Source organism: Rhineura floridana, chromosome 2 (assembly GCF_030035675.1).
Source record: "Rhineura floridana isolate rRhiFlo1 chromosome 2, rRhiFlo1.hap2, whole genome shotgun sequence".
In the NCBI taxonomy this organism is placed as follows: Eukaryota; Metazoa; Chordata; class Lepidosauria; order Squamata; family Rhineuridae; genus Rhineura; species Rhineura floridana.
The window spans coordinates 86,857,550-87,001,728 of NC_084481.1; the positions used below are offsets into that span (position 1 = coordinate 86,857,550).

The following is a 144,179-nucleotide window of genomic DNA, read 5'->3' on the forward strand; positions in this document are numbered from 1 at the left end:
TCTGCCATAGCTCTGTCACCAAGTAGTCTCATGTTAATATTTTTATATTGTATTGTGGTCGGTTGACTGAAATAAAATTATTCTTCTTCTAACCTGTAATGAGTTTTTATTTCCATAATGAAACCAGTTTCATTACTGGAAGTGCTTATCAGGGACAAAAAATATGCAATAGATCTAAATTGTGTGGATTAGGTAAAAAAATACAAGAAATCCATCACTATAGATTCTAGAATAAAATGTTGTGTGTACGCAGCCACTCTGCGGGGAAAAAGACATTTTGACTCCAGCCCTCACAATATGTATTGCAGTGACTTTTTTTTTTTTACAGAAAGTAGAGCTTCCTCTAGTAATAGCCGTTTAAGGGAATTGAAGTATTGTTTGGTCTTGATCCCATGGCTAAAGGATATTTAGAGTTTAGCCAGCATAACATAAGAAAATGCCTAACTATAAGGTATATTTAGGGCGATTTTCCACAAGGATTGCACCTTAGACTGCTAGCTCTTTTTCTGAACATGATGATGTGAAAGCAAGTATCTCTCTTTTCTATTACTGTGTATTAGAGCGCTGCTGGTTGAATAGTACAAAAATAGCTAGCCTAGCAAGAAAAACATCTCAGCAAAAGGCTGAATTTCTGCAACTATGTTGGCTTAATTTACATGCATACTTGGTGGTTATTGAGGCACATGAAGCAGAGTCTTCAGATAGACCCAGTAGAAGAGGAATCAGTCTACACAGGCACTTCAGGGGGGTAGCAAGCAAATGATGATTGTTCATCCACATTCATCAGCCCTCCTCTTTGTTTAACTGTGATTATCTGTACTCACAGCATGGGGCCTGTTAGAATCAATTGTAATTCATTGGCATTTCTGGAACATGAGCTGTGTTCCTCTTAAATCGAAATATCATGCCCACTTTCATCTAAGTGGAAACAGTAAGGTTGTCATGACAGAAAGGAAAGCTGTCTAGTGCAAATATGGAAAATAAAATGAACATCTGTATGACTTGGCCACCTAGCTGTAGAAGAACAAAATCTATAACCAATTTGTGATATAGACAATTCCTTACTCCTGGAAATGTAATAATAATAATAGTAATAGTAATGATTAGTATCATTATTAGAGTATTTTCATTGCTGTTATGCAAAACTCTGCCAGTTGCAAATTCTTCACCCCAATACAAAGTGAGCCTAAGGCAGCTTTCCCCATCTTGGTATCCTCCAAATTTTGTTGGACTACATCTCCCATCATCTCTGACCATTGGTCATGCAGACTGAGGCTGATGGGAGTTATTATTATTATTATTATTATTTATTAAATTTTATTATTATTTATTATTTTACTATTATTATTATTATTATTTTATTATTTATTAAATTAAATGTTCCAACAACATCTGGAGGGCACCAAGTTAGAAAGGCTGCTTTAGGAGCTTCCAAGTTTGGGCTTGGGCTTATATTGTTTTGTATTATGCAATTCATTCATTTATTTATTATTTATTTAGTATATCTGTATGCCACTTTTAATCACCAGGTGACCTCAAAGTGGCTTCCATAGCAAGAACAAAACAATATAATAAAAACAATTCAGAACATAATAATAATGACAAACGTCAACAGTATCAATAAATAACACCACAAAATATCACAAAACAGGCTCAAATCTCAAATCAATCTAGTCTGCAAAAGCTGGAGAAAACAAATATATATATATCGAGAAAACATATATACAATAGAGCCCCATCGTTGTATGACCATCCATGCTTCCAAGAGGAGAAAGTTACACCACTGGGGTACCACTATAGAGAAGACCCTTCTCTAAGTCCTTCTCCAGAGAGTGATGTAGCCACCGATGTAGCCACCCATCTGGTGGTGGAGGAGTTCTTTCAGGCATGCTAATGAGCTCACACAGCAGCCATCTTGCTTCATAGTGGCCACCCCGAGAAACAAGCTTAAGTCCTTACTGTAACCAAATGGGCAGTGCCCAAGGCCACTGCCTTGGGCTTCTACAGCTAAAGGTCTTGCTGGGCCACACCCCAGAAAGCTGCAGGTGGAGACAATTCTGCTGGCAAGTAGGCTGGCAGGCAGGCAAGCAAGCAATCAATCAGCAAGAGGTAGGTGCTCACAGGGTGCAGTGGTTGTAGTAGCATGGTCTCTCTCTCTCTCTCTCTCATTATTTCTGTCCTGATGCTTCGAAAGCTAGGAACATAAAGAAGGGACAAAAAGAGATCCTACTGGTGCTGCTGCCCCATCATCAGCTAAATGGGGGATAAAACACTGCCAGTGGAAGCTGGTCCCCACCAACCTCAATCTGCTGTTAGCAGCCCCCACTTACTTTCTTACTTACATCCAGTCCAGGGAGTGGCAGCACTAGCTGTCAGCTTCTTCCTCCTTAGTCTCAATGTTGCCATTGTAGAACTCAGCAGGAGGAGGACTGGGACAAAACTAGAATGAGATGTCTCTACCTGACATTGGCTCTGGCTCCAACTAGTGCTAGCCTCTCTGCCTTTTGCCTCCCAGCCCCAATGGGCACCAACCACCAGTGGATGCTGCAGAAGGACTGAGGGATTCTCAGGGAGCTGAGAGACTGCAAGGGGGGACTGAGGGACGGGGATCACCTAAACCACTCCCCTTTGACAGTCCCTGCAGAGTACTTCAAGTTTGTTTTTAAAAAAACATCTCCTGAGGTCTGGGAAGGAAAGGATTGCAAAAAGCAAGTGAATATCGATGTGAGCAACCCTGAAGAGCTATCACTGTTTGAAGCAACTATTTGACCATTTGAGAGACTTTGGTATCGTGAAGCAAAGTCACTAGGTCCCGAGGGACAGGATTAAGTTGTAGCTAGGGTCCAATAATAAGTTGAGTAAATGGGATCAAACTGAAGACTAAGGGACAATAGTGTGGGTGAGGGGGGCAGTTTGATGAACATAAATCTTTTAATGTTGGACAGAGGCATTCCTGTGGGAGGCACAGTATGTGGAAATATATATGGTTGGAGGACGTTGAGTGTTGAAATTGCTTTAATTACCAGTAATGTGGAATTTGTCCCAAGGAGAAGCCCAGGGGTAGCCAGTATGGTACCCTCCAGATGTTATTGGGTGACAGCTCCCATCATTCTTGATCATTGGCCATGCTGGCTGGAGCTGGTTGGAGTCCAACAACATCTGGAAGGCACTACATTGGCTTCTCCTGGAAAAGTCATGGAAAGGTCTATATGTTCGGGGCCAGCAGAGCTTGGAAAAGTTACTTTTTTGAACTACAACTCCCATCAACCCCAGCCAGCATGGCCACTGGATTGGGCTGATGGGAGTTGTAGTTCAAAAAAGTAACTTTTCCAAGCTCTGGGGGCCAGAAAGGAATTAACATGAAAGAGAAGGAATTTTTTAAAAGTCAGTGACCTTGCATCTATGGGACCAGGCTGATGCCCATCTCTGTCAGCAAAACAAATAAATGGGATAGCTGCAAAATGGAAAATAGGTCTTGAGAAGTGCAGGCACATGTCTGCATGGTTCCACTGAGCTATTTCAAGAGAATCCATGAATGAGACACTTAGTAGCCATTTACCTTAAGGCAGTTTTTGAGGATTTGATAGTTCTAAACAGAGCATATGCTTCAGACATTCCAATCCACTTTGGAACAGTTACATTTGTTTGAATAGGGAATAAATGAGCTGTCTCTCTCTCATTCTTCAGCCATGGCAAGATCCCTGAATGTTGAATTTCACTGTGGTTTTTATCTTATTGGAGCCTGCAGGGGGAGAGGAAATCCTTGACCCTACCAGTATTTGTGTAATTCAAAGTGATTTTCTGCCATTTTTCAATGCTAAGGTGTCTGACAATTTCTTAAAGCAGCACCAACAGCTTCCTGTTCTTCACAAGGTTTTATCTTTTCTTTTTCTAACTCTTCAAAAGTTTGTATGGTACAGCAAACCTGCAGCTGAAATGTAAGAAGCCAGGAAAGGCTGGTTTTTTAACAATGCACTTTAAGCAGTAGTTAGGCTTGTTTATTTTAAACTGTCTGTTACTTATTTATTTATTTATTTTTACAAATGGTACCCAGGATATCAAGGCAGGATTGGGGAGGAGAGTACTCTCTTCCTTCCTGATAGTCATAGTGGAGGTGGAGAAGAGGATCCCTCCCTAACTGTGAGTGGTCATCAGAATAGACTCTAAAAGGACTATGAAGGGGGAGGTGTCTGAGACCTTGAACTAAGAGAGATGTCAGGTAAAATGAATGAGTTCTGCAAGGTTTGCTCAAGCATATGTTGGGGAACTGCCACAGTGACTGCAAGGAGCAAGAAGGAAGATGAGTAATATGGGTTCAGTGTTACAAAAATGTTCTAGCCAGAACCAACCATTATTCACAAGATGTTCTTAATTCTGAGGTTCTTCCTGTTGTATTCTTGCACAATCCAGGTCCAGCCACCCTTTTAGCCAGAGTGAAGTGGCTGCTTCAACTGGCAGGTGCTTAGGGGTGGGAATTGGCAGAGAGATGTTGGAGGACAGAGCTGTGTGTGCTATGAAATCTGCCTTGTGCCCCTGAGCTAGCTTGCGGCCCTCAGCTGTGGTGGAGGATGCTGTCCTCTCCTATTTGAAGATAGGTTCAACTTATACTCTGGTGAGTTTCTCTAAATGGAATGAGGCAGCAAGATGTCTTGGGCCAACTCTGCAGAATCAGTATCTCTTCAGGATAAAAACAGTATAAAATGATAGAAAACAGTTTACAAACAGGCTAATAAAGTGTGGTACATTTTGAAGTGCAGGAGGCTCATCATCAAAGTAAGTCCACAGTCACTCTACCAAAGAGAATCCAAAAACACAGGTAGCTGTATCGATTGAACTCTCTATGTAACATATTATCTACAGGGACAGCTGGCATGATGGGGCAGCACTGCAGCATCTGCCTCCAGGCAGTGTAATTGCTACTGCTTAATGGTGCAGGGGATGAGAAAGGTGGGGATGTGATCAGGGTTGTGTGGGTGCACCAGAAGGAGTGCTGGATTGGCTCTGCTGGTGTGCCCTTGCCATCCTAATTTTGCCTCTGCAGCACCCCTCCACTTTGCCAATAAGTGGCAGTGATGCCAGCTCCATTTCACCACCCTGCCATGCCAGCCACCAAAGAGCAGCAGTAACATATTCATTTTATTGTGAGAATAAGCAAGCTTGCATGTTCCCTTTAAGGGATATTTGGGAAATATCCCATGTACCTGTTTACCATGATGTAACTTCCTAATGGGTGGGGTTAGTTACCTGGTTTCCTCCTCCTTTGTCCTGGGATATTAGCAGACTTCTGCATATCCGCCATTCCCACTACCTCTGGGAGAGGCAGCATGGAAGATGCTCTCCTGAGAGCATCATTACTAAAGACTAATGGACTCAAGGTCGTGAGTAAACATTCTTTATCTTTTTACCTAAGGAGATTGTGTCTGCTGTTCTTTGTGCCTAGGGAAAGGTGGGCTGGTTTTACTCTCACTTCCACTGCTTGCATTTATATCTCTGCTAAGAAATAGGACCACAAAACTGTTCCTATTTCACATACTTTTTAAAATTACCAAATATTTATTAGGATCAAACCTGTGTTCACATCCCTGATGAGCCATAAAGTTTACTGTGTGATTCTGGGCCAGTCACTGTCTGAGACAACCTGACAAAGGGGTCATGTGGCAGGCAGAACCTACCCCCAAACTTACAACACAGGCAAATACTGCTCCAGGATGTAATATTGCTCCATCATTGTCCCTGCTGTGAAAAAAAAAAATGTAGTTGCACTGCCCAGCATTCCTGCCCCACTACACCATTGCTTGAAACTAGTGAGGCCCCATGTCTCCTAGCCGCCACCCTTTCTCCCATTATGAGGTTGATAAAACTCCTCTGAAATAGTTCCTTTTGTTACTGCTCACTGTGAGATGCTGCTATAGGAAAACGTTTGGGGTGCCTAGTGAACCTGCTAATCACCCTTATACTGAACTAAGCAATTTGTTCATCTGGCCAAATAATGCCTACTCAGACAGCAGCCTCAGCCACTGTTATGAAGACCATCTGTGTCAGAAGAAGCTAATTTATATATGTCCCCTATATAACAGGGAATTCACAGTGCATTGATGTTCTGCATCTGTGGAACATCTCTTTAATTTACCTGTACCTATTGGCTGAGAATTCTTAAGGGTCTGCCTGTGTTACGGTGTTCAATTATTGAAGAGCCAGGGAGTTTAATGCTAGATTCATATTTCCTTCAGTGGACTATGTCTGAAACAGCAACAAAAGACTCTCTGGAGAATCATATGCAAAAGACTTGACAAATATTCTGTATATAGCACTACTAAAAGTATAGATTTCCTAATTATTTCTAACAATGCATCATTAAAAGGTAACAGCAAAAATATGTTCTTGCTTGTTGCTACCCTAAGTTCAAAGTGATTCAGAGTTAGCCATGCCAGATTTATATTCATACTTTAAATGGTTGGGATGTGCATCGTCTCTTTATGTGGGCCAAATAATGAGGAAAATAGGGGTGATTTGTCTTTGCCCCCTCCAGAGTCAAAGTGTGATGGTGATAACCCTCCCTCCCCAGTTGGATCAGGACCCCCACACACAAAGTGTTGTGTTGCTGTATGTTTCTGGTTTTTCTATACATAATAGCTCTGTGTTCTCCTGTATTCTCTATGTCTATGAGCTTTGCAAAAAGCAAGGCTCTCCAAAATGTTTTCTGTGGAGATTAGATAGACAGACAGACAGACAGACAGACAGCCGGCTCGCCAGCCCACCCAGAGGGTGTTTTAAAAAGTTAAAAACTTCATTTAGGATTTTTTTTAAAAAAATCACACATTGCTCTGCTTTAACAAAACGAACATCAGAGCTGGCAGAGTTCAGCAGGCAGAGTTGTAGACAGTTTCACGATGCTAGGTCTATTGGAGACCAATAATGTCTATTGGAGGATAAACAAACTCATGAAAAGAAAGTCTGCCATGAAGCTGCAATTTTTTAAAAAAATATATATAAGCAAGAATATACACTACTCACCCACTTAATTTTTTTAAGGTAAGAAAAAACAAGAGACAAATCACCCCCTCCCCCCACAACCTTCCACAACCTATTTGTCTGCAGTTTGGAAGCTTAATGCACCCTGGACAAGTTCCTGTACCCTGTAAATTTCATCACTTTGGCCAAAAGGGAAAAAAAGTTATAAAGAATGGGGACAACAGACCTTTGTTTTCTACAGAATGGGTTGTAACCCTAGTTACAGATCAAAGCAAAGAGAAAGCGCAGAGCAGAAACATCATTTTTTTAAAAAAAAATGCAAAAATACAAGGCGAATCTTGTCTGTGCATGTCCCTAATACATTGTGCAATCAAGAAGAATTTGTTTTCCAAAGCCTGTCCAATACATTCTCAGTATTAGTTAAACATTGCCATGATATATCTGCTTATTATGCGGCCAAGCCATACATTTCATCATTCTTAAGAAAATACGTTTTCTGTAGTTGTTAGTATACCAACATCCTAAGAACTTCAGTGATGGCGCAGAGTCTAAGAGCTAGGCTGGAAAGCTGACCCTTGGATAATTATCCACCATTTACAACAGACAAGATGAACCAGACCACCTTAGTCAATGTCATTTTAAAATTGAAAATTTTTAATTATGTTTTATTGTGTTTTTGTATTTTAACCTGTTTTATTATGCTGTACACCACCCTGGGAGCTTATTGCTATAGGGCGGTCTAAAAATGTAATAAAATAAAAAATAAAAAATAAATAAATAAATAAAATAATTTTTTGTTACAGCCATTGCTTTTCTAGAAATGTAAATCTTGGTCTTTGATGCTGTAATCCCTGTAGCACTTTTGGAAACAATATTCATTGAATTCATTGGGTTTTACCTCTGAGTAGATATGTACAAGATTGCAACATTTTGTCTAATAAATGGGGACAAAATGAGACATTGCAAGCTGTCTTCTGATTTTTTTGCTTCTTCTATATTGTCGGTAGGGTATAAATATCTTAAATGAAAAATAAATACTTATCAGAAATGTGTCAGAGCTGCTAACAATAGTAGCAAAAATAACATCTTTTCCCTCATTCCATCTATTAAGTAAAAACATGACAATATCATTGCAATCCAAAATTTCCAGCTGCCTATATGTCTTCATTGGCTACCATTTATAGAGATAGGGAAATTGAGAACTGAGTGTAAATCATATCATTTACTAAATGTTATAGAGAAGAAAAAAGAGACAAAGGGCTGCTCTGTGTGTGTGTGTGTGTGTGTGTGTGTGTGTCAGCTGTAAGTCATTTGTCACATACAGGAACTAAATAAAAGGGGCAAGGGTTGACATGTTTCTTCTATCAAATTATATTGGGGAAGGAGGGCCAATGACTATATATCTTGTGCAGAACTGCACTGTGAAAATGAACTCTGTGTAAATTATTCTGCTTCTGTTTTTTATTACTTATTGTTTTACCAGCTCTCTCTTTTCTGAGCTCAGTTCTATCTTTGCTGCGCCTGCAAAAAAACAAAAACCTAATGTGCCTGTTATGAGTGAATTCCCTGTCTTACAGAACAGGAAGATCAATTCTTAATGTGCTTATTTGTGCAGTTGGTTTCCATCTGCTGTTTTGGACTAAATAAATGTGTTACAGAAAATAACATGAAGATTGAATCAAGGAGCTGCAATGCTTTGATATGAGTGGGGGGGGTTATTCATGGGCACGTAAAGTTAAATTCCTGCTCTGCAAGGCCATGGTTGGCTTGCTGAACTTAATATGCTTTTCAGAAAGAATAATACATCTCAGAACTTTTAGTGGAGAGAGGGATATATTCTTTGGAATATATATCTGTGCTATAAAATGGAGAATGAAGGGGTAAGATTATAGCCATGAGAGTGGTTGTATACTATAGCCAGCATGGATTTTTCACGTTCCACCATGTTAAATTGAAAATACTCCCCATGCCATTCTGCTGCTTCCTAAAAGCTTATTTCAAAACAAACTCTTACAAAACTTGAACTGAACTCAGAAACACTTTCTTAACAACCTTCTAAGTTTTCACAGCAATACATAAAACACTCAGAGAGAATCCAGAGTTCAAAGTATAAAACAAGAGGAAAATAATTCAGACCCCTGTTGGACTTATTTCTCAGTGGTCTCATAATCTGTTGAAATTCATTAAAAATCAGCTATGTTCACAGAGTAGGTATAATCCTATTACTGACCTTGCCCCATACTCTGACCATCTTCTGTAGTTGGTGAAGGGTGCTGAGAGTTGTTAGGAGACTCCTATTCCTCTGACGGAGCTCCAGTGGCCAGAGCAGTTTAACATTCAGCCCCCTTTCCCAGAGAATTCTGCTGACTGTAGCTCTGTGAGGGGAGTAGGGTATATCCTAACAACTTGCAGCACCCTTCACTAACTACACTTCCCAGGATTCTTTGGGGGAAGCCATGGCTGTCTAAAGTGAAATCAAGGTCTGGTGTGGATGTGGCCAGGGATAGCTTTGTTTTAAATTTGGGTGGGAGACTGTGTATGCTATAGAATAAAAAGGTAGTGGAAACCCTGAAAAAGAATGATACTGTTCACAATGTTTTCCCTCCTTGACAGTGTTACATCTGCACCACCCATGGTCTTCCCCAATTTTAACATCTACCGAGGGCTTCCAGCTAGCTGAACGCAGACTTAGATGGTCCCTGCCTCTACAAACTGCAATAGCAAACTTACTTGAGAGTATTGCTATATCTCCCCTCATTAGGGGAGAATTGAGTGAGCTGGATGCTTTCCATTCTTACCAGATTATAATCTCCCATCTTAAAACAGTGGTGAGTTTCTCAGGCCCCCCAAAACCTCCTCCCCCCCCAAAATAGGAAATGGTTTGATTTTGAATGCAAAGCGGCTAAGCGTCATTTAGTCAATTATGCTAGAAAAAGAAGTGATCCTTCCGCATTTAATTATGACCATCTTGTTTCTCTGCGTTCTTCATATAGGCTTCTGCTGAGACAAAAAAAGCTTTCACATGCATGTGCACACTGGCAGCTATTAAATCAAGCTCTCCTGGAGGGGAATGAACGACAGTTTTGGTATATAGTATCTAACGGTTCATATCCATCTAGATCTTATGATTCTGGTCAACTATCCCCCTCCAGATGGATTGATCATTTTACAAAACTTTATACTACCACAGCCGTCTCAAATACCTGCTGCCCATGGCCAATCCAGGATAGCCTTCCTAATTGGCCACCAGTTTCAAAAGGCCAAATTAGGTCTCTTATCTCCTTATTAAAAAGTGGCAAAGCACCAGGGGAGGACATGATACCTCTGGAACTTTTTTCTAACTTTCCAGATTGGTGGGCTCCGCTCCTGGCAAATTTATTTACTTATATCAATGCCACAGGCAATATGCCCGAAGGTTGGAAACAGAGTATTGTCATCCCTATTTTTAAAAAAGGCAAGGAACAAGATCCTAACAACTATCGTCCTATTAGTCTTCTAGATGTAGGAGCTAAACTGTATAGTAGATTTCTCTTACTTAAGCTGGAAGAATGGGAAACTGCCAATATGGTTATACATCCTGAACAGTCGGGATTCCGAAAAGGTCAGTTCACCATTGACCACTGCGCTACCCTTCTCTTCTTGGCTCAACAGTCAATGGGCCCACTAAACACCTCTACGCCACCTTTGTCGACTTAGCGGCTGCTTTCGACTCTATTGACAGAGATCGTTTGTGGGCCAAATTGGCCTGTACCAATATTGACAAACATCTCCTATATCTGATGAGAGAGCTATATTCCAATAACAGCTTGAGAATTAGGGTGGATAATAATTTAACCGAACCTATATCGGCTAATAAAGGTGTAAAACAGGGCTGTCTTTTAGCGCCTGCCTTGTTTAATCTTTATTTAAATGATATAGTTACTGACCTGGCGGGATTGAAATTTCCCCCCCCTTCGATAGGATCTAGGAAACTATCCATTTTACTATACGCAGATGACATGACTCTGCTCTCTTTGACCCCAATCGGTTTAAGGAGGTTATTGGTAAACCTAGACGCGTATTGTAAAAAAGAGTCTCTTCAGGTAAACCACCAGAAAACCAAAATCATGGTCTTTGGGAAAAAATACTCTAAACATAAATGGTATATAGGGAACCAACCCATAGCCCAATGTTGTGCCTTTAAATATCTTGGCATCCTCTTTCAAGATACCCTGTCATGGAAACAACAAATTGACGCTGTAAAACTTTTAGCAGTAAGATCAGTTGGTCACATCCTCCGTTTTTAGAGGTCTATGGGTGGCCACTTAGTGGCCCCCACATTGAAAGTTTTTCTGAACAAGGTTCTCCCCCAGATTACCTATGGGGCTGCTATTTGGGGATGGTCAGTACCTTCCTTTCCTTCTTTAGAAGTTATACAAAATAAATTTGTTAGAGCGCTCCTGAATCTCCCCCCTTCCTCGCCGGCTGCTTTCTTAAGAGCTGAAGCGGGGCTTCTCCCGCTCAGCGCCCGGATTCACCACTCACTGTTAACATATTGGTACCTCTCAATAAATTCCTCCTCAAAGGTCTTGGCGAAGGCTTGTTTTGATAGGGTCGTCAGGGATGACAAAAGGAATTCAAAATTACAGACTATCCATCTACATTATCACATCCCACTTCACTCGCCCTTATTACTATGCAAAGCAAAAACCCAAATCCAGATAAAAGATTATTGCGAGTGGATGGATAGACTGACAATCATTAATTCTAAGTTTTCCACCTGGTTTAGGCTATATAAATTAGATCATATAAGAGCGAACTATTTGTCAATCCCTTTACCACCACATTTACGATTCGCCTTTACTGCCTTAAGATTTCAAACAATGCCATCCGCTCTCCTAGCTGGTCGTTATCTTCAGACTCCTTTGGAACAGCGGAAATGCATATGCCAGTCGGGAAAGCTGGAAGACCTTTCTCCTTTCTCATTATCTTTTAGAGTGCCCCCTTTATGACCATCCAAGAACTAAGTTTCTTAACATTTTAATTAATTATCGAGAATCCCTTAGCGTTGACCAGATCGTGCATTTACTCTTAGCTGATACTAACTACTGGATTACATACCGGGTAGCCCTTTTTGCTTTGGCGGCCCAAAGGTTGAGAGCAAAATATTTGCTTGAATTGGAAGCTAAGGGGAATTAAACATATTTTCCAGGCTTTTAGAAGTAACTTGTTTAGTCTATAAGCTTGTTTTATACTGCCGTTTTAACTGTTTAGTTTTAAGTTTGTTTTATACTACTGTTTTATTATAGGTTGTGATTTTGTGATATTGTGTTGTTGTGACGACCTATGGTCTGACAATAAAGTGATGGTTCACAATGTTTTCCTTTTGGAAAGGAAAGGGGCTTTCCCTCTGCCCAGTACCCATCCACCCAATCTCGTCCCCTCCCTCCTCATCCCCCTCCCCCTCCCTCCCTGCCGCTCTCCCAGGTCACCTATCCTAAGCATGATTGCAAAGGAATAAATGCCACTGAACTCAATAAGCATGCAAATGATCAAACCTGCCCTCCCCCTCTCCCCACTCCTCCTCTCTCGAACAAACATACAAAAAAATGAAATTCTCCATCTTTGCAGATGCAGCCCTGACTGTAGGTGTTGCCACCACTCACCATATGCTCAGAGGCACATGTCACCAAATTCTTCCAAGCTACACAGAAAGTGGATTGGACTGTGACAGACCAACCCAAATTGTGTTTGCATTCTGACAAATTTGTAGAGCAGTTCAATACCTCAGAGAGGAGGTCAGGTCTCCTGCTCCCCATGTGCATTCACTATAGCTTTTTAAAGTTTGATAGAAATATCTGTTAGCTGTAGGTAAGTTCTTAAACCACAAGGGGTTTTTGCTTATTAGTGAAGATTATTTATGGTCAGGGTTGGGGAGCTGCAGGCCAAAGGGGCAAATGTGATCCCCTAGTCCTTTCCAGGCAGCCCTCGAAACTCTTCACTGACAAGGCCTTGCTCTATGCCTTCCTTGATTACTTTTGCCTGAGTGGAAAGTGTCCTTGAACTATGATAATAACTTTTCCTTGCCTGGGTGGACAGATGTGTGTGGCTATATAAAAACCTGGAAAGGCCTGAAGATCAAGTCCTATGAAGAAAAGTTGATGAAATTAGATACATTTGGCATGGAGAAGAGACAGTTAAGAGACGATATGAGATTTATCTTCAAATATCTGAAGGGGAGTCACATAGATGATACACTAAATTTATATTCTTTGCTCAAGAGGAGATTTTTTAAAGAGGCAGAGTAGTGGAGGATTTTTTGTTAAGTTAAATGGAGTTTTTAATTTTAAAAATATCCTGCATAGCTCTTTAGTGCTATGCAGGCAGCCTTCAGGACAATCTCTTATCTTCTGATGCCTGCTGGAGAACTTCCTGATTTGTCATCCTCACACGAAAGAGAATCAGAGAGTTAAGGAGCTGCCTGTGTGAACCTGCTGTGTAATTAAAATAAAATGGTATGAGCAAAACTAGATACCACACGACCATATCTTAGTCATTCCATGGAAAAGCAAAATGTAAGACCAGCTCCCTTGAATATTGCTTCAAAGTTCTTCCCCTTCTTGTGAAAGCAGTAGAAAAATACACCCTGATTTCACAGGAGATATTTAATGCAGTAGGGAGTGGAGTGGGGATTTGTCATAGCACTAGTCTAAGCTCTCACTTTCACAAATGGCAGATGAAGTGTCAAGAATGTCTGCACTGTACCACTTCAGGTGACAACTCACACAATGGAATGCTCCCTGCTGAAAAACATTTAACTTGAATGTTATACCCATGCCCGCCTCCCCCTCCCAATTACATTCTTTAGCCTTTTGGCCTCACCATTCATAAATCTTTTTTTTCCTTCCTCTTCCAACATAGGACTATATTTTATGTCTCAGATGGATAGACACACAAGTATATGCCACAATAGTCAGGACATTAACTCCTTCAGCTTAGGCATAGTTCCTCAAGGTCTGGCAAAAAAAGAAGCTATATGGATGTGCAGAGAATGTGGAAGACCTCCTTTTCTCTCAGCTTTCATCTGCAGGAAAGTTGATAGTAGGTATCCAGATGAGCAGAGCGGAGAGAGATGCATGTGCCTAAGGGAAGAGTGTAGATGTAGTCACGGACTCCAGTTCCCATCATCCCTGACCATTAAACATGCTGGTTGAGGTTGATAGGAACTGGAATCTAAAAATGTTTAGAGAGCACCATATTTAGCTACCCCTGCAATAGTGTGTAAATGAGCATGCTTTGAGAATAAGTCAACTAGAAAAATTGTCTGTTCCCCTCTTGACTACAGGTAATTTCCCTGATATCTCAAATAAAATTTCTATGAAGTCAAATGCCACTATTATAACAATACATGAATCGTGGATCCTTCAAAAACTGCAGGAATCTCCAAGATTTTCACTTTAACTGTTGTGAGAATTACTTTGCAACTTGTTATCTCCACGTCTCCAGACCAAACTCCAAGCATTTAAAAACAAATAAATGCATATATACTGGGCAATCATCTTGTGCTGGATACATTGGGTCATGCTTACTAAGGTCTGTGGAAAAGATAGCTGGTCTGTGTGCTGTATCATTTGCCACTGAGAGCTAGTTTATGAAAACATACATTTTTGTTGAGGGGTTTCTTTTGCTCTACTTAAGGTGTCCATGGTAAACATATATGAGGGCACTCTGTAGAGCAATAGAAAACATTACAATATAATTATATCACTACTGAACAGCATATTAAGCAAATACATTCAAGTAATAGCATAATTAAATCCTTCTAAAGCGTGTGTTAAAGTTCTTCGTTGAACCTATATGAGGGTCTATATGACCCTCATTCCTCTTCTTATTGCAGTTCAAGTGAGATATTATTTCATTTCTTAGTGGCAGAATCAGATGCTACAAGAGATACTTAAAAAGATACATTAGACCATAGAAGTCTATTTCCTATCCCTTGTCAGATTGTTCCCTCCAGTGTTTTAGAAAATTCTCTATTTAGCTTGGTTTTAAATAACTCAAGCTTTGGCAAGTCTACTACTTTTGGAGACTTTCATATATCTTTTGGTTTAATACAATAAAATAGTTATGGTCAACTATAGAGAAGATGTTATAAAACTGTTCATTCTTAATAACTGCTGATGGTTGTTTATCATATGATTATGCTCTAGTATAATGATCCTATCCAAGAGGCAATAATATGCAGCTTGACTTTGATTAATGTTCACTATTATTTCCTAATAGCCACACAAAGTTGTATTTTAAAGCTAAATATTGTCTTCCTCTGCATTAGCACATTTTTAATTAGACAGATAACTTCTGTCGGGTCTATTTAAGTTGTCAGTTAAATTAGATTGCTGGTCCTAAACACACTTGGATGCTCCTGCAAATTCTATAAAAGTCACCGCAAATAGTTCATTAGGGAGGATCTGGTGCACATATATTTTTTTCTTAACCCTTTGGAAAAAAGAGCGAGGTAGAGAGAGAAGAAAAGAGTCCGCTTATAGAATATTCATAGATTCCAAAACCCAGGAAGTACAAGGTAGCTATATGCCACAACCACAAGATATGGCTTGAACCACAATTCAGCACTTTATAAAACAGCTAGATTTGGCTCATACTGATTCAGAGGATGCCCAATTCAACTCAGGGACCCTCTTCATTCCCTCCACCCCAATCACTATTTGGAAATTTAAAAATGACTATAACTTTTTTTTTCATTTTGACAGAAGCAGATGGAATTTGTAGGCGTAGTAACCTCTCCAGAGTAGTCAGATTACAGGCAAATCAGAGCTTTTGTGCAGGGCGCCTTTATTTTTTAAACAAACAAACAATCAAACAGAAAGGATACATTTTGGGGGGGCAGAATTGGATGAAATCTGCCCCATTTGAGGGCATGAATCCTGCCAAATTTCAAAAGAATATCTGCAATCATTTTCCCACAAGGACAGCCATTACAATTTTAGGGTGGGAATTACTTCATCTCCCCTTTTGTAGGCAATTGGTCTGAAAATTGTAGACACCCAAAATATGCCCTTAAGAAACCTATGAAACTACAGACAAATTTGTCCAAGGACATTGCACAAGGCACTTTTAAAGTTGATTTTATGATGAGAAAAAGTAAGGGATATGTTTTACAAGTAAAATCATTCCTCCTGATGGAAAACCTGACAGTGGAGCTCACCCTCTGCACACCATCTCCTTCCCTGTTCTGACATCTTCCTTAAGCTTAGAGGCAAGCTCTGCTCTTGCAAAGCCATTCCTTTCTCCCAAAGCCCTGGGATTGGAGAGCACTGGTAAAATAATTATCTCTGATTTCAAAATGGGCCTATCAGTCACAAAGAAGCTCTCCCTCCATGCCTTCTCCCCACTCTGGTGTCTGCTTTTCCTTTTCCCATTATCCACCCTGGCTTTACAACAAGCTTAAATATTACTTTTGCTTTCAACAAATGCTTCTCTGCAGCATTTTTTTTTTTTAAATCTGGATTGTCAAGATGCCATGAAACACTTCTGGGCTCCTTCACAGAGATCCCACTTTGCCTCTGACAAGTTCCAAATACCTCTGAGGCTTCCCACTTTGCCTGAGGATTCTTCTGATTCTGATGTGCACCCTTACTAGTTGAATGATTGGCTTCCAGAGTGGAAGATAATGGGAATTAATGAAGGTATCATAGCTTGCATAACATCATCTCATTTTTCTTTGTCATCTTATTCAATAATCATTTTTAAAGATAATATGCATTAATATTCCAACTTGTATATGCAAGTTAGAAAAATGCAAAATTGAAGGATATATGCTAGGGGAATACATATTGTCATGCTTTCTGTTTTTATAATGAGTACCACTGGGCATTGGACAAAGCCCATGTCTCCTAATTTATGATGAACTGAGAATGGTTCTTTTCTTCTTTGTTTCAATGTGGGGTTTTTTTTACAACTCTTTGCAGTATTGAAATCAGAAAGCTATAGGGTCTGTGGGAAAGCAATGGGGCAATGCAAACTTGAGTTTGCACAGTTCGCTGAAGCTTCTCTTAATTAGTCTACTGCAACTGGTAATTAACCTCCTTTCATGATTCATGTTTTTTTAAAAAACAATGCTGTGTGTATATGTCATGTAATTAGCTGTTACTAACATTTTTAATAGAAAAGAGCCTAGCTTGCACAAAATCCAAATTATTTTAGTTTGTCAGTTCTTTGAATTTTCATGTTTCAGCAGCTATCTACATTTATAACTGTTGTAAGAATCCTTTTTGAGGGGAAAACCTCCCTTATCCTGTGAGGAATCTGTAACTAGCCACTGCAAATAACATCCATTTAACAAGGAGTGAAATAACAGCAGTTTATTTTCTCTGATCAAAAAGCCCTAGTCCTCAAAGTTGGGACTGAAGTCCCAAACAAAAGATAATGATAATGATAATAATAATAATAAACAACTTTATTTCTACCCCGCCCTTTTTCCAATAGGACTCAGAGCGGCTTACAACTAAAAACAACACCAATTAAAACATACAGAAGTATACTATTAAAAAAGAATTAAACTATGAGAAAAAATAAAACCATAAAATATAGGTTAAAAACAGCGGACAATTTAAAATAATAAAATCATATAATGTAGTCACCAGACCTATGACGCTTAATCCTGGTTGTTCTCTATCCCAAATGCCCGTTGGAATAAAACAGTCTTTACTTGTCGCCGGAAAGACGGCAAGGAGGGAGCTGATCGCACCTCACTCGGAAGGGAGTTCCACAGCCTAGGGGTGGCCACCGAAAAGGCCCTATCTCGTGTCCGCATCATATGTGCTTGCAAAGGTGTGGGGAACACAAGAAGGGCCTCACCTGAAGATCTCAAATCCCGGACAGGTTCATGTAGGGAGATACGATCTGTCAAATAGCCTGGACCTGAGCCGTATAGGGCTTTGTAGGTCAAAACCAGCACTTTGAATTGTGACCGGAAACAAATTGGCAGCCAGTGGAGCTGTTGTAACAGGGGAGTTGTATGGTCCCTGTTACCAGCCCCGGTTAGCACTCTGGCTGCAGCTCTTTGTACCAATTTAAGTTTCCGAACAGTCTTCAAAGGCAGCCCCACGTAGAGTGCGTTACAGTAGTCTAAGCGGGATGTAACCAAGGCATGTATCACCCTAGTCAGATCAGGCAGCTCCAGGAACGGGCGCAGCTGGCGCACCAGTTTTAGTTGGGCAAATGCGCTCCTGGATACAGCAGCAATCTGGGCCTCCAAATTCAAAGCTGAGTCCAGGAGTACACCCAAACTGCGAACCTGAGACTTCAGGGGGAGTGCGACCCCATCCAGCACTGGTTGAATCCCTATTCCCTGATCTGCCCTCCGACTGACCAGGAGTACCTCTGTTTTGTCAGGATTTAATCTCAACTTGTTTGCCCTCATCCAGTCCATCACTGATGCCAAACACTGGTTTAGGACATGTATGGCTTCCTTGGCTTCAGGTGGAAAAGAGAAATAGAGTTGAGTGTCATCAACATACAAGTAACTTTTATACTTTTTCACAAAATAAGTGTTACATAGTGGTTTTGCATAGTAAGCAAGTTACATGGTTTCTGTGTTACCCTGGCCGCGGGCTATCTGAATTTAAGGATCGATCCAAGAATCCATGAGACAGATTCAAAGGTCTACTTTCAAGGAGACTTTATTAAAAGGGTATATAACAGGCATGCCTTACCCAGTGGAACAGACCCAAGGTCCCTCACAGAGAGGGACGTTGAAGGTCTGAACCCCAAACTGGGCTACGCAGGCATCTTTTATAGAGAAAATATTGGCAAGGCACATGTGATGAGGGCATACAGCATAAATCAAATCATGACATCTTGACAGAAGTACATCATTAATCAAGCTATATCAGTCTAGGCATCAAAGCTTATCTATGATTAATAGAGTTTATGCCATTATCTCACCATCTTTGTAGTATCACAGCCCCTTGATCTGGGGTGTCAAGGCGCTTGATGGATCATCCGATCCACGTGTGAAGGCACTGTACTAGGTGTCAAGGCTGTTAATTAATTGCCCTGTCTACGTGCGAGAGCACTGTTCTAGCATAGACAGGCCATCTTGACCACTCTATGCTACTCTTTCCATAGCACGTGCCCTACTGTAATCAGCACGTGCAGCCCATCCTTGGCACATGCGGCTCATTAGAGCTATCTGGACCAGTGCCAAGGCTACTGTACATCAAACGGTCCTTTCCCTCCCCACCAGCCTCCTAGATAAGGCCCAGCTGAGCACAGATTGTTTAGGCACTGACTGTGCTTTGACCCAATCTCTAACGAGCTAAACTTCTTGCAGGTGTTCAAAGCTACAACAAACAGCATTATAAGCTTAACTATTAAATCTAAACCTCCTAAAGGCACTTATACATATTAAAGCAATAAGGCTACTTTGCCTATGCATCTTCTAGAGAGTACACTGGCTATGTGATGTGTTCGCTTCAGCCTAATGGCTACAGCAAGATGGGGTAAGTTTGGTTCACTTTACCTCATAACTGATAAAGGGTTAAGGAGTAGAGACATTTTAGGAAATCCTTTATCCAGTGGCTTTGAGTTTCCTTCCTTCCCAGTCTCTCTCCCCTCTGAAAGCCTTAAGCCTTATTGTTGGCTAATTTACACTGTGATTGACTGATCCGAAAATGCCACCAGGCTCTTATTCCTTATTATTTTCTTGTGGCTTAATGTGACAAGTGCAGCCGATCTCCATGCTATGGCCCTGGCAGAAGGAGGGACTGCTGAGCTAGCTCAAGGTCACAATTTGCTTGCTTGTTTCCTCAGGAATGGTGACAACATCAACTCTCTCTCTTTCTCAGCTCTGCTACTATTACGTTGCAGGAAGGCGAGGTAGAGCAAAATCTAGCATCACTGCTTCTAATTGCTGTTCCTTGTTTCCTCCCTCTCCTTTTATTTCAATAGGCTGTGCTAAGAACAGAGATAGTACAAATGGGATTGGGGTGTGGTTCCTCCTTGCCAGGCCTGAATCTCGCTTGGGAGCCTTGACCTCTGATCTATCATTCCCTCATGTTCCTGCTGGATAAATGTGGGTCAGTCTATTTACTTATCACTGAGGAAAAGATAATGCATATGCCCAGTGGTTTTCTCCTTTCCATCCAGTCTATAGTTGCAAAGAAAACCTGTTTCAGCTCATGCATGACATAAAGAGAATTGCAGTCTAGAATCTGACATATAAATGCTTGCGCATGCCCTGAAACTATATGTAACTGAGCTTTGCTCTAAGCAATGCATGTAAGTCATTGTGATCAACCAGAGAAAGCAATTATAGTGTAAGCTAATACTGATCCAAGTAAGATTATGGTAAGCAACTGGCATGACAGTCACAAACAGGAGCAACATGCATAAGTAGTGCACAGGTAATGGATTCCCACCTGCAAGCATATATTGCCCTAATTAAAGTAGGCATCCTCTTATGCATTTCCTAAGAAATACCAGTTCAACCCTGCAGTATGCACAGGGTTCCCTCTTAAAACATGATCTGATCAGTTAAGATGCTGGTGTAACTCTAGTACAATTCTGAGGCAAGAAACTTAATTGTTATTACTCATGATAGATCTCTGTCTGTGTTTTTTATTATGCAATGTTACTTATGTCCCTTCCAGAAGTTAACTAGATCACCTTGCAAACTTAGGTTAACACCTGATAATAAGCCCCTTCCTTATAATTAGATCCCTTTTTGGTCTCCAAATTGTTCAGTTTTTAAAGATACACTTAGTGAGGTGTCCACACCTATAATGAGGTGCCTGTATCCACAATCTGTGTACACAAATAGCTGAGCTGTACACTCATACAGTTATTCTCATGTACATATGTGCAGTTTGTATACTTGTGTGCCGAATAGTACAAATCAACAAGTGTATGCTCTTTCACATACACACTTGTCCATATCTAGAGAGAGCTTGTACTTGTTTTAGTGCAACATGTGAACAAGCTGTAGAAGGCTGCTTCACCCTTCTCTTTTTCAAGGCGCTCTAATCTCAGGAATCACTGTGGGAGCAGGCTTCTCTTCTTCCCCAGCCTTAGCTAGTATGCCCTCCCTTGCCTCTCATCCCTGTTCCCTTGCCTTTGATCTCTGCTTTTCATTTTCCTCAGGATCAGTCAGGATACCTTGCAGAATGCACAATTCAGTGCCTTTATTAAGGAAGCTTTTACCTATTTTTAATCAATATTGGAGAATTCCACAAAACTCAGGATGGTCAGGCATGGACAGTTGAGGCACCAGCCTTAAAAGGTTCTGCAGCCCTGAGCTCCGGGATATAAATTTAAAAATAAATAAATGGTTGTGGTGGAGATAACAAAGGACTGATTGCCCTTCAGAATATAGGAACAGCTAGCTGACTCTCTATTCTAAAGGGGCATCCTTCCATATCTGAATCAGTAGCTGACATTCCATTGAAACATGTCTGTATCCACCTGTTAACAGCGTACTGGGAGGTCATGGAGAAATTCTTAGAAACTGCTTCTCTGGGTTCATCCTTCCATAGGACAAGAAACTATTGCATGCCAGCCTTCTCATTTATTGCTACCTTTTGCATTTCATGAGTCTCACTCACCTAAAACTCCCACAAGACCCAAACCCAAACTATTTGTATATCAACTTTTCCCCTGGGTTATTTAGTCTCCTTTCAGTTCTGCAGGGTTTAAATGCCTGCCCCAGAACTTCATGTAAAGTCTCTCTCTGCATCTCTCTATATCTCTTCTAGGAGCTGTGCATGGTCCAGGCAACGTATAACAACTAATCATTTTATTTTTTTATATTTCTGCATTGACAATTCAATCCACAAAAGCCTTTTTTTAACCTCCTGTTAACATAGTAAGAGTGTGGACCTTGCTAATTCCAATAACCAAGCAGGATTATATTGGTATTTATTGGCCATTGCTAAATTCCCCCCAAATGCGAAGTAATATTAGTCATCCTGTCTGTTGCAATAATGTCTGTGGTTTGCAAAAATTTCCAATAAAGATCTCCAAATTAGTAACTTTGTGAACATGCATTTAAGATAAGGGTTTGTATGGATGTGAGCAGACAAACAAGTAGATCCAGTAATAGTTATGCCTCTCACTCAATGAGGGGGAAAACCATTACCTCTGCCCTCTCTGTTACATCACTGTCCCTGCCACCCTCCACATGTTGGAGGGCAAATATCTGAAACTGGGAGCCTGTTGTACTCACATAGGCTCTATGCACAATTTAGAACCCTGAATGATCAGAACTGAAACTGAACCTTAGTAAAGTACTAGGGTCCGGTGAAGTCCTACAGTTACTTTCTATCTTTCCTTCTACCCACCTCCATCTGTTGTCATTGTAGTCCAGGAAGCCTGATGGAATTTTCCACTTATAACTGCAAGAAAGAAAGAAAGAAAGAAAGAAAGAAAGAAAGAAAGAAAGAAAGAAAGAAAGAAAGAAAGAAAGAAAGAAAGAAAGAAAGAAAGAAAGAATAGTTAATTGCCACTGCATGGTTTTCTAAAAATGCAGCACCTGATTTGAAATGCTAGCCTTGCAAATATTCACTAATGGTCAAAAACCCTTGCGGTTTAAGAAAGTACCTATAGCCCACAGATATTTCTATCAGACTTTAAAAAGCAGGGAAATTGGGCAGCTATAGTGAATGCACAAGGGAACCAGGAGATCTGACCTCATCTCTGATATATTATACCGCTCTACAAATCTGTAAAAATGCAAAGACAATTTGGGTTGGTCTTTCACAGTCCAATCCACTTGCTCCGTAGCTTGGAAGAATTTGGTCACATGTGCCTCTGAGCATATGGTGAGTGGTAGCAACACCTGCCATCTCCAAAACTGGAGAATTACATTTTTGTATGTTTGTTGGTGTTCTTCTTACTTTGCTTCTTTTCTGTGTTAACTACTGTTTCTATAGAGAATCTAACCTAGAAAATTATTTCTCTTATTATTCATCCCAGAAATCTGTCAAATTTATTTTTATTAATTTGAAAGCCTTTTTATTGGTCAATGTCATATGATGGTGAAGACAGCCTTTTGTGTTTCAAACTGGAGGTTATGCTCTGTTTCTATTTTGGGCACATTAACAGCTGAATCTGAAACTGCAGTTTGATGTAAAATCAGACTGATTACAATATGTTGCTACTTCAGCAATGACTCTAGCTGTTGGGAAAAAAAAAACTTAGCCTGCCCAAGATGCATGTTTTCAGTCTGCTATGTTTAAACCACTTCACTTAAGGCAAGGTGGGGACAGTCACTTAAAAACATAGAGCACACCTAGAATTTTGCTAGAATATATTTCACCTCCCATTGTTTTATCTTGTGCAAACTGAGACGCTCCTGATGTCCACTGGAGACTATTCTGCAGAATAGTCAGTGCCATTATTCCAGAATTAATTTTGGATTTTTTTAGTGTAAATTTTGCGAAGTGTTGCTGTACTTCACGTATTCACAGAAACAGAAGCAAAAGAGAACAATTTACTCTAGGAAATTTCACTAAAATTGCAAAGTAAATCAAACATATTGAAAGTGACTATCTGAACTGTATCAACTGTTTTAATATTGTTGCTTCCTCCCTGCTAAAACAGGATCAGCACTGCACATGTCTTGTTTCTGTTATTTGGGCTGATTGCAGGTGTTGCCACCAGGGCTGTGGAGTCGGAGTCATGAGCAATTTTGGGTGGAGTCAGAGTCGGTAGAAATGTACCAACTCTGACTCTGATTCCAACTCCGACTCCGACTCCTTCATAAATGGCAAATGTATGTTAACTAGTGATACCAAATTTACTGTAGTAAAATGGTAGCACAAGGCATTTCATCACCACCACATGAATCCAGAGCTTGGAAAAGTTACTTTTTTGAACTACAACTCCCATGAGCCCAATCCCTGGGGCTGATGGGAGTTGTAGTTTAAAAAGGTAACTTTTCCAAGTTCTGGATTCACGTGGTGGTGATGAAATGCCTACCATTTTACTACAGTAAATTTGTTATTACTAGTCAATATACATTTGCCATTTATGAAGGAGTCGGAGTCAGAGTCGGACAGTAGAAAAATAGAGGAGTCGGAGTCGAAGGTCTGGTGTACCGACTCCACAGCACTGGTTGCCATCACTCACCATATGCTCAGAGCACATTACCAAATTCTTCCAAGCTACACAGCAAGTGAATTGGACTGTGAAAGACCAACCCAAATTGTGTTTGCATTTTGACAAATTTGTAGGGCAGTACAATATCTCAGAGAGGAGGTCCGGTCTCCTACTCCCCTGGTCCATCCACTATAGTTGCCCAATTTCCCTGCTTTTTAAAGTTTGATAGATATATCTGTGGGCTACAGGTACATTCTTAAACCGCAAGGTTTTTTGCTTATTAGTGAATTTCCCTGCTTTTTAATCCAGAAGGTAAGATATGGGATCCTGTGCAAGTTTGCTGAGAATGGATTGATCACTTCCATGCTTATTGAGTTCAGTGGGATTTACTCCTCTGCAAACATGCTTGGGATAGGTTAAACTGACCACAGGGGATGGGAAGCGGAGGAGGGGGAGGGAAGCAGGCAGGAGGGGGAGGGCAAATTTGATCACGTGCATCTTCATTGAGTTCAGTGGGATTTACTCCCATGCAATCATGCATACTATAGGTAAAACTGACCATGAGGAGGGGGCCTACAGTAGGCAGGGGAGGAGAAAAAAGGAAGAGGGGAGGAGAGGAAGAAGGGAGGAGGAAGGGAGAGGAGAGGGAAAGGAGGGGAAAGGCAGGTCTGATCATTTGCATGCTTATTGTGTTCAGTGAGATTTACTCCCGTGCAATTATGACTAGGATAAATAAAACTGACCATGGGGAGGGAGGACGGGGAGGGGAGAGTAGAGGGAAGGAGAAAGAGGGAGATGGGAGCAGAAGGAGGGGGAGGGAGGGGATTGGAAGGGGGAGGGGTGAAGGAAGGGGAGGGAAGGGAAAATGGAGGTGTTGGGAGGGAAGAGGCGGGGAGGGCAGGTTTGATCCTTTGCATGCTTATTGAATTCAATGGGATTTACTCCTGTGCATTCCCGCTTAGGAAAGGTAAAACTGACCAGGTCAGAGAGTGCAGGGGAAAGGGAGGAGGAGGAGGGGGGAGGAGGGGGAAGGAGGGGATTGGAAGGGGATGAGGGAGGGGAAGGGAAGAGAGGGGAGAAGGAAGGGGGAGGGACAAGAGGGTGGGTATAGTAGGGAGGAGGAGAAGAGGGCAGGTTGGATCATTTGCATGCTTTTTGAGATCAGTGGGATTTACAATCATGCTTAGGGTAGGTGAAACTGAACTGGGGAAGGGGCAGGGAGGGAAGGAGGAGGGTAGGAATGGGGGAGGGAGGAAGGGGGAGGGGAAGATATTGGATGAGTGGGCGCTGGGCAGAGGGGAAGCCCCTTTCCTAAAGGAAAACATTGTGAACAGTATCTTTCTTTGTCAGCTTTCCCCCCACCTTTTTATTCTACAGCAGGAACATGTAGCCTCCCACCCAAATTTAAACCAAAGCTATCCCTGGCCACATCCACACCAGACCTTTATTTCACTTTGGACAGTGATGGCTTCTCCCAAAGAATCCTGGGAAGTGTAGTTAGTGAAAGGTGTTGAGAGTTGCTAGGAGATGCCCTGTTCCCCTCACAGAGCTTCAATCAGAGTGGCTGACTGTTAAACCGCTCTGGCCACTGGAGCTCTGTCAGAGGAATAGGAGTCTCCTCTCAGCACCCTTCACAAACTACACTTCCCAGGATTCTTTGGGGGAAGCCATGACAGTCTAAAGTGACATAAAGGTCTGGTGTGGGTGTGTGGCCCCCTGATTAGCTAAGCCCAGCAGCTGGGAGTTTGGCTTTTAGAACACTGACAGTTGGTTCTTTCTGAGCATGCCTGGCCTTATCCTTGAGTTCATTGCTAAATTAATTAAATTAATTAAGAATCAGCCAGGCATTTTTTTAACTTTTAAACTGCAGAAGATGAAGGTGAGAGTATGGGGCATGGTCAGTAATAGGATTACAGGTACTCTGTGAACATGGCTGATTTTTAATTAATTTCAGCAGATTATGAGAACTCTGACAGAAAAATGTCCAAAAGGGGTCTGATTTCTCTCTCTCTCTTTTTACACTTTGAACTGTCGATTCTCTCTGACTGCTTTGTGTATCGCCATGAAAATTTAGAGGGTTGTTAAGCAAGCGCTTCTGAATTCAGGGCTATAAGTTTTGTAAGGTTTTGTTTTGAAATGAGCTTAAGGGAAGCATCAGAATGGCATGGGGGTATTTTCAATTTAACATTGTGGAATGTGAAAAATCCATGCTGACGATAGTATACAGCCACTCTCGTGACTGTATAATTTACATAACCTCTAGCTAATGTTAGCCAACATGGTACCCTAAACCCTGGCCACTGACCATGCAGGCTGATGGGAGCTGAAGTCCAACATCAGTTGGAGAGCACCATATTGGCTACACCTGTTGTAGGCACTTCTGCAAATTTCTCTGGAGCTGAAATGAGTTCACTCACCCTGGAGATAAACCAAATATCTTTGCCATTTTAAAGAACAGTTTAGTGATATATTCGGTTTAATATATTTTAAAATACAGGATACTGACATAACTTTAAAATTGCCCTCTTGCATAAGTTCAGGAGGCAAAAAATAGATATGGTGGAATATGCAAATTTGAAATGGTGAATTCAAAATGCTAACCTCCATATTTCTATAGTTTATTACTCATTTATTTATTTTATTTATAGCTGCCTTTTCCCCAGGACTGGGATTCAAGGTGGCTCACTAAAGATAAAACAAATACAGTTAAAAACATATAAGTAAAACATATAGAAATTTATAAATAAATTGTAATTAAACTATCTACAGAATTAAAACTATTTAAAACATAGGTATTAAGAACACAAGATAAAAATCAGTAAAACAGCGCCCTATTAATAGCCCTTGTAGTCAGTACCCAAAAGTCTGTTGGAATAGAAAAGCTTTCACCTGACGACAGGAGAGCAGAGGGAGTCAGGCTAACCTTCCTAGGAATGGAGTTTCAGAGCCTGGGGGCAGCCACCAAGAAGGCCCTCCCCCATGTTCGCACTAGATGTGCCTGTGACTGTGGCAGGACAGAGAGCCAGAACCAAGAGCCGGGCCTCCCCTGATGATCCCAAAGCTCCAGCAGGCTCATATAGGAATATACGGTCCTTCAGACAGCCTGGACCCAAGTCATATAGGGCTTTATAAGTCATAACCAGCACTTTGAATTATGCTCAGAAACAGATTGGTAACCAGTGGTGCTATATTAACAAGGCAGTCGTGTGTTCGCTGTAACCACCCCCAGTTAACAATCTGACTGCTCCTCTTTGGACCAGCTTAAGTTTTCAAATATTCTTCAAAGGCAGCCCCACATGGACCACATTAGGGTAATCCAAATGGGATATGACTAAAGCATGTATCACCATGACCAGATCAGACATCTCCAGGAGTGGGCGCAACTGGTGCACTTGTTTTAACTGTGCTGAATGCAGTACACTTTATTTGACATCAGATACAGGAATGAAATTCCATCCCAGCTGCAATAAGAACAAGGACTTCTTACATTTTCTTCTTGATTTGCATACTCACTACAGATTTCTTATGGCAGTTCTTCTCTTTTTTGTTTTCCCAGATGGAATGCCATTTGTTTGGTGGGTTGGTCACGCCAATGAAAAGCATACTTACTGGGGAGGATCTCCTCCAGGAGCCCAGCGCTGTGCATGTGGACTGGAAGAAAGCTGTCTGGATCTGAGATACTTCTGTAACTGTGATGCAGATAAGGAAGAATGGTAACTATGTAGATTTATCCTACTTTAAAACAGAAGTGAAAGACAATAGATTAAATTGAAAGTCTGTATCCAACCCTATATTTATTAAGTTCTATAAGGCTGACCAAGAGCACTGTCTTAGGTTTACCAACCATGCACAAAGTTAGAACTACAAAAACCTATGGGATATTCTTGATGGGCGCTCCTCAGCTGTGTAGAATTTCCATCTCCAGAGCTAAGCTAAGATCTCAACATCAGCATCTTCTGGGGAAAAGAATATACCTTTTGGTTTTGGCCAGTTCTCCAGCCTAGAATGCAGATTAGCTTCCTTCACTGAAATGAAGATCTCTATGCTCACAAATGACCCTTGTGGGCATCTGAATGCATTTGTATTTCTGCTTTGACGCATCTTTCTTCAATAAACATACAATACAATTCTCTTGAGCAGAGCAGTTACACAAACTATTTGCTTCAGCTGAATCGTTTACACAGGACTTGGTTTGGAATTTGGGGAAGGGAAGAAAGCTGAACAGTACATGGCACATATGATGGAAACCCTGCAATTCAGGCTCAAATAGGTACATTTGAAGAATAAGAATTCCTCTTTAATTTTGACACCTGATCTATATTACCAAAAAATTACAGTGATGCAATATGAAAGTGATAAACTAAAAAAAGGGGGGATATTGTAGAACTGGAAAATGAATAAGAGATCACAGCTAAAATTATCTGTAATACAGAATGGCTTCCATCCATCCCTTCGTATTACTATACAAGCAGCAATGGTAAGGAGGGAGGTACAGGCAGGGTGGTGTTGTGGCTGGCTTCCCACTTACTGAAAAGGCCAGGTACGGGGAGACAGCAGAGCCAATCCAGTGCTTCTGCTGCTGCCTCCGCACCACACTGAGCTCCTTGCCGCTCTCCCTCTCAGTAAGCAGCAACGACACTTGGCATTGGGAAGCCAGGCACACACCATCTTGCCTGAGCTGCCCCACCAACTGCTGCTGTATAGAAGCCATTCTGTGTAACAGAGAATTTTAGCTGTGGTCTCTTGTCCGTTTTCCATTTTTGCAATATCCATTTTTTAGTTCACCATTGCATAGGTATAATTTTCCATCTATATCAGTCTGTTTCTGGTCCATGTCACTTTTGCTCCAATTACTTTTGCATGTATTCTTTCAAATTTCTCTCATGTCTTGTTTTTACATTGATCTGAAACGTGTTATTGAAAATCTGCAAATATATATATATACTGTCTTCTCCATTGTCTCAATAATAACCAGTCTGCTGGGGAGAATGGTTACTGAGCAGGATGCATTTCATGGTACATCCATTGTCTTATGATGATTTTTAAACAGAAGGAAGATTTAAAACAAGTTACAGGAACATGTATAGCTGATAATTGACTAGCGGAACTCATTGACAACCACATTGTCAGGATAGAAAACAGCCTGGATGAATGCTGAGAAGATAAGAATATCAGCTGATTCTATTCTTTGTGCTCAGGGTCATCTGTATCATCAAGCTTCTTAAAAAACACCAACCCTTAAATTAAACTTTGTTATGGTTCCATGATGTCATTACAGTGATCTCCACTGTACATAATTAAATGCTAATATTGTGTGTTTAAAAATACCATGCATATTAATTTAAAGTGCAAGAAATAACACATTTTTAGAAGAGCCTAGATTATGTGATCCTCTGTAGCTGAACTGACAACTGGAGACTAATACTGGTTCATAAAATTGTAGAATCATAGAGTTGGAAGGGGCCTATAAGGCCATCGAGTCCAACTCCCCTGCTCAATGCAGGAATCCAAATTAAAGCATACCTGACAGGTGGCTGTCCAGCTGCCTCTTGAATGCCTCCAGTGTTGGAGAGCCCACAACCTCCCTAGGTAATTGGTTCCATTATCGTACCGCTCTAACAGCAAATTTTTCCTGATGTCCAGTCGAAATCTGGCTTCCTGCAACTTGAGCCCATTATTCCATGTCCTGCACTCTGGGACAATTGAAAAGAGATCCTGGCCCTCCTCTATGTGGCAACTAGGGATGGAAAGATCTGTCTGTTTCAGTTCTTATTTTCAGTTCTCTCAGTTTCTTATTTTTTCAATATTACTTTAATTCAGTTCTCTACATTTCTACAGTGATCTGCGATTTTTTTTTACAGAAAAATCCTTATTTATTCATTTATTGCATTTATATACCATGCCATAGCCAAAGTTCTCTGGGCAGTTTTTAATTGTTGTCAACTGCCCAGAGAACTTTGGCTATGGCATGGTATATAAATGCAATAAATGAATAAATAAGGATTTTTCTGTAAAAAAAAAAAAAAATCGGAACAAATCGGAAGTCAAGTTTTTCTTTTTATTTTATTTTTTCTGTTGTATTGTTTTTGTTGTATTTGTATTTGTTTTTATAAAAATTTGAATAATAAAAAAATTATTATATAAAAAAAACAAATATATAAATTTTAAAAAACAATTTTTTAAAAAGCGATTTAAAAACACATGCTAAAACGCCTGGAAGAAAAGGAAAGTCTTGACCTGGTGCCAAAAAGATAACAGTGTTGGTGCCAGACGCACCTCGTCAAGTAGATCATTCCATAATTTGGGGGCCACCACTGAGAAGGCTCTCTCCCTTTTTGCCAGCCTCCCAGCTGGCAAAGTAGGCTCCCGGAGGAGGGCCTTGGATGTTGAGCGTAGTATATGGGTGGGTTCATGTCGGGAGAGGCGTTCCATCACAGGTATTGTAGTCCCAAGCTGTGTAAGGCCTTATAGGTTAAACCCAGCACCTTGAATCGAGCTCAGAAACATACAGGCAGCCAATGCAAGCAGGCCAGAATCGGTTTTAGATGTTCGAACTGTCTGGTCCCTGTTACCAATCTGGCCGCTGCATTTTGCACAAGCTGCAGTTTCTGAACCGTCTTCAAAGGCAGCCCCACGTACAGTGCATTGCAGTAATCTAATTTAGAGGTTACCAGAGCATGGACAACTGAAGCCAGGTTATCCATGTGCAGATAGGGGTGTAGCTGGGCCACCAAGTGGAGTTGGTAGAAGGCATTCCATGCCACTGAGGCAACCTGAGCCTCAAGTGACAGAGATGGATCTAGGAGAACCCCCAAGCTATGAACCTGCTCCTTCAGGGGGAGTGCAACCCCATCCAGGACAGGTTGGACATCCACCATCCAGTCAGAAGAACCACCCACTAGCAGCATCTGTCTTGTCTGGATTGAGCCTCAGTTTAGTAGCCCTCATCCAGTCCATTGCCGCAGCCAGGCACCAGTTCAGCACGTTGACAGCCTCACCTGAAGAAGATGAAAAGGAGAAATAGAGCTGTGTGTCATCAGCATACTGATGGCAATACACTCCAAAGCTCCAGATGACCACACCCAATAGTTTCATGTAGATGTTGAACAACATGGGGGACAGAACTGACCTCTGCAGAACCCCATACTGGAGAATCCAGGGTGCAAGCAATGTTCCCCAAGCACCACCTTCTGGAGCTGACCCGCCTAGTAGGGAACCACTGCCATGCAGTCCCTTCCACTCTCAACTCAGCCAGTCTTCCCAGAATGATACCATGGTCGATGGTATGGAAAGCCGCTGAGAGATCAAGGAGAATCAACAGTCTCACTCCCCCTGTCTTTCTCCCAACAGAGGTCATCATACACAGCAACCAAGGCTGTTTCCATGCCAAAACCAGGCCTGAACCCCGACTGAAATGGATCCAGATAATCAGCCTCATCTAAGAGTGTCTGGAGCTGGCCTGCCACCACTCGTTCAAGGACCTTGCCCAGGAATGGAATATTTGCCACCGGCCTATAGTTATTAAAATTTTCTGGGTCCAGGGAGGGTCTCTTCAGGAGTGGTCTCACTACCACCTCTTTCAGGTGGCCAGGGACCACTCCCTCTCGCAGAGAGGCATTAATCATGTCCCTGGCCCAGCCAGCTGTTCCATCCCTGCTAGCTTTTATTAGCCAAGAAGGGCAAGGATCCAGCACAGAAGTGGTTGCACGAACCTGTCCAAGCACCTTGTCAATGTCCTCAAGCTGTACCAGCTGAAACTCATCCAAGAAATCAGGACAAGGCTGTGCTCTGGATACTCCGCTTGATTCACCTGCTATAACACTGGAGTCTAAGTCCTGGCGGATGCTAAAGATTTTATCCTGGAAGTGCCTAGCAAATGCATTACAGTGAGCCTCAGATGGATCTACCATGTCCTTGGGGCCAGTGTGTAATAGCCCCCGGACAATTCTGAAGAGCTCCGCTGGGCGGCAAATTGATGGTTTGATAGTGGCAGCAAAGTATTGGTTTTTTGCTGTCCTCACTGCCCCTAAATACACCTTACCATAGGCACTTACCAGTGTGTAATTGCATCCACAAGGAGTTTGTCTCCATCTACACTCACACCGTCTCTTATATTGTTTCATCACTCTCAGCTCTGGGGTATACCATGGAGCCATATGAGCTAAACACAGGAGAGGGCGCTCAGGAGCAATCGTGTCAACCGTCCAGGTCATTTCTGTATTCCACAGTTCAATCAGGGTTTTGACAGAAGTGCCAGCCCTATAAGCTGGAAAACTCTGCAGAGCCCTCTGGAAACCATCCGGATCCATTAGTCTCTGGGGGGAGACCAACTTAATAGGTCCCCCACCCTTGCAGAGGGGAAAAGCCACTGTAAGTCTAAACTTCAGCAACCAGTGATCTGTCCATGACAAAGGGACTGATGTAAGGCCCCCCACATTCAGATCACCATCTCCATGTCCAGTTGCAAAACCCAGGTCTAGAGTATGCCCTTCTACATGTGTTGGGCCAATGACATATTGGGACAGTCCCATGGTTGTCATGGAGACCATGAAATCCTGAGCCGACCCAGATAAGGTGGCCTTGGCATGGATGTTGACATCCCCGAGAAGCAACTGTCTGGGGGATCTCAACAGTACACCTGAGACCACTTCCGTCAGCTCAGCTAGGGAGTTTGTTGGGCAGCGGGGTGGGCGGTACACCAACAGAATCCCCAGTCTGTGCCGCTGACCCAACACAAGGTGCAAACACTCCAGACCAGTAGTTGCCCTCCTCTGAACCCTTTCCAGTTTGTCTGCATCCTTCTTAAAGTGTGGTGTTCAGAACTGGACACAGTATTCAAGATGAGGCCTAACAAGTGCCGAATAGAGGTGAACAAATACTTCATGCAATTTGGAAACTATACTTCTGGTAATGCAGCCTAATATAGTATTTGCCTTTTTTGCAGCCGCATCACACTGTTGGTTCATATTCAGATTGTGATCAACAACAATCTCAAGATCCTTCTTGCATGTAGTATTGCTGAGTCAAGTATCCCCCATCTTATAACTGTGCATTTGGTTTCTTTTTCCTCGGTATAGAACTTGACCCTTATCCCTGTTAAATTTCATTCTGTTGTTTTCAGCCCAATGCTCCAGCCTATCAAGAGCCCTTTGAATTTTGTTTCTGTCTTCCAAGGTATTAGCTATCTCTCCAATTTTGTATCATCTGCAAATTTCATAAGCATTCCCTGCACCTACTCATCCAAGTCATTAATAAAAATGTTGAAAAACACTGGACCCAGGACCTGTGGTACCCCGCTCGTTACCTTCCCCCAGTTTAAGAATGAACCATTGATAAGCACTCTTTGAGTATGATTCATGAGCCAACTGTGGATCCACCTGATAGTTGTTCCATCCAGCCCACATTTAGCTAGCTTGCTAATCAGAATATCATGGGACACATTGTCAAAAGCTTTGTTGAAGTCAATATATATTATGTTCCCAGCATTCCCACAGTCTACTAGGGAGGTTACCCAATCAAAAAATGAGATAAGATTAGTCTGGCAGGATTTGTTCTTGATAAATCCATGTTGGTTTCTAGTAATCACTGCATTGTTTTCAAGGTGCTTACAGATTGACCACTTTATAATTTGCTCCAGAATTTTCCCAGGGTTCGATGTCAGGCTGACTAGTCTAGTTCTCAGGTTCCTTGTTTTTGAAGATTGGGACAACATCAGCCCTCTTCCAGTCATCCAGCACTTCACCCATCTTCCACGATTTCACAAAGATAATAGACAGTGGTTCTGAGAGTTCTTCAGCCAATTCCTTCAATACTCTGGGATGCAGTTCATCAGGCCCTGGAGATTTGAACGTGTTCGTTAGGTATTCCTTGACCATTTGTCTATCAATCTCAAGCTGTAATCCTGCCCCTTCAACATCACATTTCCCAGGACTGTCATGAACCCTCTTTTGGGAGAAGACTGAGCCAAAGTAGGAAGTGAGCACTTCTGCCTTTTCTTTGTCATCTATTATCTTTTTGCCATCCTCAGTGAGTAGCTGTACCATCATTTCTTTTCTCTGTCTTTTACTACGGATGTTGCTTTTGGCAGCTCTTGCTAACCTCAGCTCATTCTCAGTTTTATCCTTCCTGATGCCATCCCTGCTATTCCATGCTACCTTTCTATGCTCTTCCTGTGTGGTTTGGCCTTCCTTGAACTTCCTCTATGTATCTTTTTTTGTTTTCAAGTCATCTCTAAGCTTTCTGTGAAGCCACATTGGCTTCTTCGGCTGTCTTCCCCCTTTTTTCCTTGTTGGAATTGTTTGCAACTGTGCCTTTAGAATTTCCTTTTTTAGAAACTCCTACCTGTCTTGGACTCCTTTTCTCATTAGGATTGCTTGCCACAGAACTTTACTTACCTTTGTTCTGAGTTTATTAAAATTGGCTTTCCTGAGGTTCAATGTATGGCTACTCTCAGCTTTTGCTTTCTTTACAATCAAGAACTCTAGTATAGCATAGTCACTTTCCCCCAGAGTTCCCCTAACTACCACTTCATCGACCACGTCATCTCTTTGGTTAGAAGTCAAGGATAGCTGATCCTCTAGATGCTTCATCCACTTTCTTTAGAAGAACGTTATCTGCAACACAAGTCAGGAATTTCTTGGAGGGGCCGTGTTTGGCAGAATTTGTCTTCCAGCAGATATCAGGGTAACTGAAGTCCCCCTTTACTACTACATCATGCCTCCTCAAAACATTGGCAATTTGCTTTGCAAAAGTTCCATCCTCGTCTTCTCCTTGATTGGGTGGGCAGTAGTAGACTCCAATCACCATGTTTCTTTTATTCCTTGTCCCATTTATTTTAATCCATATACTCTCTGGAGCTACCAAGCTCATCCTCCTGTATTGCTGTGCAGGGATATATACTTTTAACATACAGTGTGACTCCACCTCCCTTTCTATCCCTTCTGTTCTTTTTCAACAAGTTACATCCTTCAATCCCACCAAGTTTCCGTTATACCTATCAAGTCATATTTACTCTCCTGTATTAAGAGTTCAAGTATGTCCTGCTTGTTTCCCATACTCTGGGCATTAGTATACAGACATCAAAGACCATGTGATTTACAGCCTGGATTCTTTCTTGCATTTTTATGAAAACTGTTACTAGGCCTCATTTGAGCCGTTCCCTCAGTTCATCTTGCTGTGCACAACCCTTTGTTAGTTGTTACTGCCAAGTTTACATCTCCCTCCCCCTTAGGATTCAGTTTAAAGCTCTCCTGATGAAGTTCTCCATGCTGTGGCCAAACACATTCTTCCCAGTACTTGTGAGGTGCAACCCATCACTTGCCAGCAGTCCAACTTCTATGAAGCATAGCCTGTGATCCCAGAATCCAAATCTTTCATGTCGGCACCACCTTCGTAGCCAGTCATTCACCCAGACTATTTTTCTTTCCCCTTCCACTCCTCTTCCAAGAACCAGAGGGATGGATGAGAAAATTATCTGGGCCCCAAAGTCCTCGAGTTTCCTTCCCAGAGCTTCAAAGTCTGATGTGATTTCTTCATAGCCCTGTTTGGCAGTATCATTCGTTCCCACATGGATGAGAAGAAAGGGATATCTGTCAGCCAGCATTATGAGTGATGGCAATCCTTCCGTCACATCTCTAATCCATCCTCCAGGGAGACAGCATACCTGGCAAGTCCACATTATTCTTAAAGACTGGACATGGACAGATACACCCACCACAGACATTTAAAAACAATTTCAATTTAAAATGACTCCTTCCTGCATTATATGCCACATTAATCATATTCCAAAAGAAAGGCAAGAAGGCATTCTTAATGCCACTTATAAAAATGCCCATAGTGTGTTCTTGGACTACTTAGTAAAAAGGTACTGTTAGTTTTTAGATCAAGCTCAGTGTAGAATTCAGTTTTCATAGGTTTAAAAGGTTAGGATTTTTAGGTGAAAAATGATTTAGATGAAAGTTTCAGTTTTCAATTCAGGTTAAAACCAGTTAAAACTAGTTCAGTTGATCAAAGCTAGAGTGTAACAACTAAAAGCTACAGGGTAAGTTGACCTTTAAAAAGCCTTAGTATTTTTGTCAAGTTTATTTGTTTCAAATAGGTTAGGGATTTGTGCTAGGAGAGGGATTCAACTGAGAGACAGAGAGATCCAGATCAGGATTGCAGAGGAGGCAAACTGTTAAAAGCCCCTGTCCTACACCATGGTTCTGATCTTAGGGACATAAGAAGCTGCTTTATACCAATTCAGACATTGACCCATCTAGCTCAATATTATCTACATCAACCGGCAGTTTCTTCCTAGTTTTTCAGCCTGGATTTCTCCCGGCCCTACCTAGCAGTGCAGGAGATGGTGTGTGGTGGTGGTAATAATGATTTTAATTTATTGCTTGCCTTTCATCCTGAGGTCTCAAAGTGGGTGACAACAGTTTAAAATACAGTATTAAAAACAACATAAAATCACAAGACTCCCCCTATCTCTCTCCCAACAAATGTCACCAACCAAGGCAAACAAGGCAGTTTCAGTGCCATGGCCTGGCCTGATGCCAGACTGAAATGAATCCAACTAATTCATTTCTTTCAAACATGGCCGAAGCTACACTGCCAACATCTTCTTCAGCACCTTCCCCCAAAGGGGAACATTTGCCACAAGGGACCTTCTGCTTGCAAGGCAGATGCTCCACCTACCACTTAGCTATAGCTCTTCAGGGACTCTATCTGCTATTTACTTTTTTTTAAAAATCATAGTTACTAATTTTTGAAAAAACATATCTAGTTGGCCCTTCATTCTCTAAAGGATCTTTGGACACTCTGGAAGTAGAGCCCAGACTCATATTCTGCTTCTGGCATAATCATATGCACTTGAATATTGCTTTCCTAATATGGTAGAATAGGTGTTCAGTATTATTAGTATTTTTAAAATAATAATTTAGAATGTATTTTGTTACTAGTCAGTGTTTTTGATCAGGACCCTAGGGTGAGTAACAAATTGAATAAACAACAATTTATTTAAACATCCTGTTCCTAGATTCTGATAGACATTTATGATTTTTATGTATTCCCGCTGTCAGGGACAAGAGGACAGTGGGCTAGTACAGGAGTGGGTAACCTGATGTTACTGGAGTCCAGTTCTCGTCATCTATGCTGGCTGGGGCTGATGGGACTTGATGTCCAACAACATATGGAGGGTAAAATATTAGCCAGCCTTTGAAATTATTGATTTGATTTGATACATTACCAAATTCTTCCAAGCTTCACAAGGTGGATTGGACTGTGAAAGACCAACCCAAATTGTGTTTGCATTTTGACAATATCTCATAGCAGAGGTCAGGTCACCTGCTGCCCTGGAGCATTCACTATAGCTGCCCAATTTCCCATCTTTTTAAAGTTTGATAGAAATATCTGTTGACTGCAGATACGTCCTTAAATTGCAAGGGTTTTTTGCCTGTTAGTGAATTACCTATAGTATCCCACACTATGATGTTGGTTGAACTTCTGTAAACTTGCTTTGTTGCAGGGTGGATGAAAGAAAGTAATCTTCCAGTGCATTTTCAGCCATCTAAACTGTGCTTCTCTCAAACTTTCAGGATTTGGAGTTTGTTTCATTGGCTTGTTTCCCATTTACATAGCTGCAGACAACTGCTGATGGTACATTTTTTCCAAATGTACTGTATCTATCACAAATTTCATTAAATATCTGTGCCACTCAGCTTACCTACCCACTAGAGGTTTCATTAATGCAAAAGGAGAAGATATACCAATAAGGGTACCATAAGGGATGAAATTATATTAAATGACACCACTGCCCTACCATCTGTTGGGGAGGAGAGGGGAGAGACTGTATTTTATCTAGAGACATGGTCAGTTTATAATAGGGCAGGAACATGGAATACAGAGAAAGAGCTTTATCTGAGTATCCATTTAGTACAAAACAGAAGGATGAAAAAGGAGTTCTATAAGAATGCAGTTCAGCTTCTTATTTGTCACTTGCAAACTCTGCTGTAGCAGTTGCTTAATGCAAATCTGAAACAATGGGTACATTTGAAACATGTCATGAGTTATATCCTGATAGACTGGGTAATTTCCATATCATCTGCATGTTTCCCATAGTTCTAGTGTGCACAGGGAGGGTGTTGAATGACAGCATGTGATATATTAACCTTCCTGAAACTAAGCAGGCCTATGCATGGTTAGTGTCTCAACAGGAGACTGCCTAGAAACACCATCTATGCCACCTTGAGTTATATAATGGAAGAAATGCATGTAATCATCTCAGATCTTAATTTGAAAGGATGAAACCCAAATCTTCTTTCTTTCTAATCTTATCTGGTTGCCTTATTCGTTCTTTTTCTTTCTTTCTTGCCATAATTTTGGCTCTTTTCCCTGTACCACTGCTTAGTCTGTACCAAACCTAGCATGAAGGGCTCCCATCTAATTAATTCATGTGCAAAGTTTGTCCGCACTATAACATTTTTTTTCTCAATTCCCAGGTGCTTCAAAATCTTGAGTGGGTATTGACCCGTCAATAGAGTTCCATGTGCAGTCTTAAACTTTGCAAATCCAGATCTGAATGCCAGATAAGAGACATGCTGAGATAACAGCAGATTATTTGGGATAGCGTTAAGGAGTATAATGTCCTCTAAGGACCTTTTCACATAAATACTTCATTGTATAATAAATTCATGTTTGTTTCTCTCTCCCTCACTGTGCTCTTCACATACTAACTTAAGGTTGCACCTCTGTTGCAGGAATATATGTGTTTCTTATACTTGGAAGAATATGATACATTCACCAGATTGAGTGTTCATTGCTATGGACTATCTTTTTATGATGACATCACAAATGAGTGATACTGCCATTCATACCACAGTCCGCTATGTTGAAGTCCTTTTGCATTTTTTAAAAAACATCATCATTCTTTGAAAGTTTTGTGCTCTACCATTTTTCATCTGTAGCAACCCCAGCAGGAAACTCCACCCTTACTCCTCCGGAGTAGTAGCCCAATATCTGGTCATTTCTTTGTTGAAATTTTATTCTGTGTTGCCATTGTTCTTTTAATGAGTGAAGAATGTAAACTCTCCCTCTCCTCCTGTGGAGTGCACAGTGCAGCTTCATGGATTCCTTCCAGCATGCAGATGTTTTAAAAAGCAGCAACTAAACAATTCTGAGCACCAGTTCCACCATACAAAAAGAGCAGGGAAACACAATTCAAAGGGAACAAGATATGCTAAAACCTGGATTTGAGCCTGGCCATCTACCCTACTGCAGCAAGGATTGCCATCTTATTATATGTGGATGAGGTATCACACCTAGAAGTCATTGAAAGGGACTCTCTTTGGCTGCCCTTGAAAACAATTGGAAAGTTTCAGCTGGTGCAAAATGTTTAAATATTACATTAAATTAGTATCAACATTGATATCTCAGGACAGTTCAAGGTGTAGAGTTACAGACCAATTGTATACAACCACTTTAGTAACAATTAATTGTGCCATCGCTGCTGAAACAGCACACTGTTCTAGGCAAATGGAACACAGCTGGCTGGTTCTTCTCTATAATGCCTTATGTATTGAGCTCTTACTATCTGGCATGCTACGCAAATAGGCTGAAACAGATCCACTAACCTGTTTTGAATTCCAACCCTACCAGTGATAGTTTCAGATGGTGGCGACGGCGGCGGCATGTGTATTGCTTAATACATCATGGCACAATACCACAAGAGCTAGCACTGCATTTGCTTCATGATTTCTATTCCTGTGTTCTGTTGTATTGACACTGTGGCTAACAGGAGGAAGCTACTAGAGATTATTCCTACCCTTACACTTACAGGTGCTAGAGTCAGCTGTGACAGCATTGCTTGAGAACCTGAAACTTCATCTCCAGGGAACCAAAAACAGGGCATTTTCTAGAAAAGTCTCTGGTTGATCAGAGTGTTTGCAGGCTTGCAAAAAAAGAAGTGTGTGTGTGTGTTTATGGAGGAGAAGCAGTGAGTTGATGTCAGATCCCAGACATTTTAGCTTCTTATCCATGTGTTAATTAGCTATTGTATACTTTCTATCTACATACACTTCGAATGACTGGACACACTTTTAGAAATCAAAGTAATAATAAAGCAACGATTTCATTTTTTATTCATATGCTTTTTTATATATATGTATATATATCCAGGACCAATGATACTGGCTTCCTTTCCTTCAAAGAACACTTGCCTGTGAACCAGATTGTCATCACTGACATAAACAGACCTAATTCTGAAGCTGTATGGAGAATTGGCCCTTTGCGTTGCTATGGAGATAGTGAGTATCAGCTCTTTTCAGTGTCCCTTTGCACAGGCTGCCCAAGATGTCTTTCTGTGTGTGTGTTTCTGTTGAATATAAGTTCTGCTAAAAAGCAGGCTCCAAACAATAATCTCAGTGACCAATTTGTTTCAAAAAATATGTTAGGCATTTTTAAAAGAAACATGTTTCAGTACAAGTTGGGTTTTGTGGTGGCATGGAAAACCTCAGGCCTGGGGGCCAAATGTGGCCCTCCAGGCCCTTCAGTTTGGCCCTTGGAACTCTCCACAGGCCATACCCCCTATTTCCAGGCCACACCCCTCACAGGCCCAACATCAGAGCCCAAGTGCAAGACCCATTGGATTCAGCTGTTGTCCTCTAGTAGCAGAATTGCTGTTGTGTAAGTGGACTGCCAAAACTGGATATCACCATTGTCTCTGTATGTGTGTGTGTGTGTGTGTACATGTGTGCATGCGTGTGTGTGTTTCTTTGTTTATTCGTTAGGTGCTGCTGGTTTCATTTCTTTAGAATATGTATTTTTGTGACATTCTAAAAGGATGTGCCTTTGCTTTTGCAACTTTGACCACTACCTGCTCACAATTAACTATAGAGAAGGTTGTTGCTATTTGTAGGACAGTTCTGGAATGCAGCTTCTTTCAGCACCGAGGCATCCTGTCTTCTCTTCCCCACCTTCCACGCAGAATTCAGTGCAGACATTTCCTTCTTCTTCAAAACAACAGCAAGATCCGGAGTCTTCTTGGAAAATCTGGGAATGAAAGACTTTATCCAAATTGAAATAAACTGTGAGTGTATACATTGATATCTTGGTGCGGTAGTTCATACTGCACATCTGATCAGGGAATGGGATTGTTCACCTGTCTATTTGTTTAATATTTCTGATGAGTTTTTTTTTTGCTTGCTGCATTAACTATGATTGTTGTTTAAGGTAATGATATGATATTGTCGGTTTATATTCTTTTATATACTGTATTATGTCTTAATTTGCAAGCTGCATTCAGTTCTTTCTTTTAGGTAGAAAATGAAAAATGGAAATGGACTGCCTTCAAGTCGATCCCGACTTATGCTGGGTTTGCATGGTAAGTGGTATTCAGGTTACAACTGCCTTCCTCTGAGGCTGAGAGGCAGTGACTGGCCCAAGGTCACCCAATGAGCTTCATGGCTGTGTGGGGATTCGAACCCTGGTCTCCCAGGTCATAGTCCAACACTCTAACCACTACACCACACTGGCTCTCATAAGTTTTTTAAAAATAAATAATAAAGGTATTTGAGAGATTGGAGTTACGTTTTCTAAACTGCAGAGGCTGAGACGCTGAAAAATATGTTCTAAGGATTAGATGTGATAAGAAGAAATTGAGAATTATTTCAATTTTACAGCTAGCGGCACCAAGACATGTACCTTGAGAATTGATAGTTCTCCTTGCTATTTATCTCTTTGTTGCATATGTATCCCACCTTACCACTAAATAGGATATAAAATAATAAATAAATAAATAAAATGAGACAGAAATAGAGAATGAGCACACTACTAGTGTACAGTGTTTACAATGCTCTAACTTTGTATGGGTTCATTCATGTGTACACAACCAAGCCTAGAGAACAAATGAACTGGTCACATGTGCGCATATTCCATGTGTTCTTTAGGATGCTCATGATGGACAGTGGGGCAATCACTTGAAGATGGCCTCTTTTCAGACAGAGTTGCCACTTAGTGCTTCTTCCACACAATCACTGGTGGCCTCTGGTTGGTCACTGTGAGCACAGCATGCTGGACTACATGAGCCATTGACCTGATCTAGCAGGCTCTCCTTATGTTCTTGTGGCAGTAGTAGTAAAAGATTGGGAGGAAGGCATGCCAGACATTTTGTCTTGAGGTAGTGTTTGCTAGGTAGGTGAGCACATAGGTGATCAAGGTGTCAGTTATAGCAGTGGCGGGAGAGGATTTATTAAGAATTGCTTTCTGCAGCCCTTTAAAAGAACTTCACATAAAATATCGTTGTGTGTGTATTTTACTAAGCTCAGTGCCACCTCTGCTGTGCAGTGCCACCTCTGCTGCTCTGAACTGAAGCAGTACACAAACCACCTGCTTTCTATGGACGGCGTATGATATCAGTTATTAGTTGCTTGCCTCTCCTGCTTTTAGATGTTCTTGGCTGATGGTAAATAGCACTTATGCAATATGCCTTTGGAAAGTAATTGGCATGCAAAGGAACATGAGAGAGAGAAAAAGAGATTCAAAACACACAAAGGGTCATAATGGTTCTTTTTGTGGCTTGTCAATCACATTGCCTCACTCTAGAACCAAATTGAAACTACTGCCCAGCATATTAAAGAAAAAAAGAAAAGAAGCTAATTGGTAGTTTTACCTTATCTTTTATGCTGCTGGTTTAGCCTATCAATGGAAATGGAGGTGGGGGGAATAGTGTTGTGGCATTTGAGTGAAATTAGGTCTTTCTGTTCCAAATTCCATCAGGCTGAACAAATGTGGAATGAAGTGCCATCATTCCATAATATGGTTATAACAACTTCAACATGAAATGTAATAAAATAAGGCCCCCAAGGCCTTTTGATTCATTAAACCCATGGTAAATGCTGAGGTGCATTATCACTAGGTAATGAGGTATGGTTTAGTGTTAATTGCACATCAAAGTCCTATTTGGTTGATACTTAGGTGAGCTATGTTTCATTCTCAAGGGATGTACAGTCCCTTGCAAAAGTAATCAGACCCCTGACCAATGCTCTCATATTACTGAATTTGCAGATGGTACACCGTAATTTCATTCTGTATGATCTTTTATTTTGAAACACTGAAACACAAAATCAATTATTGTAAGATGACATTGTTTTACGTTGGGAAACGTTTGTAAGAAACATAAAAAACTGAAACCTGTTGCTTGCATAAGTATTCAACCCCTGTGCTGTGGAAGCTCCCAGTTTACACAGATGAAAAAACCCCTATTGAGGACACAGTTACCTTACCATTGGCCTCTACATGTGAACCATTAAAATTACTGTCACATTGTCAGGATAAAACCCCCACTGTTGAAGGATCGTTGGTCAGGCTGTGGATCTGAAGGAAAATGAACACCAAAGAGCATTTTACAGCAGTGAGAGATAATGTAATACAAATGCACAGAGTAGGAAAAGGGTACAAAATAATATCCAAGTGTTTGGATATCCCAGTGAGCACAGTTGGATCAATAATCGGAAGTGGAAGCTGCATCACACAACCCAGCCACGGCCAAGAAAAGGCCATCCCTCAAAACTCAGTGCTCAAACAAGAAGGAGACTTGTGAGGGAAGCCACAGAGAGGCCAACAATCACTTTGAAGGAACTAAGAGTTCAGTAGCTGGGAGTGGACTAATGGTGCACCAGTCAACCATATCAAGAGCTCTTCATAACACTGGCCTGTATGGGAGGGTGGCAAGAAAGAAGCCGTTACTCAAAAAGTAATACCTGAAAGCACATGTGGAGTTTGCCAGAAAGCATAAGAGTGCCTCAGCTGCGATGTGGGAAAAGGTTTTGTGGTCAGATGAGACCAAGATAGAGCTTTTTGGGCAAAACTCAAAGAGCTATGTGTGGCGCAAACCTAACACTGCCCATGCCTCAAGGTATACCATCGCTACAGGAAAGTATGGTGGTGGCAGCACTATGCTGTGGGGATGTTTCTCATCAGCTGTGACTGGGCAAAATACAGGGGAATACTGCAAGAGAACCTGCTTCAGTCCACTAAAAAACTGAAGGTTGGGAGGAAATTCACTTTTCAGCAGGACAATGATCCCAAGCACAAGGCCAAAGCAACATTGGAGTGGCTCAAGGACAAAAAGGTAAATGTCCAACAGTGGCCCAGTCAAAGTCCTGATCTCAGTCCCATTGAGAATCTTTGGTGCTCTTTGAAAATTGTGGTCCGCAAGTGACGTCCAACCAACCTGAACGACCTGAAGCGAATCTGCCAAGAGGAATGGGCCAAAATCCCTCCAACACTGTGTGCAAAGCTGGTACATACCTACCCCAAAAGAATTAAAGCTGTTATTGCAGCAAAAGGTGGCTCTACCAAATATTAATGTGTGGGGGCTGAATACTTAGGCAAGCAACATATTTTTTATGTTTCTTACAAACATTTCCCAACATAAAATCAATGTCACCTGACAATAATTGATTTTGAGTTTCAGTGTTGCAAAATAAAATATCATACAGAAAGAAATTACAATGTACCATTTGTAATTCAGTAATATGAGAGCATTGGTCAGGGGTCTGATTACTTTTGCAAAGCACTGTATATATGGCTTTGACATGAAATGATGTCAAAATAATGCAGTCCATCAAGATGATAGTTTAGCATGCACTTTATATCAGCTGATGTAAAATGTGGGCAAATATGAAACCAGTCATTTCATTAGACATTAGGGGTTTTTTTAATTAGCAGCTTCTTTGACCTAATAAATCAATATTAATTAGGTCAAAGAAGCTGCTAATAATAAAAAAACCTAATGTCTGACTCTGAATTGGATCCGCAGCATTAGCACCCTCAACAGTTAATCTGTGGACTACTCAAAATATGGCCATTTTGGTTGAATAAAATGGCCATATTTTTAGTCCATAGATTAGCTGTTGTGGGTGCAAATGCCATGGATCCAATTCAGAGTTAGACATGCCTCAGCTCTTTAAAATCAATGGCTTGGATTCTAATGATCTATGGTCACGGGTTGGAGTTTTCCTGCCTCCTCCTTCCCTATGCAGTCTCATCTGTGTGTTCCCCCCATCTTCTCCTGGGTGGACCCTTGGAAATTGTATGGGTTGTGATGTGTGCAGCTGTGAGTTGGGGGAAATTAACACCTCTTCTCTGTTTATATAGCCAATTACTGCAGTGATGGTTCTATGGCAGAGGTATAGTGTTAGGACTCTTGCTTCAGTCTTATCCTGATAACTTGTAATTAGGCCCTGCTGAGACTATTTTGGCTTTCCTGACCTAACTCACTTCAGGCTCTCACATAAAAGGAAGCAGGAAGGAAGTCAGAGGGTTTTTATGTTTAGCTTTGCTTCTGAACATGCTTTGCCTATCCATTTTTGGACAGGCCTATAGCCGACTTCTATTGCCTTGTCTTTCTGGAGTTCAGCCCCTTTTAACTGTGCCCTGGAACTGATTATACTCCAGATCTGATGCTGACAAGACCTACATCTGAGACCCTGACCCTGCAAACATGGTTCATGCACCAACTGACTCATAGCAAACAACCCAGAAAATATGTGATTGCTAATACGTGTTCACAAGAAGGAGCAGAGCTAGTTTATAAGATTTCAAAAGAAATCCTGAGGCATTGTAAGTGAGTTTATGTTTTATCAAGGGATATAGCCATGAAGCTCATTGGGTGACCTTGGGCCAGTCACTGCCTCTCAGCCTCAGAGGAAGGCAATGATGAGCCCCCTCTGAGCACCACTTACCATGAAAACCCTATTCATGGGGTCTCCACAAGTCGGAATCAACTTGAAGGCAGTCCATTTCCACTTTCATATGGGAAGTGGGTTGTTGTTGTTCAGTTTAATCTCTTTATAAGAGTCTTTAAAAGTTCCTTTCTATGAGCCTTAAAAACCTGTTCCAAATTTATTTTGTGGAATACATCCTTTGTAGAACATACCTTCTCTAAACTAACTTGTAAGATCCTCTTCCATTTGGCTTAGAGTACTTTTTCTGGTTTTTGAAGTTTCCTTTTCTTCAGTTTTTGAAAAGTTGGGTTGTGCAGGTCCAAACAAGTGTCAGTGATTTAAGCAGCAGAATAATCCACTGTGGATCATACTTAAGCAAAAAGGAAAAATTCCTAGGTTTGTTCCACCTTCCTTTAAATTCTGCTGCCTTTAGTCAGAATAGAAAGGGGGCTTGTAAAGAAGAAAATTTAAAAGTGACTTTTAAAGGCACAAATGTAGTGATGTTTATAGCAGATTTGAATTAATATTAGAACTTTACACCCTTTGAAAGACTTCAAACATTAATTATTTTCTCCCAAATTATTGGTTTTTGTATATCAACAGGTTATTCATAATTCTGAAAATAAAAAATTCAGTTTGAGATTGTCATTTAATATTAATCTGTTATGAGAATCTAGGGCAGCGTTTCCCAACTAGTGGGCCACCAGATGTTGTTGGACCACAATTCCCATCTTTCCTGACCATTGGCAATGCTGGCTGAGGCTGATGGGAGTTGTGGTCCAACAACATCTGGTGGCCCACTAGTTGGGAAACGCTGATCTAGGGCATCTAAAAAACGGTGCATTTTTGGGAAACACTTATATCTCTTGCAAAAATTCCCTCCCTTTCAGCATTTTTGAGGGGAAGATAGGAAGCACTTCATCACTCTCAACTGACGTCATGATGTCATTGCATAGTGAATTCAAAATGGCTATGTTGGTATACTTACAAAGCGAATTCAGAAAGAGGCTTTACTTTGAATTAGTTCTGAGATCTCATGATGTAACAAAGGCTGATCAGCAGCATACCACAGTGACATCATCAGACACTGAGTATATTAAGTCAAAGGGTTGTTCTGTCACTGCAAGCATTGCACTAGTAGGAATCCTCGCACTGGCTTCTGCTAGAGTAACAAGTTAGTGGAATGAGTTAGTCATGATGCCATCTAGCCAGGTATTGTCTACTCCGAATGGGGGTCACTTTCTAAGATCTACAGGCTGTGGTATTTCCTGCTCCCATTTCCAGAGATCCTTTAGTCAGAGATGTCCCTGACTGATCTTGGGGCTTTCTACATGCAAGCCACGTGCTCTGCCACTGAGCTATCAACCCACTGTGTTTATTACTCAGGAAAAAGGTGCCATTTGGGAAAGGAAGGCAGATGGTAACAAAATACCCCAAAGCAACACTAGAGAAGGGAAGTAAGTATGTCAAACAGCAAAGAAAGTGCAAGAAAAGGCTCTGTTCAATGAGTTTCAGGAAATAATTTGGAAAAGCCATTGGCCTTGAAAATTTTCATTTGTGAATATTTGAGACAGCCCTACCAGAGTCCAATATAATACACCTCATAAATAACCAAGGTTACCCGGTAGGCACCGACCTGTGTGAGAGCCTCTCAGTGGTGGTTCTCCATTTGGAGGATGCCCTCCCTGGTGAGGTGCATCTCTCTGCTCTGTTATTGACTTTGAGGAGGAAGTCTAAAACATTCCTGTTTACCCAGACATTTGATGACTGTAAGACACTGTTTCAGGGAACCCTGAAATCATTGGCTGAGAGAATGTGATAGTTTTTAACTGTTTTTAGAATGTTTTTAATGATAAGCTACTACTTGTTAAGTGGGGGTGGGGAATACAATCCTGTTTAATTTCCTTTTCATTCCCTACATTAATTACCACACCAAAACCAGATTTTTAGTAGTAGTAGTAGTAGTAGCAGCAGCAGCAGCAATAGTAACAACAACAACAACAATCATGTGCCCCACAGGCTCATAACTACCAATGAAATTTGTCCACTACAGACTAATGTTCAGTGCAGGAGGTTATTAATCTGTCCATTAATTTGTTTGAAAGTAGAAATGATGAATCTTTGGCCCTTCAGTTTTTGCTGGACTGCAGCTTTTATCATCTCTGACAGTTGGCCGTATTGGCTGGGGCTGATGGGAATTGGAATCCAACAACATCTGGAGGGCCACTGTTCCCCACACCTGTTTTAAAGCTTGCAGGCCTAATTGTGATACAACAGTTTATTATTTTATGGCATTCCCTTTTGTCAAATTCATACAATTTCCAAGAGCTGCTCAGGCAGTTGTGCCATATCTTTTTACCTCAGATGTTGTTATGATCTCTCTGGTCATCCTACTACTTGCTCAGCTCTTCAACACTACTCTTCTCAGGGCCCATCTTGAATTTCCTTCCTGATAGCACTCTCCGCGTTCTGTCTACCTCATGAGAGGAAGCCAAAAAACAAAGCAAAATAAAAAACCTGACCCATTTGCAAAACCTTATATGTCGATTTATTTCTTGTTTCACAAACTGGTCTTAGCATCCTCCTTTCCCAAAATATGCTCACTAGAGATCCCTTCTCTATCTCCCTTTTACTTATGAATACAATCTAGGCCTCTCCCTAGACCAGCCAATTTCATATTCGTTCAGCTCCATCTCTCTGTTCATATTTACAAAGCCACCTGATCTTCATTCTGCTTTTTTAAAACCTTGAACATTCTAGAAGCAGTAGCATCCATCCTAGATTTCATTCTGAGCCTCTACATCTATGTGAGGCTTTCCCCCCTCTCAAGCTGCCCCTGCTGTTATTCTTCCATCCAAAATGGGTCCCAAGGGAAGTCCACAGGCACAGAGAAGAAGAGTGACAGACAGCACAGCATGCTGAAATTCACAAAATGCAAATATTTAACCAGTGAGTTGATTTACAATCAAGGTTTCTTCATTTGAGAATGGAAGTGAACCTTACGTTGATCTTTATTTGCCAGTAAATAAATACAGTTCTTATAGAAAATAATGATCCTGTTGTTTTTATGATTTCTCTTGGTATACACTTGAGAAAGTCACATAGTTCATCTTATTATTTCCAGCTCCTAAGGAGATCAGCTTCGTGGTAGATGTTGGGAATGGTCCAGTCAAAGTCACTGTCCAGTCCCCAACCCCCTTGAATGACAACCAGTGGCATTACTTGCATGCTGAACGGAATCTCAAAGAAACTTCTCTTCAGGTGGACAACCTTCCAAAGAAGATTCTGGAGGCACCAACTGAAGGACATTTCCGATTGCAGCTCAATAGTCAGTTATTTGTAGGTAGGGATAGCCAAGTGGTGTTTATTGATCCCCTCCCCAGTTTTGATTGCTATAAGGTTTATAATCATTCCTTTAAGTATCAGATATATAATTTCATTGGTTACTTGGTCTGTGGATTTTTGAGGATGGAATATCAGTTACTCTGCAGGGTGTTTAACAGGCAGGTGAGTAGCCTGGTGACTTTTGGAATTTTTTAGTCTTGGGTCTTTGTATTGAAAAGTGATGGATTTGTAGGTAAGAGGTGGAAAACTGAGGTTTGTGTGATGCAAGCAGTTCATGAAACGTTAAAGAGTTATCTTGCCCATTTCACCTTTTTTTATTGAATTTACGATCCCAACATAATGGTTTGAACAAAGGAACAAAGAAAGCTACTTTTTACCAAGTCAGATCATTGGTCCACGTAGCTGAGTATTGTCTATACTGACTGGCAGCAACTCCCTATGATTTCAGACAAAGGACATTTCCAGCCCTACCGGGAGATACCAGCAATTGAACATGGTACCTTCTACATGCAAAGCAGAAGTTCTACCACTGATTTGCAATTTGGATTGCAAAATATAGGCAACAGTACTATACCTTGAATAAAGATCCATTACATCTAGAATCTCAGATACATTTGCATCCTGTAGGCTAGAAGACACAAGTGTCATTTCTCTTTCCGGTTTTGAGTTGCTGTATTTCAGTGTTTGCCTCTACATGTCAGAGGAGGTCCATAATTCTGATGCATCTTAATAAATGTTTATTATTCTGAGGTTGAAGCCCAGAACTTCCCATTCTCTGTTTCAGGTTCAGTATTGTAGTACCCATAGCCTAAAGTTCAGGGGCTGGTAGTTTTTTCCTTACATAAAACATTCTCAAAATCAATGGAACAGGTAGACTGTTATTGCTTTCTGAGGAATTAATAGGAAACAGAAATAGATAGGCAGTGGGGTCACTGAGAGGTACTGGATCATCATCCACAAATCATTAGACTCGCCCTGGCTTCCTTGGACTGACACAGCACTGTGCTAGCAATTTGTATTAGTTAGGGGAAACTATGGGGGGTTAGGTGGTGTAGTAAATGGTAAAGAGGAGAAATATGAGAAGTTCTGTCTTATTTTTCTAGGATAGGATACTCCTTTAGATACAGTAGCACATTTCCCTGTTTACACTTTTCAGGTGTAGAAGTGATCATAGGATGTCTGTTCACCATTCTCAAATAGTTCTATTAGCATTGCACCTTAGATTAGCTGGATGACCTTGGCTACCATGACTTGTTTCTGACAAATATTCTTTGTAATTGTCTAAGCTACTTATCAATACAGGAAATTTTGAATATGGTGACCTACAGAGCTTTGTAACGCAAGTTCTGTCTCATGCATGGGGGAGAAGAATCCTACATTGTCACATATGTAATTCTTAACTTTAGTTATTCCTCCAATCTGGAGGTAGCTTATTTTGCACTCCAATACATTCTATATACACCATCCCAGAACATCTTGCAATTCTAATTGTTAAAGGATTCAGTTACCCAAGTACAGATGAAACCAGAACAAATTATCGCCATGTCCACAGTGTCCTTTCATGAGTACAAGGGTCAGGGCAATGTTTTGTAATTTTCTTCACTGGTCTCTAGGAATGCTAATATGGATATACTGTAGTTATGTACAAAGATGCCCTGACTTAAAAAAAAAAGATAGACGTGCTGTAAAATTGTTAAGCTAGTTTTACAAGACATTAAAACCTGCAATTTAGTAGTCCTTATTACTAGAGCCCTAATTACTAGAAATGTCTAAGGGGGGGATTGTGATGTGAAATGTACTCCAGAATGATGGCCAACACTCTAGTAATATTTAGTAAGCCATGCATGCAATGGAACGTAGGTGAATTAAGAGCTCCTTCTTTGTACATTTGCTCAGGTGGGAGAAAAGGAGGGTATTCCAGTGAAAGTCTGGAGCATAGAACTACAAATGGGGCAAGCCACAGGCATGACTTGATCAATTGGTAGTCTTCATACCCTTTTAACAATCCTTGGTATAGAAGTATTTCCAGTGCTGGACAGAAATGTATATATGCTTGTCAAATGCAAATTGCCTTGACTAGTAGGGTTATAAGGAGCTGTGCAACTGAAGTCTTTCCTTGCCTGCTACCTTAGGTCTCAAAGGAGATATGAGATAACTGGATATGACAAAGAATAAACAGGAAACTTTATAACAGCAAAGTATGCACCATGAGCTGGCCTACCACCACCACCATGTTATTACTGAATGAAGCAGAGATCCCAAGAAAGTCACTTCAATGTCTGAAAATCTAGCATGGAAAGGAGAATGTAATTAGCTCTGGGTATAATATGAGTACTGTAAAATCCTTATTACTGGTATTTTCGGCTTCCCAGACCACATGTTTCAGATACTGTGACTTGCAAGAATATGGTAGAAGAATGCTGCTCTGCCTTTTAATTTGGAATGCAGCAAGCTGCCCTAAGATTTCAAGAGCCTCAGAACAAATGTATTCAGCTTTAACCTGTTAACTTTAATCCAGAAGTTGTCTCAAGTTATGCTGTCACTGCATGTTGGACTCGCACCAGGCTGTTGAAAGGGAAGCCCACTAGATATGCAAGGCCAAGATTACATGTGCCCTTCATGAGCCTGACTGTTCATGCACAATTAATATGGAGATCATATTTTACAGTCTTTGAAGTGGCTTCTCAGTGCACATTCTTTGAAAACGTTTAATAAGGACTTTGCTTTGGTAAAGGGTTAGTGATTCAAATAAAAGTATGCTCTACCTTTTTTGTCTCCTTTGTACTAGGAGCAACTGCTTCTAGACAGAAAGGTTTTATGGGGTGTATTCGCTCTCTTCATCTAAATGGGCAAAAACTTGATCTTGAAGAGAGGGCCAAAGTCACCCCTGGTGTCAAACCTGGATGCCCTGGACATTGCAGCAGTTATGGTAACCTTTGCCACAATGGAGGTAAATGTGTGGAGAAGTTAAATGGCTACCTGTGTGACTGCACCAGCTCTCCATATGAAGGACCTTTCTGCAGGGAAGGTATGTATAGCTATGTAGCAGGTTTTTATTTTTTCTTCCACGAAGCAAAAGTTGATCAAACTTCATTGTACAAAGAAACTGGATGGAAGCTATTACCATACTGTAGGTATATCTTGAATTTTAATGTCCCTTTCCATTGATTAAAACCTGTTGGCAAATTTTGTATAATTTTTTTTCAGTTTAATTTTTTTGGTCTTGGAATAGAATTTATTTGACATCAAGAAGCTCAAAATGCAGAGGCATCCATTTTAAGAATGAATGTTTGGAATTTAGACTGACATAGGGAAAATAGAAGAACTGCTGGTCCGAGAACTAGAGTGGGTTAATTGTCTCCTGCCCCAGAATATGAAATTGATTTGTATTCCTATGACATGTCCACAGATAAACTGGAAAAGATCAAGACTGGAGCTGATATGAAAATCTGACCCAGCCAAATTTCTAGGCATTATGGGATTATAGGGAGGGCCAAAAACCTTCCTAAAAATACAGAGAGGAAGGTGGACACTTGACTAGTGGAGACAAATTATGAGGATGCTTACAGTCTGATGAGGTGGCCTTGTGATCTTTTATCTCTCTCCCTTTTTAACTTAAAAAAACAAACAAGCTGCTGAACTCAGAAGCCAGATATCTTTTAAGAATGGCATTTGGAATAGCAGTACATGATAGCATAGCATGGTTTACAGCAGCATTGCATAGGAAAAAGATGACTGCCCCGTGGATATTTGTTGGACCATTTTCTCAGCTGTACCTGTGTGCTGAGATAGTCATCTGAGGCAGTTGCCATCTGAGTTAAGGCAGGGCATGTCTGGGGAGAGGGACTTCATAGTGATGGCATCCTGGGTGTGGAATGCCTTGCCAAAGTGTGCCTGCCCTTCTGTCACTTCATTACCAGGTTGAGATAGAAGGCTCCATCCATTTCTGTTTTCTCCGTTTCTCATTTTTCCAGTCTTAAATTCCCTTCTCCACATTTCTGCAGCCATTTGCGATTGTTTTTTAAATCCTCATGAAAATGTTCTAGCATTTTAGTTCTCCTAGTAAATTGTTCTCCTAGTAAACAATTTTTGCAAGCAGTTTCTCCTTGTGCAATACATTTTTGTATGTTATTTTCACTCATATATTCATTTTTATGTACACTTTCCCGTAACATATGCATTTTTGTAAACATTGTTTGCTTGGCGAACTGCATTGCAAAATTTGAATAAGTGCAAATATTGAAGGATGGCTGTGTTTCAGTTCTCATTTTGTTTCGGAAAGGGCAAATTTGATAGATTCAGCTTGAAAGGCGGACTGAATTGAATTTCCCATCCATCCCTAGTACCAGGAAAAGGTTTTCCCAGGCTTTGTAATCTTCTTTAAGTTGCTTTAGAAATGTATTTGATCATTCTGTATTGTTTTCATTTTAAAACTTTACTAATAAGTTTTAAAATTAATTAGAAAAAAAAACCCAAATAAACAAACTACAATGAGATATAGGAACACTTGTCTGATAAACACATTACACAAAAACAATTCCATGGGAAGATTCTGTTCACAATCAGGTGAGACAATAACTACAGGGAGTACATGCATGAATATATTTCACTGATTCTTCCAAATAAATCTATATTTTGGTGGGAGGTAACAAGACATCATATTTCTCTCCATAGGGCCACCAAATTGCAGCTAAGTCCTCAGGTACTCCTGTCCCCCTGATTATTTTAAGATCATGAGTTAACTTTTCCATTGTAAATGTATGCAGAGACTTTTTATACCACACATCCATTGTGTAATATGAAACATCCTTCCATTCCTGGGCTATTGTTAACCGGGCTGCTACTAGTAAAAAAATAATGGAAGGTTTGAATATAATATCAGCATTTCATCACAAAACTTAGATAGTAAACATAATTTTGGATCTCGTACCAATTTTTTTCCAATAATAGAGCTAATTTCCCCTTGCACTTTGTCCTAAAATATCAATACCTGTCCACATTCCCAAAACATATGCCAATAAGTTTCCATATCATTTTGTCTTTTTATCTTGCATTGTGCTGCTGCAATATTGTTACTGCTGCTTTTCATTTTTTTTGTCTTGGTTTTTCCAATTGTATTTTATCTTGAGACTGCAAGTCATCCTGGGAGTGCCAGTGTGGTACTGAATGTGTGAGGTAGACGTATTTATATAAATTAATGCATGCACTTACCCTATGATATTTAATGGAGAAGTTGTGTCCTTGCCTTCTTGCTTGAATACATAGTAACTTGCAGGACAACAATAAATAATTGAATTTTGGAGTCTCAAAGTGTATAAGGAGAAGGTTCACAGGCTGTTCCAATCAGCCTAAAATTTCAGACCTGGCCTGGGTCATACATGAATTGTTTGGGATGTGCAAAATCCCATATTTCATTGAACTCAAGGCTTCGGCAGAACATTCCATCAAGCTCTAATTATTTGCCAGACTCAAATAGGACAACTCTGTGAGTCAGAGATTCATCTTATCGTTCACCTTGGGAGCAGCCTTAGGAAATCAATATTCAGCAGTCAGGCAATTGTGAGTAAAATGAGATAGGAAAAAAATGGGGGATGGTTTTCAGGGGAATGAAGACAAAGGCCTCTTAAGCATATCTCAACAGATACAAAGAGAGAGAGAAAAGAACACATGCTTTAGATGAAAAGTTCTTTGGGGAATGTCCTAATAATCCCCCATAATCTTCCTCTGTTTTAAAATCATAGCCAGGATCTGTTTGAGCATTTCTAATTTAGTTGCTGCCCTTTCATTACAAATGCCCTGTGTGTAGGCAGGGGAACAGAACCTGCCTGCTATAAACTGGCAGTATCCCATTGAAGTCAGTGGAGCTTGGGCTGATTTAAATAACTGCAAGTGCTTTGAATAAAATGCCCAGAACCCGCCTGAAGAAGAGGCATGGAAAGCAGTGTGTTAGCAAAAGAACTGGGTTCATAGATTTCTATGCTAAACCTTACTGAAACCTGTAAGCAGAGGTCAACCAAAAACCATTTATTGAAATTAGTCACATTAAGGTATAGTTTCTGTACCTTTCATAGAGATTGCTAATGTGAAATCTGGAATGCATGACTCAGTGTAGGTAGCAAAGGGCACACAAAGATCACTTATGTTGCTGCTTTCACTATTGGCATTGAATACGTCATACTGCCCTTTAAATATATGAAACTATTGCTGCTAATTTTAGTCATTCAAATTTGAGAAGTAATATTTTCATACGCTTTTACTGAAAAGCATTACCACCTGGGATTTTGTCCTAGTTCAAGAACCAACTTGTCCACTTGATTCTGACTCATTTTTTGCAGTGGATCTGATCCATGCATGCCTTCCACCTTCCCCACATTTTTTTACAGTCCAGGCTGGCCCCCTGCCCATCTCCATGGCCCATAACATGACAGCAGATCAGTGCAGCTGCATTGTATGTTTAGTGAAATCCTTCTTGTTGGCACATGTTGTCTGGTACCGTAAAGTACCTTCTTTAGAAACAGACATGTTTTGAACATCTTGCTTCACATTAAAATACCAAATTGCAAATGAGGGAAGTTCTCATAAAGACATATCTATAGAGTGACTTTGGAGTTGACCTGCAACTTGCCTCTATAGCTTTGCCTAAATTCTGTTCCTGTCCCACGGTAGTGTACATGTTAGCAAAAAAATGTACAGTCCACACACACACAGGGTAAATTGAGGCAGACCTTTACATCCTGAAAGTTAAAGGCTCTGCATTGCCAATGACAGCCAATCTTGTGTTCTGACTCTGTTCTGGTCCTTCCATTTTAAATGTTTCTTGCTTTTTCTTTCTGTCTTTAGAGGTCTCTGCACTTTTTGAAGCTGGCACTTCCATTACCTACATTTTCCAGGAGCCTTATCCTGTGACCAAAAATGCAAGTACTACATCCTCAGCCATTTATGCAGACACCTCAACATCCAAGGAGAATATTGCCTTTACCTTCCTGACAGCACATGCTCCAAGCCTCCTGTTCTACATCAACGCTTCCTCTCATGATTATTTGGCTGTTATTCTCTCCAAGAATGGTAAGTGTGGGTGCCAAGCTAAAGGTCCTTTGACAGTTCAGCTGTATAAGAAGGCCCCTAAGACTGCAGTACTGAAATCAAGGAGGAAATGGCACTCAGTTCATATGGGTTCTGCCATCAGCTGCCAAAAAATGTTCATTCTTTGACTGATCAATTTTACTTTTCATCTCTTCAACACCATACTTACATGACATCTCTGAATAATTGTAGTGCTGAAGCTGAGCTATGTTGCAATTTTCATTTAACTAAGATGCATGGCATCATTTGAAAGTTTCAGTTTCTTTCCAGCTAAAATCCATTTTCTTCATAGGAATAGCAGTTTTGTGAGCACCCAAACATGCCCATCCTATGAAATTATGCTCTAATCCAGTTTGGTGAGGTCTCCAGATGTCTGTCTGAGTGCACAAGAAAGCTCACAAAAAATTATTCATTTATGTTTCATTATTTTGATGGGGCATCATTTCCCTATCTAGCTATCTTTCAGAGTTCTTTTGAATTAATTTTGCCTCACTTTCTTAATTCATGTGGACCTTGTCTCTTTATTTCTATGGAGTTTTCCACTGGTTCGCTCCATGGTGTTAGATATCCATGGGCATTCCATGAAGTCCATTGAATATCTACAGAATTTCTGAACAGCTTCAGAATATCTGTATGTGTCACCCCACAATCACCCCAAAAACTATTTTCTCCTCCCCAGTTGCACAGTGGATTACATATCCAGGTGCTGATCCTTGAAAAGTCAGTGTAGGTTGCATCCTAGCTTTAAAAAGCAGTGCTGAAACTGACAAGCTTTCTCTTCACCTTAACAGGGAGTCAGCCCCTTCATTTCAAATATGAGATAGAGTTTCAATCCCCTAGTCAAATTTCCTTTCTGGGGACCTACTGTAGAGCAAGCATGTCAGTTTCATCACTTTATAGCTTTTGTACAAAATACACAAACTAATTTGAAGTTGGACTGGTTTGTTTGAACAGAAGACAGTACACAAGCTGCCTTTTGGGTTCTTTTTGGTAATTTTGTCATATAAATGTTCATGAGAATTTTGTTTGAAGCTTGCAAAAAGTCAGGCAAGGCTTTTTATCAGTAATTGGGTTATCTGAATGTATTCAGCCTATGCTGCAAATATTCAGTTCAGCTTGTCTTTTTTAAAAAAAACTATTTCAAAGTCACTTTTAGTGGAAGTATCATAGTGTAAGTTGCATTGTCAACATTTCTTCCCCAAAATGTCTGTCATTTCCTCATGGCTTTATCTGTTCCATCTTTACACCATTTCCCCCCTTAGTCTCATTGAAACTGAGGTTATTTAAAGACAGCCTTCTGATGTGCTGCTTTCTCTTATGCTGCCAGTTTATGCTTTCTGTTTAGACCCAAAGTGGGCTATGCAGAATAGTTATACACACACACACACACACACACACACACACAGAGAGAGAGAGAGAGAGAGAGAGAGAGAGAGAGAGAGAGAGAGAGAGAGAGAGTGAGTAGTGGTAAAGGTGATAATGCAAGGTATTACTAGTTCCTCTGGGATATTTGCAGAAGATTGCAATGTGCCATGGAAACTACATGTTTTGTCTTCGTTGACTTGTTTTTTTGCTGGAGTGGGAAAGCAGAAGTACAATAAAAAGTATGGGAGCTTTTGTTTGTTGTCAGTTCAAGGCATTTCTGAGCTTTATAAGGGCCTTTTCCCATGAACCCTATCTGTTAGGGCTTTACTGTGTCATCTATATCCATTCAGCAGTAGCCCATCTTCACAGTACAAAATTGTTGGAGGGATAATAAGGAATAGCCTTGGTGTAGATGTGGTAGTTTTGTTTTAAGTGATGTGGAGTGTGTGAATAAGCAGTGGAGAGAATGATCAAACAAGGTCCAGAGAAAAGAAATAAATGGGAGAAAGTGGCTGAGGTTGGCCTGTTTTTGTAAAAGAGATAACCCAACAGAGTCCTGCAAATTACAGCCCCTCTGTCAGACTAAATTTCATGCATTATCTCCTACAGCTGTCATCTGGAGAGCCCCAATGTTTCCAATCCAAACTTGAACCTCCAACTTTGATGTGTAGTCCAGGCAAACTCAACCAAAATGTGAATTCCTGCTCCTTGCCACTCCCACCCCCAGCATTGAACTTAAACTTAAGCAAGCATTAGAGACATTTAAATATTCTAAAACTAAAAGTAGTTAAACTGCCTAAGAGGAAGATCAATTTTATTTATTTGAAAGGTGTGTGTGTGTTAAAATAAAACATTGGCCAGAAGACACATAAGTGTCTATATGTATACTCCATGGACACATTGGAGATGTTTATGTAAAAAGGTGTGCACTGCATAACCTTCAAGCTTGTCATGCTAATTAGATCTGCAATCATTTATTTATTTGTTCAAATGTGTTTCACCTCTTTCTGGAAGCTCCGGGTGCATAGCTACCTATTTTTTAAAACAATTAAAATATAGAAAATTTAAAGGTGCATTCCCACATTCCCATCCATCTTTGAATAGAAATGCATGCCCTTATTTGTTCTCCAAGGACACTGTAGAGTGCACGCACATGCACACACACACACACACACACACACTACTTACCAGCTACACCAATACACCTGATGGTATCCAAAACTAGAAGGTATACAGTGATCACGGTGAGTATTACTGAACATTAGCCATGACCCACTTCTAGTCATGTGATACTAGCTGTGCCATCCCCTTGCTGGATTGTCACCTTGTAGTGGTGAGTGGGTTTGCGTGTTCCAGTGAACCCTGTGAGCGATGCCGTTGGGAGTCATGTATTCCCAGCAGGGTCACCCATGGCGGTAAGGTCAAGGGAGAGGAACCAGACAAAGAACGATCTAAGAAAGTCCTCAACAGCAGAACAGGCGGAGGATAACAATGTGTACATTACAACGGCTGTGAAGGCGGATGAAGGCTGCAGCAGATAAAAGACTTCCAGTCATCATGGTATCCATGCCATTGGATCAAAGCCTTTTTCTGTCAAGATTGTGTGTTGATCATTGTGCACCGATCTCCCCACATAACACAAATTCATGTACATGCGTCTTCCAAGCAAACCAATAAACCAAAAGTCCCATGGTGATCGGTGAATGGCAACGGGGGCAGGATTGTGAAATCCGGAAGCCCCAAGTCACGGACTGGCGCATGGATGGTGGATACAGACTCAGCCATCCTGGCTCAAGGACTGAGGCAGTTGAGTAGTTCAGCAGCTATATGCACGACTGAGCAGTCCTATTCAGGATCCACTCTGTTCACCCAGTATGGGGAGGGGGCTAGAAAAGGTGCCCTAAACATAGTCTGCCTCATCTCTCTCCCTGACTGGATTACTGCATCCAGTGGGGTCAGCACTTAGCAGTCGCAAAAGGCAATTGAATTTTGGAACATGGAATATACGGACATTGCTGGACAATACAGATAATGAACATCCTGAACGCAGGACTGCCATCATCGCGATGGAGTTGAGACGTTTTAATATTGACATAGCAGCACTCCAAGAAACTTGAAGAGCAGGAGAGGGAAAGTTGAAGGAAGAAAAAGGAGGTTACACCTTCTGGAAAGGACTGCCTGAACAAGAACGAAGAATACATAGAGTAGGCTTTGCTATTAAAAATAATCTTTTGAAGCTCTTGTCAGAAGTTCCTATTGGCCTTAACGAACGGCTCTCAACTCTCCGGTTAAAACTTGCCAAAAACCAGCAGGCAACTATTGTAAGTGCTTATGCACCAACATTAGATGTTGATGAAGACATCAAGGAAAAAATTTATACCCAGCTGGACACCATCTTATCAGAGATACCTAAGGAGGATAAAATTATCCTCTTGGGTGATTTCAATGCAAGAGTTGGGCGTGATTTCGATTTATGGCCAGAAACCATTGGGAAAGAAGGAGTTAGCAATAGCAACCTGAATGGCATTCTACTTCTGACTAAATGTGTAGAGCATAATCTTGTTATTATGAACACACTCTTTCGTCAGAAAAATAAATTTAAAACATCATGGAAGCACCTTCGGTCAAAACACTGGCATCTCCTGGATTACGTAATTGTCCATGCCAGAGATCGTCATGATGTACTCCTCACTAGGGCCATGATGAGTGCTGACGACTGCTGGACAGATCACTGATTAATTCGATCCACTATGGCCATTAACATTGTTCCTCAAAGTAGGCTCCAAGGAAGAAAATCAAGGCGCAAAATGAACATCCATGCCCTTCAAGATCCTGTTAAGTGAGCCTGCTTTCAAACAACTCTCAAAAACATCTACCGATGGAACTCCCTGAAAATGTCGAGGAATACTGGATTAAACTGGTCATCCATTATTGCAGCATGTGAACAAACTATTGGATACCAAACTAAGAAACATCAGGATTGGTTTGATGAGAATGATAGAATGAACATATCATCAACAAGAAAAGGAAAGCCTTCCAGATATGACAGAAAGACATTAACTGTGCTGCTAAGAAAAAAATCTATGCCAGTGCAAAGGCTGAGGTCCAAAGAAGAACTATAGAACTTAAGAACGCCTGGGGGATAAAGAAAGCTCAAGAAATCCAGCACTTTGCATATGCCCATGATGCATGGGGCTTTTTTAATGCCATAAAGGCCATCTATGGACAAATCCCTTACGTTCAATGGATGGTAGCAAACTTCTTAAGGATAAAGAGTCTATTGCACTGCACTGGAAAAAGCATTACCATGACCTCCTTAATTGTAACTCTATCATGGCTGATGTGGTCTTCTCACAAATTCCACAACAACAAAGTAGAGACGAGCTTGCGTTATCCCCTAATTTGGATGAAGTCAGTAAAGCCATCAATCAAATGAACAAAGCTAGTGGACCTGATGGGATTCCTGCTGAAGTCTTTAAAGAAGGTAGGCCTGAACTTACACAACAACTTCATAAGCTCATCGAAAAAATCTGGATGAGGGAGGAGAACCCGGAAGATTTTAGGGATGCCATAATGATCACCCTTTTTAAGAAGGTTGATAGAACAGATTGAGGGAACTATCGAGGTATCTCTGTTCTTGCTACCGCAGGTAAAATCCTTGCAAAGATCCTTGCAAATCGCCTCCTGCCAATCTCAGAGGATATCCTCCCCGAATCTCAAAATGGTTTCTGCCCTTCCAGGGGGACAGTGGACATGATCTTCACTGCATGACAGCTTCAAGAAAAATGCTGGGAGCAGAATCAACCTTTATATATGGCGTTTATTCATCTGACTAAGGCCTTTGACACTGTGAATCCAATTGCCCTCTGGACCATCCTTCTGGAAACTGGATGCCCTGATAAATTTGTGAATATTTTGCAACTCCTTCATGACAACATGACTGCAACAATTTTGGACAATGGCTTTCAGAGTGATCCATTCAGAGTCAGATCAGGTGTAAAATAGGGATGCGTCATTGCTCCGTCCTTATTTGCTATTTTCATTGCTATGATTCTACACCTTATTGAGGGGAAACTTCCAACTGTGTGGAAATCATATATTGAACAGATGGAAAGCTTTTTAATCTCAGTAGGCTGAAAGCAAAAAGTAAGGTATTGTCAACCTCTGTCGTAGAACTTCAATATGCCGATGATAAAATAGTCTCTGCACATTCAGAGAAAGATCTTCAAACTATCCTAAATGTCTTTGCAGAAGCATATGAAAAGCTTGGGCTCTCAGTTAATATTAAAAAAACCAAAGTGCTTCATCAACAAGTGCGAACTAGTCCCTCTGTAGCACCATCAATCCAGCTTAATGGTGTGATGTTGGAGAATGTTGATCACTTCCCCTATCTTGGCAGCCATCTCTCTGTAAAAGCTGACATTGATGCTGATATTCAACATCGTCTGAGCTCTGCGAGTGCCGCATTCTCCCGAATGAAGCGTAGAGTGTTCAAGGATCGGGATATTCGCAGGGAGACCAAAATGCTTATTTACAAAGCCATTGTACTACTGACCTTACTGTATGCCTGTGAAACATGGACCATGTATAAACGCTGCTCCCAACTTCTTGAAAGATTCCACCAATGCTGCCTCCGGAAAATTCTGCAAATTATTTGGGAAGACAGACAGACTAATATTAGCGTTTTGGAAGAAGCAAAGACTACCAGTGTTGAAACAATGATCCTTCAACATCAACTTTGCTGGACCAGTCATGTTGTTTGAATGCCTAGTCACCGTCTTCCAAAGCAGCTACAGTACTCCCAACTTAAGGATGGAAAACAGAACATTGGTGGACAGCAAAAGAGGTTTAAAGATGTTCTTAAAGTGAATCTAAAAAAATGTAACATGAACATCGACAACTGGGAAGTCTTGGCCCATGAACATCCCAAATGGAGGTCGTCTATTATCAAAGGTGGTGTGGACTTTGAAGAAGCATGAGTACAGGGCGAACGGGACAAACGAGCTAAGCGGAAGGCACGTCTAACAAATCCTCATCGTGACCATCTTCCATCTGGAAACCTATGTCCTCACTGTGGGAGGCTGGAGAGCAGCATAGGGACATAAGCAGGTATCTTATTCCAGGGGTTCCCAAACCTTTCTTCTACATAGACCACTTGAAAATTGCTGAGGGTCTGAAAGTATCTGAAAATTTACTATGGGCATATGCAAGATAATTAACTCCCATTAGTAATAAGAGCAAGAATTTGAGCTGTGCGCATGATATTGTAATTTAAAGGTGTAATTTTAATTTTGCTAGTTGTTTATGTCACTACTATTGCTATTACATTCAGTGATATATGGGAATTACGATTTATGAGTAACATTAGTACAAAAAACATTACTAAGGATTCTGTATGGTCTGATACGGGAGGAGGTCCATGGGGGTGACACCATAAGTTACCGCACCAGGTGACACCAACCCTAGTGATGCCACTGGCTGTGTGGATCCAGAATTGGCCTCCACAGTCACTTACGGACTCACTGTTAAAGACTTTCTCTTGGAAGATAATCTTACTCGGCCACGAGTGATCGCCAATGAAATGACTAACTGTGCACAACAACTAGTGGTCTGAATGGATCCCTTTGAGCATTGCAGTGACTGGGGCATGAGAATGAGCTGCCTCACCCTCCTTAACAGTGATTAAAATTCATTTACATCTGCTGTTATGTTTATTTCTACTAACCCTAACCAGGTGAACCACTTAATCAGTGTTTGACATTAGCTTCAGCTTCTGATTTCAACTCTTGGTTAAGGATAACCCTTCATCACCATTATGCTGCTGTGGATATAATGAATGCAGTGCAATCCTACTCAGAATTGTCCCCACTGAGTTAATTATTACTAGGTAAGAGATTACAGAACTGTGGCCATAATCATTATTAGGGTGAACAAGGGGAAACTGTGCTCTAGAAGGGAAATGGTGGGAATAGACCGGCCAGATGAAAAAGAGCACAGGGCTCCCACACCTTTAATAGTTGCACAACAATCTACACTGGTTGAAATTCTATCTACTGCACACATCCATTAGAATGTGCAGGAGAACTGTGCCCTCTTTTGCACCTAGACACCTTGGGTGGGGAAAAGGAACTGTATGGGTCCTACAGAGTGCTCCTGATGGCATTATGCCTGCAGCAGCCCTTCGTGTGCAGGAAACTGGCAACAAATTAACTATGTTTATTTTCGTATTGTGAGTGGGAACATGGTATTTATTATAATGTTCAGCTGCTGCTGCTAATGTTAAAAACAGCTAAGAATTAAAGTGTGAATTTGTGAAAAATATGTAAAATCCAGAGCTAAGAGTAATGTGCCTCAAACCTTTCAGAGGATCTCTAATTTTAGTAGCTAGCAGTCTGAATATGCAAGTTGGATGCGAAGCAAGCCAACCCTTAGTCAAGGATGCTGCTTGGCAGATATTTCTATTGGCTGCTGTACAGGTGATATGGATGGAGCTGAAATGTGCCTTCTTCATTATCTGAATTCCTGGAGACTTTTTTCTCATTTAGGGTAGGTTGATGAAGGGCCAACAGATGCTCAAGAGAACCAAGCTCAGCAGCTGAGGCTCTGGTTGGATTAGAGGAAGAGTAAGGAAAAAGGCAATTCTAGTGGTTTGTCACTAATCTGTGCACTAAATCCTGGCAGCCCAGCACTATCCACATTATGCCATCTGTTAAGCGTGAGCTCCAGCAAAGAGGCCTCTCTACAGGCAGCAGAGGACAGGCCGAACAGGGCTTCCTCCCTGCCCCCTTCTCCCTATGCATTCCAAACGGTAGATCAGATACGGCAGGTCATTTGTTACCAGTTTTTCCGAAGGTCTGCTTTTGGCCAGTGCTGCAAAGAGATCTGTTGAAAGGAGGAATGAAAAGATTTGTCAGTTTTGGTTCTCTCCGTTTCTCATTTTTCCAGTCTTAAATTCAATTCTGTACATTTCTGCAGCAATTTGTGGGATTTTTTTAAAACAAGAATCCTCATGAAAATTCTGTAGCATTTTAGTGCTAATTTTTCATAATAAACACATTTTTGTAGGCAGTTTTGACTAAGGTAAACATTTTTGCAAGCTATTTCTCATCATATATTATTTTCACTCATATATTCATTTTTATGCACATTTCCCCTAATATATGCATTTTTGTAACCATTGCTTCACTGGCAAACTGCATCACAAAATTCAAATAAGTGAATTTTGAACGATGGCTGTGTTTCGGTTCTCATAGTTTCGGAAAGTGCGAATCTGATAGATTTCAGCTTGAAATGCAAACTGAATTGAAATTCTTGCCCATCCCTAGTTGAAAGCACAATATATCTGGGGGTACACTGGTGTTTGTGAGGCACAAAGTATGTATTACATTTAAAGTGTGAGTGAAGGAGGAGAGCCCACATTGATAGTTTTGTAGTGATCCTGAGTGTGTGCTTAATGCAGGTAATTAAGGCATATTAGGGTAACTAATCCATGTTAATTGATCCTGGTTATGTATCTTCAGAGGCTATTAAAACTTTAACGTTTCTGCAGCATGTTTGGGGCCAGATTTGTCATGCAAATCCAATATTACAAGGAAGCCTCCCACTAAAACTGAAGTTTTAATCAACGGGTTACTTCTATAGCACCATACACAACAAAAATCATATCCTTGTGCTCCAAATTATGCTAGGATAATAATCACTCTTCCTCTTCTTTCATATAGTCATACCTACTAAGCATGGGTTAGCATACATGCTTTCATTATTTCAAATGAGCTTTCCCTGAATACTTTTTGCAATTCTTTAAGCACTTTGGCTATGAATCTGAACTAAAGAAGTTATCCAGTCTACATCTTGAATGTGAGCCCTTAGAAAGCAAGAGAGAGAGAAAAGGGGAAGAACACAATTAGAGTATGGTAGAAGAAAGCCAAAGGGTTAAAATTCGAGCTAAGACATTTGGGGAGTGGTTTGTAAGTAAAGTCTGAGAACATTAGCTGACAGATAGTGACTTCTCTGAGGCCATCTTTTTAGGTGAACTTCTGTGTCTAAACCCATCGCAGCATTCAAGGCTGATTAGCATAATACAGTCCAGAGGGCATGACAAATTTGACCCCTGCCTGCTCAAAGCTCATTATGAATGTGGGTGAAATACATGTGCCCAAGTCAGTATTTGGAAGTACAGTTCTCCCATCCATATATTGTAATGTGATTTCTGACTCTGTTCCTGAATCTATCTTTAAAAAGACACCCAATACACACACAAAACTGCAAACTCTCACCCTAATTTGCTTTGAGTAGATTTTGTCTCCCATTTCACAAAAACAAAAAGCCCTAGAAGATTGGCCCCATTATTCCATAACAGTAGTCGCTACATTCTCTGCAGAGTAAATTTACAGGTCATGAGACTCCAGGGAATGGGTGGCTAATTAAGGAACAGGTTTTTCAGCCAGCTGTTTGTAGAGAAAGAGGCAAGTCTCTTTTAAATAGCCAAGCTATAAAGGAACTACACTACAGTACTAGGATTTGGTGGTCACCCAGGTACGTAATACATGCTGAACTGCACTGATTAGAATTGTACGTGTAAATCAGGACATGATCTCGAGTTAACATAGCAGTGTTTGTGCTCTTCAAACTCCTATCCATAATAAATCAATGCAAAAGACTTTCTGTGCAGATTTTTAATAGCACATATGGAGCATACAATGTTATTAATTACCTCATTAATGTTATCTTTCCTCCTTCGAGCAACACCTTCACTAATTATGTTTTAGTGGTCACTCACACATGTGTGATGATGTGATGAGAAAGTGTGGTCACTCTTTTATAATGCTACTGCAGTATCTGACTGTTTATTTTTATTTATTATTTAAGTTATATCCTGCCCTCCCTCCCAGTAGGAGCCCAGGGCAGCAAACAAAAGCACTAAAAACACGTTAACACATAATAGAAACAGACTTTATAATATATTAACATAAAACATTTAAAAACATTTTTTTGAAAGCTTTAAAAACATCTTTTTTAAAAAGAAAGAAAAGGTTTAAAAACATATTAAAAAACAATTCCAACACAGACGCAGACTGGGATAAGGTCTCAACTTAAAAGGCTTGTTGAAAGAGGAAGGTCTTCAGTAGGTGCTGAAAAGATAATAGAGATGGCACCTGTCTAATATTTAAGGGGAGGGAATTCCACAGGGTAGGTGCCACTACACTAAAGGTCTGTTTCCTTTGTTGTGAGGAACTGACCTCCTGATAAGATAGTATCTGCAGGACGCCCTCACCTGTAGAGCGCAGTGATCAACTGGGTATATAAGGGATAAGACGGTCTTTCAGGTGTCCTGGTCCTAAGCTTTATAGGGCTTTGTAAACTAAAACTAGAACCTTGAACTTGGCCCAGTAGCTAATGGGTAGCCAGTGCAATTTTTCCAGAGGTGACATATTGGTGATACCCTGCTCCAGTGAGCAGTCTCGCCACCGTATTTTACACTAGCTGCAGCTTCCAGACCAACCTCAAGGGTAGCTCCACATAGAGTGCATTACAGTAATCCAGCCTGGAAGTTACGAGTGCATGGACAACAGTGGTCAAGCTATCCCGGTCCAGAAACAGCCGCAGCTGTCTTACTAGCCAAAGCTGGTAAAAGGCACTCCTAGCCACTGAAGTCACCTGGGCCTCTAGCAACAAAGATGAATTGAGGAACACCCCGGACCTGCTCTTTCAGAGGGAGTACGACCCCATCCAAAGCAGGCAACTGACCAATTATCCAAACTCAGGTACCACCAACCCACAGCGTTTCCATCTTGCTAGAATTCAGAGTCAGTTTATTGGCCCTCATCCAGCCCACCACCGAATCTAGGCAGTGGTCCAGGGCTTGCATGGCCTCTCCTGATTCAGATATTACAGAGAATATTGCCAGCATACTGCTGGAATCTCATCCCAAATCTCCTGATGTCTGCTCCCAAGGGCTTCACATAGATGTTAAACAGCATGGGGGACAAGATGGTACCCTGTGGCACCCTGCAACACAATTGCCAGGGGGCAAAACAAAATCACCCAATGCTATTATCTGAAAATGACCCTGGAATTAGGATCAGAACCACTGTAAAACAGTGTCTCCAATACCCGTATTACCAAGTCAGCCCAGAAGGATACCATGGTCAATGGTATTAAAAGCGGCCTAGAGATCATATAAGAATAACAGGGTTGCACTTCCCCTGTCCGTCGCCTGATAAAGGTCATCCATCAGGGCAACCAAGGCCGATTCAGTCCCATAACCAGGCTTGAACCCAGATTGGATTGGGTCAAGATAACCTGTTTCATCAAAGAGTACTTGCAATTGCTGCACCACAACCATCTCAATCACCTTCCCTAAGAAGGGAGTATTTGCGAACAGTCAGTAGTTGTCACAAACCAATGGGTCCAGGGTGGGCTTTTTCAGAAGTGGTCAGATCACCGCCTCTTTCAGGGCAGCTGGACCCACTCCCTCCCACAATGAGGTGTTGACCACACCCTGGATTCACTTGGTCAAACCCCCTCGGCAAGCTTTAATAAGCCAAGAATGGCAAGGGTTGAGAGGGCACGTTGCTGGCTGTATCATCACAAGCACCTTGTCCACGTCATCATCAGGCCACAGTGACTATTGTGCACTGTAGTGCTGAGATGCTATATCAAGCATTGTTCCCCCACTTCACACCCCTGCTGCTAGCTATTTTGTCACTCTTAAAAATGAGGTATGTGCCACCTTTCAACATCCCGTGCTCTTCCAGTCCCAGTGCCCACATAACCAAAACAGAGAGACCAACAGATTTCCTGCACATGTTTTTCCGAGTCAGGGTAGAGACACACTCGCTGTTCTGCCATTTCCAGTGTGTCTCCATCTCTCTTTTCTGAAAACAGGAGCACACAACACTTGGCAAATCCTGCCCCTTTTTACTGTAAAACCTGGTGGGACCCATCTGAGTGCAGGTTTTTTTATTCACTTCAAAGCGATTTCGTAACTGAAGGCAGTTCCCCCTCCAGGTATGGCCAATGGAAATGCTTTGCTGTAGGTGACTAGTGTGCTCACAGCATTAGTTTGTTAGGGAGACCTGATCTATTGGTGTTTTCTCAGCTCCCCATAACGATTTATCTTTTTGTATTTGCTATTAATTGGATTTCATTGTTACTTTAATGCATTTGTTATCATCCACCTTGAGCATTTTAAATGGAAAAGCAAGGTAAAAATATTACAATAAATGAATAAGCCATCACTGAAATGTGGTGTGCTTTTCTGGCCTCTTCCCACAGATCTAGGGATTCATTGCTTCCCAATTTGGCTATACATCATCCCACTTGCTGGCTACAATTCCAAAGGAAAGAATTTGGTTATAATGTTTTAGAGCTTAATATGTCTGGATCCACTGCAATTTAATGTAGTTTTTTTTTAAAAAAAAGGCGTACAAGCTGGAGGTTCCCCACTCCTAGTTTAAATACAAAACCCAAGGAGAGAGAGAACACTAAACAGTGGAGATTATCAATGTCTTTAAAAGCATTTTTCCTCTTCTGAATGAAAATGTAGGCAAACTATTTGCCTCATCTTTGGTAAAACTTTGTAGAAGAGACATGCAGTCAGATAAAAACAGCTTTGTAGGCCAGAATCAGCCAATAGGCTGCCAGTTGCTGAACCCTGCTTTGATGATCTTGAAAAACACTTCTTGATTTCATGTTTAATTAGAAGAGCTACAAAATAAGCTGGTACTGATTCTGTAAAATTGGCTGGCTAATAACTTGGCAGCAAGACATAGCTTAAGCAATACTCTGTATCTTGCATCATATGCTCATATACAAAGCCAAAGACAGGATGACAAAGCAACCCATGACTGTAATAAAGCTCCCAGAACCATAATTTGGTGATTGCTTTAATTACAATTATGAGACAGAAATTATACAGAAATTAAAATAAAATAGATTGTGCCCATACTCTTATTGGAGGCATAATGTTGCATAGAACTCCAATCAACTAGAAAATCTAAAACCAAGAATACACAAAAGAGTCCTTGTGTATGCATTTCTCTTTTTGTCACGTATTTAAATGAAACAATTAAATTCTGCAAGTTTTTTTAAGCACATACTATATTGTTCTAAGATAGCTAAAAGGATCATATTGATCATGATGGTTTAAATGGGATCATAATTCCATGCAACATAATGAACCCAGGTATAAATTTTGCGAAGGCAAGTTGGTTTATTGCCATTTTGAAGGCCCCAGTATTTCAGGAGCTGTAGGATTTATTTGGTTTAATTTGTAGTTTAATAACACAAATCTATACATGTTTACTCAGAAGTAAATCTCACTACTTCTTTAGGGCAGGGGCGGGCTAGATCCTGGCCTCTCTGACCCTTACAGGCCACAGATAGGTTGAGTTGGGTTGGTAGTCTTAAATATAAGTTAATGCCTAAAGCTGTGTTAGTGTCTTTTCTCAAACATTTGCATCAACAAGAACAAATTAAATTGGGTGATATCCAAGTGTAGTGTCCTACTTGCACAGTAGACCTCTGCTTGCACATATGAGGCTTACCTTTTTCTCCTCCTTGGAGGACTTTCCAGAGCAGATTTGGGGTGCTGCATCGGGAAGGAGAGAAAGAGTAAGTCCTGTCTGCTGGTGCGATGTTGGATCTTGCCCACTGACCAAATTGCCATGGCAAGGGTCTGGGATGAATTTATTTGCATGAACAAAGAGCCATTGTGGTGTAGTGGTTAGAGTGTTGGACTAGGACCTGAGAGACCAGGGTTCGAATCCTCACTCAGCCATGAACTCCCTGGGTGACCTTAGCCACTGCCACTGACAGCCACTGCCTCTCAGCCTAATCTATCTCACAGGGTTGTGGGGTTTTATGAGGAGAGGAAGAACCATGTTTGTGCACCACCTTGAGTTCCTTGGAGAAAAGGTGCCATATAAATCCAATAAATAAATTAACAATGGGATGCCTTCACTCAAGCCAAACTCACAGATCAAGGCATAATTTACCATGATATCACTACTTAATCTTAGCAGTTCTGCAAATAACCATTTCCCTATTCTATGTGGCCTGTTTTAGGGCTAGTCTATGTGTTAGCAAAGCAACATGGTAGTGGTTCATTCTGCAAGTGGAAGGCTGCATGCCTAAGTGTTCCTTCATGTTAAAAAAAATGCTATATGTAGAAAGGTAGTCCATCAGCTGGAACCTTTTACAGTCCTTTTGAACTTACAATTCTGTTATCCCCATCAACTTTCTTTGGGTTATAGCCAATGCTGTGTGAGTGGACTTTTCCTCAGACAACAGGACTTCCCCTTACTCTCTTCCAACCTGCACCGCCCCCAAATGTGCTCTGGTGGGTCCCCCAGTCCTCTAAGGCAAATCTTGAGAATATGTGCAGGACTTGGGCAGGGGGAGGAAGGAGAAGTCCCATTGCACAAGGAGGAAACATGTAATGGCAGCAATGGATACCTGTGCTTTGATGTGGATTTTTTTTTAAGAAAGGGGGGAGAATCAAAGTAATTGCTTCAGTTGGTGATTGCAGACAGTTAATATAAAAGTGTTCAGTGACCCTTTTCCTTCACTCTGTCCTGAACAAACGATGGTTCCGTTGTTATCTGTAGCAAATAATTTGTAAAGATATGTCACATGGTACATTTCTTAATAGCATTCACTTCACCAATGTCACTGCATTGGCGCCCACAAACATCCCTCTTCCTAATATCATAATGAACAATGTTAAGCCTCCTTTGTGACATTTACTAAACTTACTCATTGTCCTACAGTTTTTTTTATCACTTGGCAACCTTGCATATTCTTGTTCTTAGTTTGTAGCACATAGAGCTGGTGGCAGTGGGCTGTCTGAGGACTCGGGCTCAGAGGGGGCCCTTACCAACCTGACCCTGACCCTCACTCACCTGGCTGGCTGCCCTCCTTTCTGCCAGGCTCCCGGAATGGAGACATTGAGTAGGCAGCATATTAATTGTGCTTTTGGTGGCCACCCACCACCAAATTACCCAACATGCAACGTGCAAAGCCTGATAGCAGACATGAAGAGCCACAGTGCAAAGCAGAGCTTGCCTCCCAAACCCATTAAAATTTTCTAGCTCTATGTCTTCCCTCTTTCACTCTTTTCCCTACTGGTGGTCGTACCATTCCTGCTTCCTGGAAATCCTCTCAGGCAGTGCTTGCTCTTAGCAGCCAGAGCAGAAAGTTGTGGATGGTTCCCGCCTTACTTCCCAGTAGGACAAGAGAGACAAAGAGGAGGAGGAGGCCAGCATGAGTGTAGAGCCTTCATCTCTACCAACTCAGAAGTGGGTGTATTTTTCTCTAATTATTTATGCCAGTCAAAGATATATCCTACCCATGGTGATGTAAAGTGCCTCCTGATGAGTTCCCCGTTCATTTTGTGCCAATTTTTTTAAGTCTGCTTGCTTTGCCCCTAGGTAAACAACAACAACAACAATAAACCACTTGCAGGCAGTGACCAGCTGCCTCTTCTGGGGATGCTGGGGGTGGTCATCCTATGTGTGTAAAAGAGCATAATGAGCTTCTCCTGCTGTTCTCTTTATCCTTCACCTCTGGCTCAGCTATCCATCCTCTGGTTACTGTCTGCTTCTTTTTTCTCTCCCACACCTTCCTGTCTTTCCTTCCCCTCTTCCCTCAGCTCATTTTCTTCCATCCATTTGCCTTTTCTCCTTTCTTTCAGTGGAAACTGTTGGCTCTGATGTCAGTGGGGCAGTGAATCTGCTCTGGGTTTTAGTGTGAACTTTAAAGGAGCTGTCCAAGGTACTGGAAGCATCTTGGACAGCTCCTTGAAAGTTTGGACTAAAACCCAGAGCAAGTTCACTGCCCCACTGACATCGGACCACCAGTCTCCACTGCTTTCTTCCATAATCATTGCCTCTGTCTCATCCTTTTTTTATATATGTACACTGCTCCTTTTTTGCCTCTCCATCCTCCCTTCCCTCTCTGTGTTCAAGCTCTCTTTCATACAACCCAACCAGCAGCAATACTCTAACAATGCTTTACTCTCCTCTTCTCCATATGCATGCCTGTTTACAGAATTTTAAATTGCTGCCTCAAAATGAAGTATGTGTGTGTATTTTCCCTTTGTCTGCCTACCTATTATCTTGTCTGTATGTTAAGGTTTGTGTTTGGCTTCTGTACAAAGTGACAAAGATGAGATCTGTGAGGCAAAGAGATGCTTGATTTTAAACTTTTTATGGTTTTTATTATTGATTTTGTCTTATCACTGACCTTTATAAGTCACCTTGAAAGCCTTTTTTGGGGGGGTGAAGGGTGGGGTAAAATGCTTTAGTTTTCTCTCAGATATATAGTATGCAAAGTAAAACTTGCTGCTTTAGGAAAGTGGGGTTTGTTTGGGTTCTTGAAGTGGTGAAGTGTCTTCATAGGTCAGTAAAAAAAAATGGACTCCACAAACCAGAAATAATCTTTTCCTTAATGAGAGGGGAAGGGAGTCTGTTTGAATATAACAGAAACTGGACTTGATGAAACCAAGGTCCATCTAATCCAGCATCCTGCACAATGTCAACCAGATGCAATAGGGACCCATAAACAGACTTTGAGGGCTATAACCATTTTCTGTTGTTTGCCTCTACTTCAGCATATTCAGAGGTAATTTGCCTCCAAATCTGGAGAAGATGAGGTGTCTGCCAATGGATATTTAGCTACGATTGCTATATGTAACCTCTGGGTTCAGAGACAGTCTACCTCTGAATAAGCCGCCATTGGGGAGGCTAACAACAGAAAAGGGTTTTGGTCTCAAACCCTGCTTTGTCTAATCAACTTTTAAAACGTGTTTAAGCCAGTGGCCAACATTACATCATGTGATTTGTGAAAGAAGTTCTTTCACTTCTGGATCTATTGTTTCCTTTTGATTTCACTGGGGAATCCTGAGTTCTAGTGTTACAGAAATTATGAAAAACTATAAGTACCACGCAAACATTTGCATAAAGCAGTGCTTGGAAACATATCTAAAATACAACTTGTAAGCTCTTATATCCTCATCTCTGGGCCATAAAATCCTTTGTATGTTTACTAAGAATAAAGTCCTACAATGTTCAGTGTGGGGTGCTTGTTCCATAGTAAGTGTGTTCAGGGTTTCAGTGGTTGAATTTTGATAGCATGAAGGATATAAACACAATTAGCAGAAATACAGCATAATCAATGGAGCAATGCAAATTAACACCTTGGTCTAAACTTTGATGCAGGGTCTAGACCAACAAAGAACAAGGGAAGGTACCAAAGGGGGGCACTAATAACTTGGAGCCGACTCTGGTAGCACACTATCATGCAGGTGCTTGGATTGCACAGATGGATCTATGAGGGTCCTTGGTTGGATGGTTTTGTTTGGGACCTTCCAACTCTATGGTTTTATTGTGTTAAGGAAATATTTGGTAGTTCAGTCAGAGGCCTTCAAAACCTACAGCTCTTTGACTGATGTGCAAAGTACTTTAATTCTTCTTGCCTGATGTCCTTTTTATCCATATGGATTTTCTATTGTCTGTGTTTGTTCTCAGCTTCTTCATAGCAATTTGTTAAATGGTTTGGGTTATGGGTGCTTTTTAAGATCAAAACACTTCTCTTTCTTTTTTTCATTTTTAAGGAAGCTTGCAAGTCCGATACAGACTGAGTAAGGACAGATCCCTTATATTCACTATTGATTCTGGAAACTTTGCTAACCGAGAGCTGCACCATGTGAAGATAAACAGAGATGGAAGAGAGCTGACTATTCAGGTATCCAGATATGCCCACCACCTTCTACTGCCCACACCTTCCTGCAATTTCACTGTCCTCAGTGGACAAAGGAGGATGAATATTTGATGTCAGTCTGTCTATCTTTTTAAAAAGTAAATTCCCAACTTTAACTCTCATCATTCTGTCACACTATTTTGCATGACCATTTTATTTCTTGGTTTATTTCATCCATTTATATCCCAGCTTTCTTTTGTGAAATCCAAGACAATGCACATAGGATTCTAGGTGGATTCCCATCCAGACGCTGAGTAAACTCAGACATTAGCTTCAGCAAAGTTGTGGCAGCATATGCAGCATGGTGACTTTTGCATTGCCAAGAATGGAGAAATGCATCACCAAAGAAGAAGACATATATTTGCATTTAATTTGCATATGCTAATTTCTATGCATGGATGCAGAAATAATTAAAATTCAGAAATAATTAAATATAATTTTAATAGAAATGCATCTCACCATAGTTGGGAAGAATGTGACCAGGTGAGCTATGTGTCTGGCTCAGTCTGCTGACCAGGTGCTCACAGTTGATGGGCTACATCAAGACGCTTCCTGTTCTCCCTTCTTCGGATTCTTTATTTTTGAACCAGAGTTTGACTGAATAACCCTTCAAATGGAGGGCTGTCCTCTCTAAAGTAGGATATATGACCATGCTAACCACAGGTCTGTGAACCATGCCCTGAGAGAGTCTATGAATATAATGTGGTTCCGGTTTCAATAGCTTGCACTAAATGTAAAGCAAATAGGGTATAAACAGTGACAGAGGCTATAAGATTATTCAGGAATCCAGGAAAATACAGAGAAGCATTGTAAGCAGGATGTGTTTATTGTAAAAAACTTTATTATCAATTAAACTGTGGCCTACCAGGATCTTTCATGGCTTCCTGATGAAGTCTAGCTTGTGTATACAGAGAGTCTGGATTCTAAATTAAACTTGGGTTGGAACTACTCCATATTATGGTATGCTAGAACTGCTAGGAGCGAGGAGTCTTTCCTGCATTGTATAGGGTCCCTGCACGATTTAGGCTCCTAATCTTCGAGGACTTTGAATCATGCTAGAAGCCTCCATGAGTAGCTCAACACCAGAAGTTCATTGCAGAAGTTCAGCCCCAATGTGTGGAGGACTACAGGAGTGGTGACAGTGATGTGACATAGAGGATGGGGTCTGGGAACACACCTATGCACTACATGCACAGCAATAGCAAGGGAGAGAGGGATGCAGTAAGAGGACTTCTGTCAATCATTCCAGCAGAGTAAAATGCTCACAGGTATGGGCAAATCCTGTCCCTAAAATAAATTTGCACTAAAATGCTGACGACTTTTCATGTGTATTTTTTTTTTAAAAAAAAATGCAAATTGCTGCAGAAATTATTACTGTTATTTATTAAATTTCTATCCCACCCTTCCTTCCAGAAATAGAACTGAATTTAAGATCAGAAAAATGAGAAACTGAGGGAACCAAAATTGACAGATCATTCCATCCCTACTTGGGACTCATGGTTTGAAGTATAACTAAGGCAGATCAAAGCCAAAGGGACTACTAAGCTCGCCCTTGTCCAGGTTTCAAATCTGGCAGATCAGTGGGAAAAGGTTTCAACAAGACTACATTGCTGTATGACTTGATTACAGGTACAAGAGGGACCCAAAGGAAGATCAAACAAAGAAATCCAATAATAAATTAATGAATGATTTATGTCTTTTTATCATTGATCCCCAATACCATTAACCAATACAAGTAGCTGTACCAGAATACAGGAAAGGCAGACACAATGAGCTTCATGGCTCATTTATAGCATACAGAACTTATGGGCTGAGTAGGGATATCAAGAAAGAGCTTACCTCCCCTAGGAACTATTCTTACCTCCATAAGAAGGTTCATCTTGTATGTGAAGAATCCTGGCCCAGGGAATAGAACACACTTCAACAGATGTGAGTTCTGTTCAGGTTTGTGCTAATAATTTTGAATACATTTTCCAAAAATAAAATGTCTGTGCTTTAGTGTCCCATTTCAAAGTTGGGAATTTGTAATTGGCAAAACTAATTGTGAGTTGTTGCTATAATGATGATTCCTTGCTTGGATACAAATAAAAGACTGATGAACTGTAGTGAAGATCTGCATCCTGAATGCACATGTATAATGTATTGTTTGTTTATTTTCCTGTATTTATGGGTTGTTTTTCTGTGAAGCATCCAGTACTCTTACCATGTAGAAAAATCCTTCTGTAAAATAACTGAATTAAAAACCATAAAGCACCATCAAGCAGCTTAAGAGTCCAGACTAAATTCAGTCATGAGACAGCAAAGCAGCAGCTTCTCAAAGCTAGGCAGTCACAAATGAATTATAAAAATGTCAGGTACTAGTTTGCAGAGAAGTCCCATGAGCTCCTGAGCCACTCTTTAAGCCCTGTTACTCTCAAAAACTGAGAAAGGTTTGCCTCAGAGGAACCCCAAATTGGATTGATCCAACTTTGTTATCTTTATAGCACTCTAGAAATTCTTTGAGTTAAAGTTGAAATGCAGAAACATAGATTTTGAGTCAGGTTCCATATACATTTCCAATGTGAGATCAGTATGTAGGGATCAGACAATTCTGTTCTGTATTAGTTTCATGTGCATTTAATCTTACGTCAGTTCCGTCCTAGCTTCTACATTTTAAAAAAATCATTAAAATGGTGCATACATTTCCCTAAAATATGCATTTTGTACTCATTTCATAGATTTTGAGCACATTTTTCTCACAAAAAGCATATTTTGTATGTGTTTCTCCCTTTTTTTAAAAACCAAAACTCTTTCACAAAAGAACTGTGCAATATGATAGTTAATTGTGTTCCAGTCTGTATACAAGGCCTGGAAATTAGACTGGCTCGCTGTAAGAAGGAGGATCAAACAAAATTTTCCTGTAGGTAAACAAAGCTAGCGCAACACATTGGATAGGCCAGCTTGTTTCTTCACTTACGGACAAGGCATAATTTATGTTCCTGCTTTGTGTCACATGCCAATCTTACATCAGACTTTATACCTTTCCCAGGTATAACTCTGGATGAGAAACATTGACCTCAAATTCATCTCTTTGCTTCTTTTTGTTGTGCTTGTTGCAATCAGAGATTAATTGCTGTGAGCTTTGTAGGAGACAAAGCACTGGTCAGGTATTATACAGAGATTCCTGCAGGGAAGCTTTCATGAAAACCCTGCTGTAAAGACACTTTTCTGTACCTTTTAGCTTTTCCTGTAGAATTAAGGTGCATTTATTTTGCTGTGTATGGAAACTGATGCTGAGCAGGGACAGGTATTATTTGTTTTCCGGCCACAAGGCTTATGCTATAGATTCATCAGGGGTCTCTCTGCATGCAGTAATAATGGAATCGCTTTTATTGATCTCCTCCCTTTCAGATTGACCAGGTTCTCAAAGTCAAACACAACTTTTCCTCAGATGCTGACTTCAGGGCTATCAAATCTCTGACCTTGGGGAAAGTCACAGGTAGGCATTCCAAATGGCTTTCTGATTTGTCAGTTACTACACTATGCATGAAGAGTGTGTTGTTTTGGGTAACTTGTGGGTATGCCTTTATTTTCAGCCTGACTATAGTAGCTGAGCTGTGTTTAGCAGAGATGTTGCTTACACCTCAAAAAGGTCTAGCAATGAGAGCTAAATAGGAGACTCTTTGCTGAGTGATGACACACTGTTTTTTCCTGAGTCAAATATTAATAAAACTAACACAGATTCAGAGATTTTGCTGTGGCAGGGGAAAATGCAACATAATAAGGACATGTTTGGTGGTGAGGGATGATAGCGTACTGTGGTTTCGCCCTCACAAAGCTACAAATTCTCAGCAACCTTAACAAAGCATAGCTCCCAGGATTCTTTTGGGAATGTACTTTAAAACCTTTATCCAGACCCAGGGGGTAAAAAATAACACAAACAGCTTTTCAGGGTGTATTTTTACCCCAATACAATTTCTGATGAATGGTGGCGGGCTGATAACTTAACCCCCATAAAATTTGTGTCTGTGGTGTCAGATGAAACATGCTTGACATTTACTCGGAGGAGGTAGAACTTTTCTGTGCAGTAAACATTTGTGAAATGTTTGTATGGATCAGCCTGGAGGTTCCTTTGGAAAAGGCTAGGAAAGCATGGGGGTTGATATGTACTGGACAGTAGAGTTGGGAAGCATATATAGGGCAGCAGAGTTGTGTCTCTAGGGGAAAAAACAGCTCACTGTAATCCAAACTGGGGACTAGGTTAGATGAAGCAAACAAAGGACTTAGCATTGTTGTTTTATATCAGCTTTAGAGAATAGTATAATAAGAATAACACAATAACTACTAGAGCTTGTGCACTTTAAAGACAAAAAAGGCACAATCATTTGCAGGTCTGGAGCCAAACGTGTTGAGACTAGGGGTGATGAGAAATTTGATTCAGTTTCCATTTCAAGCAGAATCTATAAAATTCACACTGAACCGAAATAAAGCCATCCTTCGAAATTTGCATTTATCTGAATCGTGCAATGCAGTATGCCAACCAACCAGTGTTTACAAAAGTGCATATATCAGGGGAAAGTGTGCATAAAAATATGTGAATATATAAGTGAAAATAACATGCAAAATGCATTATATGACTAGAAATAGCTTGCAAAAATGTGTACATTAGTCAAAACTGCATATTGAATGTGTTTATTATGAGAAATTTGCACTAAAATGCTGGAGAATTTTCATGAGGATTTTTTTTAAACAAATTGCAAATTTCTGCAGAAATGTGGAGAACTGGATTTTAAGATCAGAAAAAAGGGAAACTGAGAGAACCAAAATTGACAGATGTTTCCATCCTTGTGGAGACATGAGTTTATGTTGGCTAGATCATGCACATGGATAAGGACCAGACTGGTCAGAATTGCCTTCTCTTAACTGCTTTTGGGGTTTCTCATGGTGGTGTAGGGAAACAGTTGGAAGGGGTTTTGAGATGAAAATGGGTGTTATGGAAAGGGTTATTCACTTCCCAGCCACCCCACCCCCCAACAAAACCCACCATACACTTTGTATACTTAAAATCTCATCCTCACAAACATTTTGCTTAAAAAATAATAATTACAGGTATCTGCATTTAACATCAAGTTTGTCTCTCAGGGAGAGGTGTTTTGTTCCTTTGAGGAAAGACTCAGGAAGGATTTGAAATATGTTCTAGAATGACAGCGAATATTTATTTATTTATTTATTTATTTATTTCATTAAACTTATAGACCGCCCCATAGCCAAAGCTCTCTGGGCGGTTTACAAGAACAAGAACAACATCAGAAATACAATATACATATAACAATATAAAACATTAAAATTTAAAATGTTAAGATTAAAACAGTTCCAACATATATGTATATTTAACACCGATTCTGGCCTGCCTGCACTGGCTGCCTATATGTTTCTGGGCCCGATTCAAGGTGTTGGTTTTAACCTATAAAGCCTTACATGGCACAGGCCCGCAATACCTGATGAAACGTCTCTCCCGATATGAACCTACCCGTACACTGCGCTCAGCATTGAAGGCCCTCCTCCGGGTGCCTACTCAGAAAGACGCCCAGAAGGCGACTACAAGAAAGAGGGCCTTCTCGGTAATGGCCCCCGAACTATGGAACACCCTTCCTAACGAGGTACGCCTGGCGCCCACATTACTATCTTTTCGGCGCCAGGTGAAAACCTTCCTCTTTTCCCAGGCATTTTAGTATTTTTAGTATTTTTAGTATTGGTATTTTAAAAAATAAAAACTCAGTTTGTATGCCACACTTTTTTGTAATTATCTGTTAACTTGCATTTCTTTATGGGTTTAATTATGTTTTTAACTTTTTTATTGATGTATATCTATATTGTTGATTATGATGACTAGATTTTAAATTGTATATGAAATGCTTTCTCTGTTGTATACCGCCCTGAGAGCCTAGGCTATGGGCGGTATAAAAATTTAACTAACTAACTAAATAAATAAATATACTAACTAATTAAAATGCCTGGGTGAAGAGAAAAGTTTTAACCTGGCGCCGAAAAGATAGTAATGTTGGCGCCAGGCGCATTTCCTCAGGGAGGTTGTTCTACAGTTCGGGGGCCACCACTGAAAAAGCCCTTTTTCGTGTTGCTGCTCTCCGAGCTTCCCTATGGGTAGGCACATGGAGGAGGGTCTTCGTTGATAAGCAGAGTGTACGGGCAGGTTCATATCGGGGGAGGCGTTCCAACAGGTATTGTGGTCCTGGGCCGTGTAGGGCTTTGTAGGTTAGAACCAGCACTTTGAACCAGGCCCGGAAACATATAGGTAGCCAATGCAAGCAGGCCAGAACAGGTGTTATATGGTCGGACCGTCTGGTCCCCGTTAACAGTCTGGCCGCTGCATTCTGCACAAGCTGCAGTTTCCGAACCATCTTCAAAGGCAGCCCCACGTAGAGTGCATTGCAGTAATCTAGTTTTGAAGTTACCAGCGCATGAACTACTGAAGCGAGGTTCTCCCTGTCCAGATAGGGGCGTAGTTGGGCCACCAGCCGGAGTTGGTAAAAAGCACCCTTTGCCACCGAGGCTATCTGAGCCTCAAGTGACAGGGATGATTCCAGAAGGACTCCCAAACTACGAACCTGCTCCTTCAGGGGGAGTGCAACCCCATCCAGAACAGGTCGAACATCCACCAACCGGTCAGGAGAACCACCCACCAGTAGCATCTCAGTCTTGTCTGGATTAAGCCTCAGTTTGTTAGCTCTCATCCAGTCCATTGTCGCAGCTAGGCATCGGTTCAGCACGTCGACAGACTCACCTGTAGAAGATGAAAAGGAGAAATAGAGCTGTGTGTCATCAGCATACTGATGGCAACGCACTCCAAAGCTCCTGATGACCGCACCCAGTGGTTTCATACAGATATTAAAAAGCATGGGGGACAGCCCTGCAGAGCCCCATACTGGAGGTCCCAGGGTGCCGAGTAATGCTCCCCAAGCGCTACCCTCTGGAGACGGCCCACCAAGTAGGAGTGGAACCACTGCCACGCAGTACCGCCCACTCCCAAATCAGCGAGTCGGCCCAAAAGGATACCATGGTTGATGGTATCAAAAGCCGCTGAGAGATCAAGGAGAATCAGCAGAGTCACACTCCCCCTGTCTGTCTCCCGACAAAGGTCATCATACAGGGCGACCAAGGCTGTCTCCGTGCCAAAACCGGGTCTAAAGCCGGACTAAAATGGATCCAGAAAATTGGTTTCATCCAAGAGTGTCTGGAGCTGGTTTGCAACCACTCGTTCCAGGACCTTGCCCAGGAATGGAACATTAGCTACTGGCCTATAGTTGTTAAAATTTTCTGGGTCTAAAGATGGTTTGTTCAGAAGTGGTCTTACTGTCGCCTCTTTCAGGCGACCAGGGACCACTCCCTCTCGCAGTGAAGCGTTAATCACTGCCCTGGCCCAGCCGGCTGTTCCAGTCCTGCTAGCTTTTATTAGCCAAGAAGGGCAAGGGTCCAGCCTAGAAGTGGTCGCACGCACCAGTCCAAGCACCTTGTCGACGTCCTCGAGCTGTACCAACTGAAACTCATCCAAAGAATCAGGACAAGACTGTGCACTGGACACCTCATTCAATTCAACTGCTATAACATTGGAGTCCAAGTCCTGGCGGATGCAAGAGATTTTGTCCTGGAAGTGCCTAGCAAATTCATTGCAGCGTGCAATGAATACAGTGACATTCTCTCCCCCCCCCATCTCTTTGTTTTTAGCATTCATTATAAATAGTTGAATTAGTTCATGGAACTGCCATGAAAGTGGACTGGTCTAAAGCTGTGGCACATCCTTGCTTTTGTGAACCTGCAAAGCATCTGCATTGTGCAAGGTTTTGTAATGTCCTGAATCCATCTCTGCGTGTCTTGTGTGACCATTAAAGACGTGTAAGAATTAAATCCATAGTTTGCCAATCTTTTTGGGCTGACAGATCCACTAGGGAAGTTGTGATTATTGCTAATATTAAAACAGACAAATAATGCTTGCAAAAACTCATGTTTAAAATGACTACAGTTTTGCAGGTAAATATCATTATCCCATCAGAAGGGCTCCATTCAAAATATTTTTGTATTTGATTATATTCAATTTTATGCTTTCACGCTTTAGTTAGCCAGTTTTCTCAATCTGCATTATGGTGAAATAGTGTGTTTCCCGACAATTTTACTGGACATTTCATATCACAGGAATTCTCTGCCTCAAGATCACAAATCTTTCAGAGCTTGACCCATATTAAACTTTCCATGGTGTGTTTTACGGGTCTCTGGAAGCAATTATTGCTAGAATGATTATTCATTTGAAGGCATTTTTATTAGTCCAGGCCTTTAGAAGAAGATAGGTACTGTTAGGCACTGGAGTTTTATGGTTGTCATTTTAATTATTTGGATATTGCTTTATTGATTGTATGTTGTTAATCATCCTGGGCATCTTCTGTAGAGGAAGGGTGGAATATAAATTTAATTAAAATGAATAAATATATTCAACATCTAAATTTTAATAAAAAATATTTTTTCAGTGTGTGGGAGTGGATTTTTAGTATGTTTATTTGTTTTAATTTTGATAGTGTCCAATATCTATGTGTATGATACTAGAACAATTCCACACACACACCCCAACAAAAAATTCAGTCATTCAAGTGAGATTTTCAGGAATTTACCTTACTTATAATTTACCATGGCTAAGGGTTTTTCCACTTTCCCCCCCTTACTCTCTTACCTTCAAAAAAGCTCCCCATCAGTCCCCTTCATAGTGGTGCAAGACTCTCTCGGTAGCTTCCCACCAGCTGCATTTCTTGCAGTGCCTCAGGACTTGGGAACAATGCCATATCTCATGGCATTGTCCTCAAGGTATTCTAAAAAATGTAACTGGTGGGAAGTGGTGCCAGGCTGTCTCCGCCGCTTGCAGCCAGCAGAACTACTGGCAAGACCCAATAAGATAAAACACAGTGGTGGCTGGTGACTGCATGTCAGTGGAGCAGTGAAATATGCTCCCAGTATTAGTCCAATTTTTCAAGGAGTTGTCCAAGGTGCCAAGTAAAGGCTGAAGCATCTTGGACAGCTCCTTGCAACTTTGGACTAAAATCTGGAGCAGATTCCACTGTCCCACTGACATGGAGCCATCAGCTGCCCCTGGTAAAACAGCAACCACCTCCCAAAACTTTTAGATAAATTTCTCTCTCCTTCCCACAAGTAACTCACAGAAAATCAGGCCTCATTTCTTTCAGGGAGGATATTTTTTAAAAAGATTGTGAGGGAAATTTTGGACAAGCCTGTCGTAATAGAACTGCAAGCATTTTCCTTGGACGCTACCACCTCCCTTGGCTTTTCTGTGGCTTGAAAGCAGACAGTTCTTGATTATTGTCGTTTGGTGGCTGGTAGTATATCAAGCCTCTAGAATTTGTGTGAAATTTCCTCTGGTTGGATGGGAGCTGAAAGTAGTTTTTTTTATTTATCTTTTTTGGCCAGACCAAAGAAATGCAGAGCAAGAAGCAACTATGGGGTAGTGGTGCAGAGCTGCATGGTTGAATTCCCCTCCCCGGGTGTGGTTTCATGTTGTTTAAAAGGAGGGGTTGCCAACCATGGTGCCTTCCCTATGTTGTTGGTCTTCAACTCCCATCATCCCTGACCATTGACCATGCTGGCTGGGACTGATGGGAATTGGGAGTCTACCAACATCTGGAGGCCTTCTTAGAAGAAGCATCATTGGGTGGAATAGAGCTGCTATGCTAGCTTCCTGGTGGCTCACAGTTGCTTACCAGAAGGGGGAGGGGTGAAGTGGCAGGGAGGCCAGATTAGTTACCCCTGCTTTAAAGGCAAGTACTACTGTCTGTCTGTCTTCCTGTTTTCCCTATTCAATTTGTATTTTGGTTTGTAGACAAAATTTATCAAAAGTACCAAAAATCTCCCTCCTTCCAAGAAACCTGACCCTATAATGCCTTTTCATGTAGCTTCTTACCACTCTGAGAAGTGGTGAAAAGTGAAATGATACATTAAATCAAACCAAATGAAGATCCACTGACAAAATGGAATTTTCAGTCCCTTGCAAAACTATCACTTGCACTTTTCTTTATTTGTTTCCTTACTGCTCTGCCTCAGTCCTTCCTCTTCTTTCTTTAGTCAAATGTATGTCTTGAATTGTAGACTATAAGCTCCTTAGGACAGGGACCTGACCTCTTATATACTAAGCATGATGGCATGGGAATAAATCCCATTGAATTCAATAAGCATGCAAATGATAAAACTTGCCCTCCCCTCCCACCTGCTCCTCTCCACCTCCTCCCTTCTGCCCTTCCTCCTTCCCTGGAGGAAGTGGATTGGACTGTGAAAGACTAACCCAAATTGTGTTTGTATTTTGACAAATTTGTAGGGCAGTACAAAATCTCAGAGAGGAGGTCAGGTCTCCTGCTCCCCTGGTGCATTCACTATAGCTGCCCAATTTCCCTGCTTTTTAAAGTTTGATAGAAATATCTGTTGGCTATAGGTATATTCTTAAACCGCAAGGGGGTTTTTTTGCCTGTATTCTGTAGCTATAGAAAACAGGCTATTTTGCTCTAGTAAAGCACATGAGGCCATTCTGTGTGATATTCATGTCTGTAAACTTGTAAAAGAATGAAAAAAAAATCCAAGCAGTCCCCCCCCCTTGAATCATGCAAATACAGTATGTGCACACTGCACCACCATTCCTTTTAGTTAAAGCACTTGATAGATTTGCTGGAGGCTCCATTAAACTGAAGTTAACAGGCAGGCATTGTTCAATGTTTTAAAATCTATAGCCACTCTTGGATGCACATTCACAATGTGGCTTTACTTATCTGGATTGGGGTGAAGCAATGAAACTGGTCTGGCCTTTTCCTCAAATTAATTACATTGCTTCCAGGCAATCTGTTTTTCCTTCATTTGCATTTCTCATCTGGGAATTTTTAGGATGGTGAAAGAGCTTAAATTTAAACTGCTATACTTTCCATTCAATAAAAGGAGGTGTTTTTAATGTGCACAGTCAGTCATGCACATAGCTTACCTTACCTGCAAGGGAAAAGTTAACTGAATAAATAGAAGGGAACTGCACATGAGCCTATTCTGAAATTAATTACAGGAATTCATATGAAGAACAACAGAAAATGGGTGGAATGAAACACAAGCCACTGCCAAACTGCAAAAGACACAAAATAAAATGGGAACATCTGTCCATCCTACCTAGGATAAAATAATAAAACACCCTCTTGACAGATATTTTTCTGGTAGCTGTTTAAACACGACCTAAAAACTCAAAAATTAACAGTTTTGATGAAATAACAGATTTTAAAATTACAGAGCTGGATTCAAAAAACCACGTGTTGATTTCTGAATTGCTATAATCACATTTAGCAACTGTGCTTCATTGTGATCTCACATCTCTAGTGTCTCATTACATGGACAAAGGTCTGAAGTGTACATGTGATCCCAAGTAGGACTTAGCATCACATCCTGATTCTTTCTTATTCCTTATATTACTTATTAACATTTTACTCTTTTCTTTATTACATACTAACCTGTATTATTGGCTTTTCAAACTTTGGCTGAATAACTTTGGTAAATAAATCAAAAGGAGCTGTAAAATTTGCCCAATTTCATGGAGCATTTTGCATTCTAAAACCCTCCCAGCTCAGAAAGTTTAAAACTCCTCCCATAGTCTAAGCACCGAAGCACATGACCAGCAGCCACATGTGGTGTATCTGTTGCTGGACTATACCAGTTCAGACCTCATGTGGGGTGTTATATATTCAAATATTCCCATGCACATGGTACATGCAGTTCCAAAACATTCTTCCTGATTTTGGGGGTGCATGTTAGAATATGCAGCTACCTACTTAAACACTGGGTTGTCCCAGTGTTAGTTCTACTCAGAGTAGACCCATTAAAATTAACAGTCATCATGACTAACTTAGATCCATGAATTTCAATAGGTCTACTTTAAGTATAATATTGTTGGATACAACCCATTGTCTTTTATACTTGTGTAACTAATTTTGCAATGAATAGAGATCGGCACGCTTTAGCTTCTCCCTGAGTCCTAACTAATGAAGTAGAAAAATAACAAAGTACACTGGCAAGGACCACTGAGAAGGTACAAAGGGTAACCAAGCTAACCAGGGTAGGAACAACTGAGATGGACCCAAGCCCAGGTTTGTGCAGGCCAAGGTCAAGCCGGCTAGGATTAGGCATGGAATTTTCTGAAAATCTCTAAATCAAGATTATCTGCATGAATTTTTGTCTAACTCCTGGCATGTTCCTTGATCTTGACAAGAAGCAAGTTTTTTAAGTGGTTCTGCTAAAAAAAAAAATCTTCACAGAAGAAGCATTATTATATTATAATTATGCATATAATATTATATGCATATACATTCCAGGTTTCCTAAAGTAACAATCACATAAACATATAAATACATACAGCATATAACTGGTGTTGAGTCCCAACTCCCCCCGGAGGAACAGGGAGAGGAGTCAGTCAAACCCCAGCTTCCCCAGATAGATCAGGGAGAGGAGCCAGACGTGGATGAGGTTTTTGAGAGCACTGAGGGAGGGGGTGAAGTCAACAGCCCCCCACTTCCCACGGACAGTCCTCCCATCAACGCAGAGCTCGCTCCACCTACAAGCACCCCAACAGAGCCATTGGGGAACAACCTCGCGCACATGCCAACTCCAACCCCCCAGACTCCCTTCCTGGCACTTCAAACGCTTCCCCACCAGCGGGTTCCCCGCCCCCTGAAGTCGAGCTGTCACCTAGTGAGCCTGTCCTGTCAGATGAGCAGGTGGAAGCTCACCCCCCCTCGCCCTGCGTGAGATGCCGTGAGAAGCGGGTTAGTCAGAAGGTGGAACTTTGAAGGAGTCAGAGATTACGGGTGAAGACCTTTCCTATTTAAGGCGGCGCCCCCCTGATTGGGGTGCTGAGTCAACTTACTCCACACGCTGTAGAGCATGCTTAGGTAGTCTAGTTAGGGTTAGTAGTGAGTCAGCATAGAGAGGTCTATGAAGCACACTGCTTTCGATGTAACTGTTACTCTAATAAAACAAGTATTAATTCCAGTCTCATCTCTCGGACTCTGGGCAGGACAACTGGATACAAATACGTATGAATTAATACTTATACAATTATGCCACAGAAGTATAGTACCCTATGGGGCTTGACTCTTTTATATATGTTACATGCTTTTTTAAAGCAGTTCAAGTGTAAGAAGATTGTCAATGCAAGAGGTGGTCTGCTGTAGGTAAAGCTTGATTAGGGTGGAACTGGCAAATTCTGTATATAAATCCATTTAAAACATTCTTCCTCCATCCCTAGATAGAATTAAACACTTATTTAGAAGTTGGCAGCTCTTTATAGGTTTGGTCAACCAAGGGAGCAGTTTCTCTCAACAAAAGGGCAAGGTATATGTAGAATACCAATGGGATCTAGGTTTTCCCACCATGGCTGGTGTGTGCAAAGGGGGATAGTATGCAAGAAGGGTTATGTGCACACATTTCTGGCCTTAATGGATGTGAATGGATTTTTCAGGTACCTATAATGTGTTTGCTGGTGGTTTGCACTGCTTCAGGCATGGAGCATCCTCCATCAGGGCTCCAAGTTAAGTCCAACTGGGATGTGCCTTGGACTGCTTGATTAGATTAGAGATCAGGCAGAGAAGAAAGCATTTTCATGTTTCAGAGGTCTCACACTCTTATTCATAACTGGTGAGAATCCCTTCCACAGATTCTTAGAGCCATAGATCAGCACACCTACACTGCAATTTTTCTCCTGTATGCCCAAGCTTTTGCTTTGCATACTTTCCCAGGCAACCTAAAGATTTCAAAGTCAAGATTCTAGGGATGTACTTAAAATGACAGCAAAGCTGAGCTCCTCAGTAACAGTATACAACATGCAAACTGGATATTAAAGCATTTGCCTTAACCTTCTGTGACACTTAAGCAGTAGACACATTCTACAGTCTCACACATTTCACCCTCCCACAACATCCATGCATTCATGCTCTCCCCCCCCCACAGGTCTTTCATCCCACTCATCTTCAAGTTGCATACAACACTAACTCTCAGAATGTGGTGATGGTAGTGACAAGTTGACACATTCCTTTCCCTATGTGCTTTCATTTCTGTTACAGAGAATGGTGTGCATTAACAGTTGTGGGAGGACACAAGGTTGATTGATGGGACATGGAGAAGGGAAACAAGAATTGGGGCAAGTCTATGGCTGCATTTGAATGTCAAGTTAAACTGTGGTTTAGCAAGGTGTAAAGAAGGCTAGCGTCTTTGTGGGTTTGTGTATCCCCTGCACCCCTTCCCCCTATGGAGAAGCAGAGTTCCAAAACATTCATTTCTGCTTTGGACTTACTGTAGTTTGTTCAGTCATCTGGACCAACAAACTGTGGTTAACACTGACTACAATTAGATTAGAACAAGCCAAGTGCAAACCATGGTTTCTGAAGCTGGCTTCTTCAAACCAACCACAGTTCTGGGTTTGTATGACATGGCAAGCTGTGGTTAACCCAGAGTGGAAGTGGAACATTGAACTGATTTTGCTTAATATCTCTTGATTCTAGATTTTAGTACTGTAACCTCTAGTCATAAGATTTCTGCCCTAAACACTGTATCATCAATACATACAGACAAAAACTTTTATCATCTTTTATTAACATAGAAACTAGGCAACACTATATATAAGGCAGAACGGGTATTGCCTGTAGCCCAGTGGAAGTATCAGATTTGTTAGTCTTAGTTATCCTTGACCTTACAAATTCAAAAGTAGTACCGTTGTCTCTAAAGATCCCTTTTCCCCTTCCATGTATGACCTCAAGTATATCTTTGAAAGGATGAGCTGTTAAATGTTTGTTAGTGCTCAAAGCATTCTAGCCTCTTGTTTTCTCACTCACATGTTCACAGGGGCTCTCTGAACAGTGGATTCAAGGATTGCGCTTTAACATTCTTGCTGGTTTTTCCTCATTCACAACTGTGTGAAAGACTAATCTGTGTGCTTCCATTTATTTGGTTGTCTGAGTTGTTGAAAGTGGGGGCAGATATACTTCTGATTATAGCCTTTTGTGACTCAGCTGGACAGGCTTCTGTCTTTTTAAGAATTCCCCTTCAGGGAAGCACTTGTTATGTCCACCAATGGGCCTAATCCACCTGTTCTTATATTCCCACTTGCCCTTCTATGCAGCTTTCCTCCATTCTGCAGAAAAGCAGTGGAGTAAGGCAGATGATTATAGCACTGAGGCTGCTGAAGCTGAGCCTACCAAGTGTAGAATGCACTGAGTTAGTGACATTTGCCCTTGTTTATCATCATGTCAAACTCATCCAAGGCTCAATTTGCTCACTCATAATTATCTATTAACTACTATGTCACAGCCCCTCATCGTCCCTGCTTGTTGCACCATGAGGGCAGGGGAGATCTTGTCCAAACAGAATGCCCCCATCTGTTTGCCCCACCCTTCCCATTAGGCTCTCACTGCCATTAGGCTGCATTCCTACAGTCTAAAATTCCCTTGGGTTTCCTCAAGCACACTTCAAGGTCATGTGCAATGCAACTTGGCCACTTTGTGGTCAATGGAGGCCACAAAGATTAAAAGTTTACTAAAAGGTAGGAAAATGGTTTTACATGAGAATGGTTACAAGCACACGAGACATCCCCAAATGGAATAAAAGTTCAACAAAATAAATGTAGGCTTAATTACAATCCAGCTTTCCCTCAAAACTAAATGGTTCCTCACTGTAACATTTTTTCTAAGGAATCTTACATTAGAGATGCTGCTCTTCATTCTTCATATAGTGTTGTCCTTAATCATTCTGATACCACCTTGATCTGTCTTTCATCTGTTCCTCTCATATAACCTCTGATTACATGACTCCTTTGCCTCCCAATCAACCCAATCAACAAACCTTAAGGAAATTAGATGGTCTTAACCCCAGCTGCAGACATTGCCTATGTGCAATACATACCTTCTTCAAAGAATTTACCATTTTCCAGTTTGTTCCCCAACAGGCAAAGGTTTACAGATTAATCCCTTCATTCCAAAACAAACTACATAAAGGATTTTAAAATTTTTATTACAGTCCATTTCTTTCCCAGCCTGCAAAGGAAAAGAAATAACTTTCCCTTGAACACTTTGCTCTTTAATTTTGAAGAACTATTACGTCCATCACTCATCAAAATCAATATCAAGGCAAGGAGGGTAATAATGCAAATTATTTTTAATTGATTCTCTACCGTTGCACACACCCCTGTCCTACCCAGAGACAAAGAATTATTCATGTGACACAATGGCACCCTTTGTTTTCTGTGTTCCAGTTTCTGGCCTGGTTTGTGTATCACACTAAACCATCATTAAAATAGACCATGACTTAGGAGTGTGCTGGTGCATGCTGCTCAAAAATTCCCATGGCATTCCTTCAGCATTCCTCTTGTGCTGTGCTGCTGGGAAACAAGCCATGGTATGGCTTGTCATCCGAACCTGGGCTCATGGTTCGCTTTTCTCCAAACAAAAGACAGGCAAAAGCCAAGGTTTGTTCCTGGCTTACCACACACGGTAAGACATGACAAGCCGGACTATAGCTAGTTTCTTGGAAAAGTTCCTTCTCTATAGCCCAATTCTACATGGATCTTGGCATGAGCTGAGTGAGGAAAATGCACTTCATGTTGAGAGAAAAACATTCTATATCCACCTCTGGAGGCTGCTACTATTTTCAGAAATAGACTTTGCACGGTAATATTACTTAATTGCTGTGTCTTATGTTACTCTCCAGAGAGTATCTATAGGATCCCTTTAGGGAGCGTTGTCGAAATAGAAGGTTGCAAAGTCTCCGCCCTCTTCTCCCTTGAGATTCTCTCTTGTAGCTTTATTTTTAGACTGAAAGGTTGTTCTCTCAATTGACTGCAGCTGTCTGCTATCAAAAGAATCTTGTATCCCTTTGTTTGGCATCTACAGCTCCCCATTATGTTGCACCAATCAAGTCTTTTCTTATTACAATATTCCACACGGTGATTTAAAAACGAAAACAAAATGGGAGTGGTCATGTTGTGACACATTGCTTTGCAAGGGCTGCATAGATAGCTTTTGAGGTTGAACAATTGTCAAGTTCTTGCTTTATAGTATTGTCTGTTTTAGACTTTAAAACATCATTTCCAGGATGTTCAAAAATGTGTAGGCAAAAATGAGCTTTCCCATTTGTGAAATATACTCAGCAGAAACTTGTCAAGAATTTTTGTAAAGCATTGGTGATACATGATGAAGGCCAAATTCTTTACTCAGGGCATAACACTTTTCTGTACAAAGGAGTGCTAATTTCAGTAAGTTTGGTGTAGCTTGATCTTCATCAGTGGCCTATTAAGCTAACTGCCAGCTATTCTACACATATCTACACTTTAGATCAAGGTTTGCATTGAACATTCCCCACCCTCTAGTCTTATATAGAAATGGGATCCTATGAAGCCGACCTGGAACCTTCTACCACTCAGGGAAGTGTGCTACACTTTCTTCAATAATGGGAGCAGATATATATGGCCCTGTATATTGGGCCAGGTGGCAGAACAATTTTTGACCGGGCTGGTACATTTTTTTCACTGCAGTCCTATGGTTCTAAGCATTGAAGATGTGCTGGTTAAGAACATAAGAAGTGCCATGCTGGATCAGACCAAAGACCTGTCTAGTCTAGCATTCTGTTCTCACAGTGGGCAACCAGATGTCTATGGGAAGCCCACAAGCAGGGTCTGAGTACAATAGCACTCTCCTCTCTTGTGAGTCTCAGCAACTGGAATTCAGAGGCATACTGTCTCTGACACTGGAGGTAGAACATAGCCATCATGACTAGCAGCCATTGACAGCTTTATCCTCCATGGATATTTGTCAGAAATGGTCTCTGTGATGAGATTTGATCTCAGCTATATATTCTGTCTTGGAAGTTTGCCTCCTACACAAGGAGCGTGTGGGTTTTGTGTACTCTCTAACATGGAAACTAGGGTTGCCAGGTTCTTGGCCTGAGACTGATCCTGTATCTTTAGGAGAAGAGAAAGTCAGCCAAGTGCAGGTGTTCTTGCAACTCTGTAATGGGAAACACCACAAGGTGGACTTCTTCCTTCCTCCTGCGCAACTTTTAAAGATACAGAAGACCTCTTGGTTGCCAGGTCCGGCCTCCAAGAGGTCTTCTGTATCTTTAAAAGTTGTGGAGGGGGGAGGGATAATTCCACCTTGTGGTGTTTCCCATTACAGAGTTGCAAGAACACCTGCACTTGGCTGACCTTCTCTTCTCCTAAAGATACAGGATCAGTCTCAGGCCATGGACCTGGCAACCCTATGGAACCCAAGATCATAAAACCTAATTAGATTTGGAGGCATAAGATTTCACATGAAAAAAGGGGAAGCACTGAAACAGTAGACAGATCATAGGTTGTGGTGTAGAATGTACCACTTTCTCAATAACACATAACTAGAACCAGTTTCCATAGAAATTTGCTGGTCATGGGAGAAAAACTTGGTTCAGGTAGCATTTTTAAAAAATATATTTATTGAAAATCTTTACAAATAATGCCCCCACACACATACACATAGCTTACAAAAGAATAAGAAGAGACATTGCCCACACAAAGAAAAAAACAGTATATTCTATTAGAAGCAGATTGAGCAAAACAAATGGAGGAAATTGGATAGCCAACAATCAAGCTACCAGACAGGTCTTAAATGCCACTAGAAGGCCAAGATTGTCCTTTTTGTATATGTACATAATAAAACAGAATCAGTCAGCCACAAATGAGTTTTTGTGTTTCTTTCCTTGCACTAACTTCAGCTTATTAGTCAGCTTTTCTACTAGTGCAAGTTGCCAGATCTTATTAACTAACTTGTTAAGGAAGCTCCTGCAAGGTCCCTCCAAAATCTGCCAATGATTAATCTAGCACCATCAGCATGAAGCCAATCAGCAGCTTAAAGTGTAAGTCCTGGTTCTGCCCCTGAAGCAAATTCAAGTGCACCAGCTCCAGAGATCTCACAATAGTGTGGCCTGTGATTTTATGCATTTCCTGAAACATTGTATCCCAGAATGCTGCAACCTTAGTACAGCACCACATGGAAACAATCCCCTAACTTTACCCCCTCACCAACAAAAAGGAGAGAAGGTGAAACTATGATGAGACAGACAGACAGGCATGAGGTGCTATTTCTGCTACATTTTTAATGCCTGTTCATATGTCAGGTGGTGCTCTTTCTGGAAGGAAGAGTGGGATATAAATTTAAGAAATAAATAAAGCTGAGTCAGACCTATAAGGGAATTTGTCCCACATAGAAACCCAGTCCTTTTCATCTGATTCCAGTCTCCTCAACCCATCTGCTGTTCCCATATAATGAACAAGTTATACATTTTGGAAACCAAACCCATGGCCCTCACTTCTAGTGACCTAAGCAGACCTTCAAAAGGAGCAAGATCATGTGTGGCCTATAATTTAAAATGTGGTTCCCCCCCAAAAGTTACCAATTTGATACCGGGCTAGCCAAGAAATCAGAGAGCCTGAGTTGAATTTTCCAGAGATCTCTTGGGAGCAGTTGGGAGCCTGGAAAGAAATCCAAAAGAGTATACAAACCAGCTTTCTTCACATCAGATTGTTTATCTCTAAAACCGAAATCAGGATGACAGTGAACTGGAATCCGTGGGCAAATGCCAGGTAACAACAGGTCTTTCCCCTGTGCCCATACCTAGAGTCCTGCTTTAAGAGTAGTGTTGTTTGCCAGATTTGCCTGTAGTTCTTTCTTAACAAAGGGAATTTTCTAAGGTTTCATGAGGTGCAACAACACCTTATCAATTTATACCAACTGCTGAATTTGTCCCTTAACTAAGAAGGAAATCAAATTGCTGAGAGCTCGGCATTTATGGCTGAACTGCTAATGAGATAGAGAATTTAACAAAAACTGCCGATTAATACAGTCAAAGGCCTTTAAAAGATCTAGTGCCTCCAAAGCTAAAAACTGTTGAGTTTATTATAATTTATCAACCAAGCAATCTGCAAACATGGTCTGCAATATAGTGGTGAGGTATATACCCAAATTGGTCCAGATGAATGATTTTACCTATAAGAGCTTTCAGCCTGTTTGATAACACTGAGGTGAAGAGTTTATAATAATTATTAATTAAGGAGATGGGCCTGCATAAGTCTATTCAACGGGTCCTTGTGTGGTTTTAATGCACTATGATTCTGGCACATGCCCAAGTCTTTGGGAGTTGGGCACCCTCCAGAATACCCTTGAAGACAGACTGCAGATATGGAAGGATATCCCTGAAATGTTTGTAGAATTCTCCCATGAATGTGTTTGGGCCCAAGGACTTGTGTTTGAGTTTCTTTATTGCCACCTGTATCTCCTCTAATGAGACAGGCTCCTCCAACAACACTTTTGTTTTAACAGAGAGTGGGGTAATTTTGGCAGCTGCCTGTTATACATCCCTGGAGCTCTTAGGCGAGTTCTTCTATACATTTTCAAAACAAGAGGCAAATTTATCCACAATTGTCATCAGATCAAGATGCCTTACATCTTTGTCATCTGCAATAGCTTGTCCCTTAACTCTCTGCTTCTTCAGTCTATTAGTTAGTAATTTGGATCGCCTCCCATCAAATTTGTAGACTTTTTGTCTAGTGTCGTGTATAGCATGTCCATCATAGTCTTATTGATGTATAACAAGTTCTGTTCTGCATGTTTTTATCCAGTTGTTGCCTTATTTTAGCAGACACCATCTCCCAAAATTTGTCAGCAACCTAATTTCCCTGTTCCAAAAGTATCATTTGTGCTTATTTTTTCAAAACACTCAGTTCTTTGATTCACACCCCCCAGACCCTTCATAGCCTCCCATCTCAAAGTTGTATTTATTGTATCATCCCATTTTCTACAAAATAATGTTTAAGGCCTGTGCAGAGATTTTGTCTGGATTGCATGGTCAGTAGAGAGGGATTGAATCTCTACATCCTAGAAACAGGAGTGTGATCTGTCACTTTGATCAGCCCTGTTTTGTGTAATAAATCCTCCAATACCAATATATAATTACTGTATGTGGGGAGGAGTAAAAGATAAAGCTATGGTCCATCGGATGCAGCTCTGCCCATATCTCTTTCAAAACATAGCTCTGAAAAAGTTGAAAACCCTTAGGGTATAGCATACTTTTGTGAAACTGCCTGTCTGGCAAGATGCTTTTGTTCAGCCTTATCAAGAGTTCTAGGATTTATACCTTGCATATTCTAGTTAAAGTCCCTGCCCACAATAATACTGCCTAGTATGCCCAACAAGAACAAAAAAATTACCCTTGGAATCCCTTTGAATTTTATCATGCCAAATATATAAATCAGCATGTAACAAAATTTCTACTCCATGAGCTTTATTGGATTCCTTCTTTGCAGGCAAAATGCAGTCATTCTGCAAGGCTTTATGGGTTTCTTGGAACATAAGAACTGAGGGACAGTGTTCTTGCACAACCTGCTCTCTTAATGGGGTTTCCAAAGCCTTTCACGTTCAGAATAGTGATTTTCAACCTATTGGGCATTATTTATATACAAGATTGAAACAGGAGGGAACAGACGTGGATCAATAAATTGTTGTGCGAGCCATATCCCAAAAGAAACACACACACACACAGCCCCAGGACTTCTACAGAAAAACGTCCCACCTAATAGAAGAAAGTAACTTTTACGTAGAACACCAACTCTAACAGATGGGAGGGAGAAGAAATAGGAAACAACAAAATGTTATATCTGGATGAGATGTCAGTCTTGGAGCTCCAGAACTTGCAATGGGAAAAGGACAACAGTTCCACCAGTTATAGATCTAAAGGTCAGAAAAAAGTCATAATAAACAAATGGTGGATCACAGGACTGGTAACCTAAAGCCCAAATCATATGGAGATAAGGAGGAAAGCCCCTCCCCCAAGCATCAGTGCCTTCTGGCAATGAATGAACCAATTTGGTTGGAAGAGGGGTTGAAGAGGTCTCTCCTTTGGGTATCTTCTCCCCTTGACAATCTCCCATTCATTATCCCTGTTGTCTTCCTCATCAGCAGCTCAAATTAAAGTGATTTAACTAAATCAGCCATCTTGTTTACCAATGATGCTCAGAGAGCTGTTCCATTATGAAGCACCAACAGATGGAATGGGAAACTCCAATAATAATGCGATTCCAGCTTCTTGCAATTTAAGAGTGAAAGGGCACAACTCTCTGCCTCATCTGAGCATCTCAGGGCCAAGTCTTGCAGAATCATCACTGTCTAATTATTGAATTTTATATCTTTCAAGGTGTGTAGTCATCTAAGCAGCTCTTCCTTTTTAATGAAGTGTGCAAAGCAAACCACAATGTCTCTAGGCCCCATGGCATCTGTCATCTTGGGTCACTACTAAATACACTCATTCAAAATAACCAGGAATGAGCAGGAAATCTGGTATCAGGGAGGGGAGCCATTGTGCAAGAAATTCTTTCAACTGCCTTTTTTCTGCATCTTCCAGACTTCCAGAGACACAAATATTATTCTATTCCAATTTTGATTTTGTCCATTTTAGCTTTAATATTTAAATCTTCTCCTCTTAGTTTGTTGAATGTTTTTCCGTGTGAGACCATTAGGTCGAGGGCTTCTACCACTGTACCATCCACACCATTGATGTATGCCCCCACAGAATCTTCTGTTCTAGTAGATCAGCCTAACCTTCTATGAGTTCCTCTTTGAAAGATTTAAATTGCTGACCCATTTCTTCTTTTAATGAGTGTTTCCTCCATTTGTGTTCTTTTCAAGGCCTTCTGCAATATGGGTGCCACCTTGCAAAGGCTGAAGAACACTGGGCTGCATCTTTATCTTTTAGTTTAAATAGAACTGTAAGGCAAGGTTGTTTACCTCTCCTTACACCTGACTGCATGCCTTATTTAGGGCAGTGATTAGCATTCAAATCAGGGTCCCAAGTCCTCTGTTAAAGACTAGAATATTAAATAAAGTTGAGGAGCTCCTCCTATCTGTGTACTACATCTAGATTCAACACTCCACCTCCCGTTCAATTAGCATTTAAAGGCAAGCTTACTTAATTCACACTTCCTGGAACAATATGCAAACTAAAACACAGCTATCCTTCAAAATCCACACACCTCCAATTTTTGCAGCCAAGTAATGCATTTACTAGGGTAAAATGTGCATAAAAATGTGTATATTGGTGAAAGTAACATACAAAAATGCATTATATTAGGGGAAATTGCTTGCAAAAATGTGTTTATTAGGAGACATTTGTGTACCTGACAAAATCACCCTTCAGGTGATACCAATGGTACATTTTCATAAGGACTTAAAATAATATGGCAAACTGATATGGACATGTGGAGGACCAAATTTAAGACTGGAAATATGAGAAACTGAGAGAAACCAAAATTGACAGATTCACCCATCCCTAGTCTGGCCACATCTTTAAAGAATGAGGAACAAACTCAAAATTATTTTAATTTTTGTTCCCTACAGTTGAGCTGAGAATATGACCAGTGTCTTCTAATTACAAACTCACTTCCCACAGAGCCCCAAGGATCCAATTTTATATTTAGCTGCTGTGCTCGGCCTGAGGGTGATTTTCTGCCTGGCTTGTGTGATCCAGTGCAGAAATTCATTGCTAATTACTATGCTTTTCTCTTCTATCTAATTTGTGACTGAGCCAGGCAGTGAATTGCAGTTGTGAGCTGGAAAGGACAGTATGAAATCTTGTTATTATATTATTAATTTGTATTAGGCGGACATACTGAGCCTACTGTTAGCACTGGAGCTTCATTCTGCTACGCACAGAGCTTTTCCAAAAAGAAGCTATTGAAAGAGCTATTGGTCTGATTCCAGACACTGCCCAAACTTTCTACCAAAGGCTTGGGAAGAATGTGAAGGCTAGATAGTGAAGGCTCTTGACAGCATTCCTGAATGTGGGTCAACCTTAACACTTTAACACAATCTTAACTCTGAAAAACAATGATACTGTTCACAATGTTTTGGGGATTGGACTGTGAAAGACCAACCCAAATTGTGTTTGCATTTTTACAAATGTGTAGGGGAGTACATTATCTCAGAGAGGAGGTCAGGTCTCCTGCTCCTCTGGTGCATTCACTATAGCTGCCCAATTTTCCTGCTTTTTAAAGTTTGATAGAAATTTCTATTGGCTATAGGTGTGTTCTTAAACAGCAAGGATTTTTGCCTATTAGTGAGTATTCTTCACATCAGGTGTTCAGCCCCATAAAGACCTTGCAATATGTGGACATGTTTTAAGTATGCTATTTCCCTTTGTTGTAATCAGAGTGAACATTTTAATTTGTATTTGATATCTTGAGGGGTATTCTCTCTGTGCATATTTGTGTGTGTAATATGGGACAGGACTAGGAATCATAGGCAAAGAAAAGTGAATTATATGTGGCAAACTGGGTGACAAAGTCAGATTCTGGAATGGTATCCTTTTAATCTTATGTCTGCAAAGTGCTTTTCAGGCTTATGTTTGCATTCACAGCTCCTCTGTGAAGCAGGCTATTTATTATTCCCATTCTACAGATGGAAATGTGAGGATGAGAGGATGCCAAAAATTCAAATCCAGCTGTTTACAGGACCACATGAGACAGTCATTGTTCATTTTTCCCAGGAGCTAGCCACACTGGATGTTAACATTGTATATTCCCTCTCCCCCAAACACACAAATACAAATGCTATGGGAAATGCATGCCATGTATAGATGGTTGGATTTAACATTCTATTGAATTGCTTTTGTCAGAAGCTTGCAAATGAGTGGTTAATGCACAAACTAATCTGAAACACTTTTTAATTTATATTTAATTTATATACAGAAAGACAAGCTAAATCTCAATTTTCTTTGCATTTTACAGAGAGTCAGGGACTAGATATAGAAGTTTCCAAGGTGAATGCCTTTGGGTTCATAGGATGCATGTCATCTGTCCAGTACAACCACATAGCTCCACTGAAAGCCGCCTTACGACATCCCAGTATAGCACCTGTGACAGTCCTGGGTTCCTTGTCTGAATCAAACTGTAGATCTTTGGTTGAAGTTGATGTGAATACAGCAACCACAATATACTCTTCATCAGGTATGTTTAACAAATTGTACTGAGGGTTTGTTTAACAACATGACTGATTGTTCTGCTTTTAAATAGAAAATTGAGCTGTGTAACATACAAAAGAAAGGGGTGGTGTTCTTCCTTAGTGAACACCAGCAAACCCACAAAATCACCCAACTCAATAAAATTGGGGCATGCAACTAGATTTATACTTGTTCAAAGTGTTCACATCTTACCAATGGATCCATGCAGGGTAACTTCATGTTATTGTAGTGACTGGCAGAGATTTGGAAAATGCACACACACACAAAAGTTTCCTGTAGGTTTTGTGAACAACTGCTAGACTGAACAACAACCTTTCACTGAATACCAAGTCTCTTTGTCCAGCTGCTTTTGCTGAACCATTTTTCCACAGCTGAGACGGGAGAGAAGCTCAGAAGAAGAAAAAATTCATCACTTGGAGTTTGTCCCGCCTATGAGAAATTGCACCCACAGGGGATAGGGAGAAAATGATACCACTACTGCCTGCATATGCAGCCTCAGTGTTTTTGTGATGCCATCAGCTTTTACACAAATGACATCTTTCTCCTCACAATTGGTACATTTGCAGTCCCCAGGAAAAAACAATGAGCAGTTCCATTTTGCTACTGGACCTCATTTCAGATAAATATATTCATGTGTGCTGTGTTTGGTTACTTCTACAGCACTCGGTAATATCACCCCTCATGTTGCTAACATTCAGAGCAGGGGTTTAAATATGAGCATTAAAAATAAATTATGAGAGTAATAAATGATTGCTAACTTACAATGCTGAGAAGTCAAGGAGCATGAAATAGGGGAAGAAGCACTCATGCTTGAAAGGACCTAGAACAGAGTGCAATGATTGCCATGAGAAACAGATGTGGAAGTGAATGGGCAGCAGCTGATTTATTTATTTCTATCAGATTACACGCACACCCTGTATTTCCAAATTAGACGTTCAAGGTGACTAACAAAATGCCAAGTCAATTCAATATCAGAACAATGATTAAAACTGAAAAACACTCATCAATAAGACAACAACAAAGCAGGTCAAAAGCCTTGCTTGCCAATGAAAGACTAGCAGAGAAGGGGCTAAGTGAATTTCCTTAGAGAGGGACATGCAAAGCCTAGGTACAGCTATCAAAAAAGCCAAATGCTCTACACTGATATTGTCAGGTCATAGAGAAATAATGGTGTCCTGAAAATTATAAACTTATTTTTTATGGTACCCAGATTGATTGAAGAGTGCCTTTTTTTTGCTACTCCATACTGAGAACCTGGTGGGTGGTGCAACTGGATTTGGCTGATGGGCTGTGAAATTTAGTTAGTGGCCCCTGGAGGGTGAGGAGGCTGTCACTTAACCTACCTCTTATTGCTGGCCAGCAATGGGAAAGTAGGAAGGCTGCCTCTTTGGGAGGTGGAGGCTTGGAGCCCTAAACACTGACCAGCACAAGCAAGCAACCCAATGCCCCTTTGCTCACCAAGAGCGAGCAGGCAATGAAAGGCATAGATTTGCTCTAGTTGATTCAGCTTCCTCAAGCCAGGGTGGCATTGCCCAATCAGGGGGCCGGAAGATTTTTCCCATGGCCTCCTTCAGATTGCATGTCCACCCTTTATTAGGTTTGTTGATATTTGTTGCAGACTATCATGTGAATTAATGTGGTCCTTTATACTGTCTTTATACTGTACTGGGTGGGGGTTGAGGAGAAATGCTGGCCACGTTGACTCAAGGTCAACATTTTGTGTGAGTGTGTATTTTGTTCTGTGTTTGTCTCTTATCCTCTCTGGTTTTAAAGAGAGTCATATTACTTGCTGATGATGATCCCAGCAGTTCATTTCTTGCCTGCAGTCATTAAATAGCCCCTCGGGAATCTTAAGTGTTTTGTATGTTGGAAGGAAAACACATTGTGAAGGTAGCATTAGTATCGCCATAGATGCAAGCACAAAAATGGCTGCTCCCAGCAGGTCATTGTCCTCCAGAAACATCTTGCAAAACATTCATATAATAGTTGGTGTGTAAAAGAATTTTCCAAATGAACTAACACATATTGACAGAATATGCTAAATAACATCCAATAAAACCTGCCTCAGCTGAACAGAAAGTGAATTATATATATCACCCATCTAGCAATCATTTGTTATCTGGTTCCACACATACTAGATTTGTATAGAAATTGTGGCATGTCCAGACTCTGATTTTTTAAAATCTGTTTCATTTTACCTTGCGCCTAAGACATTCAAAAGTAAATAAGTGGTTATTAACATCCTACAAAACAAATTATGATCACTTTTCCTATGGTGAATGAGTTCCACTTTATGAGCCCTTTTAAATGTCCACAGACACTGGCAGGATCCTTAACTGATTTTTTTTAGGCATGTGTAAATAAAATGCATTAATTCTCTGTCTCTCTCTTACATGCATCACTCAAGCCTGCTCTCACTTGCTCACACCCTAGAAGATCAAGAAATGATGAAATGATGTAGTCAGAAAACATCAGCTGACGTGGCAAATTACTTTTGTCTTTTTTCTAATAGGATGGCTTAGACAGGCAGGCAGGCAGGCAGGCAGGCAGGCAGGCAGGCAGGCAGGCAGATAGATAGATAGATAGATAGATAGATAGATAGATAGATAGATAGATAGATAGATAGATAGATAGATAGATAGATAGATAGATAGATAGATAGATAGATAGATAGATAGTGCACCCTCCACAATATTCAGCTTGCATCTGTAGCTTTGGGATGCAGCTTTACCTGTTTCAGAACCACTCTGTATCTTTCCGTTTTGACTCATTATTTGGAACCAATACAGATCTGTTAAAAACAAGTCTGTTTTCACCCCATTCAGTACAATGGGGGCTTCTGTGTAATTTTTTTAAAAGAAAATGTTTCTTATTTTCTGCCAGGCATGGATGCAACTTGCAGGCATGGTCACTAGGGTTGCCAGGCTCAGGGCCTGAGAATGATTCTGTATCTTTAAGAGAAGAGAAAATTCAGCCTTGAGTCTGGGAACCCTAATGGTCACCCCTTCTGATGGGATTAAACTTTTCAGATTTCAGAATGACAGCAGCTGTGGTTCTTTCACAAGGGCAGACTTTATTGTTTTGGGATAGTTTCATAAAGGGCAAGGTGATAAAAGAGCGTAGATCCCTAGGAAAGACTGGGGTAGGAGAAATGTCACATACACACCAGCATAAAGCATTACCTCAAGGGTCATGGGTATGGGTGGGCTTCTCCCCACCACTACAGATTTTTAGGGATACTGGGTTATATTCCCCACAAGCCTTTTAAGTTGAGACCTTATCCCAGTCTGCGTCTGTGTTGGAATTGCTGTTTAATATGTTTGTAAAACTTTTTTTTTTTTTTAAAGTTTTAACCTTTTTTTCTTTTTTCTTTTTTAAGATGTCTTCAAAGCTTTTCTAAAAATGTTTTTAAAGATGTGTTGTTTTAATGTGTTTTAAAGTCTATTTTTATGATGTTTTAAAGTGTTTTTAGTGCTTTTGTTTGCCTCTCTGGGCTCCTGCTGGGAGGAAGGGTGGGATATAAATTAAATAATAAATAAATAATATTCAACTACATCCTACTCAGAGTAGACCCACTGAAATTAATGAACCTAAGTTAGTGAGATATATTAACTTCAGTGGGTCTACTCTGAGTAGGACTAGCACTGAATACTATCCACAGCCTCTTCTCCCTAGGAAAGAAAGAGATTTCTCCATTGATGTGTAGAGGCAGAGGATGGAAAAAGAGCATGAATCCCCAGGAAAGACAAGAATGGGGTCAATGTTACTTTCCCAACAAAGAGCCTGATGTCACAAGAGTCACTGGTGGTGATAGGCTTCTAAGCACATCACAGATTTCTGGAGATACAGATTCTTCTCCCTGGGAGAGAGAAGGATCTGTCCGTTGCCTTGTATAGAGGAAGGTGTGATGGTGGAGGAAAAAACGAGCATTGATCCATGTGGAAAATGAATATAGTTTTTAATACTTCCTTAACAGCCCTTCCCTCAATCCAATTCCCCCCCCCTTTTTTTTAACACCATTTTTAGACATTGTAATGTATTGTTTTGCTGCCTTGGGCTTCTTTGAGAGGAAGGGTGGGATATAAATGTAACGAGAGAGGAAGTTCTAGGCTTAATGGACAATATAAAAACTGACAAATCACCGGGCCCGGATGGCATCTACCCGAGAGTTCTCAAAGAACTCAAAGGTGAAATTGCTGATCTGCTAACTAAAATATGTAACTTGTCCCTCGGGTCCTCCTCCGTGCCTGAGGACTGGAAAGTGGCAAATGTAACGCCAATATTCAAGAAGGGATCCAGAGGGATCCCGGAAATTACAGGCCAGTTAGCTTAACTTCTGTCCCTGGAAAACTGGTAGAAAGTATGATTAAAGCTAGATTAACTAAGCACATAGAAGAACAAGCCTTGCTGAAGCAGAGCCAGCATGGCTTCTGCAAGGGAAAGTCCTGTCTCAGTAACCTATTAGAATTCTTTGAGAGTGTCAACAAGCATATAGATAGAGGTGATCCAGTGGACATAATGTACTTAGACTTTCAAAAAGCGTTTGACAAGGTACCTCACCAAAGACTTCTGAGGAAGCTTAGCAGTCATGGAATAAGAGGAGAGGTCCTCTTGTGGATAAGGAATTGGTTAAGAAGCAGAAAGCAGAGAGTAGGAATAAACGGACAGTTCTCCCAATGGAGGGCTGTAGAAAGTGGAGTCCCTCAAGGATCGGTATTGGGACCTGTACTCTTCAACTTGTTCATTAATGACCTAGAATTAGGAGTGAGCAGTGAAGTGGCCAAGTTTGCTGACGACACTAAATTGTTCAGGGTTGTTAAAACAAAAAGGGATTGTGAAGAGCTCCAAAAAGATCTCTCCAAACTGAGTGAATGGGTGGAAAAATGGCAAATGCAATTCAATATAAACAAGTGTAAAATTATGCATATTGGAGCAAAAAATCTTAATTTCACATATACGCTCATGGGGTCTGAACTGGCGGTGACCGACCAGGAGAGAGACCTCGGGGTTGTAGTGGACAGCACGATGAAAATGTCGACCCAGTGTGCGGCAGCTGTGAAAAAGGCAAATTCCATGCTAGCGATAATTAGGAAAGGTATTGAAAATAAAACAGCCGATATCATAATGCCGTTGTATAAATCTATGGTGCGGCCGCATTTGGAATACTGTGTACAGTTCTGGTCGCCTCATCTCAAAAAGGATATTATAGAGTTGGAAAAGGTTCAGAAGAGGGCAACCAGAATGATCAAGGGGATGGAGCGACTCCCTTACGAGGAAAGGTTGCAGCATTTGGGGCTTTTTAGTTTAGAGAAAAGGCGGGTAAGAGGAGACATGATAGAAGTGTATAAAATTATGCATGGCCTTGAGAAAGTGGATAGAGAAAAGTTCTTCTCCCTCTCTCATAATACTAGAACTCGTGGATATTCAAAGAAGCTGAATGTTGGAAGATTCAGGACAGACAAAAGGAAGTACTTCTTTACTCAGCGCATAGTTAAACTATGGAATTTGCTCCCACAAGATGCAGTAATGGCCGCCAGCTTGGACGGCTTTAAAAGAAGATTAGACAAATTCATGGAGGACAGGGCTATCAATGGCTACTAGCCGTGATGGCTGTGCTGTGCCACCCTAGTCAGAGGCAGCATGCTTCTGAAAACCAGTTGCCAGAAGCCTCAGGAGGGGAGAGTGTTCTTGAACTCGGGTCCTGCTTGTGGGCTTCCCCCAGGCACCTGGTTGGCCACTGTGAGAACAGGATGCTGGACTAGATGGGCCACTGGCCTGATCCAGCAGGCTCTTCTTATGTTCTTATGTTCTTTAGAAAGAGTTGAATCTGACTATGACATACTCAGAGGCGGACCCATTAAAATCTATAGGCAAGTTGATCATGGCTTTTATGGGTTTACTCTTGAGTATGACTTAGTTGGATACAACCTATGTCAGTAACATACCCCACTTAGCTAGCCACCCCATTGTTAAAGGAAACTACTTCCTAGAAATATAGAATCCAGTTCCTTTTGGTACCTTTGGTACCATTTGTCTTTGCACTATCATCTCAAGAGGTAATAGCTTTGCAAAGGGAGCATTCTGCTAAAGTCTTATATGAATGTGTTACTTTTCTTGACTTCAGAATTGTCCAGGGCCCTACTGGGGAAGCTTCTTTTGTTCCTTGCTATCTGCTGCTCCGCAGCAAACACCTCTATCTGCTTCCCTAATCTGATTTTTTAGTTGAGTGAATCATAATTGTAAGAAATTTTAAAGCTTGTCAACCTGAATTCTGGAAGCACACACGCTCTTCTGGGAACAAGTGTGAGTTCCTTTTCTTTTAAAAAAAATGAAACTGTCATACATTTAAGTACATATAAATAACTGCATTAAAAAACCAAAGGAAGAAATATTTAAAGCATCTGAAAATAATGGGTTCTACGATCCAACAAAGTTGTCCCATTGGCACAACCTCCATTCGTGCAGCAGTGGAACTTCCCCTCCCTCTCCTCCCTCCATGCACTCCCAAATCCATTTTGGATATTCCCCCAACCATCTGGAGCAGATTTGGAAGGGCATGAGAGAGAGACAGGGAAAAGAGAGTGTAGGGAAACTCTTATGCATATGCAAGAGTCCTTGCATGAATGGGCCTGGCAACCAAGAGGTCTTCTGTATCTTTAAAAGTTGTGCAGGGGGAAGGGAGAATTCCACCTTGTGGTTTTTCCCATTACAGAGTTGCAAGAACACCTGCAGTTGGCTGACTTTCTCTTCTCCTAAAGACACAGGATCAGTCTCAGGCCATGAACCTGGCAACCCTAATTCTGACAGAAGCAAAACTAACTCTACCTTGTTGAAAACAACTCTGTACAGGTTGATCCATGTTGGAGAACCTGAAATTAAAGAGCCCTCTAAAGAACAAGAACATATGTGTAGCAATACCAAGAAAGAAGAGTATTGAGTTGCACACAATTTGTCCCGTCCAGAGTCGATACCAGGAGACTAAGACGCTGGTGCAAGTAAATCTCGTTTTATTAGAGTAATGGATACATCAAAAGCAGTGCACTTCATAGAAAACCCTACATTAACTCACTAGGAATCCCTAACTACACTCTTGACATGCTCTGCAACGTAAGAAGAAAATTGACTCAACACCCCCCTCAATACTCAGCAGACTTACACAGGGAAAGTTTTTGAGCGCAATCTCTCACTCCTTCGCACACCCGCCCTCTGCCTGGTATGCTTTTCCTGCCGCCGAGAGTGAGGTGAGGTGGGGGTGAGCCTCCATGGGCTCATCAGATGAAACAGGGTCCTTATCAACCATCCAGGAAGTAGAGGGCTGAGAAGCGTCAGGCGTCTCTAAGTTACTGCGGGACGAAGGGGGGGTTACTGCTAATTCACGGCTTGGTGAAGGAGGAGTAACTGCTCTTTCGGAATCCTCCCCTAACTGATCCGTTGGGATGGTTGAAGGCTGAGCGCTGTCCCCAAGGGGGGCTGGGTCACCCGTGGGAATTGGCGGCGCATCTAACACACTCCTTTCCTTAATGTCTGGAACAGACACAACAACAGCTGGATCTTCCACGCCTTCTGGCAGTTGAGGCGTCTGCAACTCATGCCTTCCCCCTCCCTGCCCTTCCAGGGAGAGCTGGGGCTCGACACAATTCTGACATTGCACTAGTAGAAAGTAGTTATGCTCGCACAAAGCAAGTGACCTGATTTTCACAGATTCTCCCTATCCACTTCATTTCCCTGCACTCCCAAAAGTCCAGTGGACTGAAGAACCCCCCTGGCACATGCTGGGGCATCACATGGAGAGCTGCGACAGGTAAGGGGGAATCAGCACAACAGCAGCTTCCCCACTGTGCAAAAAGAATTTTCTGGCAGTAGAAAGCCACCATTGGATACAACCCACTAGCATTTTGGCATATTTTGATAAATATAGTTCAATACTATTAAGTCCAGTATTTCCATGGGATTTGGTCTAGCAATGTGGGACAGTTAGTCAGAGTTTAGAACCACAAGGCTTGAACTTCAAAGATATGTGCACAGAGGAGTTAGTTCATTTCTCATCTCTGCAGAATTCTTTTATAACTGAGTCGCAAAAAGTATACCGCAATGGAAAATACACACTGTTACATTTTTCCGTCATCTGGTTCACTGCAAGCCAAACAAGGAGTGCAGAGGAGATTCAATGGGGAAATACCCTGCCAATATATTTTCATGTGTCAGTTTGAAATGAACTCTATTAACTATTTCTGCCTATGGGGGGCATATGCCCTGGTCAAACAAGCTGGAGTTCCCCATACATGCATCCTTCTGCACACACACAGTGAAGCATTTTTGGTTTTAAATATTGTTGTTCTTTTTTTAAGCTTCAAAACAGGCACAACAACAAGGCATTGCACAATATAAAGGGGTCAGAGAACATATAATTTACCCCCTTATGAGGCAGTTTCCCAGTCGATCCTTAGAGACCTTTCTGAATATTTTCCTTGGGGGATCTAATAAAATAATTACTGAACAGGTAGCAATATTTCTGAATGTAGTAATATCGCCTAGACATTCAATTATTGTTAGCTCTTAAATCTTTACCTTTTTTTAATTTTGTGATTATGTATTTATTCACTAATAGGCAAAAACCCTTGCGGTTTAAGAACATACCTATAGCCAACAGATATTTTTATCCAACTTTAAAAATCAGGGAAATTGGGCAGCTATAGTGAATGCACCAGGGGAGCAGGAGACCTGACCTCTTCTCTGAGATATTGTACTGCCCTAAAAATTTGTAAAAATGCAAACATAATTTGGATTGGTCTTTCACAGTCCAATCCACTTCCTGTGTATCTTGGGAGAATTGATCATTTGCATGCTTATTGAGTTCAATTGGATTTACTCCGCTGCAGTCATGCTTAGGATAGGTGAAACTGACCACAGGGGAGGAGGAGGGGAGGAGGGAGAGGGGAGCAGGCAGGAGGGGGAGGAGGAGGGCAGGTGTGATCATTTGCTTGTTTATTGAGTTCAGTAGGATTTAGTCCCCTGTAGTCATTCTTAGGATAGGTAAAACTGACCATGGGGAGGGAAGCCTGGAATGGTCAGGAGAGGAGGAAAAAGTAAGAGGGGAGGGGAGGAAGAAGGGAGGAGGAGAGGGGAAGGAGAGGAAAGGCAGGTCTGATCATTTGCATGCTTATTGAGTTCAATGGGATTTACTCCTATGCAATCATGGTTAGGATAGGTAAAAGTGACTGTGGGGGTGGAGGAGGGGGAGGGGAGAGTAGAGGGAAGGAGAAAGGGAGCAGAGAGGGGAGCAGGAAGCGGAGGGGAAGGAGAGGATTGGAGGGGAGGGGCAAAGGGAGGGGAGGGCAGGTTTGATCATATGCATGCTTATTGAGTTCAGTGGTATTTACTCCCATGCAATCATGCTTCAGATACGTAACTGACCAGGGGGAGGAGAAGGAGGGGAGGGGAGGGGAGGAAGGAGGAGATTGGATGGGTGGGCACTGGGCAGAGGGGAAGCCCCTTTCCTTTCCAAAAAGAAAACATTGTGATCAGTATCATTGCTTTTCAGGATTTTCCCCACCTTTTTATTCTACAGCAGGCACTTGTAGCCTCCCACCCAAATTTAAACCAAAGCTTTCCCTAGCCACATCCACACCAGACTGTTATTTCACTTTAGGCAGCCATCGCTTCTTCCAAAGAATCCTGGGAAGTGTAGTTAGTGAAGGGTGCTGAGAGTTGGTAGGAGAGCCCTGTTCACCCCACAGAGCTTCAGTCAGAGTGGCTGACTGTTAAACCACTCTTGCCACTGGTGCTCTGTCAGGGGAATAGGAGTCTCCTCTCAGCACCCTTCACAAACTACACTTCCCAGGATTCCATGACTGTCTCACATGAAATCAAAGTCTGGTGTAGGTGTGGCCCCCTGATTAGGCAAGCCTAGCAGCTGTGAGGCTGGCTTTTAGAACACTGACAGTTGGTTCTTACTGAGCATGCCCGACATTATCATTGAGTTCAAGCCAAAATTTCTTAAATTAATTAAAAATCAGCCAGACATTCCTTTTTTAACTTTTAAACTGCAGAAGATGAAGGTCAGAGTATGGGGCAAGGTCAGTAACAGGATTACAGGTACTCTGTGAACATGGCTGATTTTTAATGAATTTCAACAGATTATGAGAACTCTGACAGAAAAAAAGTCCAAAAGGCGTCTGGGTTTTCTCTCTTTCTAGACTTTGAACTCTCGATTCTCTCTGACTGTTTTGTGTATCACCATGAAAACTTACAGGGTTGTTAAGCAATCATTTCTGAGTTCAGGACTATACATTTTGTAAGGTTTTGGTTTGAAATGAGCTTATGGGAAGCATCAGAATGGCATGGGGGTATTTTCAATTTAACAATGCGGAATGTGAAAAATCCACACTGGCTATAATATACATACAGCCACTCTTGTGGCTGTATAATATCTTGACCCTTGAGAGTGGCACCACAGATAGTGCTCCCTCGACAAAAACAACAACTCACAGGTGAGGACCCAGTCAGCTATTTGTGTGCAGTCAGCTCTGTATTACCAAGTAGATGTCTCTGGCAGTTGGCTTGCAAGAGTAAGATGCTTGCAAAAACACACTACATATACAAATTGATTTTTGTAACCTTGATGAATTTCAGATCCATTTGGAAAGGCAGATGAGAGAGAGCCACTCACCAATGCTGTCAGGAGCGATTCAGCTGTCATTGGAGGTACCCTATTTTTTAAAAAATGCTGAGCAAGAAACTTTTTTTTTTTCATGGCTTGGTGGTGGCAGACGCAGCTTGTATGTTATGGTCATTCTTCTAATAAAAAAACCCAAAAAAGATGATAAAATATGTGTAAAGAAAAGACAAAGTTGTTTATTGTAGTTAATATCATTGTAGTAAACTCTCTACTAATAAATCCTTAATAGGCCTATACTAATAATATTCCATGTACCAGCATCAGCCAAACAATTTTTGACAAAATCTTCATCAGCAGCCTAGTGGGTTATTGAAAAACATAAAAATTGGACAGGCTTTGACTTCCAATATATAGTCACTTTAAGGAGGATGACGAAACACTTCACTTCAACCTGTCATTATGTAAGTTTGAAAAATTTCCAAAACATCTTCCAGGGATACTATACATTCTGACATAATCATTTTGTGTTACCTGCACATTACTAGCCATTAGATATAAGCCCTCTTCAGGCATGTGGACGATGCATTCCCAGATAAGGGTTTTTGACCACCTGGCATGGTGCTTATGTCAGGTGATCCAAAGCCCAAATGTAGGGATGTAACTGACTACTCTTGAAAAATACTTGATAACAGGTCAATTCAATTTCATTCCCCGTCAATTTGCTTGCAACTATGTCTAAAGCTGCTAGTGATCACTGAGGTTGGTACTGCCCAACTAAAACTATTGATGCAGAAGCCTAGTATTGGAAATAGGAAAAGCTCAGAATTGGTTCTGATGTACCGGGGTGGAGAACCTTTAGCTGTCCAGATGTTGCTGAACTACAATGGCCAGAGATTGTGGGAGCTGTAGTTCAGCAACATCTGGAGGGCCAAATATTCCCAATACTAATGGGGTGGGCCAGAGGTTTCCAGGAAAAGGAGCTTGAGATGGCTCAGTGACAACTTCAATGTGCTGTGTCAATGAAAAAGGCAAGATTAGTGTTTAAAATGATTAGGAAAGGGATTGATACTAAAAGTAGGGCAATAGCAATGCAATTATATCAATCTATAATCTGCCCACAGTTGTAGAATACTGTTTCAGTTCTTTATTGTTCACTACAGGGTAAACCCAAGGAGATAATTATACAACCCTAGCCATTTAAACTGAGTTTAAATAGTCTCATGAGTTTCTTGAGAAACCATTTACCTTGTCTCAATTCAACCCTATCTCAACACGCTTAAAAATTATCAAATTTATGACCCAATGGTCTTCATAATTAAGAAACATGAATTACAAGACACACAAAGGAGTATTTAAATTATCACCATATCCACTAACTTTGACAGTCGCAATCCAAGGATTAAGCGCCCACTTACAGCTAGAAAAACATGGAAGCATGAAAGTCTTAAATCCAAACAAAATCCTTGTAGTGGTTGGGAGCTCAAACCACTTGGCAGCTTCCACTTGCTACTCTCAGAGCCCAAATGCATTAATGATTTGTGTCATAATGGAAGCATAGTAAATTATAGGATCTCTGTAGCCCTCTTCCTTTTGGTGGGGGAGATTATCTGGAGAAACAGCAATGAAACCTTACCCAGTGATGTGTGTTGTGATGGCATTATGTGCTACTATGATGCAAGATCAGGTGGGGTGCAATGAGAACTGGCTAGTTAATGAGAACAGGCACGGTGGATTTCAAGTGCTGCAAAATTGTGCGGCTATAAGCAAAATCTGGATTTTGCAAACATCCATGAGGTTCTTAACATGTGTATTGCTGTTATTGTTATGTGCCTTCAAGTCCATTTTGACTTATGGCGACCCTATGAATCAGCGGCCTCCAATAGCATCTGTTATAAAACACCCTGTTTGGATCTTGTAAGTTCAGGGCTGTGGCTTCCTTTATGGAATCAATCCATCTCTTGTTTGGTCTTCCTCTTTTTCTACTCCCTTTTTCCCCCCCAGCATTATTGTCTTTTCTATTGAATCATGCTTTCTCATTATGTGTGTATTGCTACTAACTGAAATCTGTGTTGCTGTGTTTGCTTTTCCTCAGGGGAGGCTGGTCCATTAGGGTGAACGGGGCACTACACCACCAACCTCAGCTAACCCCCACTTGCCTGCCTGCTTTACAGCCAGTCCAGGGCTAGCCCCGGCTGTCACCTTTCTCCTCCTTAGTCTCAGTTTTGCTTTTGTCCTTGTAGAACCCAACAGGGAAAAGGATGGGGACAAACCTAGAATTAGTTGGCTCCACATGTCATCAACTCTGGTTCCCCTTTCATTGGCTCTAGCTCCACCTACTGTTGGCCTCCCTGTCTTCTGCCCTACCAGTCCCAATAGGCACCAGCCACTCCTGCTTTTCCATTTATGATTCTGTTTCTTTCTCTTCTTCCTCAGGTGTTATAGCAGTTGTGATCTTCATCATCTTTTGCATTGTGGCCATTATGAGCAGATTTCTCTACCAGCACAAACAAACACATCGGAGCAGCCAAACAAAGGAAAAGGAATATCCAGAGCACCTTGACAGTTCTTTTAAGACTGATGTTGACTTGCAGAACACAGTGAGCGAGTGCAAACGAGAATACTTCATCTGACAGACTCTCCAGCTCATTGTTATACTTTGGCATTTCTTTGATTATGATTATGGGTTTTTTCTTCATCCTTTTTTTTTTAATTTCCCCCATCCTTTTGGAAAGAACCCACTTTAATGGCAGCAATTGCAGTGCCTCAGTCTCTTCATGAAATGCACCACAGTTAACACCTAACAGCTCAAGCAACTATATGTTCTACCTAAGTTCCACATAACATGCATGGTTGACTGTTTCCTGGATTTCTGAAATGTTGTTTTCTGGACCCATTTAATTTACCATTTCATGTCGGACCTGAGTGATGTATACTAGAGGTAAAGTGTACAAGCTAACTATGTAGCATTACAGCTATTGCAACAAGGTAGTGGGAAAGACTAAGACCAAATTATCTCGTATTTTTAATTGTGTGTTTAAAAAGGGGACAAATCCTCATTTATTTTGCAAATTGGCATAATAACCCTGTTCCATGTTGGTGGTGCTGTCTTGAGTTTGCAAGCTGAGGATCTGGAATGATTTCCCCCCTCCATGTCCTTTAACTCCCTTTTCAACCTTGTTGCTCTTTTATTGTAACTTTTGAGTTCAGGATTCTCCTTTTTAATGTAGCAATCTTGATTAAAAAACTCAATAGTGCAGCAGCAATTCCTGGGCCAAGTTGTATGCCAAGTGATTTTTGTCACTTTCAAGGGAGGAGTGAAAATGGCCTCCGCAGACTTTTCCAATCTTTGGGCATTAGGTAAAATTGTAATGGGGGGGGGAGGTTATCATGATAGAGGCAAGATGGCAGAGGGTTCCAGTCTTTCTTTTACAGAAATAAGCTGTAAAATTGCCTCAGTGGAGGTGACCATCTTCACCCCCCACCTGGCAATAATTTGTTTTCCTCTCTTATAATACTAGAACTTGCAATCAACTAATGAAGCTAAATCACCATTCAGGGTATACAAGAGGAAGTACTACTTTATACTGTGCACATTTAAACTATAAATTCACTACCGCAAGAGATAGAATGGCCTCCTACTTGGACAGATTTAAAAGTGGATTAAAATCATGGAAGACAAGGTTATCAGTGGTTACTAGTCAGCATGGCTATACATTAGGGTTGTGCACAGACCCATATCCACCCTGTGGTAGTGATCTGGAGGCATCAGGCCGACCTGCCCTGGGTTGACCTGGGGCCACCACCACTCCACTCTGGATCTGATGCTGAGTAAGTTTGGGGCTGTGGCTAATGTTTAAGTACGGTTTTAAACCCGTAATTAAACACAAAGCTAGGAGAGGGGGTGGGGGAAGAAGACACAAAGTCTCCTTCCACCACTCCTAAGGGAGATGTTAATTTGGCAAGGTGGTGTCATGCCTTCCCTCACCCAGGATTAATGCTTCAAGCAGAGTCATTGATTGGGGGGAGGACATCGCAGCACCCTCAAGAATTCACCCCTCTGCTGAACAGCTGTTGATGATGCTCTGCAAAGGCTTTCCTAAAGGAAAGCTGCTTACGGAGCATCCCCCTCACACTGCAGAATCGAACAACTGTTCAGCAGAGGGGGTGATTCTGCACGGGTGATGCTGAGCAAGCAGCTTTCTTTTAGGAAAGCAGCTTGTGGAGCATCACCTGCACCCTGCAGAATCACCCCCTCAGCAGAGGGATTAATGCAGGGGAGGAAGATGTCAAGCAGGCAGAAAGCTGAGCCTTCTTTCTCCTGGATATGAGGTAGGTCTTGGCCTTTTTGTGGATTTTCCCACCCTGCCTGGCTCTGCTTGCCTGATGCCTCGTCCCCTGATAGCCATGGATTGCTCTGGGTCATCCAACGCAACCCATAGCAATCCATGGCTGTCTCATCCCGACTGATGCCCAAGTCCCTCCAAATAGGCCCAATGCGGCTCAGACCTCAGCCGACTCTGGTGCACAGCTGCCAGGCTGTTCCTTATTGCAGCTCCTCTCCTTCACCTGTAAAAGAATATGCAACCCTCTAAAGCCTTGTTTCTATCATGGCAGGCCACCCTGCCCCCTGAAAATTATTACAATTACAAAGCCTATCAATTTTGGCCCAACATTAATACAAACACATGATTTAATTGCAACCTCCATCACATAGGGTAGCTAAAATCAGTACCTTTTATGGAAATAAAATGCCAGGCAAAGCATGGAAACTAGGACTTTTGAGTTTTCAAGGGTTTTAGGAGCCTGCTAGTTGTTAGGACACCCCATAAACCCTAACTTGAACAAAAAGGTTAACAATGCTGCTTAAAATGGGCATTTAAACATAATCTAGTGACAAGCATTAAAATTAGTGGAATCAGGCATTACTTTGTATGTAATAACTGAAAGCCAGATTTGGATTAAATTAACTGAAAGGTTGGGCATGATGCAGAAAATAAGATGCAGGAAACTGATGCTGCATTATTTTCTTCTAATTAATCTAGAAATTCAGGTTGGCACATTAAGACTGTTCCCCTCTTCCCTAGGAAAATCTCGGGCAGCAAGCTGCTGTGGTGGAAACATTCCTCCCAATTTACTCTTGCCTCCACTGACTTCTGTAAAATAATAACATAGACCCAGTAATAGGATGGAAACAAATGGCTTTCCCTTACACAGGGTAAAAGTAATATGGAGCACTACCACCGCTCAAGTGGCAAAGAGGACATGGCCATCTGATGGTATACCATCAGCTGCATCACTAATGAGACTCCAAGTAAAGGACCTTAGATATAAGGCCACAAACACACATTTTGTATTCCACCTGAAGGTTTTGGGAAGGATCGGGTTTTATTTGGGGGAACAAAATCAATAGCCCAGGGAGACCTGCAATATCCTGTGTTATAGTCCATGTCTAAAGGTGGTTTTGATCCTTGGACCAACTCTCATGGGAGTCAAGTGAATCAGTCCACGTGTGACGGAATCGCTCTGTATAGGATGGAAAAGAAAGTCGCTTGTCCAATTCTCAGCTGGAATGTGATGCTCCAGAATAGAGAGCATCTATGTTGTCATCTGATTTTGGACAGCTTCAGCACTGTAACTAGTTTCCACCTCTTCCTCAGCAACATAATTGAACATTTCTCCCTCTCTCTCTTTTTGTCTTCAGAAGTTTAACCTTGCCCTTTTCTCATCACTGTTTCCTTGCTGGGTGCCCCATCTCTGAATGAAGGACTAATCTTGAGCCTTTAAGCTATCAATATCTCCTCATAGTTATAAAGTATTGCTGCTGTGTACATTTCCCTGAACATTTTGCTGTCATTCTTTAGATAATTGGATTTTTCAGATCAGCAGTTCTCCTACATGATGTGCCTCAGTTCCCCATAATTTCACCTATGGTATAAGCAGCAAGGGTTGTCCCACACAGAAGTGAAGCACATCACCCACTGACTTGGGACACTTATTACATCCTAAGTCAGGGGATGAATGTATCTTCCAATGATCTACTGCAGATGGCAATAATCCAATAGGGTTTAGAAGTATATATTACCAGTGCTTTCTTACAATGAGAAGTGGAATTTACAGTAGATGCATTAAACTCATAGGTATGTCTTGGAAAGAAAACTGAAGGCAGTTTGGGCCAGTTTCCAGCCCTAATCCAGTTGAATTATATGTGCAGCAACCATACAACTTTATTTAGCACATTCAGTTGCACCTACTGATTAGTCCCTTACAATCAGCAACCTTTATCCTTTGTTTCTCTGATCTTTGATTATTAGAAGTTTCTTTAACATGACAGGAGTGGTTCTTGATGATACTCAGCAGAGATACTGCTGCATCTTTTAAGTAGCCCTCTTACTAAGGAGATTTTCAACCAACAGCTTCCTCCCACTCCCAAATAAAACTTCTACGTATTGTATTCTGAATAATTGGGGAGGGGGAAGAGTGAGAGGCCCAAACAGATCCAGGAATTAATGAGTCCTTTCTCTGTCTAAGGACTCCACAGCTTTTCCTCATTATTCTTTGGCCGAGTCATCTTATTTTATATGATTTCAGTAACAGGGAGCCATTCATTCGTGACATGTTTAATTGCATTCTGAAAAGGGGAAGGGAGAGGCAATGGAATCCACATTTTTATTTTAATAGCTCCCCCCTTGTAAATCATTGTGCCATATTTTCCCCCTTACTCAACACAGCTGTTATAAATCACGACTTTGCTCTGCTACATATTCTTTCCTTCCTCTTGATATAAAAAGTCAGCCTAAACTGTAGCAAATTTAGCCCCAAGCAGATACACTAATGGGATAAAAAGAGAGGGCCCGGGCAATAAAGCAGAACTGAATCATTATTCAGGGAATTGGGGAAAAAAACTGGGCTGCTTTCTACTATAGGGCAGGAGGGATGTGATTCTTGTAAAAATATTAGGGTTTATCAGTTGGTAATATAAACATGTTGCAAACTTTAAACAAAGAAAGTGGAGATGAAATGTCATTAGAAAGCATGGCAGGAGAATGCATTAGAAAGCATTGTTGTTATTATTAAATTTATATCCTGTTCTTCCTCCAAAAAGGATCCCAATAATAGGCATGGCCCCAATTTTCAATGGGACCACAGCATGCCAGGATATTAATTTTAACTCCTTCCCTCCCCAACCATGATACCAATGAAAATTGCCCCTACCTTTTCATTAGCTTTCAGAAAAAGCTCCCACTGGTCCCCTAGTTTTATGAACAGATAGTCTTGCCTAATAGTTGGTTAGACCATACATCCCCATGCATCCATATAAACAGAGCCTTCTACATTCAGATACATGGATGGAAGGCTATTTCCAGTATGCAGCTTTCCATTGCTAGATTCAGAAATTAATACTTGTATCCTAATTCGTTTAACCAACTTCGTTCACAGAATCTTAGGTTTCTAATTGATAACTGTGGAGGTTGTTTGGTGAATGGATGAAAACATCTTATTTTCCTGTCCCATTTATGCTAGATTTAGGGAGTAATCCAAATTCCCCCCTCAAGCCTAGCTGGGCTTGACAGAGTGATGGGATCATTACTATATCTGCATTCCTGTCATGCATGATGGTGGAGGTGCAGCAGTGGGACCGGCTTGGGTTCCAGTGGACCCCAGGCTACCTCAGTCCTGCCCCCTCCCCAACACCCTAAAGCTCCATTTATTTATTTATTTATTTTACCGCCCCATAGCCAAAGCTCTCTGGGCGGTTTACAATAACTAAAAACATTAAAAACAAATATACAAATTTATAAACACATATTTTAAAAACAGTTTAAAACACAATTTAAAACACATGCTAAAATGCCTGGGAGGAGAGGAGTTTCAGGGCTTTCCACTGACTTCCACCAATAGTGATTCCTCTGATGGCACTTCCGGCCATCTGCACATTTAGTGAATGGAAGGGGGATCTTGGCACCAGCAGAGTGATTCTGGTGTCGCTCCCCAGGCAGCATCTAATGGGAGGCCAACAGAGGCTGGCAGGGCTAATGGAGGGACACATGTATCCACTTCAATCCCAACCCCCAGCCAGGCACAAAGGGAGGGAAAATTGCTTTGCCTGTTGAAAATTATCAGGAATTCCAGAACACAGAACAAATTAACAACTTAGGACCAAATCTTAAACTCAGGAAGTGAGCCCCATTAAACACACTGTGCCTTACTTCCAAGTAAACATGCAAACAATTAAATTTATTTATTTATTTATTTATTTATTTATTTATTTATTAGATTTATATCCCACCTTTTCTCCCAGTAAGAGCCCAGGGCAGCAAACAAAAGCACTAAAAACACTTTAACCCATCATAAAATCAGACTTTAAAATATATTAAACAAAACAACCATTAAAAACTCATTAAAACAAAACATCTTTAAAAACATCTTTTTAAAAAAGCTTTAAAAACATCTTAAAAAGAAATTCCAACACAGACACAGACTGTTATAAGGTCTCTACTGAAAAGGCTTGTTGGAAAAGGGAGGTCTTCAGTAGGCACTGAAAAGATAACAGAGATGGTATCTGTCTAATATTTAAGGGGAGGGAATTCCAAATGTAGGTACCACTAAGCTGAAGGTCCATTTCCTATGTTGTGCAGAACAGACCTCCTGATAAGATGGTATCTGCAGGAAGCCCTCACCTGCAGAGCACATTAATCGACTTGGTATATAAGGGATAAGACAGTCTTTCAGGTATCCTGGTCCCAAGCTGTATCGGGCTTTGTACACCCAAACTAGAATTTTGAACTTAGCCTGGTAGCTAATAGGTAGCGAGTGCAATTTTTTCAGCAGCAGGGTGACATGTTGGCGATACCCTGCCCCAGTGAGCAGTCTTGCAGCCACAGTTTGCACCAGCTGCACCTTACGAACCAACCTCAAGGATAGCCCCACATAGAGCACATTACAGTAATCCAGCCTGGAGGTTACCAGTGCATGAGCAACAGTGGTCAGGCTATCCCAGTCCAGAAACGGCCACAGCTGTCTTACCAGCCGAAGCTCCTAGCCACTGAGGTCACCTGGGCCTCTAGCAACAAAGATGGATCCAGGAGCACCCCAAGACTACGGACCTGCTCTTTCAGAGGGAGTATGACTCCATCCAAAGCAGGCAACTGACCAATTATTGAAACTCTGGAATTACCAACTCACAGTGTCTCCATCTTGCTAGGATTCAGGCTCAGTTTACTGGCCCTCATCCAGCCCATCACCAAGTCCAGGCACTGGTCCAGGGCTTGCACGGCCTCTCCCAATTCAGATGTTATGGAGAAATAGAGCTGGGTATCGTCAGCATACTGATGACACCCCACCCCAAATCTCCTGATGACCACTCCCAAGGGTTTCATATAGATGTCAAATAGCATGGGGGACAAGATGGTACCCTGCGGCACCCCACAGCACAACTGCCAGGGGCCGAAAGCCAAACACGTAATGCTATTCTCTGAAAACGACCCAGAAGATAGGATTGGAATCACTGTAAAACATTGCCTCCAATACCCATCTCACCATGTCAGCCCAGAAGGATACCATGCTCAATGGTATCAAAAGCAGCCGAGGGATTAAGTAAGAATAACAGGGTCTCACTTCCCCAGTCCTTTTCCCAATAAAAATCATCCATCAGGGCAACCAAGCCCAATTCCATCCCTGGCCTGAACCCAGACTGGAATGGGTCAAGATAAACTGTTTCATCCAAGAGTACTTGCAATTGCTGCACCACAACCCTCTCAATCACCTTCCCTAAGAAGGGGGTATTTGCAACCGGGCAGTAGTTGTCGCAAACCAATGGGTCCAGGATGGGCTTTTTCAGTAGCTGTATGATCACTGCCTCTTTCACGGAGGCTGGAACCACTCCCTCATGCAACGATGTGTTGACCACACCCTGGATCCACTCTGTCAAATCCCTTTGGCAAGCTTTAATAAGCCAAGAAAGGCAAGGTTCAAGAGGATATGTTGTTCGCCGCATCATTGCAAACACCTTGTTCATGTCATCACGCCACATCAACTGAAAGTGTTCCCAAGACAGTGCAGCAGACGTTGCACTGGACACCTCACTGGGAACTACAGTAGATGTGGATGAGGCATCAAGACTGCTATGGAGGTGAGCAACTTTACCCTCAATGTGCCTTGCACACCATTCACTGTGGGCCTCCGAAGGGTCTAAAACTCCATTTCCTGGAGTTGATGTCAACAGACCCCTGACAATATGGAAAAGTTCCACTGAACAGCTACTTGAGGATGCAATGGAGGCAGAGAAGTGGGCCTTCTTAACCTCATGTCCGATCAGCCTCACAGCACATCTTTTGCCATTTTAGCTCTAGCCATTGTTCAGCCTGTTTCATTGCCCTTAGCTCACTGGTGTACCAAGGTGCGAACCAGGCTCCACAATGCCAGAGAGGGTGCTCAGGGGCATCCGTATCAAGAGCCCGACGTGCCTCACTGTTCCACAGTGTGACAAGGGCTTCAACTGGGTCACCTGCTCTATCTACTGGGAACTCCCCCAGGGCATTCAGGAATCCTATGGATTCCATTAGGCTCTGGGGGCAGACCATCTTAATCTGTCCATCACTCCTGCAGGGGAGGATTGGAGCCATAAATCTAATCTTCATCAGGAAATGGTCTGACCATGACAATGGGGTGACGTTCACCCCCCTATCTCCAGACTACCCCTTCCTCCATCTGGAGCAAAAACCAAGTTGAGGGTGTGCTGTGCCCTGCCCTATGTGTTGGGCCGGTGACAACTTGAGACAGCCCCATGGTCATCATGGAGGCTATGAAGTCCCAAGCCAGAACACTAGAGGCAGCATCAGCATGGACACTGAAACCACCCAGGACTATCGTTCCAGGCTCCTCCAATACCACAGCCAAGACAGAATCACCAGCTCAGTCAGAGAAGCTGCTACGCAGCAGGGTGGATGGTACACCACCAGCAGCCCTAGTTTACTGTCTCCTTGGCCTGACACCATGTGCAGGCCCTCACAGCCAGCTCCAAGACAGAGTGGTTTCCTGGTGACAGAGATAAATCAGCATTTAGAGTTGTTATCTGTCTTTTTGCCTGACTTTCCTTTACAAGGGCTGTAAACACCCAAATTGCTGGATTAAAGCATTTCAATTAGCCATACCTGAAGGAGAAACGGGTTGATCTGCCGATCAGTTGCAAAATCTCTTTGAAGCTGAATTTTATTTAAAAACCAAAATACTCAAGCTGCTCCCACCAGGTTTTACAGTAAAAAAAGGGCAGGGTTTGAGTAGCATTGTGTGCCCCTGTTTTCAGCAGAGAGAGGTGGAGACACACTGGAACTGACAGAACAGTGAGTGTGTTTCTATCCAAAATCTGCATGTACAAACAGGGCTGAATTCTTATCCTGGCTACAAAGGGAGAGAGATTTTATGCTCACAGATGGGGTAACACAGTTAAATTTGACTGGATTTGCCACTTTACTTTCCTATCTTAATTAGCTCACTATACAATGCTGCATTTTGTGCTGTTAATTGGAGGTTTTCTTGTATAGGAAAGCCACTTACAGCCCAATACACAGCTCAGTTAAGCAGAAGCACTTTAAGTTTAATTGGTCCTATTGAAATCAATAGAATTAAATCAGTATAAATCTTAGTACCCCCAGTTTCACTTAGCTGGGTTATAGATTGAGTTGCCCATTTCATTAAAGGACATTATATCTCCTGTTTGCTAGTTTGTAAGCTAACACAAATAATACAATGCAATTTGGAAGGTTAACATGAGATATGACCCTCATAAACAAGAGTTTGTGCACTGGTATCACTAGAAAGAGGACATAATCTAACCTTACTAGAGACAGCTTGGAATCTGCTTCCATCCTATGCCTGCAAGTTTTCCACTTTATATCTTTTCATGTTTGGCATGCAAGAGACTTCAGCCCTCATCCACCTGCACAGCAAATCAGCATTTACACCAGGAATAAGGATCCTGTGCATATTAAACCTAATTGATTTTAGTAAGGTTAACTGTATGGCAGGGATGGAGAACCTGTGGCCCTCCAAATGGCGCTGAACTACAGCTTTCATCCTTGACTACTGATAATGTATCTCTCCACCGTAAAGGGGCTATGGCCCAGGTATCTAAGTATGAATGTTCAAATGTTTTCTGGATAAAGTTGTTCATCTGGAGTTCTACCTCCACTGCCAGAGGCAGTACGCCACTGAATGTCAGTTACTGGAGTCACAAGTGGAAAGAGGATTGCTGCACTCATGTCCTGCTTTTGGGCTTCCCATAGGCATCTGGTTGGCCATGGAGAGAACAGGATGCTGGACTAGATGGGCCACTGGCCTGATCCAACAGGGCTCTTATTATGTTCTTAGAGCAAACAAATCTTTCCAGAAGAATCCTTTGCTTCACTAGATAGAGGGCTTTTTAAACTTGCAAATTGCTGCTGCCTAAAAATTCTAAGTGCACTTACCCCAGGCCCATCAAAACAAACACAGTCCAACATCCATGCACTGGTTGCTCTCCTCCTTTGCTGCCTGCAGAAATGATGGGGGGAAATCAGGAGGTGCATCAAGCATCTGTCACACCACTGCATGTCTTGGGAATCACCTGATGCAACCTGATGTGGTGTCACTCCCAAGTCATTCTAGAATGTGCAGACAGCAAGAAGTTGTGGGGAGAGCTTTGGGGCTTAATTTTTTTAACATTAAAAAAACAAGGGGGGAAATAGTGTTTGGCTGCCTCATAAGGTTAAGTAAGGTAAGCAGCAATCCTATTCCAAAAGTTTCAGAGACATTTCCTTCCCTATGATCTTTTGTGAGTCGTATGTGTTATTTCACCCCACACACACTTACCCATCCAATGAACGGTTAAAAACATCAGCACAGGTCAATTAAATTGTTCCTTACAAATGTTCATTGAAATACATCTATTCATCTTAACCAGGGGCTGGTTCATAAAGGCACATTGATTGCTGAAGACATCAAGTGATGGGTTGCAGATGGGAGTCAGGACAGATTTAGAACCAAATACAGAAGTTAATCAATTGATGTCACCTCAAATACAGTACTGTTCAATGGAATCAATTTGCACACTAAGCTGCCAATTACCAGGTAATAACTAGACATCTATTACTGTACTTGAATGTGTAAATCTTCCCTATGCTGCAGCTTGTGGAGGGATCATTAGGCAAAGGGATCAAAAATAGAACTCCCAATATCATAATGCCTTTATAGAAATGTATTGCATGGCCATGCTTGAAATACTATGTACAGTGCTGGTCACCCTAACTCAAAAAGGATGTTACAGAGCTTTAAACGGTGCAGCAAAAAACAACCAAAATGATCAGAAATCTGGAGCGACTCCACTATGAAAGAAATGGTATGTGCTTGGGGCCTCTTAGTTTAGAAGGCAAGGCAACAAAGGGAAAATGTAATAGAGGTGTCTAAATGTATGCACAGTGTGGAGAAAAGTGGACAGAAGTTTTCTTCCCTCTCTTAATAATGCTATTTAAGTATTTATAATCTGCATTTTCATAAAGTATATAATGGTGGTATACAGCTACACAGTTATAAAAAAAAATCAGTAAAAGCATCCATAAAGGCATAATTAAAAACATTTTTTTATTTTTTTATTTGATTTATACCCCACCCTTCCTCCCAGCAGGAGCCCAGGGAGGCAAATTAAGAAAACATCAGTAAATACTGGTTGGTTAATAAGAGAAATTCATATTGCAAAGGCCTGTCTAACCAATACAGTTTTCAGAAGGCATCAACAAAGGCAGGGATGGTTCCTGACGAATCTACTGGTAGGGATTTTCACAGGGCAGGGACTGCCACACAAAAGGCTCAGTCCTAGTGAAAGCCACTGTGGGGCATGAGGAACCATCAGAAGTGCCCCATCAGAGGATCTCAGTGATTGATCATAAAGAAACTTAGCTCATCCTATGAGGCTGAATGCTGAACAATTCAAAAGGGAGTTACTTCTTCACAGCACATAGTTAAACTGTGGAATTGGCCATCATAAAATGTAGTAGTGGCCTATCAACGTATGTTTTAAAGGAAGATTAGACAAATTCAGTGAAGATAAGGGTATACTTGGCTTGTAATCATGAGCCTATAAGTTGCCCACAGGATCTAACTACAAGATCACCAGGGAACAACACAGCAGGAAAATGATCTTGCCTATCTGTCCTGCTTTTGGGCATCTGGTTGATCACTTTGGAAAACAGGATGCTGGACCAGATAGGGCTTTGGCCTGATCCAGCAGGGCTTCTATTATGCTCCCAGCGAAGTAACTAAATTTGAGACTTTGGGCTGCTTGACCCAGTACCTAAAAACATTTCATGGGAATTATTGTGATCTGGCCCAATCCTTTTGTTCTTATTTTCTTTTTAAAAGCCCATTAGTTTTGTAGCTACAAGGCTTAATTCCAAGATTTATCATCTCAGTAAAACTGCATATTTTGTTATGCACCTCTAACAGGGACAAATGGGTTAAATTATTTCCTTTTTTTCTTGATCATTATGAAGGAAGCATAGTGGGACCAGATTACTACTGCATTTTGCTAAATATATTCTTTGTGAATTTTGCCCCAAGCAGTGAGAGAAAACAAAAAGGAGCACACTGATTGGAAAACTGCTATAATTTGTAAATTAGGCCCCAACTGCACTATATAGAAAAAGCAGCATCATACCAGTTTAAACAGTCCTGGCTTCCACCAACTCCTGGGAGCAGTAGTGTGTACAGGGTGCTGAGAGTGGTTAGGTGACCCCTGTTAGAAAGCTATAATTTCCAGAATTCCCTGGGAAGATTGATCGATTGTTAAGTCACTCTGAAAACTGGTATGATACTACTTTAAATGTATAATGCAGATAGGGCCTTAGTCATCTGGTCTTTTGAATTGTTCTGACTCTGCAGGGTTTAAAGCTTGAGTATGCATTTTAGTCTCTCACACCACATGTTGTCATGCCCAATGCTACTTTTTCATGTAGAAAGAGAAAGTGGAATGAAAATGTGTGCCACATAGGTATCAAACCAATATGCTTTGCATGCTTAACTGGAAGTATGTTCCATTAAATGGAGTGGGGCTTTCTTCTGAGTAAACATCCATAGGAATGTACTGTGTGCATTACTATTATTTAAAGAAGGCAATTTACCAATACAACTTTAGTTAATAGATGCATATCCCTAACAAAGATGGGGTGATACACAGTATCTAAAGGCAAATGTCTTTAGGATCATGTGCTCAAATGAAATTAGTATCCTAGTAACAGGAAGTATCAATACTTCCTATTAGTATCATTGCAGCATTGTCTTTCCCTGACAAATTAGCCATTGAGATTACAAGAGCTTTGCTAAATATATTAATTGTGAATTTTGCCCAAAAGCAGTGATATAACAAAGGAAGCAATTTCTTGTTCATTTCACAGTTGTGTCTTGAAGTTCCTTGGGGACTGGTTCTTTATACAGGTCTTTCTTTCCAAACATAGAAATCTTACCCAGACCTCAAACCATTATTGAGTACAGTAAACATGCTGTCAAGAAGTGTCAAAATCTAAACCCAACCAGATTAAATTCCCTTTTGTCATGAAAAAACAAACAAAAACAAAACAAGATGTTGTACCTGGATATTTGTCCAGTGTGTTAAGGTTAAAGATGCATAAGCACTATTAAGAAGAGGAGGAGGACATTAATTCTATCTGATATTAATCTGAACATGAAGGCCCTTACCAAAAGGCACAGAATGTCTTCAGCAGTGCAAAGTCAGGCTTGTGCCAATGGCAACAGTCAAGTGGGATTCAGGAGCAGTATCATATAAGTCAGAGGTTGGAAGTGGGAGGGCAGACACAGGAAAGTCTATCACCCATAGAAATTTCCATATGAACAGGAAGCCTTTACAGCCTTTCCTGATGAGGAGAGCCAATAACCAGCCTAGGTGGGTGGAGCCACTCTCAGCTGGGATCCTTTATTGTCAAGGAAGATGTGCCAACTTGTATTCCCGGCGGCTCACACATAAGGCAGTTCTCTCCCTCGCAGCTCCTTGCAAGCCAGTAAATAAAACTACAAGCAAGCTTGGCATTCTAGTTATAAAGTTCCTATCAATCACTGTTAGGCTCCTTTGAGAATACACTGAGTGACGGAGGAATTTTTAAATAAATACAACGTGGACAGAGCCTTGGCCTTTGTGCCACGTATTACGCTAAGGCTGTGAGCTCCATTTCAAAATATTTGATGTTGTCATGATGCTGGCCATATGAGTGTGGTGTTCTCTTAACCTTGAATGGGTTAAGATATTGAACTTAAATTCAGAATTCTCTAATGTTTTCCCGATCATCTTCGGTACTCAGTGCAAAGTACAAATGGTGGTGCTGTTGTGGCAATGGGTTTTTTACTGTCTTACGAATGGTGTTGCCACTCCCTATAGCTGGTGTGAGTGTGAGTGTGAGTGTGTGAGAGAGAGACAGAGACAGAGAAATATCCATGAATCCAAATGCGTCCATCTTTATTGACAGAAATGTTTCGACATATCTGCTCATGCTACACAACTCAACAGTCTTTGTCCTAAAGTCTCACATCAGTGGCCTGAGGATTTGAAGCTAATACTAATTTCCAGGATCCAATCCCTCAAACTGCAGAGATATGGTTATCCTGATAACCACATGAGAGTCTTAGGATTATTTTTCATAGTGAGAGAAAAGATATAAAAGTCCATCTAGTCTAGCATTTTGTATCTAAGAGTGACCAGAAACCTGGCAGCAGAGAATATTGATGGTGATGCCAATCACCACTTGTTTGATCCCAGTATCTTGTGACCAAAGATATTCTGCCATGGATAGTTTCCTAGTGCTAATGGAGATACACCCATGTGATCCTAGCAACTCCACATGATATGTAACACAATCGCTAAAAGTCCTGCTGAGTTCAATGGGTAACTTTCCTGGTAAGCATGGATAAGACTTGCAGTCATTTATTTAAAGTCATTTATTTTAATTTAATTTACATCCCTCCTTACTTCCTAAAGGAATCCAATGCAACTAAAAGATCAAGGAATCCAGCCATTACCAGAGACACATGGGATCCAGCTATAGGGGGAAGCAGTAGTCATACTATTCTGTAGCTCCATTTGAATTACGCAATAGACAACGCCTGAAAATCTTGCAAAAATTACTGTGAAAAAAGCATTTCAGTTACCACACTATGTGGAAAGTATAGTGGCATGTGCTTAGTCTTTGTATATCGTGGTCAGATTTCCTCAGTTCATGAAACTTTATGCCATCAATTGTGCCACTGAAATAAGCTCTCAGTTCAAGCCAGTTGTGCAATTTGAGATCTAGTGAAGTTTTTGTAATCCTGGAGTTACATCTATGAATTAATATAGGGATGTATTTTCTCAGTCCCACCTGTTTATAGGCCATGGATGGAAAACATATGGCCCTCCAGATGTTGTTAGACTACAACTCACATCATTCTTGACCATGCTGGCTGTGGCTGCTGGGAGTTAGACTTCAACAATATCTGAAGGGCCATAGATTCCCCATTCCTGTTACACACTCACTTTAATAAGACCAGGAATGAATTCATATTTTACAGAATCTGCTACAACAGAAACAAAGCAAATGGATATTGCAAGTCAGCTGTTTGGCTCAGTTTAAGTTTTGTTTTTAATCTGTATCTGGCCCTCACATGCCTGGACTACTCCCAGTAAGGAAGGACACCAGTATTATTTTCTGGCTCAGTTATCTCTATCATAGCTAAACATTCTACAACTTTAGAATAGCACACATGCTAGTCCTTACACCCAATAAACTGTTGACACTTCTATCTAACACAGAATGGTGGTTGAAAATCTTCCATATCATTACATTTTGTTAGTATCTGCTGTACTGGAAACATTGGGGGTGTCTTCTTTGTCTAGACTATATATAACTTTATTGTAAAGATGATGTTGAATTATGAATATATTCCCAAACTTTAAAAATTTGGTTTTGGGGTTTCTATGTATGTTATTTCAGGGAAGGAACAAAAAACTGCTGAGACAATTGCAAAAGAAGAGTCACTTTGGGCATTCAGTGAAGCCAGCAAAACAGGAAGCACAAGCTTCTTGTGCTGCCTGTTCCATGGTCTTCTACATATTATCCAACAGATAATATCCAACAGAGAACTTCATCTCCCAGGTTGCAAGATATGCAAGCTGTCATCTTCTTGGAAATTTGCACATGCCATGACAGGATGAGATATGAAGGTTGTCTCTTGCATAGCATGGTAATGCACAAGGAACATGAAGAAACCATGCTTCACATATCCTCTGAATGTCCAAAGCCACACTAAAAAGTATGTTAAAAATAAGATTAACATGCAAAATAGTATTTCAGTTACAGTAAAATATATGAAACCAAAATGCCACTAACTTTTCTTCCACAGTCTGCTTTTCAAGGTAGAATTCCCCTAGGATGTTGCCTCAGTCCAACACAATTTTGTAGACCATGTATCATGTCTTAATACACTGTATGGGAATTTTTAAAAATAGCCTTAGCTTTTTTGTTTTGTTTTCTATGGTTATTGTTGTATAGAAGACAGTCTTAAACTGTAAATAATGTATATTTAATAAAGAGAGCCTTTTGTATGATTTTGTGTGGAAGACCAACGCCTCATGCCATGATTTTTTTTAATATATAAAATGTGGTATGTGAGGGGGGAGGAGAGCCTGGCTGGGAGTCCACAGTCTGTGAGTTCAAATCTCCACTCGTGTGTCCCGGGTGTCAAGGGCCAGCTAAAGATCACCCCCACAGTGAGTGGCTCAGGAGTTACGTGCCCTGACACCTGTGTGGGCAAACTGCATAGTCCCAAGGAGCCCAGTTGCCCCCCAGCTGGCACTTGCGGACAAGGAAGGGGCTGGCTTGTGCAGCTGTGGCAAGCTGAGCAGGCCCATAGGATAGCAATAAGTCGTGAAGGCAGCCCATATCCATTTTTTTCATTTTTTCAATCCTGAAAAGTGGTTTCATTCTGTTCTTGTAGGCAATCCTTGCAACAGAAGCAACATTCTAGTTGGTAATATAATGTGATGCTGCCACGCAACTCAGATTTATTGATTTCAAACATTGCTAAAAGTACTGTCACAAGACATTTGATCACTGCATAGCCTTCCTGACTTCAGTAATTAATGAAGAGGTGCAGCACCTGCCTCTGAAGTGCATGAGGGCATATGTGTCGACTTCATAAAAGTCAAGTCTGGAGATATGTTTGGGGTGTGATGGCAAAGCACCTCCTGGAGCACAGAGCAATAATTGCTCTCTCGCTCGCTCTCGCTCGCTCTCTGACATTTCCACTTGGTTTCACTTACCACACTCTTTTACGTGATGAACATTCACTATTGCATAGGAGCATCAGAAGCTGCCTTATATTGAGTCAGACCATTGGTTCATCAAGCTCAGTAAAGTCTACACTGACTGGCAGGTGTTCTCCTGGATTTCAGACAGGGTTCTTTCTCCCAGCCTTACCCAGAGATGCTGGAGATTGCACCTGGGACCTTGTGCATGCAAAACAGATTATCTTCCACAGAGCTACAACCTTTCCCCAGCCTACGATTTTTTAAAAAATTTCTAGGCACATATTTTCATTATAATACAAATCTGTAAACAACAATCAGAAAATGCGGAGTGCCATACAGCCAGTTCCCCATCAAGACCAATTGTCCAGGGATGAACAAGGCATGCCATTATTTGTGTGGATGCAGTTAACATGCACAAGAGGAAACCTGATAAATGTACAAAGCAAGTTCAGCAAAAGCACTTGAGAATTCAGTAAGGCCACCAGAAGCAAGTTCCACTGCAGCAGGGTTGCCAGGTCAGAAGTGTCCCAAACACTGAGATTTCAGGGGCAGGTCCTAGTGATGTCATAGGGCAGGCCCTGGAACTGGCTGTATCCCATTGGGGGGTGGAGAGGAACAATGGGATGCAGCCAGTTTTGAAGCTGGGGATGCAACAACGGGACTAAATCACCCTGGGAAAGGGAGGTTGGACCTGTTGACACACCTCCCCAGCCTCAGAGTTGGCTGCATTTGATAGGTGGGAGAAGGAACTTCTTCCTCGCCTCCCAAACCCCAACTGAATGCACTCAGCTCTGAAACCAGGGGGTATGTCAATGGGCCTAAATATTCCCAGGAAAGGGATGAATGCATCTGTCAGTTTCAGTTCTCTCCATTTCTCATTTTTCCAATCTTAAATCCAGATCTTCACATTTCTGCAGCAATTTGCAATTTTTTAAAAAATGAAAATTCTTCAGCATTTAATAAACACATTTTATATGCAGTTTTGACAAATGTACACATTTTTGCAAGCGATTTCTCCTAATACAATTCATTTTGTATGTTATTTCCACTAATATGTTTTTGTTTTCATTTGCACACTTTCCCCTAATGCATACATTTTTATAAACAATTGTTTGGTTGAAGAACTGCATTGCAAAATTCAGATAAGTGTGAATTCTGAAGGATGGCTGAGTTTCAGTTCTTATGTTTATTTTATTTATTTATTATTTGATTTATATCCCGCCCTTCCTTCCAGCAGGAGCCCAGGGCGGCAAACAAAAGCACTAAAAACACTTTAAAACATCATAAAAACAGACCTTAAAATACATTAAAACAAAGCAACTTTAAAAACTTTTTTAAAAAAAGCTTTAAAGAAATCTTTATATATATTAGATATAGATATATAGATATTGTTCTGGAAAGTGTTAGTTTAATAGATTCAGCTGAATCGAATTTCTCCTGCATCCTTATTGCCCGTACACATCATAGTAATTGTAGATGGCATCAGAGTTGTTATGGCCTTTCTACAAATGGCAATTGCATTTTTGTACTAGTGTCTGTTTCTACAACTATTACTTTGTTTGGCTGCTGGGACAACATAGGATCACAACTATACTGCAATGGCTTTACCATTGCAGTGTAGTGGTTACCAGAACACTTGGTCCGATTGGATCGGAAAACTAGTATGTTATGAGAACCTATGTAATTCTGAATTTCCTATACCATGCCTTTCAAAATGACATAGCTGCTTACATTCCCGCAACATAGGAATGGCTACCGTATAAAAACAAAATCAGAAAGGAATATCTCATGCGTTGATTACTGCTCATTCCTCTACACATTCCTGTACACATCGATAAGAGCTGTAAACTGCACTAACTGATCAGTTACTACAAACTGGATCCTAAGACTTGGAAGCATTTCCAATATGACACTGAATAAACATGGCACTGGAGATACTGTGCTATGTTGCAGGAACAGCAAAAATAAATATCTTCATGAGGACTAATACAACATGCAGACTATGAATCATACAGAATTCTTCCTTATCCTGGAAATCTGTATAAGTTTTTGTACAACCTGCCACAGTTCACAAGCAACCCTGTCTTGCCAGACGGCCATGTCATAAACACATGGGATTCATTTTAACACTGGCTTTCTGTGGGGAGGGATTTAAACATAGGATGTTTATTATCAGAGCTCAGGAACATGGCAAGGGTGATCTTTGAACTGCCAGGCAGTAATAAACTTTCACTAATAACACTGGGCAGTGATAAAGTTTCAGTCAATCATCTACAGAACATTTGCAAATGTAAACAGATGCCCACAAGCCTTGACTATTAACAGCAACCTTATTTTTTCATTTATTAAAAACGATATCCTTTTCTTGTAGCAAGACTATGACTCTTGGCTTCAGTTGACTTTGCTACCCATTATTTATTATTATAGAGACATGAAAGTATCTGTATCCTTAAGATGCTGGAGCTAGTGAGCATCAATAAATGTTGCTGGAGAAGAACACGTCTCATCCCTACCTCCTTTATGACATTTCCCAATTATCCCCCATTCATTGGATTGTATTTACAGTCCCGTGTCAGAGTAATCCTAATAACAGCACTCATTATATCTGAATGCTTTTGGCAGATCTATCTGAGTGCAAGCAAACAAACAAAAACACTTGTTATAGTTAATTCTACTCAGTAAGCAATCACAGCAAACAATCATGTGGCAGTCAAGAGGCTGGAATTGCCCTTTAGAGCTACAGGCCCAATCCCTATGTGGGAGCACTGTATTACAGCAATATACTATAAGGCAGAACAGCATGTTCATGGTATTCCCAGCCCAGTCTTTGCTTTCAATATATAAAGCAATGAGATGCAGGACATAGTGGGTAGGATGGTGAGGAATGCCCAGTTCTGCCTTACCAATGCCCAATTCTGCTTTTCAAAATTTTCTCTTTGGCTACGTTTTCCCTAGTTGGGGTTCTGAGACATTATTCTTGGATGAGTATGGAAAAACAGCTGGAACCAGTTGTACAGGGTGTCAAAGCAATCCAAATCCCATCCAGGCAGCTGAGGAGCATGATGCAGAGGCACCGTTCCATCCACAGCCTTATCACTCATACCAGCTTGGGGAAGGGAGGAGCAGGCAAAAGGATACTCCTGCCTGGAGCTGGAATAGTGATGGTGCCTAGTGCCATCAAGTGATGGCAAAAGGACTGGATCAGGATCCACCCCTCCTTACAATGGGATGCCCCACTTCAGGGCTTTCCATAGTCTGCTGCTAGCAGGAAGTCTGACAGTGGTACTTCTGTCCATCCACACTTTGGGCAAGCAGAAGGGGGAGCTCTGTTAGCATCACTCCATGGGTGGAGGCCAACAGAGCTGTTTTGGGTAGAGGGAGAGCTATGGGCCATTCGCCACCCCCCATCGCAGTGTTGCAGATTTGGGCTTTGTATTCCCCCTAAGCTGAGGGTGTGGGATAAGGATGTGCTCAAATTCCACCAAATTCAGATTTGGTACCAAATTTTCCATTTATTTGCTTATTCTCTGTCATGGATTGGATTTTTATGTAGCAATTTTCTTCAGCTATTATTGAAAATAGTTTTTTTTTTTAAAAAGCCTCCAAAATATTGAAATAAGAATGGTAATTTTATCACTATTTCCATCCATTTATCAATGTTTTCTTTCAAACTATTTGATATTTTTTTGAAATTGATATTTTCTTTAAAATATTGATATTAATATCAATATTTTTGTGAGCGAGAAAAATGGATCAATAAAAGCAGCAGTCAGAGGACAATGAAGGAACTCGAATCATTACTAGATTAAGGGAATGCTTTTGAACTGGCACCAACCAATGGACCTCATTCTTAGTGTGGGGAAGGTAAAGCATCTTACTTTCTCTTGATTTTATCATGCAAAAAAGAGGAGCTTCATTGTGTGTCCCATTTCTAGAGATGTCTCCCCCCCCCATATTAAATGCCCTGCGCAGGGAGGCTCGCCCGGCATCAATACTGTCATTTTTCAGTGCAAGGCAAAGATGTATTTATTGTCCCAGGCATTTGGACACCACTATCGGTTCGGTGACTGTCTTTCGGTGTATCAAGTGGGAGCACTTTTTTTTTTGCTTTTACTCAATGTCATGGGGGAAACCCTTTAAGTATATTTGTTTCATTTCTATGAATATCTTGGAATAGATTGTACTTTTTTTGTATTGTACTTTATGTAATAATTTTATTTATTATTTATTTATTTATTAGATTTATATCCTGCCCTTTCTCATAGTAGGAGCCCAGGGCGTAACTTGCTTTGGGACTCCATTTGGTGCAGGAAACGATGAATACATTTAATAAACTAAACTAAAACTAAACAAATGTCGCCCTCTGATACTTTGTAGGTCAACAGCAAGCATGCAGAGTTGCGTATTCCATACTTGGAGATAAGGATGCAATTCCATTCATGCAGTCTCCTAGTGATGCTCAGGCATAAAATTTTCATGATGATTTGTAGATATAAAACAACAAACCAAATGGTCAAGGTGTCTCACTTGCACAGTCATCATCCTATCAAGTAACTTCCATCTGTAATTTACATGTGTGAATCACAGGTCCCATAGAACAAATAGAACTTGCATATCACCTCAGACACAATTGATTTAGGATTTCTAATTCCTCACACAATGAAGAAAAGTGGGCCTAAGTATACTAGCTCTTCCACCTTTCACCACCCATGAGTTGGAGGGTAACTCCTGAAGCTAAAACCTCCCCGTATGATTAAAATCTTTATCTTCCAGAAACATGGACCATTTATAAATGCCACTCCCAACTTCTTGAAAGATTCCACCAACGCTGCCTCCAGAAAATTCTGCAAATTACTTGGGAAGACAGACGGACTAATATTAGCGTTTTGGAAGAAGCAAAGACTACCAGTGTTGAAACAATGATCCTTCAACATCAACTTCGCTGGACAGGCCATGTTGTTCAAATGCCTAATCACCATCTTCCAAAGCAGCTACTTTACTCCCAACTTAAGGATGGAAAACAGAACATTGGTGGACAGTAAAAGAGGTTTAAAGATGTTCTTAAAGTGAATCTAAAAATATGTACAGTAGGGCCCTGCTTTACGGCGTTCCGCTTTAAGGCGTTCTGCTGATGCGGCGGCTTTCATTTTTAATTTAAACGTTATTTTTTCTCTTTTGCAACGTTTTGCGCCGTTTTCGCATCATTTTTGTGCGACGCGGCCCATTAAAGTCAATGGGGTTCCGCTTTACAGCATTTTCCGCTTTATGGCGGGGATCCAGAACGGAACCCGCCGTATAAGCGGGGTCCTACTGTAACATGAACATCGACAACTGGGCCCATGAACGTCCCAAATGGAGGTCGGCTATTATGAAAGGTGCTGTGGACTTTGAAAAAGCACAAATACAGGGTGAACGGGACAAATGAGCTAAGCGAAAGGCACGTCAAGCAAATCCTCATCGCGACCATCTTCCATTTGGAAACGTATGTGCTCACTGTGGGAGGCTGTGTGGATCCAGAATTGGCCTCCACAGTCACTTACGGACCCACTGTTAAAGATCTTATCTTGGAAGACAATCTTACTCAGCCATGAGTGATCGCCAATGATAAGTAAAGCAAGTTTCAGGAACATTCCTCCATTACCCAACTGATCTTACAGAATACTCCCCCCGCTGCATGATATCAAATCCTAAATCTGTGCAACTGCTGTTTAAATCATTTGCAAACAAGGAGATATGAGAAACGAATTAAGGACATGATTTTCCTGTACTTCCCAGAAAAGGCTCATATCAGTGTTGGAAGAACAGAAAAGTTTCACTCACAAGCCTTCAACAGACACTGGAGTAGAGAAAAATAAGTTGCAGAAAGCATCCTATTAATTGCACTTTAGCCTCTGTTTAAGTTACAGCTCTCTTAGGATACAAAAATAAAACATCTCCTCTTTGGGGGCTATTGATTTCTCAGTAGGAAACTTGGAAAAGAGTAAATGGTATGGAGATAGACTCAGCATGTAAGCAGCACAAGTCTGTGGCATTTTAATAGAGCTTCCTTGAATGGAATATGTTTAGTGACCTCTTAGAATGACAAGGGGAAGCAGCCATGTGCAACCTATTAAGAGATTTTTGCATCTGGGTCTTCTAAATGCTTGTTTAAAAATATCAGCAAACCAATTGGCAGCCTATGTTTCTGTAATGTTTCTGGGTAGTGTCTTTGGCCTGCAACAGAAGGCATTTTGGACATTCAGAAATCCAGTGCAGACTGCTCCATTAGAGTGCAGGGGACACTGTCCCACCAGCCTCAGTCTGCCCTTGGTCAGCCCCCACCTGTTCTTCTTACTTGCAGCCAATCCAGGAGATGGCTCTGGCTGTCACCTTCCTCCTCCTCAATCTCACATTGCCCTTATTAAACTCAGCAGGGAGGAGGATGGGGAGAAAACTAAAATTAATTGGTTCTGCCTGTCAATGGCTCTGGCTCCATCTACTGTTTGGGCTTCCTGTCTTCCAACCTACCAGTCCCAATGGGCACCAGCTGAAATCTCCTCTCAAAAGTCCATCCCTATCTTGGCAAGGGAAGGAAACTAAGATGGTACTGTTTCCACTCAGTCCAATTCATGCCATTTGATAGAAATATACAATCTCCATGCCCACAGAATGCATCTGATTATTGCTAAAGCTTGCTGATAAATGTAGGCTTCATATAAAAATATTCTAAGGTTTCAACTGTGGTGGTGTAGTGCAGGCAGAAAACGGGGGAGCTCAGTTCCAGGACTTCTTTGAGAACAGGAGGGTCAGAGTAATTGACAGACTTTCTTGCCCTGATGAATGAGGTGATAGTGAGTATTTTGGATTTTATTGTAACAGATTAGCATAGCAGAAATAAGAGATTGGGGACAACAATCATGTGGAGGCTCGATATTTCTTTCCTTTTCTTTGATGAGATTCCTGCTTCAGCTAGCAGCTTAGATTGGTAACATTTCTTTGTAAGGTTGTTTGTATTTCTAATTAAAATCTGAAGGTTGCATTTCTTTTGTTTTACAAGTTGAACCCATGCGGTCAGAAGTAACCACCACGGAGTTCAAGGGAGCTTCCTGAATTTGTGTACTCTTCCTGTTGGTATAGCTCTGGGGAATTAGGTCCATAATGAGGTCCTGAATGTCAAACTTTTACCACTACACCACTGCTCAGGTTAGGGTTGTCAACCCTCCAGGTTTGGCCTGAAATGACCAGGAATTGAGCTCTATCTCCAGGAGAATTGCCAACTCTCCAGGTCTTGCTTAGAGTCCAGGAATTGACCTCAATCTCCAAGAACCTCTTGAGGTCAATACTGGAGATGTGACAAGCCACCACTGTGGTCTCACACAGACCTGTCATCTCAAGAGGCCTAAGCAAGAAGATGCAGGAGATGCAAAGGGGGATAGTAGTAAATAGTCAGTAAAGAGAGGGGAGAAACCATGGAAATCGTTAAAGTCCTGGGTAAATTTGCAAAATGGAGTTAGGAGAGTGGTAGAGGTGCAGAGACAGCCAGGAGTGACAGAGAAGAGGAGCTGAGTATTTAAGAACAGTTCCCCGTATATCTCCATAGCAAAGCATGTTGCAGCTACCTGCTGACTGAGCCAGGAGAGGGACACTCTTCAGCATACTGGTTGGTCATACAATTTTTCTTTCTTAAATTTGAACAAAAACATTCAAATGAAGACAACCTTGGTAGTGGGGTAAGTGGTGCACTGTGCAGCGGTACAGTAAAAAAAAGGTGGTTTGTGTAGTTTTAATGGTGAGTAGGGCAAGGAAGATGTATTCAAACATTGGCTTCAAAATGTGAATGCAGTTACAGCAGAATGCATTCTATGCTATCAAGGGTTTCCAATGAAGTATGAGGGAAGAAAAGCAGTGAGAAACCATGCTGAAAACATAAAACACAAAGAATTACAGAAGCAACAGAAAAGAATGCCACAAATCTCATAATTTTTTACCAAAAGAGACTCATCCCAAGAAAATCAGGTCACAATAGCTGAAGTAGGGCAGGTTCACAACAGTATTTTCCACCATTTAAGTTACACAAGCCAAGACTGTACAAATAAAATGCTTCCGACAATATTGCCTGATTCTGAAATTACAAAAAAACAAAAATCTTGTAGACAGACAAAAGCATCCAGCACAGCAGAAAATACTTTCGCACCAAAGTCACTAGCTAGAACTTTTGCTTATGAACTTGGATAAAGCTCAGTTTTTTTCTGTTGGAACAAGGGACACAGGAAATTCTTCCCATTAGCTGTATGTTACTTTTCTGTGACAGAGAATTCATAATGGGTTGCTCCATTTTTACAATGGCAATTATGAGATAAGTGAGACAATTGTGACATGGATCTCCAATAGTCTACAGAAAAATGGTCTCAGCATTAACTGTATGTCTTATTATGAGTCTGACAATGCCTCTGTAAATTTTGGAAAACGCAAACCAGTGTATCAGAAATCCATACAGTTTAATAACTACCTGATACAAGTGGAATGCAAATGTCATATAATCCACAATTGCTTCAAACATGGGATGAAAGCTTTGAGTTTCGATGTAGAAACACTTGTCCTGAAAGTATACAGTGAGTTTAGCTTCTCGGCCAAGAAGACAGAGTCACTCTTGTTCTTTTTCAAGTTCATAGAAATGGAATACAAAGATGTACTTTGGCACATACCAACAAGGTGGCTTTCACTTCTACCCTCTATTGAAAATTTACTACATTGTTGGCCTGTGATGAGGGTATACATTTTTTCTGAGGGGGGGGGAAGAATGTGTGAAGATTGTGTGGGCAGCCTTGTGATGAACAACACAAATATCTCCATCTTTGTTATCTTTACTTTTTGCACAATCTGATGGTAATCTTTCAAAATGCTGTGAAGAAACTGGAATGTAACAATATCAGCTCCACAGAACTCCACGGTGTCACGGAAGGCCTCCATTCAAAACTGAAGAGAAGAAGAGAGGACAAATTCTATGGAAGATCAGCTAAAGTCATTTTGGACAATGTTTCTCCAGCTGACAACAGAAAATTCAGAGAGGACGCCTACAAGACATTGACACGGTACACTGAATACCTTGAGAAATGATATGATGTTGAAACATCACTTTTTAAAAATGAATGGCTAGATTGGTAACAGGGACCAGCCAGTCCAAAAATATAAAACTGATTCTGGCCCGCTTGCATTGGCTGCCTGTATGTTTCCGAGCTCGATTCAAGGTGCTGGTTTTAATCTATAAAGCCTTACATAGCTTGGTGCCACAATACCTGATGGAACGCCTCTCCTGATACAAACTCACCCGTACACTACGCTGCACATCCAAGGCCCCTCCTCCAGGTGCCTACTCCGAGGGATGCTTGGAGGCTGGCAACAACGGAGAGGGCCTTCTCAGTGGTGGCCCCCAAATTATGGAATGATCTCCCTGACGAGGTGTGCCTGGCACCCACACTGTTCTCATTTTGGCACCAGGTCAAGACTTTTCTCTTCTCCCAGGCATTTTAGCATGTGTTTTAAATTGTTTTAAATAGTTTTTAGAAGATGTGTTTTTAAATTTGTATATTTGTTTTTAATGTTTTTAGTTATTGTAAACCACCCAGAGAGCTTCAACTATGGGTTGGTATATAAATACAATAAATCAATAAAATAAATCAATAAATCAGTGCTCTCACTTTACAGTGATGAGAAATGGGCAGATTTACAAACTCTTGCTACAGCACTCCACATTTAGATTGACATTGACAAGCTATATGATGACCACGGTGTTTTACAACAAATAAGGAAAGAGACTGCCTCCAATGAACAGAAAATAGATCAGAGATGGATGGAACTTTTCAGACAAATGCCTGAGGATAATCGCAGCCAAATGAAGAAAATGGTCTCTTTCACACTTTTCATTCCTAATGGAATGTCTAATGTTTACTGTGAGAGAGTTTCAGTTTAATAACACAACTGTGGACCTAGCGCAGAAACAGGATGAGTGATAGCATTCTGAAGACCAAACTACAGTGAAACTAAACATTAACGTGACTTGTGCAGAGTGTCTCTACTTGTTAAAAAAGAACCCAGATCTGCTAAAAATAGCAAGAGGCCAGCTCATATTTAAATGTAAAAAGCAGAAAGCTGAGGATAAACCAACCCAGCTTTAAGGTAAAAACATCATAATACATTTCAAATATTTTAGTATAAAGGTGCCATGCTAGTCATACAGCTGCAGAGAGGGAGCATAGACCAAACTTAAGAGGGTGGCAGAAATGGCCTCCGCCAGTGGTTGTCTTTAGAGACTCTCCCTGGGGTTTACTGGGTTTTTTTTTGTTTTTATAATTACTCTTTATTTTAAAGGTTTTTCATATTTAGTACAGAATGACAACAAAATGCCATGCAGAAAGAAAACAGAATACACGACAGAAAAACACACAACCCCTCCCCCTGCCACCAATAATATAAAATAAATGAACAGAATAAATAAAAGGGATGTCTGCTCTCAGGCCTCTAGAGGTCTGGTTTTCCAAGTATGGGTTTAAAAAGTAAAGGCAAATTAAAAAGGTGAAATTGGGCCCATGAATATAGACAGGTAAAGCAACATGTAGAAATTCAATCTGAGTTTTCCAAAAAAAATTCCAGGCATTTCCTCGGCTACAGTTGGCAACCCTAGCTCGGCTGTAATGTACATACTTGGTAAGGCAGATAAACTTACCTGTACAGTTTGCAGTTCACCCTTCAGCTCTGCTCTCCAGCCCCTGGTAACTTCAACAAAAAGCTTTCTTTATTATTTGCAAACATAATAAACACTTAACTTCTGAAGAGCACACTGCCTCAACTTTAAGTAATAAGCTAGGCCTCTTCAGCTCCAAGGTCTGGACTAAGGCCTTGAAAGAAAGAGAGGGAGATTAACCCTTTCAGGCTCACTAAAGCTTGTATATACTCCATCAATTAATAAGAAAATTAATTGTTTTCAAAAACCATCAAAGGGGAAAGAGAATTTTTTTGGTGAAGGTCACTCCACAACCCTCCTGGGTGCTCACAAGGCAATAAAAGGCAATCAAAGCACCAGGGGAAGACATTATGAGGAAATTCCTTTCATGGTGCTTTTTTAGTTCGGGAAGCACAGGCAGCCACACAGGCTGCGGAGAGCCAGAGAAATATTTAATGGAAGTAACACATATACATCAGGGCTGTGGAGTCGGTACGCCAAAACTTCGACTCTGACTCTGACTCCTCTATTTTTCTACTGTCCGACTCCGACTCCACCCAAAGTTGCTTCTGTGGAAAATGATTTTAATTTTGTTATAAGTTGTTTGTTAGGATATTAAAAGAAATAGACGCCCACATCGCCCTGGGAGAAATTCCTTGAAGTAGCCCCTGGAATCCTGTAGCATCAGGGAGATGTGTTACAAAGCTCATGTAGAAAAGATCAATGTTTAACTTGCTTAAGTAAGGATTGTAGTGTATCTAGGTAAAAGATGGCGCATGTACCCTCACCAACGCCCTAAGCTAAAGAAGAAAAACAACACCATATAAGGGAAATAGAAACTAAAGGGGTCCACCACCAGAAGTAAATGAAACCGCACGTATACAATTTCCTGTAAATGGGCTGATTTCGGGGAAATGGGCATGTGCTTATTGCTATACTTTCTATACGTAACCTTCCTGTAAGTGAAAAGGCTGGCTGTGTCCAGCTAAGGCAGAATCAGTTTGGCTGCTTCTCCACTTGCAAGTGTACTAATAAACTTTGGCATAGTTTACTCTACTTGTTTCGTCGTCTCAGGTTTATTGGAACCTTGTGATCTGGGAGCGAGCCTTAGCCTATCAATATTCAAATATTGAGGCGTTATTGTTAACACTTCTGACTCCACAGCCCTGGAAAGCGCTGTAAATGTCTTTTTAAATTGGAAGCTCTCGTAGGAGCATTTTTATCACTGCCTGAATATACACTGATCTTGGCATCACAGCATTTGTCTTCATCTGGGTCCTGTGTCATACAATGACACACAAAATGTTTTCCATCTTGAGTTATGGTGAAATGCTCAAATACAGCTGACTTCATGGGAAGCTTCTTTGACATTTTGAATTTATATTTTTAAAAAATTGTCAATCAAAATTTATTTTGAAGCCGACATTTCTACCAACTCCGACTCCAACTCCACCCAAAATTGCTCCCGACTCCAACTCCGACTCTGACTCCACAACTCCGACTCCACAGCCCTGATATACATGCCACCCTCAGACATCTTGCAACAATAGAGTAATCTCAAAACCCCATACCCACAGAAATTCTAAATAAAGTCTAAAGCGCCCTGAGAATGAGGCAGAAAAATGGAATCTCCATTTGCAGAATATGAAAACTTTCAAGAAATTGGAGGACAGGTTTTGGTACACATCTATACATACACCACACAACTAAACTGTACTTGGAGAGCTGAGAATGTATAAGAATAGGGGGAACAGCAAATACGTAACAACCAAATTCTCTGCTAGCTGCAGCCACACATTCTGGAGGCCCAAATCCTCTAAGCCAAGTATGGGGAACCTTTGGCCTGCCCGATGTTGTTGAACTACAACTCCCATCAGCCCCAGCAAGATTGGCCAATGGCTAGGGATGATAGGATTTGTAGTTCAGCAATATCCGGAAGGCCAAATGTTTCCCACACCTGTTCAAAGTCCAATAAATAGGAAGTTGTTCCTTTAAAACACAACAACATGGCAGCTCTGTTTTATTGAACTGTTCCATACTAGTCCACATTTGCTCTTTAATGTGTAACCCCACAGGGGCCTGGTCTAGAGAGGCTTCTCTACCCATGGTTACCACTGGCCTCACCTGGTCTGATATGACAAAGGGAGGGAGGAGGAAGTATGTTGATATTTAAATGCTTTTGAAACAAGTGTGGTTGTCTGGCTCTGCACTAAGAAAGTGGCGGTCACTCTAGGAGGTTTGCCAGGCAAAGATACTCCCTCACAAGCTTCTGCATGGGGATTCCTTACTAATTTCCTTCCATTATTAATTAGGCTCAGATTTGTTTAGCTACATGGGCAGAACTACATACAGATATTTCAGTTTATTCTTCGGGATTTTAGTGAAGTTCTGTTTAATGAAGAAAAAGGTGAAATAATGTAACAGGAGCAAGATTTTTTGTTATACAGTACTCAGTGAGAGTTCAATGCAGAGCCAAGTCTACCATTAAGCAGAGTCAAGTGGTTGCCTCAGGAGGCAGATCTGAGGGTGCCATTAAAGGGCAAAGAATTTTCAAGTATGTAATTCATGATTGTATGTCTACTGCCACGGGGTGTGCGTCAACTGAATTTTCTGCCTCTGGAGCCAAAATGTCTCGAAACAGTCTCTGGCACAATGGAAAGTAGAGATACATTCTTGCTCAACCATGAAGCTCATTAGGGTAGCCTTGGACAAATACACTCTGTACAATGAACAAGTTGCATATGATAGCAAGCTCACACATTGCTTTGACTGATGCCATGGCAATAGAAATGTTCTTTTCAAGATAGGATCTACAGTGGGGTGCACTGGAGGCTCTAACACATTCTTTAAAAAACATAAGCAACCTTGGAACTGAAATTCTAGCTCAGTGGTAGACCATCTGCTTTGCATGCAAAACCTCCCAGGCTCAGTCCCCAGCATATCCAGTTAGTAATGGGAAAGACCCCTGTCTGAAACCATAAAGAGCTGCTGCTAATCAGTATAGATAATACTGACAGATGGACCAATGGTCTGACTTGGTACAAGGCAGCTTCCTATGCTCCTAAATGTCTGCATTTTAAAATGTTCCATGTAGTGGTGGCTCTAAATGCTAGAATGCCAATTTTCTATAGGTTCTGCAGACTACCACCTCTCCACAGACAGGCATGAATGAACCATTTCTATGCTAAATGGATTGTTTTCAAGGTTGGCCCAAAATATTTTGTTGCCTGAGGAAAACAGCGTGATGGCACCCACCATTCCATATACAGAAACTGCCCAGACTGCCAGCTGAATCTTATTTTAACACTAGTAGGATAGTGTTCACCAGCACACCTGAGATAGCAGGGTAGCTTAGAGGGCTCAGAGCAAGCGATTTGTGATTATTTGGTACACACAGCTCTGTCTTTGAACATGTCACTGCCACTTTTCACATCACTCAACATCGGGCATCTGAAGTGGTTGCCTCATTCTACCTAATGGTAGAACCATCTCTGGTTATTTTCCTGCTCCAATCATGAAGATCCCCTAAGCCTTAGCCTTACGCCCAGTCTTGCCAGCAAGAAATACTTGTCAGCAACAAAGTCCAAATGGTGGACCCTGTGATGTTTCAGTTCCTCTGCATACAGACTATTCATGATTCTTCAGCTCTCTGAATCAGGAATGGAGAACCTGTGACAATTCAGAAGTTGTTGGACTACAACTCCTATAATCCTTGACCATTGGCCATGCTGGCTGTGGCTTACGAGAGCTGTAGCCCAACAACATCTGAAGGCCAGATGTTCCACATCCCTGCCCGAAATCCTGGTTTGGTGACTCTCACTTTTGCTGCTGAACAGTCTGAGTCATTTAGATATGAGTAAAAGAGAAAACTACATTTGTTTATTTTGGTTCTGTTAAAAGCCAAACTGTGCTTTGTGTGTCAAATATTTCAGATCAAATAGAAATACCCCACATTGAACTGTTGTCATTTTCCACTATATGGAGAAGCCTACTACTTCTTTATGCCCCATCCATATCCCATCAAATCCCAAAAGTATTAATTAGCTGCTTATGTTTTTCTCAACCAAATAATAAAAGTGATGCAGGTTGCCATGCCAATTAGGGCGTTTACTC

At 41.2% G+C, this 144,179-nt stretch overlaps 1 protein-coding gene across 4 annotated transcripts; it reads left to right on the forward strand.

The window, feature by feature from the left end:
- Positions 1-5,290: 5,290 nt before the first annotated feature.
- On the forward strand, positions 5,291-113,249 carry LOC133376647 (contactin-associated protein-like 5). Of its 4 annotated transcripts, none has more exons than XM_061609193.1 (12): positions 5,291-5,378; positions 27,623-27,779; positions 40,225-40,352; positions 40,964-41,134; positions 48,898-49,116; positions 51,907-52,146; positions 55,959-56,183; positions 74,182-74,312; positions 77,718-77,805; positions 99,196-99,414; positions 110,061-110,132; positions 112,480-113,249. In XM_061609193.1, exons 2-12 carry the CDS (start codon positions 27,628-27,630, stop codon positions 112,674-112,676), a joined length of 1,842 nt encoding a protein of 613 aa, XP_061465177.1. In that variant the 5' UTR covers positions 5,291-5,378; positions 27,623-27,627; the 3' UTR covers positions 112,677-113,249. The 4 variants fall into 4 exon arrangements, with proteins under 4 accessions (XP_061465177.1, XP_061465178.1, XP_061465176.1 ...); XM_061609194.1 differs by having other exon boundaries at positions 5,311-5,375; XM_061609192.1 differs by lacking the exon at positions 5,291-5,378 and adding an exon at positions 19,262-19,472.
- Positions 113,250-144,179: the final 30,930 nt, after the last annotated feature.

Excerpts from the sequence above, each read along its gene's own strand:
- LOC133376647 (XM_061609192.1), top strand. Across the intron at positions 40,353-40,963 it reads TTTGCGTTGCTATGGAGATA|GACAGTTCTGGAATGCAGCT; the intron begins GTGAGTATCAGC and ends TGCTATTTGTAG. Across the intron at positions 52,147-55,958 it reads AGGACCTTTCTGCAGGGAAG|AGGTCTCTGCACTTTTTGAA; the intron begins GTATGTATAGCT and ends TTCTGTCTTTAG.